This window comes from Amblyomma mixtum, chromosome 9 (assembly GCF_055824585.1).
Source record: "Amblyomma mixtum isolate Tamu chromosome 9, ASM5582458v1, whole genome shotgun sequence".
Taxonomy (NCBI): Eukaryota; Metazoa; Arthropoda; class Arachnida; order Ixodida; family Ixodidae; genus Amblyomma; species Amblyomma mixtum.
In genome coordinates this window covers 51,803,663-51,914,200 of record NC_143020.1, presented here as the reverse complement: position 1 = coordinate 51,914,200, position 110,538 = coordinate 51,803,663, and the positions used below count along the sequence as shown (strand labels likewise).

Sequence of the window (110,538 nt, the reverse complement as noted above, 5' to 3'; positions counted from 1 at the left end):
CTGTTCAGAATTATTTGAACGGATATTAGAAAATAACTGTTGAATTATTGATTACCAAAACTTTTTTTTTCAACCGCATACGTTTGTTTCGTTTGAGATAATGCCCACGACATATAGTAAAATCTGGGAAAGAAGACTAGAAATGTGGTGTTTTTATTGCCGGTAAATGTTGCTTAGATGTCACAATATTACGTTTTCTGAAAGTTCGCTCATGCGATTCGAATAAAATAAGTCTGGTGTTAGTGTTCAGCACCTTCTTCTTGAAGTAACTTGAGAAGTGGTTCCTTGGCAATTCCTTCATTCTCCTCTTCTTTTCGGAAAGAGCACTAAAGTCGCCTTCCTTATCAGCCTGTTGTGCCCGAAGTTTAGCGCCCCATTTCAAAACACCTATTTTGTAACATACTGGTTACCCTAAAATATGCGGTTATTTCGTTGCTTGCTAGAGAAACGAGGTATCGCTTGCTTCGTAATGTGTAACATAGTAAAAACGAATTATAAAGATTGTGCGAATCGAAAAACTAGGGTAGACTAGCGCAGAACCGCTGATGACGGTCGGACGCTAGGAGTCCCACTGCCCTCTATGTTAGGACGTATGGAAAAAGGAGCCACTTTCCTGTCAACATGTTGCTTTAGGTTTTCTAAATGAGAACCAGATTCCCCGAGATTTTTTTTTTGTTATGAAATTTTAACAATGTGTGCCTCAGATGGCAGGGGGGGCGGGTACAGTTTTGAAATACCTTTGAACGTTCATACAAGCGCGACCGAATGGAGAATATATTTTAAGGCGAAAGCCTTTAATGCCTCATCGTTGTCGACAGAAGGCCGTCAGCAGAGGTGGCACGCTTTTTCTAGTCCGACCAAAAAAAAAAGTATTTGTGCCCGATGGGATTCGAACCACCATCCTTGCGTTCCGCAGCCGAGCGTGCTAATGGCTACGCTACTTCTTTTTTCTTTATTTTCGAGATTGACATGAAAACAATAAGACCACTTCAGCTACACTTGAACTGATACGGGTGAAGTTAAAATTTCTTAAGTTTCACTAGATCATCTAGTAGTGTTACCCACTGGGGTGGGTCACGCTGAGCCTGGTAACATTCCCGCAGATAAACAGCACTTTCAACAAAGTTCTCACGTGTACTACGAGTGTTTACATCAGCATGCCTTACTTGCATTCGCGTTTTCCACAAGCTGTGGAGGCCAAGAAGCATTAATAAGTCATAGGGTACCTCTTTGCGATCAACTGGTAGAAATCTGATCCCATAAGGGTGCAGTGGTAGTTCTTTCTTGATGGTTCTCTGCAGGACATCCCAGAAAAGTATGGCGTCCCAGCAGTCTAGGAAAACATGTTCAATTGTCTCCGGCTGCTTACATAACAGGCAATTTGTTGTCCATGGGACAAAGATTCCTTTTTCATGGAGCCAGGTTTTAACGGGTAGTGTATTAGAGTGCAATTTGAAAAATAATGTTTTCACTGTCGGCCGGACCGGCATCATTTTCACCCGTTTTAAAATATCCTGCCCTGGGCCTCCACGGTAAGGCGCACGATACAAAGGTGGCGGCAGCATAATGTCAACCAGATCCTTATACAGCTTCTTTTTGGGAACGTTATACAGGTATTATAGTGAAAAACGCACTTCCAACAACCTGAAGGAAAGGACAACCTCACGCAAATATCCGTTTACAGCACCACACATGTTTTCACACGATGACACTATGATTCCGGGAAGCAGCCTTTGCAACCGCATTTGCATAACAGTTCTCAAACATATGTCATTTTGATCACGAAGGAAAATAAAGCGCGACACCACTTGACGCAAGAACAAATGAATCAGTCCAACGCCACCGCTTTTGACTGAAATAAACAAGTTTGTTCGCCTGGTTTTCTCCCAGGTCGACGCCGAAAGAAAAACTGCAAACACTCGATGGATTTTTTGAATATTGCTGCGCGACGCACAGAGCACATTCATCACGTACCATATCTTAGAAATCAAGAAAACATTGGACACAAAGGCACGTGAAAAGATTAACAGCTGCCTTCCTTGCCACGCGTCCGCTTTCTCTCTTGCCTTTAACGTCGCCTCGTTCCAGTGTGTGCTGGGAACGCGATAACTTCTTAGGGACACCCCAAGGTACCGCGTCGGTAAGTCAGTCCATTGCAGTCGAGAAAAAAAATCTGGTGAAATATCCCATTCCCCATGCCAATATCCTGAGCTTTTTCCCCAGTTTATCTGACATCCAGTTTGGTCGCAGAACTTTTCGACCACATTCGTAGCTTCACGAATGCTGTCTCTGTTTGTGCAAAATACCGCTATGTCGTCCGCGTATGCAAGGATTTTCACTTCGGCCGCCTGAAGCTTGAATCCAGAATTGCAGTCACTGTTAAGAATGGCCAAGCACAACGGCTGGAGATATACTTCAAAAAGCAGGGGAGAGAGCGGGCATCCTTGTCTCACCGACGAGCGTACTATGAGGCTGTTGGGAAGTTCGCCGTTAACTATAATTCTCGTCGTACAATTTGCGTAAGCCATTTTTACCCCTTCTACTATTACGTTACCCAGGTTGGCATGCCCTAGAATGGAGAAAAGAATGTCATGAGAAACACGGTCGAAAGCTTTTGCTCCGGCGTGGTCTAGTGGGAAGGATATCCGGCTTTCACCAATGGCTACGCTACTTCCTGGTTTTTTCTTTCTTCAACATGGTATTTATTACAGTGATGTAATGTTCTATGTACATGAACTATATACAAGCCATTATGAAAACAGTGTTAAACAATACATATTGAAAAGACCATGCAATAGAAAAGGGGCAATACAAAGCACATCACTAATAGTGAGTGCCACTCCGGTTCGTACTCAGTCTGGGCATACACGTCTCTTAGATGAATAACCATTCGACTGAAGTGATCCTTTGTAGACACAACAGGTTGACAGTGTCTGTCCATCATGCGGGTTTTCCAGAGGCTATGCAATCCAAGCAGAAAGAACATGTCGAGGGGTTCATCAACAAATGACAGCGCAGTGAGATAGCGAACAGAATGTGGAGTCAGATGAATTCTTTTTTTAAATGTGCGTTGCAGGATATCCCAGAAGAGTACTGAATATTTGCAACTGCTGCGCTACTTCCTGCGACATGGCTCCACCGTATCGGAAGAAAGAAATTTGACTGTTACTGAGGGAGGATCTGCGAGGTAAATCGATCGTTACTAAACCTTTTTGTGCATACGTGCTTCTGGAAGCCTTTTAGATCAACGGAGGCTTAATACTGACGCTTAGCTTGAACGAAAAAAAAAAGCAGCGCAACATTACCGCCCGTGTTTTCAAGGCGAGATTGTTCTAGCTGGCTCCAATTGGACACCGGGTACCGGAAACTGCCGACAGTAATTACAGCAGAATCTTTACTGTCCGCAGTTTTCTTTCCATTTGCGAACATTTCTGCCCACGCCCGACAATCAGTTATTAACGAAGTCTGGTTTCCCTCTCAGCCACCGCGCAGCCCATAGATTTCACGAAATTTGGTTGTCACAGGTCGTTTGAAACAGATTCCGCAAAGGTTGGAGGCTGCGAAACTGGGGGCTTTAAAAGTATTCACAAGTTGTTGCTAGGGTTTATTTTGCCGCAGTGCATAAATAGAGGGACGCCGTTACAAACGTGCAATAATTTTACTTCAAGTTTAAAGTATAAGAATGTGCAAGTATGTGTAATTTTTGCTTTGTTACAATATGTTAACATTTTTGGAAAATTGTGAACGAGAAGGAGTGCTCTTTATTCGCTGCTATAATCGTGTTTCCTTGGTTTCAACTATGTGTAAATATGTGTTCGTTGAAAATATTAAAATAGTTCTTGGCATTTGGAGGCGTCATTACTCAGGGAGGTTCCGTTCGCTGTTCTCACCCTGTTAATGATGAACGCGGGAAGGTGGGTGCGTTCGCTTGTTCACCATCAGCCAACGATTGAGTAAAAAAAAAAGTTTCGGTTTATGCTCCGCGGCGAAAAAAAGGGCGCATTTTGGCAATATCAATACCACTATGAAGCAGAAAGCGGGCGCACACACAGGAATCAAGGCATATAACTGAGGGGGAAAGAAATGGGCGCAGGTGCATTTTGGAAATAAAAGAAAGAGAACGTTGAGGGTATTTAGCACATAAAGGCCTCAGCCGTGCTGTGTGTGCATAGTTTTTGATGTAGCTTTTTGTTTTCGTAAATGCGTCAGGTAGACAGAACACCATTCGATTCCGAGAAAGAATCAGGAGTAGTAAAGACTCCTTAGGATTGCGTTTAACTTGTTCTACCGGTCGTTTTCCTCGTGTGAGCGGCGTAGATTCTCTAATAACTGAAGGTACTACATATCTTGCGAAGATATCTTACGTATGAAAAACCTTGTGAAAATGTGCCCAGAATAGTCGCGTTCAAGCAAGCGCTTCAAGACGCTGCATGCGATAAGAAATGAAGCGGGCGGTAGGGGCCGCGCGCTTCGCACACTAATGGCGGCCGAGAGGAAGGGGCGAGGAGGAAACGGCGAGAGGAGAGGAGGAGCTTGCGCTACCTCTGAAAAATACAGGGGCCTTAGGTGTTTTACGTTGCGAGCGCCACTTCATGGCAAGCGCCTCATTTATAGCCGCCCGCCTATTTTTGGGGATCGCTGATAAGCGTAGCTCGCAGCTTTGAAGAAAACATAGAGCTACTATACCATCTCGAAGAAAAGCGGGACGGTTGGCATCCACTAACCTTGGCGCCTATGACAAGGCGTAGAAAATATAGGAGGCTACCCTCCAGAACACCTGCGCCCTTATGAGCACAACGCTTTGCCAAAGCTCCGTTCATGACTCCATCATCATCAGCCTGACTACGCCCTCTGCAGGGCAAAGGCCTCTCCCATGTCTCTCCAATCAACCCTGTCCATTGCCAGTTGCGGCCACCATATCCCCGCAAACTTCTTAATCTCATCCGCCCATCTAACTTTCTGCCGCCGCCTCCTACGCTTGCCTTCTCTTGGAATCCATTCAGTTACCCTTAAGGACGAGCGGTTATCTTGCCTTCGAATTACATGCCCTGCCCAAGCCCATTTCTTCCTCTTGATTTCGACTAGGATGCCATTAACCCGCGTTTGTTCCCTCACCCACTCCGCCCTATTCCGGTCTGTTAACGTTACATCTATCAGTTTCTTTCCGTAGCTGGCTGCATTGTCCTTAACTTAAGCTGTACCCTCTTTTTTACTTGTGAAACAGCGCAACGGCGCAAGGCCAGTGGACAAGAAGGGACGATACACAGCGCGGACTAACAACCTGTTAGTCAGCGCTGTGTATCGTCCTTTCTTGTCCTCTGGCCTTGCGCCGTTGCGCTCTTTCACAAGAAATCATGTCTGACCAACATGCCCATCAGTTATTGTTGTACCTCTTTTTTAGCCTCCATGTTTCTGCCCCATAGGCGGGTAGCGGTAAGATACCATGACTCCATCGCAACGCAACTGATGTGCCACGTCAGTCGTCAGTATTGCATCACTAATGCGCCTTGCAGTCATTTATGCTGCAATATTGAACGGTGCTCGTTTGAGGATTCTTTTTTCGAAGCAGGTTCTATATAATTACGCTTCGTTTGGTACGCTATTCCAACCCCGCGGTTCGTTTGCACGCTCCTTGTCGTGATAAGCCCGAAGTGGGAGGCCGTGCTTCGCGAAGTGTTGATAACCGTCATACGCTGGCCGTACAAAACTGATTAGCTCTTCCTTGTCTTCGTACGATAAGCGTAGACATGATAGCACCATATGTTTCCTGTATACGAATATAAAGTATTAGTGGGAAAACTACCCATTTCTTCGCTCATCTGAACTAGAATTGATTGCCGAGCCAAGGAAGAATGCTATCACGTTTCCGCCGCATCAATCCAGTTTATCGCCCCTAATTTTTTCAGATCCTTCAGCCCCTATAATCATTATGATCATCATCATCAATAATGGATCCTGCGCGCCCATTCAAAGTCACAGTGATTGCTACATACTGGCTACTACTGCCCCCAGGAATTTGATGCCGAACGTAAGTGAGATCGCGGTAAGTCAGGTCGTATAGTAGTACTTTGCTGAAATGCCCAGCGGCTCCAGAGGGGAAATTCTCATAACTAAACAGATAGTAAGTTGAGGTTATAGGAGAACCTCGCCGCACCACTACTGTATCGCGGCAGACTCTCATAACTGGACAGTCGAAAAGGAGATGTGATATTCGGCTCACATATTATAAGTAGTGGAAATTTGTGCTTGAATACCCTCTACCTGAAATCTGCTAGGTGGCCACGCAGATTTCGAGCATTCCATTGCAGTACTACGGATTGAGAGATTCTCTCCTGTAGTGAAGATGCTGACGACGGTAGAGCGATAATTTCTGACTGCTGTTAGAGAATAGCAAGCACCGGTTCAATAGCATCAGAAATTGGGACAGCAGCCTTAGCGATGGGCGTCTCCACTAGAGCAGTTATCAGCCGTAAGGTGCCTATAAATTGTGTCAGCATCGCTTTGATTTGATGATCTGTTGTAGACACAACCGGCGGCCGCACACGCGGGCGTGTCACAAAGCTTACAATGCACGATGGTAGAGGTGGCCACTCTGCGGAGTCCTCCTGGGTGGTTGGCAGACTTGGCTTTTGCGGAGCTGGAGGCGGTGACTTTTGTCACTCCATTTACTAAATTCAGTTTCTTCTGCAGGTTTCGTGTAATCCTTCTCGAGCGACGCACAGCGATTGCTGCTTCTCGGTGAGTAGGACGGTGTCTCGCCATTTTCTTTAATATCTTCATTTCTGTTTTCACCTTTGGACATTCACTAGATGTTGCGTGATGAGGTACATTGCGGGTGGCACAAATTGGAGCTTCAATCGTACATGCAGGTGCCTTGTTAACGCCACCATAACACGGACATGCTTTCGTGCTCGTACACGCAGCACTTACATGTCCAGTCTTCTGCCATTTTCGGCACTGCAGCGGTCGGCGTACACTGGGTGCCTCAGAGAACCCACTTTCACATGAGATGGGAGTAACCTCGAACACTAACTAGTTCGACACACCATGATTGGCCGAAACGATGGATGTCCGTTATGCGAACAGGACATGATAGAATGGTAACCAAGTTGATATCCTTGATCTCTATGTGCACGTCGGAAATCACACCAGCAGAATGTTGAGTCCATAGGAAAGAACGAGCGGACTCGTATGTCCGCTCCTTCTTGCATTAAGAAGGATATTCCTTCTTGCATTAATACGCACTTCCTTGATTTGGGCCGGAACCAGTCGTTCTAGAAGACGAGTCAAAGTCTGCTTGTTGATGGAGTTGACATTCTCTAAATCCTAGACAAGCATGTATGAACTCGTGTAAGTGAGAGACTGCTCACTTAAATTGGCCTTGTTACCTGTTTTCTTGCTCACACTGGACTGGCTAAGCCCCTTCGTATCGACACTGGGCCCACAGTCTTTCGGGGTTCCAGAGAGCCTCCTTTTCAGGCGCCGACTCACAATCTCGGTGTAGCCACCGTCGAACTCCATGTCATCCGTGTTGGAAACACTAGATGACCCCGGGAGCTCTAAGGGGAGATCCAGACTGCATCCAGCTTGATATGTGCGGTCTCCACTGCTAACCACAGAAGGCAGCAGAGACGGCGGCTGATCCGCCATCGCCTTGGACGGCGAGGTCGCCTTGGAGGTCGCGGAAGCACAAATTATTTATAAAAAGCAGGAGCTCGAGCAAGTGAAGCTGCCGTTCGCAGGGCTCTTTTTCCCCAGTGTGGAGTAGCAGGCCAGGGCTGTGTTAATGATGATGATGATGATAATGTCCCGAGGCTTATTGGCACATACCCACGGCGGGGGATTGGCCACGATGCATGTTACCACCGGCCGACCTCTCCTCCTTTTCTTATCATTGAATTTACTTTCTTTTTTCCCTCTCTGTCTCTCTGAGACACTGAGTAGCAAAAAGCTGTGACGCACAATAACTAGGCAATCTCTCACAGCTGGGCGCCTTACAAATGCTACAAGTTAGCTTAGCAAGGGCCTTCAAGTCCACCGAAGCATTACAGTACTTTCAAGAAGAGAGCCAACAAGATATTTCATTAACTCAAAAGCCATACCATCTCAATAACAATGTTATAACTTTTGCGATCAAAAATAATATAATAGCGCCAAGCGATAACCCCAAGAAGGCAGCAATAATTCATAATAAAAACGTAGAGGTAATAATGTAAAGGCAAAGGTTAGTGGAACAAACATGCGGTTAATCCAATCTCGAAGGGCTGTAGAAACATAATACTAATAATAATATTAATAATAATACTTTATTTCCACCAAATCAAATACAATTTGATGGAGGAGGGGAGAAAAAAAGCGGCTATCCGCTTGACGGAGTTCTCCTCTCCTGTTAAGACGGCAGTGGCAAAAAACGAGGAACTAAATTGAACATCAAGTCATCAAGTCATTAAGAGCATAAAACGAGGAACTAAATTAAACATCAAGTCATACATGAATAAAAACATCAATATAAGCAATGTCTGTAACCGAACAGAATACGCAGAAATCAAAAAGGGTATCAGCAACGAAAAAGGGGTATCAGCACAGTAGACGACCAGTCATCAAATAACAAAAAGGGTGGAGAGCAATTCATAAAACAGGAGTTGATGTATTAGCACTTAACAAAATGAACAATCATACTACACAGATAGGATATGGTGATTTCACGGAGGTTTACGCCTGCTTCAATTAACTGGCTTTGTAAATACGGTAGTTGGTAATTAATTCTTTGACGACCGTAGCTAGTTCTTGTGAATGGTAAAACCCATTGTGGTTTGTGGCGATGCGTATATGGTGAATCGGACTGATGCAATGGAGCCAAAGAGGAAATGGTGTCAACATGGCGCTTTTGCTCAACGGTGTACACGCGCAGCAGTCTGTAAGCATAGAGGTTTAATATGGTAATAATGTTGAGGTTAGTTATCAAATCCTGAGTTGTGTGTCTAACGGGCAAGTCATAAACTATACGAAGGACTTTTTTCTGAAGTGCTAATATCTTGTGTAAGTTAGTAGGTGTTGTTGTTGCCCACACTAATGTGCAGTAGTTTAGGTGCGAACAGAATAGAGAATTATATAAGACAAGTTTGACTGTCTGGGGTAAAATATGTCTGTGGCGTGATAGAAAACCTATAACCTTAGATGTCTTCAACATGACATGACTGACATGGTCATCCCACAGCATATTTTCGTGAAAATAAACACCAAGGGATTTGAATGATTTTACTATTTCCATTTCTTGGTGGGCAATCAGCTGTGATTGCCCACCAAGCGACTCCATCACTTCCACTCTGCAAACAAATCAGATAACCAGACACTTTGAAGCAGAGGATATCCTAATTCAAGGAGATTTCAATGAGAAAAACATCATTTGGGGTAGCAAACAAATAGACAAGAAATGTGAAGGAATACAATCACCTCAGATTAAAAATAACTTAACAATAGTGAACGGAAACAATTCACCACCGACATTTAATAGAGTGAGGGCAAAAGGTTGGATTTACTTAGCAATAGTAAAATAAAAAAAAAATTCACACAGCACTAAAGAAATGGGAAGTAATGAAATTTTTCAGTCTTAGCGATCATGGGTATATATACATTAAAAAAGCAAAAATAAAGACCCCCAAGGGATACAAAAATAACCTTACAGCAAATAAGTAAGGTTCATTAGTTCCACGTAGAGCACGGTCAAAGTACAGCTAAAGCAATTGAAGAAATTACCGAGACAATTTTTTGAAAGATACGATTAATGCATGACAAGCATAAGACAAAAATAAAACCTAGTATGCATAACTTAAACACACGGTGGAACGAAGATCTCAAAATCGAAAGGAAAAGAATCCTAGCAATATGAAAAAGGTAGCAGAAAGCCAATGGCGAAGGTAGCCAAAATAAAATTAACTCTATTTTAAAAAACACACAAGGTACGTACAATAACGTGATAGAGGCAAAGAGAAAAAAATTAGAAAAAATTTGCTGTAACGCGACAAAGAACCCTTTTACGTTACTATATAAATTAGTGCGTTCGAAACTTAATGCACCAGAGATAATTGGAAGTGTGATTAAAAAGAACGGAGAACAAAGTCTCGTTAGAGGAGGCAATACACTACATGCTTGACTTACTTTATCCAACGGAAACATTAGAAGAAGTCACAGTACTGTAATAAGAAGAAGGCCGAACTGTAACAAGAACAGCCAACGAGAGAACGGAGAACGTGAGCACAGAATGACCGGATAACTAGCCCGGGTAGGTAGACGAAAGAGTGAAGCATCTGACATCGGAGGTGACACCAGATCTACGAAATTCATACAAGCCCTGTATAACGCACTCAGATCGTTCCTTTGAACAATATTCAATGCATGCCTTACAGTGGGATATTTTCCTAAATTCTCGAGAAAATCAAGAGTAATATTTGTACCCGACGCAAGCGCTCACATCAAAGCAGACATTGAAAAATATTGACCTATAGATATCAATTCCATACTGGGCAAGATACATAAAAAGTTAGTTAAAAATCGAATGTACTATTATATTTGCAAAGAAGACATGCTACCGAAACATCAATACGGCTTCAAAAACAATATTTCAACAGCCGCGACATTATGATAAGCTAAGAAATCGATAATACAAGCTAAACTGGGTAAGAAAGGAACAGCAATAATCTCATTAGACATAAAAAAAGGCCTTTAACTTCATTCAGGAAAAAATAATAGTGGAAAAGTTGACAGAAAGTAGGTGTCGCGAAAATCTAAGAAACATCACAATGTCAATACTATGTAATCGGCAAATACTGTATGAGAACGCTCTCCTCTCAATAACCAAACTAATTCAAATAGGCTGACCACAAGGTTCGCCCTTAAGTCCACTACTGTGCAACTTGACGAGAGTTGTTAGATTTTAATCAAAGCTTCCGAGAAAACCTCACAAGATTTAGCAGGTGATATTATACTTCTTATTATATTCAAATCTCCAACAAAACTGCAAAGAGTAGCAAGTGAAGCTTTAAAAACTATCTATTTTTAGGGACGTAACACAGGCCTGGAGTTTAATCCAAGAAAATTGCAATTCACTACAATAGGAAAATATACGGTACTCGACAGCAAGTTTTAAAGATACGAAATACCAAACTCAGATGCACAGACGAGATATTCGCGTTTTCTCTCTTAATTTGCGCCAAAAAGAAAATAACTGCCCTAAATCACAATCTCAACCGATTCAGTGGATCAAATAAAGACATAAGAGGGTAACAGCTTAGCCAGATATATATAAGAGGAACAGAACGAGTTATTAGCGCCTCACCAGTGTGGTGCAGTAACAAAGCTTAAAACAAGTTTAAGACAATATAAACGCCCTCACTAATACTTATCACGAAAGCGTATAGAACAACATCTAACCTTGCTCTTAACGTCTGCGCAAATGTCCCGCTTGTACATCTTAAAATTGAACCAGAAAACGAAATCTATAGAATAACTCAGGAAAGAATAACGTCTCGGTGGAAAGACGCAGCATTCTCTGAGGAACAGATTGCACACAAATATGACTTGTGGAAATATCACCCGGCTCTCCGGCCAGCCTTCAATGTATTAAAAAGGACATTGATGCTGATTACAATATATATATACGGACGGAATAAAATATGACGAAAAAGTCGAGCAGCTTTCATAGCCTTCAACAAAGCAAACAAACTAATGGCACAAAAACAATAGCAACTGCCCAAATATTCACTAACTTTGAAGCAGAGAAAGCAGCCGAAAATAAAGCAACCGACTTTGTCAAAGCTACAAGTGACTGTTAAAGATTACAAATCTTTACTGATATCTTGCCAGCACTTAAAGCCATAAAAAATCTGAGCAATACTAAACCTGTTATTCACATAGCCATGAAAAACCTGCAAAGACTCCACCGATATCAAATATTCTTAACTGCCTATTCTTATAACGTCTATTCTTATTCTTAACGTCTATCGACAGCCAGGAAGTCGGGTCCAGTGCATGCAGCACAAGCTACTCAATAACGCAGTTTCAAACCATACACTGTACGGGCTTATACGTCTGTCTTGTACTCAATAGCATTTTCGGTCCCGGCTTCGAACTTGCGCCTTCAGGTCACTTCTCTGTTCTGTGCTCGTCCAACTTTACACTAAAAGCACCCACACAACAAGACCTCAAATCGCTAGGTTGGCCACCACGCTACAGCAGGAAACTTTCTGGAGGCCGGTGTCAAGACGGCCTAGACAGATTCAGAGTTTAATGAGGCGTCGTTGGCATGTGGCTACGTACGTTCGAGGCGTCCTTCCTTCTTAACGGCTTCCCCGTCCAGGCAATCAACCGTAGCGCATTGCGATGCGCACTTCCGCAACAGGCGCTGCAGAACTCCGCCAAATCGCCTATCAGCTTCATGGCGTGCAACACTTTAGGGGAGGCTGTCTTGGCTGTCTGAGGAGTCATGTACAGTCAGGCCGGAATGAAACGCGAACAGATCATGTCAAGAAAACAAAATATTTTACCTGCCTACTTTCAGCTGAAGTGTACAACAAGCCTGATTCATGTGTCTGGATGAAGGGCCTAATGAAATGCATAATCGAAAATAGGTTGTAAAAGAATATCTCGCTGGAAAGCAGAAATGTATGACATATGCGTGTTCGCGTTTCATTCCGGCCTGACTGTACAGTCCTGTTGACATTAACATGGCTGATACAACGATAGGTTCTCAGTTTTTTCAGCATCATCCCGTCAGTCCCCGTTCCCTGGAGCTTCTCTCACAAGCGTCAACAACAAAACGTGTACGTCCACTCATCCTTCCCTAAGAGAGGATCACAACCGCTCACGTAAACGTCGCACCGGTGTGGCTCGCAACAACGTCGATTTGCGTGGTAACCATGGTTACCACACAAATCGACGTTCCGTAAAACAATGATGTAAAAAGGACGAAGCTCATCTCTGGAACGCCTGTGCATCGTGATCAGTATTCCACGTGCGACATGTAGTGATAACGCATGGTTTGAGACGGGCTTTTTCAAGATACGTGAATCTGTGGCAATTTTCCTCGCCTGGCCGGTCACCTTGTCTACAGCAGCTGCTTTTACAGCTCTGCCTGTTCACAGAAGGAAGTTATCCTCATAGAATATTTGATTTATTGATTTATCGCGGTTTACGTCCCAAAGCGACTCAGGCTATGAGGGACGCCATAGTGAAGGGTTCCGGAAATTTCGACCACCTGAGGTTTTTTAACGTGCACTGACATCGCACAGTATACGGGCCTCTAGAATTTCGCCTCCTTCGAAATTCAGCCGCGCGGCCGGGATGGAACCTGTGTCTTTAGGGCCAGCAGCCGAGCGCCGTAACCACTGAGCCACCGCGGCGCGTATATCCCCACAGAATACTCGTTTTACGACTGCAGGTTGAACATAAGCTTATTGCGAGATTTCTTAGCTTTTCATCCGACAAAAACAAAAAGGGAGACAGATTAACATTCTCCTTATTGCGGCCGCTGTAGCGCGTTAACATTACAATGTGATATCGCCGCCATCCGCCGGAAGGCCTCCTCGCGCTACATGTCCACCTTCGCCATCCACCAGTCTCCTCCAACCAGAACCCTGCTCCCGCAACAAGAGAGAGAGAGAGAGCGAAATGGACGCACAGGCAGGGAGGTCAACCTGGCGATGCCCAGTTGGCTACCCTACACTTGGGGAGGGGAACAAAGGGGAAAAAAGGAAAAAGAGCGGCAATGAAATGAGTTTTTCTAAGTGTCCAGCGACCACTATGTCACGGGGACAGAGGGCGCGCACTGAAGACTTAGATTATAGACGGGAATACAACATCGAGTCACTTAAAAACCTCAGGAGAGCTTTCACCGCTTTCCTTTGTGAGGAAGGTTGTGTCCAAGGCCCCAGAACGTTGGACTCTGTTAGAGGACGCGCGTCCAAGCAGTACGTTCTCCCCCCCCCCTCCCCCCCCCCCCAAGAAGCAGCCACAACCACCCTCCAGAATGGCGCCACCCTCTCAACTCTTCCTCTTTGCCCTCCACTCATCTGTACCCTGCAGAACAAGCTCATCCATGCAAAAGCACTGAAGTTTGGGCCAGTTAGTATTGATCCATCTTGAAAATGTAGCAGCACGAAAAAAAACGAGGACAGAAAAGACACAGGTACGACAGGACATATGCTGCACACGTGGCAATAGGACTCTGTCTTGTTTGGCGAGATAGGAAAGAGCCCAATGTAGAAGAAATACTATGCAAAAGCGCCGAAGTTTGGGCCAGTTGGTATTGATCCATCTTGAAAACGTAGCAGCACGAAAAAAACGAGGACAGAAAAGACACAGGTACGACAGGACATATGCTGCACACGTGGCAATAGGACTCTGTCTTGTTTGGCGAGATAGGAAAGAGCCCAATGTAGAAGAAATACTATGCAAAAGCGCCGAAGTTTGGGCCAGTTGGTATTGATCCATCTTGAAAACGTAGCAGCACGAAAAAAACGAGGACAAAAAGACACAGGCACGACAGGACATATGCTGCACACGTGACAATACGACTCTGTCTTGTTTGGCGAAATAGGAAAGAGCCCAGTGCAGAAGAAATACTATGCAAAAGCACCGAAGTTTGGGCACCGAAGTTTTTCGTGCTGCTACGTTTTCAAGATGGTTCAATACCAACTGGCCCAAACTTCGGTGCTTTTGCATAGTATTTCTTCTACATTGGGCTCTTTCCTACCTCGCCAAACAAGACAGAGTCCTATTGTCACGTGTGCAGCATATATCAAGCTCGTCCATATCCAACCACCCCCCTGAACCATCCGGAATACCCTACCCAGATTCCCTCCCACTCACCCGACGCCTCCGTTTCTGAGAAGCGTATGAAGCACTGGATTTTTTTAAGGAGGGACAACGAAACACAAACCTGTTTTTGGGAAGACGATCATTGTAGGAGGTAAATCTACAACCTTCACTTTTGACGCAGATTTGCCGCATCAGATCGTACGATCGGCTGTGCAGTTTTTTGGAGAGATATTAACGCGGAAGCCTTCAATGCCTCATACCGTGAACAAGACGTGTTAGCAAATGTGTCCGTGTTTCGGATGCATGCCTTATATGGGCACATGCCAAGCAATAGCCAATCGATACTTAATCGGGTGCAATCGAAAGACATCGGAACATGATATAAAGTGATTTCATGATTATATCATTGCTCGTAATGACTAAATGAGTAATTGGTAATTAATAGTAGTTAAGAAGTGGCATGTGGGACTGTGCACTGCGCCTGTATCTTAACTAGCAGTAATTAATCAGTGTACTAGTTAAGGTCACGTCAACTATCACTAACCGTACATTAACTAGTATCACAAAATGTGCAAGCCATGCTTAACAATCATTAAACATCATTAATGGCTAGACGTTTCATAGACATTGTGTCGAACATTCTAGACAATTCCATCACTTGACAGGTGAGTGACAGGATACGATGGATGACAATATAACAATGGTAAAGACCAATTAGCCTAATTAGCCTTTCTAGTCAGACCAGACAAATAAATAAAACTGAGCAGAAAATTGTTCGAATTCGGGAATCGAACCAGGGTCTCAGGAGTGCGAGACGAGCACGCTAACCACTCCACCATGCAAGCTCGATGGTTCGGAATGAACAAAGGCGCGTCTAGTGAATACGGCGTCTTCGTACACTCCCATCTTCCTCCCTTTTCTTACGGCGAGGTTCAGGTGTCCGCCAAGATATGCGAGACAGATACATTTCCTTTCCCCCCAAACCAATTTACCGTCGGGCTCCCCCGCTTGCCTGGCGCATATTGGAATATTGGAATATAGCTGCCGATGCGAAGATCCAACTCCACGCAACCTGGTTTGGGCCCCCGGTCACCAGGGCCTCCAGGGAAACGAACAGGCCGATCAGGCCGCCCGCGCACTCTCTCCCCGGGCTATCTCCCTGTCCTTGGACGCCTACTCCCAATCAGACAATCTGGCTCTTACATTCAAACACATCACCGATTACTATAAGGAGGAGCACCGGCGCTACCCGGCCCCTTGTAAGGGACTGGATCGCGCTGACGAGCGCCTCCTCATCAAAATTCTTACTAACACTGTACTGTGCCCGGCGGTACTTAAACATTTCAACGCATCCTTTGATGGCACGTGCCAGTTCTGTGGGGAGGTGGCTGACACCTTCCACATGGTTTGGGCGTGTCAGTCAAACCCATCTATCCCCCCCCAACCCCACCAGAGAGGACTGGGAGGCGGCCTTGCTCGGCTGTCAGGACCTAAAGACCCAAAAGGCCTTAGTTCACCGGACGCGGGCGGCGTTGCTTTCCAATGGGGCCCCGGAATAGGGGCTCCACCTAGTATTGTTAGGGGAAAGGGCCAATAGGGCCTACCTCAATCACCTCTCTGTAAATATTTATTGCACTATAAATGTTTTTCACGACCACCACCTACCGTCGAGCAAGGCCTACAGCCGAACGAGCGATGGCGTTCTGTGGACTTCCTGACAGCATTGCAAGAAGCTGTCGCGTTCCACTCTTAAAGGCTTAATATCTTAACCACACATCACTGATTCAAGAAGCAACACTGCGCTTAAGGCTTTCGCCTTACGGCGCTTTAGGTCAACAAAGTGGCCCCTGAATTTTTTGGTGTATAATGAATACAAATATGAACAGCGCTTAGAAAACAAGGCTATAAAACAATAAATACACAGCTACCGGGGCAGGTAGACACTTTCGTCAGTTGGAAGCAAAAAAAGCACTATGTCACTTGAAGCCGATCAGGAAAATCAAAAGACAGGTGGAAGCACAAGACGTTAGAAAAAATCAGACAGATATCATGCACTGGAGATGTAAGAGGCAATGAACGATGCGTTTTCTTCATTAAGCGGCCGGGACAACAATTCATTCAAATCTTATTCCCACGAGCTGTCGACGTGTCGTTAATATTCAATTCAAAAGGTTCTGTGCCTAAATTACGTCTACAGTGGAAGTATATTCGCTCAAACTCGAGGAGAAATGAATCCTGCCCTAGCTAAATTGAAACGTCCGCTGCTCATGCTTATTCGATCATCGTTCGGTTTCATGGATTCCGTGGGGCGCCACACAGAATGTTAGCTTGGTCAAATGTTTAGGGGAATCCCCCAAGGTGGAGTAGATTTGTAATAAGGGAGTAATTAATCATTGGCATCCACCCGAGCGCAGCCATACGGCTACAAAGGAAAGCTATACAGCTTTCTCATAAACTTCGTAGTTAAAGAAAAATTCGTCCTGGTCCGGGGTTCGGACCCGGAACCACCACTTCACCGGAGCAGTCGCTCTACCAATTGAGCTAACCGGGACGGCGAGCTTATGGTAGGGCGAGAGCGAATTGATCAATAACTCGAAGTGGGAACAGTGTTGGTCAAATGTTTAGGGGAATCCCCCTAGGTGGAGTAGATTTGTAATAAGGGAGTAATTACTCATTGGCATCCACCCGAGCGCAGCCGTATGGCTGCGCTCGGGTGGATGCCAATGAGTAATTACTCCCTTATTACAGAATGTGAGCTTGGACAAAACTTGATACTTAATCCTGGGTTAATGCAAACAACAAACAATGGAGTAGTCATTACAAAACGTTAAGTATTTAGCACAGTCGTACAGGTTTTAAGCTGAGGGGTAAAAAAATCGAAGTGTAGAGGAAGCACAACTTGTTTCACGAAAAATGGTGTAAAAAGTGGCCAGTTTCTTGCTTCACACTACAATAAGAGCAATTTTGCGTTAGGCACCGGTTGTATCACCTCCAAGAATAACATACATCGTACCGGGCATTATGGAGGTACTATTCACTCCAAATAATATAAAAATTCGGAATCGCTTTGCTCTTTGCTTTAAATTACCCCATAAATGCAAGGATATAAATCAACGTACTCTCTGTAGACGTCAGAACATTTATAGATAGATTTTTGAAAACAAAAATCACACAAGGGACAGGAAACAGGACAGAAGCAGGCTGGACGAGTGCGAATTTACTACTGTTTAATGAAGCAACACCTCCCTGCTTACTCAACAATAACGCTCATGCGCGCCAAGTTCTCACTGCTTTATAATACCTAGAAACTTAAGTTTCTCCCGGTACAAGTGAACCGAAGCCTCGCTGACGCACTTTTATGAGCCGTATCTTTCTGTTTTCAAGGTCACTAAAATTTCACGTCACATTTTGTCGTACCCACCACCGATTATCTCAGTTCGCTTGAAAATCGGTGTCAATCTTTCGTCAAAGGATTGACTGAGATTTGAAAAAAAAAAAAACTCCTCGCAATTCATGTCCTGTCCGTTGCGTAATTTGTTTTTAAAATTCATATATCACCAACACTGCGCCCCATCACACATCCCTGGATTTTGTGCATGAATCGCTAGAAACGCTTAAAGTCTGGAGACTTAATATACATTGACATTATATTGTCTGAAATCGTTTTGCCGGGAAGTCTTTATATGTGAGTTTATCTCATGCGACGCTATCAATTAACCCAGGAAGCAGAGCAGCCGCCATGTTTAGGAGGCGGCAATGTTAATGATAAAAAAGTGAATCATATTTTTGGCTGTCGCCAATCCCACAATACAGGATATCTATCGAATACGTGCAGACGGACACGGCTCTGATATGGCCGACTGTAGCCTGGGCGACACAATGGAAGCTTATCATTGGAGTGCATTCGGTTGTTTTTATGGACGTCACGTTCCAACAATTCAATGCCGCTCCGCGCGCTCTGCTGTGCCATACAAAATCTGGAACTATAGGCGTTTTGAAGCCATCTGCAGCGCGACGTGGTGACTGCAGAAAGGTGAGAAGATTTTAAGAGCTACTGTTTTCGTAGTGTCATGCACACTGCGGTAGTCGTAGATGAGCTCAGATTCGTTAGCAAAACGAAATTGGAGCTTCGCAAGTGTTAAACATTTTCGTAAAAATTTATTCAACATGTATTCTTGTAAGTGTAATCGAAGACGGCATACAGAAGGGTTTGGTTTATCGTTCATGGGGATTAATGACCCAAAGCGACTCAAGCTATGAGGGACGCCGTAGTGAAGGGCTCAGGAATTTTCGACCACATGGGTTCTTTAACGTGCGCTGACATCGCACAGTACACGGGCCTCTAGAATTTAAGCTTCATCAAAATTCGACCGCTGCGGCCGTGACCGAACCCGCGTCTTTCGGGTCAGCAGCGAGCACGCTAACCACTGAGCCACCGCGATGGCTCCGCAGCAGATTAAAGGGGAAAAATTTGCTTTTAGTTTACAACTAATCTCGAATCTGAAAACCTTTTTGACTTATTAAGTGACTTACGTACGTATTTTCATACGAAGGAAGCCAACAGTCACGGAAACCCAACAGCATAAGGGAATGTTTCTCTTTTTTATAACTTGTTGACTTAATCAATGAGATAATAATAGTTTAATTATTTAGCACTGAAAGATAAATGATTCGACAGGAAAAAAAAGGCAACAGGCCGCTGGTTAAGTCCGACTTCCGACCTTCGATTAGCCTCGAAACCAGAAGATTGGGCATACACCGTCGTAACTGAGCTGGTTGAGCACTGGAGGCGAAATTTAGAGGTCCTGGATTTGTATCCCACCGGCGCAATGTGATTGTTTCTATTCTACTTTCTTTTCGATTCTTTTTTCAGCGACAAAATAAAACAGTATTAATATCCAACTCATTCCGCCCAAAAGTACACAAAAAAGGAAAACCTTCCCATATGTTTCTCGGTTTGGGTGACGTCTTCCTTCACATGTACACCATAACAAACCCGTCACTTCCCTTTCCGTTGTGTGCTCAGTACCTTAATGAGGGCATCGGTTCCGGCAGCCTTGATGCCATAGGTTGCAAAGAGGGTTCTCGCACAGCTTTCACCCTTTCCATTCGATCATGTTCCACGTGATGCTGGCAGTAATAAAGGACATACGCCCACCGTTATGACAAGGGTGGCGCTGAAGAGCACTCCCACGGTTAGGTTACCCCGTCATAAATACCCTAAAGATCAGAAGATTGGACAAGCGCAGCCGTACTCAGTTGGCACAGAACCGGATGCGAAGTCGTGTGTTCGGACCCCACCTATGGCACGTTATTGTGTTTTGTTCTGATTTGTAATAAATTTTCTATTTGCAATTAAATAATTATACTGGTAATATCTCACCGCCGCGGCGTCTGAGTGGTTATGGCGCTCGGCTGCTGACCTTAAAGACGTGGGTTCGATCTTGGCTGCGGCGGTCGCATTTCGGTGAAGGCGAAATTCTAGAGGCCCGGCTACTGGGCGATGTCACTGCACGTTAAAGAACCCCAGGTGGTCGAAATTTTCGAAGCCCACCACTACGGCGTCCCTCATAGCCTGAGTTGCTTTGGAACGTTAAACCCCCATAATCTAGTATTATCGGACATATTAAGCCAGCAGTTTATGAAAGAAAAACAAGCATTGTACTTTGCAACTCACTTTCCGTGAGTGTTGGCTTTCTTCATATGTATGTAATAACAAGTGCCTCACTTCCATTCTCGTATTTTTTATATTTTTGCTACTTCACCAAAAAAAGTCGTGATTTCCAAAAAACTAACGAGTGGGTACGCCTGGTGTGTTAATACCTTGCACGCATTCGCGTTTCTCCAACAAAAATGAAGTCGAAAGCAAAAATGGAGAATTTTTCACAGCCTAGTTGATGTGCTAAAACAGTTTAAACAAAATGGGTAAGGCATAGGATATGTTCTGTTGAAAGCCGGCTATCAGACTCAAAGCTCTCCTTTCTTCCTTTTGTGCCTTCATTGTCTGCTCTGTTGGAAACCGGCGTTCCCTTTTTCCTGCAGAGACTGCAAAACATGCGTGCTGCTTTTGACCTAAGTATTTACGCTCTTGGCTGCTGGAAGTTAAACCCCTCACAAGGCTGGATTTTAAAGACCTTGAAACTTGGTGTGCATGAAAATTCGAGATTACGTACGACTTATGTCGGGATAGAGGCACAAATCAGTACTTGCCATAAAGTGCGCTTTCCGGTCGCTAGATTTGATTTACCTGAATCCACAAAGATTATTTCCACTCGTCACTAATTCATTACTTCGCCAGTTTAACTGTGATAGTAGCAAATGCCTCATCGGGCGCAAGAAAATGTCTCGTCGTTAATAAAATTCGCTCATTTGGTGAAGAAAATCGGTGCCACCAGACCGGGCAATCGCATTGGCTGGAGGGAAGCGACTTCACAGCACCGGAAGTCACGACACTTCCGGTAAACATATCAGCGCTTACAGTGCTATGGCATTTGCCACCACGTAGTCAGTGGGTATCACTTGGAATTTCTAGATTTGAGTTTTTGAGCTACCGTACTAAAGAATGAAACCATATTTTCAATGGCTCGAATGTGAAGCAATAAATTTAACTTCTTTTCCTTAAAAAGTACAACCAAATATTTTTCTTGCCTCGGCTATCATAGGCCTCTTCTGATCAAAACACTAAAACAGCCAAGCAGCAAATATATTTTCCACTTTACAACAACCAGCATCATGAGACAGGATTTTAATCGCAATTTTATCCTTCTAAGCAACGTACAATTAGCATATAATTTTTTTTTTCTGAACTAATAATTGTAATAGACCGCAGTTTGTTGCGTCGAATCTGCGGATTAGAAGTGCTCTATAATTATAATTATTTCCTTCGCGGAATATTCACTGATTCGGGCGGTGTCATATGTTTGTGTTTAATTGCACTCCATCAAAACGTATTCTTGCTAGCGTGACTTTTCTTACTAATGTTACATTTTTATCCATCCACAAAGTCGATGTTTGGCCGGGACCATTCCACACCAGGCTGGTGCTGTGGATGACTACTTGCTCTTTCTGCCATCCTATTTTCGAAACTTGTTTTTGGCTGCTTTTGACTTCAGTACGAAAATAAATAACACAGCTGGGTACTGTAGGCACATGACTTTCGTAATGCTTCAGCTACTGGGGTATTCGTCGCACATGCTGGTAGGAACGCATATATGTGGATAAAAAGAGTCGCGATGCCTCCGATACGAAAGACTTTCAGCTAATTGGGTCGCTGTGGTGGAGACCAAAGCAATGAATGTGTTCTCTGATGTCGGCATCTGAAATCTATGCAAGGGAGAAAAATCCTGATTTTTCTTTGTACTTAGGGAGAACTGAGACCAACAAAAGTAACACCGGGTACAGACATAGCCCGGCATTAACTGGGGTACCGGTTTAATTAAAGCGCGCCAGATATGAGCACTGCAGTGTTTTCTGCCAAGTCATGACTGCATGTAATCCTTTGTTTCAAATTTTGTTGCATGTTTCTTGAGATAGTTGATTCTTAGTCTTTTTCGGTGAAATTGACAAAATGCTGGTTGTTTTGTTAGAATTGAGACTAGTCCTTTGGTTGTGGGTAGAGCAGTTTTTTTCTGACCACTTTTTACGTGATGCAAGCACAACATTGTGGTTTTAAAACTGATCACAGGTCAGCCATTCGATGCAAGGCACCGAAGTAACCATTCACATCTGAAGCTCACTCCGCTATTTTCTTTTTCACGACCCGACTCCCAGGCAACGTGTTCCAGCAAGTTCTGAGCAACTGTTGTTCACGCTGAAATGCGCGTCAACATGAAAACCATTCAGGATTTTGCACGAGTCCCCAGGAGTGTCCCAGCAAATGCACAGCATACGACGCGCCCCGCAGAGTGGACCTTGTACGGATGGACTTCCATGAAAGAACAAGCTATTGAAGAAGGTCTCAAAGAGGATATGAAAGAGTTCGGGACACTTGGCGAGTACGAAGTGCACGTCAAAGCACGTCTCAACGACACGCAAACTGGCTTGACTTTGGATTTCAGTTTTTTTCTGCGACGCCAAGGGGTGACGCCGGGTGATAAGCGAGCTCCGAAGGCAGTGCGGTGCAGTGTGGTTCACCCAACCAGAGGAGTGGACTTGACATTTCTGCTCGAAAACGGAAGGAGCACCATAAGGACATCTAAGGAACATAACAGGCTTCCTGATAAGACATGGCGCTTTGATTTAAGTGATTTTTCCGCGGAATATTTGGAGAATAGCGACTTCATTGCGGATGACAAACTGTGCCTGAGATTTGAGATAGTATTATCAGTGGCTGATGTGTAACAGCGACGTCATTAGTATATTAAAGAACAATGGCGTGCATATCTACGAGGGCGAGTTAAATGAAAGTGAGCCAGCCCACCGTACGCATTAATGGTTTGTTCCATTACCTTCGAAGCATGCGCGTAGCACACAGACATTTCTCATTTACGAAAATGACACACAGGTGTAAGGATAAATGTTCTTGAATGCTTTCATACACTGGATTGAACACGGTTGCATGACATAATGGGCGCTTCGGAAGTTGAATAGCGTGGTGTCGGGAGGTCGCCGTATGGCTGTCGTGTACGGTGGACATTGCATTTCACGGGCCACTGTGAAGATTCGGAGCAAACAGCTTAAAGAAAGACATGAAAGTTACAAAGACGAGATTGAGCCTGAAACGACGTCGAAGTTTGCAGTGGAAACATTCGAAGTCACCCCCCCCGAAGGCAAAGGCCGTCGTTTCCGCCGAAATGTTCTTTTGCCTTTTTTTTCTCGATCGTCAGAGGCCATTACCGATCGAATTTGCTAAACCTGGGGAGACTAGTAATCGTTTCTGTTATCGTGAAACGCTGTATCGGCTGTGTGTCGTACCCAAGAACAAACGACGTGGAAAACTCACGAATGGGGTCATATCTTGCTACACGACAATGCCCGTCCCCACGGCGCTGACGTGGTTAACGCAAAACTGGCAAAGTTCAAGTGGGAATTGCTGCAACATCCATCATGCAGCCCGGACGTGTCGCCTTGCGACTTCCACATTTCCGGGCAATTGAAAAAGCAGCTCAAGGGAACCAGATTCGTTTCGAACGATGGGGTGAATGAGTCAGTTACAGACCTTTTGAAGCAGCAATTCAAGGAGTTTTATAAGGCGGGATTCACGCGACTACTTAGTCAGTGGGACAAACGTCTAAGTGCTCATGAAGACTACTTTTAATAAGGTACCGCGTTTGTTATATATTCGCCCTGGCACACTTTCATTTGACTCACCCTCGTGTGTACATTCATACCCAACCTCATGCTCACTTCCTGTAATTAAGGCGCATGGGAGAACTTCCAATGCTCGCAATGCCATCCACTCTCAGTACGTGCCGATTTTTCCTCGTTAGCAGGGATCAAGTATGGCCGAATGATCCTGGCACTTCCAAAACATTAAAATCTTGCTGCCTTTACACTACCCTTACCTCCTGCTGTGATTGTCTGAACCACGGGTCTATCATCTGCGAACATTTCTAGGTGAAACGGGCCAAGGAAGTGACAGCGGAAACTGCGGCCTCTGAATGTGGCCCCAAGAACGCCACGGACCATTCTTCGAAATTAAAAAAAAAAGATCAGTATTCCTCACTCACACCTGGCTTGGGGTGAGGGTGAGACCTGTGTCCAGGAGTAAACCTAACAGGGGTGGCAGTAATGAGTTTTCCAGATGTCAGCGGCAAAGCAATTGGATGGTCTGCACAATGTATGCTTCGAACAGCGTGGGTCTCCAGTTTGGCACCACTCTCTCCACTACGATTCTGTCAATTTACCTTATACACTCTATTCAGTCGAATGCAAACGGAGCCTCGTACGTAATAGTAACAGTAGTAAAAACGTCTCTATGTACTGGAACTGAAGTCCCCTGAGTGGTGCCCTTAGTCATAGATGAAGGTGAGTTTGAAGCACTGACTCAACCTTTCTTAAGGCGAAGAGGCTGTTTCCCAGAGGTTCTTTACTGGTGTGTAAAGGCAGTGAATGAGCTCCCGTCGGTCTCTGTTGTATCTGCGTCCATTACGCTCGAGTTATTCTTCCCAATATGTACTACTCCGCCCAGCTTCGCACTCCACTGAATAATGAAGGAAGGCAGCCACCTGATCCATTCGTCCGTGGAAAAAACAATACGTCTTTTTAAGGTTAACTGCTGCGTGCTTTGCATGTTGAGAGCAAGGCTATTGGCTGCGCCCAATTTTGTCGTGTTCGAAACGGTGACTATTCTTTTGTTGTATTTGTATTTGTTTCTTAAGTGACTCGTAACGGTGATTATTTTTGTTGTGTCTTTTCAAGTCTGCGCGTTTCAATGGCTTTGTGTTTGCAGATGCATAACTTTATCGCTTTCTGAAGTTGACCAGCACACCAGGCTTAGAGTTTTAATTATATTTCTTCGGTTAAAAATAAATGTTTTAACGCCAAGAAACCTTCATGTACTTATTGCCTGAAATATTTGTGTGTGCCGTCACGTGCTCTGACTTCGTGATCGTATCTGAGAGCTATCGAATTTGCTTAGTGGTCGGCAGTTCTTTCAGTCGGGTCGAATGGATGGCTACCTTTAAAAAAACAGAGCACAACCAACCAGAAGCGTTGTCTGTGCGGACAGTTTTAACACGATAGTGCTCAGAGCCCTGTGTCGCAGAAGATGCGGCGTCGGTGCCAGTGGCCAGGACTGAAAAATCCACGAATAAACTTCCGGAGATGCAAACTAGGTGGCAGGCGGCCCACCTAGGTCACGTGATCTTCTAACGTTATCACAGCCTACCGACTAGATTGTAATCAAACTGCCCACTGCGGCAGATGGCCGTTAAATTAATTATTGGTCGCGAGAGGTTCCTCGGATACAGCAACCTTGGCCGCACAAGCCCAACCTGTGACAGCACCGGTCATCTCAAGTCAGTGGCGCATCGCTGAACCGGTTCACGAGTGCGCCAGGAGTGGTAGGATGACTCCCAGCGATCTCTAATTCCCTAGTGAAGAATCACCAGTTCAGCATATATGGGCGTTAACCCAATCAAATAAAGGCCTCGTGTCACACCCTTAAGGCGAAGTTTATGTATTCCCTCTACTTATTATGCGCACGATATTAACATAGGTAGTTAAAACACAAAAATGGCTGTAAGTTTACTTTCTGTGAACGATAATCAAAGGTTTTTAAGCAGCAAGCTAAGCATTTCTGAGGTAGTACGTATGTATTAGGATTGCAGCCTGCTATAGTCTTACGCCGCCGCGGTGGCTCAGTGGTTATGGTGCTCGGCTGCTGACCCGAAAGACGCGGGTTCGATCCCGGCCGCGGCGGCTATAATTTCCTTGGAGGAGAAATTCTAGAGGCCCGTGTACTGCGCGATGTCAGTGCACGTTAAAGAACCCCAGGTGGTCGAAATTCCCGAAGCTCTCCACTACGGCGTCTCTCATAGCCTTAGTCGCTTTGGGACGTTAAACCCCATTAACCTAACCTAACCTGCTATAGTCTGATTGAACTAAAGAACGAATTGGCAGACCAACCTCAAAGGAGACTGTCGCGCCAGTGTCATGGAAAAATTGTCCTGGCTTCGCAGTTAAAAAACACTTACTCGCGTTACATCGATTCGTGATGGTAGGTGCAAGGGGAATAGCAACATATTAAATGGATCAACTGCCATGGCCTCTCTACGAGGCACTTGCTCTGCGTTCTTGAGGCTGAGCAGGCTGAGGTTCTTGTAGAGCACTAATTTGGTTAGGCTTGTGATTATTCGCCCCGCAATCGCTCCACATTAGTGCAATTTAAATATTAATAAAATACGAGAGTTTAAGGAAGGTGTATTTGATCTAGTACAGCTATCCAGCTAAAATAGGCAGACAGAATACGCTGGTAGAATACAATAATGCAACAGCTAATGCCTCACAAAAATGAGGCTTTCCAAAATGTTTCGGCACCGTTACAACATCAGCGTGATGCGCACGAAATACACTATTTGGAGAGCCAGGTATAAAAAGTACGGTCAAGAATTATTCGCCACCCGTGTCTGACAAGTCCGGCGCAATTTCTTACGCAGCGACTCCAGTGCTATAGCTTGTGACTTGGCATTAGGAGAAGGAGGAAAACTTAAATGGTTCTAAAAAAACGGATCTTGATGCGGACGATAGTTGATAGAAGGCGTTGCTTAGTGGTCACCTCGGTGTCACTGAAAGAAATGACTATTCACGATTCGTATCTTTATTTCCAAACATCTATCGCCGTTTGATACAGTTCAAGATGCTGTTATTTGTGCAAATCATATTCTTGCACTATCCTGCGCCAAATTTGAAGTGCGCAACTACACTGAGCAGTCTCTTCCGTGAATGGTTTGAAGCATAAAATGCTTTTCACTTCTGTTTTCGTGACTCTCAAGCATTCATAGCATGCTTGAATGCTTGACTCTGAAGACACTGTTTCTAAACACGTTTAGAAATTTGTCGAAACGTTGCGAACGTTTTCGTCTTAATAGTTCGCAGAAGAAACACTCTTATCACTTAGCCGCGAGCCCGATTGGTAAGGTGCTCCTCTCGAGACCGGCCCGAGAGGAGCATCTTATCTTCTCTACAATGCACGTTGCAGAACCCCAGGTGGTCGAAATTTCCGGAGCCCTTCAATACGCCGTCCCTCAGAGCCTTGGACGCTTTGGGACGCTAAATCCTCATAAACTAACTAACAGAATACTCGAAAATCACCGCAGCGTATGGCGCTAGTGCACTGTACGTAGTATATAGTATTTAGATGTTGCTTGGTCAAATGTTCCTTGGTCAAATATTTCCATGTAGATATTCTTCGGATCAAATCAGTCATCGCCATCTTTCATGCGGTAGTTCTCCGCCTCGAAATCGCTCGGCGGACGCAATGCTGCCTTCGTGGCTTCTGAAAAGGCTCTGATGTGACAAGAGATGGAAAGGCTCGCCTCTTTCACTAAGGCAAAATTATGCTTCCAAACATAAAGATAAGCGGGCGGCCAGAGCGGCGGAATACATCACTATGATCAAAGAAGAGCAGGCGAGCGCTACGGCTTTTCTTGCCCCGATGGCGAGAAATTTCCATAGCTCGCGGCGCAGTCCTAAAATTAATATGAAGTATTTTAGAAATTCTCCAAATTTCCACCCCGAAGGTTTGTACTGGAGAGCCAGAGTTTTTGTATACAGAGTAGCAATACCGCTAAGCTGTTATTCGTGACTTGTGGTTAACTGCTCAATGCACCGCACACCATTATTACTCTCCTAGTTATTTCAATGTCATGATCCTGATCAACGGTTAATACCTGCTCTAAGTAGACGTACACTCTGCCAGCTTCTAATGCTCCCGTGGCTATCGTGGACCCCTTTGCCCTTTCGAGACTACTGAATATCACATTAGATTTCTTCACTTTAGTTTTCACGCCTAGTTTTCGGCTTTGCTTAACTATCTATTTAATTTCTCGACCTTGCTTCGTAGTTCGTGCCCTGAAACAGTTAGCAAGGAAATGTCATCACAAAATCATATATTACTGAGGTACTCCGTTATTTTTATCTACAAATCTTCCCGTTTAAGTGCTCTGAATACCTTCGGTAAGCAAGAGGTGTATCGTACTGAAGCTATCATGTCTCCCTGAAAGACACGCTTTGAGCCTGCGATTTTAACTATTCTTTCTATACAAGAGTATAATGGCGATGGAGGCAGATTATATCTGTTTTTGTTTTCTCATTTTCTGCACGATTCTTCCAGTTTTTCTCAATTTTTTTCATGGTTTCCTTCAAAATAAGTATAAGGCAAGGAAATTACAAGAAACACCACACCCATTCATGCGATGTTGAGGGAAGCAAGGCTAAAGTATCAGGCTCATTTCGCAAACCAGCATTATAAATGCGCATCGCAACATACGAAGTGTCTGAAATGTCGCCCGCACTGCGTATGCTAGAGCCATGGCCTCACCCAGACCGAGCTGCCCTCCAGTAGCTTTTGGCCCCCTTTGTTTCACCTTTTGTTATGTGGAAGCACGCGTCGTGTTAACATGAGAGGTTGTTTAAAGCTACAACATCTTCAGCCGAACAGCTGTGCGCCACGCTGAACGTCAATAAAAAAACAGCGCTTTCGAAGCTTTCTTTAGACCGTGCAACCGTGCCACGGGGCGCTTCAAGCCAGATGCCAAAACCACGACCTTGATGGCAGTTGCGGGTCAGTCTGCTAGTTGACTGAAGAGCTCCGAGCCAAGCAACTGTATCTGAAGCGGGCACTGATTGGCAGACAAAGCCATGACAAAGCCAGGGGCACTCGAAATTTTACCGCTGTCCATAGAGTTGCAAAGGTTTGGCATGAAATCTAATTTTTCAGGGCATATGGGCCTAGGCACCGAGCTCGACCCATTAGCAGCACAAACAGAAAATATTTGTCCCCCCCCCCCCCCCCTTTCTTTTCCATTTGTTAGCTTTATCGATTACGGGGTGACGGGGACACCCGGTCTGTGTATATGTGCTTGTGTGCAGTGTTTTCGAATATTCTTGTATCGGGAGGTTTTTACACGGTCCTTTTTGTTTCTGTTTCGAAATGCTATCTCTCATTTGTTTATGTAAGGTTTAGTGTTTCAATAAACTTCTCTTTTTGTATTTCGAAATTGTATCTCGAGGGGCATTCGAAATTGTACTGCTGTCGATAGAGTTGCAAAGGTTTGGCCTGAAATCTAATTCTTCAGCGCATATGGGCCTAGGCACCGAGCTCGACACATTAGAAGCACAAAGAGGAAATATTTGCGTTGCCGGTGAGTCTTTTACCCGTCCATTTGGCTGACCGATGTTGGTGATGTTTTGTGCAGTAGTGACCACCCCCGATTGTTTTGCGCATGCTCTGGCTTTTTAACAGTGATGATGATGGATTTTTATAGCTCAAGGGCATCTACGGTTAAAGAGCGCCATAGCACAAGGTTTTTTTCGCTTTACTTAATGTGGGGTCAAAGACCCATTTCCCAAGTGTTTCACCCTAAAGAAGCCGAGCACCAGGCGAGGGGATGCTTGTACCCCTTGTACATGTATCACCGGTGGGTACCCGGAGGCACTGGGGATCGAACCCCGTACCTCACGCTTGCGAGGCGGATGCTCAACTAATATGCCGTCGCTGCGGTGGCGGTGGGGTAACAGTAACGAAGACCCAAGCCACTCATGGGAATTTCTTTATAATTACCTACCATGGGGCAACCCCGCCTCTGGTGAAGGCTCCTCGTAAATTCTGTACTTCCGTCCTTACAAAAATGTTGGCACATTTTCTGCAGACGCTCAAAAAAGTGGTTCTACCAAGCAACAGTGACCTTAAAGTCTCATATCGCCTCATTGTGGATCAAAAATCAATAATCGTGCGGCGCCGATTTTGCAAAATAATGAACGTACAACTTCCGTCCTCAGACGTGTGCCCCGCCATTAGCTGACAAACTCAACACTAAATATGTAAAAATCATATTTTTGAGCGGCAACCATTCGGAGGGGCAGCCGCTAAGACATGGAAATGTTGTCGGCTGTGCTGTTGTCAGTATTGAGGAGTGTACTTAGGTGTCGGCTTCAGTGGGAAGAATGAAGCTGAATTCCAGCAACGCCCTGCTTCCTGGAGAATGCGCTGAATGGCAAACGAAGCAAATCAAAAAGACGAAAAACATCACCTCATAGGAACCTAGGTCATTAAAACATATGAGCTCTCAAAGCTCGATTCACTGACTGATAAAGTTCGGCACAGAAGCGCGGCTCCAGTAACTCTGAGAAGCCGAAACTGTATCGGCATCTGAGACAATCGATTTCCCTCACCTGTCTGTATACAAGTTCTTTTCTCTCTCCACTTCTTCCGTGTGGTCGGCCTATGTCGCCTAAAGTAGCGTATCTTGGGGCGCTGTCCTGACGTACGCTCTATATCAGATGCACAAAGTCCGATGTGCTCCTGCCCGATTCATCTCCGACCCCTCTCCTGCACAGCAGCTTCATCGGCACAGCTCGAGTGCTCTTTAGATAGTGGGAACAATTGCACTTCTGAGAGGTCGTCCGCAGTTTAAACGGCATGTTTTTTTTGTTCCTTCAGGTGTCCCACGTCTGTCGGGAGACTTATTTGTCCCCTTGCCATGTGTTATTACTTAAGATCTCTAGTTTCGTCTGTTTTGACGGCCTTTATTTTGTCAATTACTTAACTCTGTTTTCTGAGCTCCTTTCGTCGCAAAGTCATGGCTACAATTCTGCGTTTATTTAGTGCGCTTCTATGGAGCATGCAAAAACCATACTTCAACTGCGGCGAAAAATAAATGTCTGGCTTACCTCATGTGATGCCTTGAAACAGCTGCTGTCATTTCTCAGCCAAAAGAAGGGTAGAAAGCGTCGGAGTTACCTGTGGAAGGGAGTTCTTGCAGGGAAAATAAATATGAAAAAGGCAGCCTACATTCTAAAACGATAGCATTCAGTATGATAGCAGGACCGGAGGAACATTTAGGCTACATGGGAACCTAGATGGCCTAATCTGAACGAACAAAAGAAGCGTTTAAACAGGACACAGAAAGATGAGGACAGGACGGGGCTACAACTTACAACTGAATGAAATCGATAAACGAAAGACACATCCCTTCTCCAGCAAAGACACGCATGCGTGTTGCGGAAAATATCTACCAAAGGAAAAATATCTACCAAAGACGGTATCGAATGAAACCTTAGTGCTCTTCGGGCTGCCAAAAAAACCGTACAAGTTTTTTTTCCCCAGCAGTTGAACTGCGATCTGAAAAATTTCTATGGCTGGACAATCAATAACCGCGCAAAGGCAACACGAAGAAAGAAGAGAGCCCAAAGACACAAAATCACCGTTCTTACTAAAGGATTAGATATTGTCAGAGCTTTGTGTGAATTCTCCTCTGTCTGCTTCGTTCGGCTGGGCGTTCGAGCAGTGGTATGCAAAAAAAAAAAAAATTGCCAACGATTACGTGACTTCTTAATGCGAAATTTAAGCGCAGCTCATCAGATGTTTCAGCTTTTCGATAGATTGAGGCAAAAAATTAGAGCAAGACATGTATTTACAATTAGAGACAACTTGTTATTTTTCACACATATTCCTTCTTCAAGAAACACTCCACTAACAGTTCTTGATTGCCATGAAGGAAGCTTTGTGGACGAAGAAATAGATGGATATATGCTCGACTTGCTGCACCAATGCCTGGTTCTCCAAGTCGAGGGCAGCGCAAGTATTTCGCGACGTTGTCACAGCCACGGCCGCTCAATGGAGGCGCACTTGGTGCGGCCCGCCGCGTCGCGCCTCAATGGCTGGGGAAGCGCGTATTGGGAGAAGTTGAAGTTTCCGCCGCTATTCTCCGCGGGGGCGCCACCACTCCGTGACAAGCCGCCGACGCGGAAGGAGTGCGCTGGCTGTGTTGGCACGTGCTTTCGCTGTAACTACTCTGCATGACCGCGTGGTTCTGCTAGTTCTGCGTGCTTTTCATCGGTGCCTGTGTCAACAGCGTCCTAAGTGCATGCGACACCATGCCACGCAACTGCTGCGTGCCGCTGTGCACCACAAACGCAAAAAAAGATCCGAAGATCGGTTACCATGAGTTCCCGCAGAAGCAGTAAGCTATGCAACATAGTGGTTTCAGCCCTTCATCCCTATTTTGAGCAATGTCCGGAGTTGATTTGCGAGAGAGAAGACCGCCGTCACACCGAGGACCTCTGCAAAGCCTTTCTAACCAAACTAATGCGACCACTGCTGACCGATTTGGTAGAAAACATCAATCTTACGGTGGAAAAAATCATACTTGCTCATACACCGCTTTCGAGGAAAGTTCTTCGCTTGTAAAATAGGCTTGAATTCCTTCGGTGTATCACGTGGCTTCAAAATAAAACGAAAAACATTGGCTGAGCCTGCTGGCGTCTGGTTGAACTGGCTGTCTTTTGTTGTTTCTTTTGCAACTGTTTGTGTCAGCAGTGTATTTACGAGGGTAATCCCAAAAGTGAGGTCTCCAATGGGCTGCGGCCGCAGGGAAACTATATTGGTCAAATGTTTTAGGGGAATCCCCCAAGGTGGAGTAGATTTGTAATAAGGGAGTAATTACTCATTGGCATCCACCCGAGCGCAGCCACACGACTACAAAGGAAAGCTATATACAGCTATATTTGCTGTATAGCTTTCCTTTGCAGCAGTGTGGCTGCGCTCGGGTGGATGCCAATGAGTAATTACTCCCTTATTAGGAAAACTATATGCGTGGCTGCTCGCTATACTGCTGCGTTCATTGTTCTCCGTCTTCCAAACAAGCCATGACTCAGCGCGAAAGGGACTGGCCCGGCAACCATTTGAAATGGAGCTCCCGTTTGTCACTACCGCCAGGAGCGAAGTTCACGCAAATGGCGTGCAACCAATCGAAAATTATCGCCAGTTGACGGAAGTGTACGGAGAGTCTTGCATGGATGTTAAAAACTTCCCCAAGTGGTGTAGGAAGTTCGCAGCTGGTCGCACTTAAATTTACGACGAAGAAAGAAGCGGGAGGCCATCAATTTTTGATGAAATAGTCCCGAAGGTCGAAGAAATGATGCAGCAATAACGGAGGATCACACTCGATGAACTCTGCATTTTGGTTCCTGGCGTTTCTAGAAGCACTATTCATAGGAGTTTAACAGCAAAGTTGAAATATCGGAAGCTGTGCGCAAGACAGGTTGCGCGAATGCTCACAGACGACCATCAACAACAATGCGTTGACTCCTCCCTCGAATTTCTTCTGCGTTCTGGAGATGAAACGAAGATATTTGCATTCTATTTTTACGGGTGATGAAACCTAGACATTCCACTTCACGCCTGAGACCAAAAAAGAACCACGTGAGTGGCGGCACTCATCTTCGCCCAAGCCGCGAAAATTCAAGCCAACACAGTCTGCCGGCAAAGTCATGACAACTGTGTTTTGGGATCGAAAATGGGTATTGTTGGTATAGACTTCTTGGCTGCTGGCACCACAGTAAACGCGGACAGTTATTGTGAGACCCTTAAAAAACTCAGAGGGGCGATTCAAAATCGCAGAAGAGGAACAACGCTCGCCCCCACGTTGCCTGTCAAACCATCGCCCTCCTAGAACAGTTTGTATAGGACGTCATCAGCCTTTCACCCTAAAGTCCGGACTGCGCACTAATTGACTACCACTTCTTTCCAAAGCTAAAAGAACACCACGCTGGAAGGCGCTTCACTGATGATGACGAAGTGAAAGATGCGGTCAAAAGCTTCCTCAACGGCATAGCGGCGAGCTGGTATGACATGGGCATACGAAAACTGCCCCAGCGTCTGTAAAAATGCATAGGCCCCAACGGCGATTATGTGGAAAAGTAGAATAATGGTGTCCCTTTTAAGTGATTTGTAATTTGCTTAAAATAAAGATATCTTTCGATTTATAAAAAAAACTGCAGTCCTTAATTTTGGGATGACCCTCGTACGGGGTGGTACCCACTTGAATCTATTTCAAGCGAAAACGGAGCAACAGGCTGAACTATAATGCTGAACGTTACGGCCTCAAACGTAAGTTTACAAAAAGTGCATGTTGAATAAGTGGCCCGAAACCTTGTCCCGAGTTCAAGATTGTAATGTGTAATAAGTTATTACAGTGGTTGAAACGCCCGTCACTGAATGGGTGACCGCTCGGCGAAGCGCACTTCTGCCTCGATTCTCGCTGTAAACGCACGTGCGATTTGGAAAAGCGCAGTGATGGTGACATGCCGCTATCACGCTATCAATAGGAAACTTGCACGTGGCATCACCATAATGTGTGAAACGCAGCTCAGAAAGGCTAAATTTATAAAGCGCCTACCGCGCGGACGCCTCAACGAAAGCACTGCCTCGGCCGCTGCGCACAGCTCTCCGCCCGAACTCGTCCCGGAGCGGTGGCGCCGCAGCGGTGGCGATGAGAACTAGGCGCAATACGGCTCTTTCGGGCGACGCGACGGGCCGCACCCAGTGCGCTCTCCATTGAGCGGCCGTGTCACAGCTCTGGGAGTCGTTACGAGCGAGAGGAACGGGATGTTCTCCCGAATAAGTGGTAAGAAATTCCCCTTTGTGTTTATTTCTGAATTAAAGTCCCCAACCAACCTGCCATCCTGGCAGGTGGCAGCGTTTCTGGCACAACGATATCAATGCCAAAGCATGTAGCGCACATCTTTCTCTACAGCTACGTAGCTTAAAGCACGATTGAGGTGTCCACTGTTCCAAGAGGGCAGTTATGCGCTTTCCCTCTGGTTCAGGTGTCCGCCGAGATGTGAGAGACAGATACTGCGCATTTCGTTTCGACAAAAACCAATTTACAAATTTCAACCTCCGCTTTCTAAGCCCCCACTCTATTGGTTTCGCAGTTATGGGAGACGATACTGCACATTTCCTTTCCTCAAAAAAATACCAAAGACACTTTGGAAATTCTAAAGTGTGCTTGGCGAAAGCCTTGTGGTCAACCCACTGCCGCTTCCCTGAACCGCTTGGCGCGGAATCACTGTGCCGCTTCGGAGCCATGCGTCTCACCCAATCAACTGGAACGAGACTTCTGCCGAAGGAGCGGCGGTGTAGCTGCCACCGCCGACGCCCACGCGGTCGTTTTACTGTGCGACGTCATGGTTGCTATGCACAGCTGCGCCCGCTACTGGCGCGCCGGTTGCTAAGGAGGGGAGAAGGTTGCGTTTTTACTTCTTCCTGTCCAAGCTCCCGCTCCATCGCTTTCGCAGCTTAAAGGGTGTCCACTGCTGGTTACAACGTACAACGGCGGCGGCGACGGCAACGGCGACGCCGCGAAACACAGAAACGGGCGCCTAAGAGCGCGCTGTAAAAGTTAAGAGTGGTAAACATTTAGGGCTACGCTGCTGTCAACTGGTCACATTACTTGCAACGATGGCTCCACTTGCGCCATTCACGCACTACGTTGTTAGTGCTGTGTGTGGCGGCGCTTCGGAGTGTGCCGACGAGGTTTCACAAGTCTCAGCCCATTCTTCGCGCCAACGAACCTGAAGATCAGAAACCACAGCAAAGCTCACGCCCCAATAGTCTCTGTTTCGTGTGCCAATCCTCCTCAAACGGCAGTAAGAAGAAACGAAGCTTGATGGTTCGCAAACTGTAACTCTCTCCTTGTTATACCTACAGCATAGTGGGCTAAATACGAGCCCGACGGGATGCCGCCTTCCGATGCTGTGCGATTGCCTCGCGAGGGCGAGAAGCGAGTGCGGAATATTGGACAACTTAAGTAAAGGGCAACTCAAGCGGTTTTCGAATTAGACTAGCTTAATGGGGTCTAATGTGCCAAATTTGCCGGCAAACAATCCGAAGTCTTTCTCTTGGCAATTGAAACGGTGGCGTAGTCACAGATTGAAGCCAAGCAGGCGTTCAGGCTTATCCAGAGTGCACAGCTCCTGACAGAGGCCGCAGTGATGATGTCATGTATAATGGCGCTGAGTTTACTTGCACATTTTGAGAAAATAACAGCATCACGCATACAAGTGAAGGGAAAAGATGCGCTGGTTATGGCATACATCAAGGGAGCCAACAACAGCCTTCGATATCAAGGAGCATAGGTGATGTATTTTTTTATTTATACTTCTTCATCAATGGGAGGTTAATTAAAGTACAGGAAAAAACCGCATCCCGCCTGTGGGATACGAACTTATGTCTTCCGAATTTCGCGTCCAGGGCTCTACCGACTGAGTTAAGGTGACGGTGTCCAATCTGCTGCTTTCTGAGGTCGTGGGTTCGTATCTCGATGGCGGCATGTGGATGTTTTTCTTCTGCTTTTGTTATTGTCCCATTCATGGCAAACTACAAACGGAAGAAGATATACAACCCCATGACTCATGTTTTCGATGGCTGTTGGCTGCCTTAATAACAACATCAAACTGCAAACAGAAAAGCCAGATATAAATCCACTAAGAACAGATTTATTTTTTCGCTGAAGGCGAAAATAATAAAAATATGTGCTCATGCGCTGAGCATTAGCCTCACATTTATTAAGCATTAGGCAGTTTTTATTAGATATGGCTCAGGTTCCTCTCTTATTCCCACGACCTATCTCGATGGCACTTTCTTAAACCTTGCTGTGACTGCTGTTCCTTCGCTGTCGCCATTTATTCAGTGCCCGCTACAGAAAGCATCGACTCTTCCAATTTTAAAGCAATGTCTAATTATTACGAGAGGTGCGATTGAGCTGTTCTACTTCGATAGTTGTAGCGAATCACCTCACTCGCCTTTAGTACTAATGGTTATAATACCAAGGTTATATAGAGCTGATATTTGTACTACATTGTGCTAAATTCTTCTAGCATTGCATTACTACATTTACATTGTATATGTTTTCACCGATGCATTTAAAGCTCTCGTTATGCAGGAAATCCGTCGTCGTCATCGGCGTTGTGAGCGCTAAATTCCCGGAGAAGCAACCTTGGGAAGCCAATTAGGTCACATGGGCTTCCAGCGCTACCCATAGTGCCCGTCGCATTCTGAGCAAACTGACCACCGTGGATGGATGCTGCTAAATTAATTATCGGCCGCGAAAGGTTGCGTGGGAAGGCTGCGGTGGCCGCACCTTCAATCGTAGGACTGTGGCATATCGCTTAACATCGGCACCACTGCGCCAGGAGCTGTATGAGGACTCGCAGGGATCTATGAATGTAAAGTCGAGAATGACCAATATCTTATATCTAGGCTTTAACACTCTACTGCTATCGCGTTATACCCTTAAGACGGAGCTAAATGTCTCCTCTAGCTTTAGAGCGCTGCTCTTTGGTGCCCGTTGCTGCATTGCGCGGCGTCGCCGTTGTCCCTCGTAACCAGCTCCGCAGCCGGAGCAGCGCGCTGCTCTAGTTGCGCGCGCTCCTGGCGCCATCTCCCGCGTCCTCCCGGTAACTTAATTGGTCTCTTCGCTCCTCCTCCAATGCCACCCCTGTGCGGCGGCAATCAGCGCGCCGGATCGGTGGCGGCGGATATGGCAGCGTGCTGCTCTAGTTGCACGCACACCTGGCGCCATCTCCCGCGACCTCCAGGTAACTTAATTGCTCTCTTCCCTCCTCCTCCGGTTCCACCCCTGTGCGGCGGCAATCAGAGCGCCGGATCGGTGGCGGCGGATGTCGATATGTGCACCACCCGAGCCGAAACGCATAGCCGCCGCCGTTCGCCTCTGCGAACCGCCTGCCTATATAAATAATTTATTCTATCTCAGTTCCTTCTGAGCCATCAACGAGGCAACCGTTGGAAGTCCTTCGTGTGCCGCTGCTGCTAAATGTGCTGGCAGAGCAGAGGCCCAGCGCCATCGCCGCCAGGATCCAGAGGTGCGGGCCGCGGAAGCAGAAGCTTACCGTCACCGCCGTCGAATTCTTCGGCTCAATCTATCAAAAATCTGAAACAGCTGATGAGCTGCTCTCAAATTTTGCCTTACGAAGTAGCGTAATCGTCGGCAATTTTGTTCTGCCCCCCCCCCCCACACACACCTTTAAGCAATGCCGTAGTAGAGGCCATTCAAAGCAAAATAAACTATGATGATGACGATCATGATCATAATGCTAATATGAGCGAAAGCATATGAAAAAAATTAGAGGCGATCAATTGTATTGATGCGGCGGAAACGTGACAGCATGCTTCTTTCACTAGGCAGTCAATTCCAATTCAGATGAGCGAAGAAATGGGAACAGTTTTCCCAGTAATACTTTATATTCGTATACAGGAAACATATGGTGCTATCATGTCTACGCTTATCGTAAGAAGACAAAGAAGCGCTAATCAGTTGTGTAAGGCCAGCGGATGACTGTTATCAACACTTCGCGAAGCACGGCCTCCCACTTGGGGTTATCATGTCCAGGAGCGTGCAAACAAACCGGGGGGCTGGAATAGTGTACCACACGAAGCGTTCTCCTATAGAACCAGCCACGTAAAAAGAATGCGCAAACGAGCACCGTTCGATATTGCAGCACAAACGACTGCATGGCGCATTAGTGATGCAATATTGACTCACGTGGGAAATACGTTGCGTTGTCATGGAGTGATGGTATCTTACCGGTGCGCACCTATGGCGCAGAAACGTGGAGTCTAAGAGGGTTCAGCTTAAGTTAAGCACAACGCAGCGAGCTACGGAAAGAAAAACGATAGATGTAACGTTAAGAGATCGGAAGCGGGCAGAGTGGGTGAGGGAACAAACGCAGGTTAATGACATTCAAGTCGAAATCAAGAGGAACAAATGGGCTTGGGCAGTGCATGTAATGCGAAGGCAAGATAACTGCTGGTCCTTAAGGGTAACTGAGTGGATTCCAAGAGGGGGCAAGCGTAGCAGGGGGCGGCAGAAAGTTAGGTGGGTGGATGAGATTAAGAAGTTTGCGGGGATACGATGGCCGCAACTGGCAAAGGACAGGGTTAATTGGAGAGACATGGGAGAGGCCTTTGCCCTGCAGTGGGCGTAGTCAGGCTGATGATGATGGAGTCATAAATGTAGCCGGGGCGAAGAGTTGTGGTCTAAGGACGCAGGATTTCTGTAGCATAGCCTCCTATATTTTCTACGTCCTGCCATAGGCGCCAAGGTCACTGGTTAACGACCGTCGCATTTTCTTCGAGATGGTACAGTAGCTGTATGTTTTCTTGAAAGCTGCGAGCTACGCTTATCAGCGATCCCCAAAAATAGGCGGGCGGCGATAAATGAGGCGCTCGCCATGATGTGGCGCTGGCATCGGAGAACACCTAAGGCCCCTGTATTTTCAGAGGTAGCGCAAGTTCCTCCTCTCCTCTCGCCGTTTCCTCCTCGCCCCTTCCTCCCGGCCGCCATTAGTGTGCGAAGCGCGCGGCGGCTACCGTCCGCTTCATTTCGTATCGCATGCGGAGCGTTGAAGCGCTTGCTTGAAACGCGACTGTTCTGGGCGCATTTTCACAACGCTGTTCGTACGTAAGATATCTTCGTAAGATATGCATGACCTTCAGTTATTAGTAGAGTCTTTCAAGGGAGAAAACCAGCCAAAAAAGACGAAAACAGAAGAAGAGAACGACACAGGACAACGGCTGGACTAACAACTGAATTTTTCATTGATACAGACCGCCAGGTAATCACCTCGCATGCGCCAAGGCAAACACACAGACATGATCACTCAAATAACCAAATTATTTTGTTGTCAACGCTATCGATGGTGAACTGACGCAAGCATCATCATGTTTGGCAATCTTTTGGCTGGTTTTCTCCCTTGACATGCCATACCAACAGGCCACCATTCCGCTCTGCTCTAGTAGAGTCTGCGTCGCTCAGATGAGGAAAACGAATGGTAGTACGCAATCCTAAGCAGTCTTTACTACTGCTGATTGTTTCTCGGAATCGAATGGTGTTCTGTTTACTTGACGCATTTACGCAAACAAAAAGCTACATCAAACTATTTACACAGAACACGGATGAGACATTTATGTGCTAAACACCCTCAACGTGTTTTTTTTCTTTCCAAAATGCACCTTCACCCTTTTGTTTCCCAATCAGTTATATGCCTTGGTTCCCGTGTATGCGCGCGCTTTCTGCGTTTTGCTCTTTAACTGGCGACTCTTCCATTATGCTCATTTTATGAGAAGTCATGCTGGCATTTATGCCAAAATGCGCCTTTTTTTTCGCCGTGGAGCATAAACTGAAACTTTTTTTTTTTACTCAGTCGTTGGCTGATAATGAACTCGCGAACGCACCCAACTTTCCGCGTTCATCACTAACTGGGAGAGGACACCGAGCAGAAACTCCATGAGTAATGACCCTTCGAAATGCTAAGAACTTTTTTAATATTATCAACGAACACACATTTACACATAGTTGAAAGAAAAGAAACATAATTATTGCAGCGAATAAAAATCCCTCTTTATCGTTCCCAAGTTTCCAAATATGATAACACATTGAAACAAAGCAATCATTGCACGTTACCTACTGGCACATTCTTTTAGTGATAACATGAAACAAAATTATTGCACGTTTTTGACGGCGTCCCTCTCTTTATGCACTTCGGCAAAATAAACCGTAACAGCAACTTGTGAATACTTTTAAAGCCCCCAGTTTCGCAGCCTCCAACTTTTACGGAATATGTTTCAAACGACTTGTGACAACCAAATTTCGGAAAATCTAAGGGCTGCGCAGCGGCTGAGAAGGAAACCAGACTTCTTTAATAACTGATTCTCGGGCGTGTGGAGAAATGTTCGCAAATTGAAAGAAATCTGCCATTAGTAAAGACTCTGCTGCAATTACGGTCGGCAGTTTCAGGTACCCGGTGTCCAATACGAGCCAGCTGGAACAATCTCGCTTTCATGTGTACCGAAACCGCACGAGAAAACGAGGCTGGTAATGTTGCGCTGCTTTTTTTTTGTTCAAGCTCAGCGTTAATATTAAGCCTCCGTTAGATCGCAAAGGCTTCCAGGAGCAAGTATACACAAAAGAATTTAGTAGCGATCGACTTACCGCGTAAAGCCTCCCTCGGTGGGAGTCAAATTTCTTTTTTTCCGATATGGTGGAGCCAGATCGCTCGCCAAAGCGCACGTTTTAAGGTAGCCAGTTTGTTACAAAGTAGGTATTTTGTAATGGGGCGCTGAACTTCGGGCACAACATGTTTATAACAAAGGCGACTTTGGTGCTCTTTGCGAAAAGAAGAAGAGGAGAAAGGTGAAGAAATTGTCAAGGAACCACTTCTCAAGTCACCTCAAGAAAAAGGTGCTGAACACTAAGACCAGGCTAATTTTATTTTAATCGCACTAGCGAGCTTTAAAGGAAACTTTCGGAAAACATAATTTTGTGACATCTAAGCAACATTTTACCGGGAATAAATGCACCTCATAGTCCTTTTGCCAATTTTTACTGCATGTCTTTCGCATTATCTCAAATGAATCAATTGTATGCGGTTGAAAAGAAAAAAGTTTTGTTAATCAGTATCTGAACAGTTAATTTCTAATATACGTTCCCCGTCCACGCTAACTGTGCGAGTTTCCACATTACAGTTCAAACAATTGTGAACATTATTTTTGAGAAAACCCCTTTTCACTGGAAATAACGCAGAGTAGTTTCATTGCACACGCCCTAGGCGGCTTTTAGCTTCACGAAGTTGTATAGCGCACTTGCACGACAAACACAAAAACACACAGTTTCGTTGCTGCATCCCAAGGAGTTGCTTCCATGGTATTCCTTAATAAAAATAGAAAATTCACATTTTATTCTTAATAATAAATACCTTTAGATGTTTACCATTAAATCTAGCCAGCCAGTGTGTATTTTTCGCACCATGTTCACTCCCTGTGAAATGTATACGGCCCAATGTGTTTTCTTGAGAGACGTGCTTCAAGCACGTCTCACAAGACGTGCTTCATGCCTCAGGACGAGACGTGCTTTATAGTTCCTCCGCGAGCGTAATCTCTCTCGAGAGGAATTGCTTCGCGTCCTCAATCCTGTCAAGCTTCGGACTGCTAGATGCGCTAGGGAGCCCCGCTAAACAGCTTAAAAGCAAGCCTGTTGGGCTGTATACTTATGAGGAGGGCTGTACAAAGTATCACTACCTTTTCTTGGCAGGAAACAAATAACTGCAAAACAAATTGGGCCCTATGTTACCTCCGCATTCATGGTTATGCTAATCCTGCCTGCACTTACTGCCTCTGAAAATCATGCGATTCAGGTACAGGCTAACTTCTTGCCGGCATAGGTGTAGCAAAAAAAAAACCTTAGCGGCACAGCCTTACAGCGGGGCAGAGCCTTCCGTACCAGGTTATTGCTGCAATGAGAGCTTTTTTAGCCAACTTCTACTTTCGCATCCTGCATTGAGACACGCTATGGAGGCTCCTGGTAGCTACTCTGCACCCCCCCCCCCTCCCCCTGTGTCTTTCTTCACTCTTCTGCCATCTCTTCTTTCTAACCCAACAGAATTTCGCAAGACCGCTCCTTTCCTGTTCGCGCCCCGCTCGAATGGTTCCCTGATATTTGCATATCCTGGCATGTAAGCGCGTATGAATACTCTCTCTCTTTTCCGTAAAATGACAGTCACTGCTTCCATTGACACTCTTCTTTCATTACGAAGGAATTGTAGGTTGCTTTAAAGAATTACCCGTGTTTTTAATTAAGCAAGCTGTATTCATGAACTTTACCGGGAACTATATCCTGCAGCGCAATATGGCACCGCCCAACGCACGCAAAACTCGCTCCTCTTAAGCACAAACCCACCGGCCCCGGCATGCACAGCTGCCGCCTGCTCTTGCAAGGAGTCGCCGCCAAGTGCGCGTGCTGCCGCGGCCGCGACCGTTTCAGCTACACGTAAGCAAACGCTGGTCGACTTTTAGAACTATAGCTGGGCACCCTTGAAAAGTTCTTCGGAGTAAACATTGCTTGTTTTGTTTAAACCTTGCGCCGGGTGAGGAGTGCTGAGATTTCGGTGGGTAGAAACAGCTTGTTGTTTGCTCTGATGGGGATGTGGGGGGGGGGGGGGGGGGGGGGGTTATACGCACTTTCGTATACTGAGCGTCAGATTTAACCGATGTTTTCAGTCGTGCATTGCCGCGAATGCTCCGTGCTGTTACGGACCTCAAAAGCAACTGAAGTAATTCTCGAATTCGACAATATCCAAGATATCGAATAAGTGAAGCTTGCACGGTAACATGCTAAGTTGTTACACTTGCAAGCACGCTAAGAACGGGCGTACTTTGCAAAGGGTGCGATACGTAATTAGCATTCGGCTGTTTTTTTTATTGCGCATTGCGTCAGTTTCCCACCTCTCGCGCATCAAGCCGTGTGTGTATAGACATGTAAATTGCAAGAACAAAGGTTTTGTAAGCAAGCGCTGTGTGTGTGTCCCTTCCGTCTGTGTCCGTGTCTTTGCGCTGCTTTAATTAAGAAGCATGATCCGCCAACTAGCCCTCACGTCTACCCTTGTAAGCTGTTTTGTCGTGCATTGTAAATGGTGAGGTAATAGTCTGCAAAACCGTTGACAGTATCACTGTCTCGACGAATATATGGGACCCCTGGAAGTTCTCGCAAAAGAATAAAAAGCAGGATACGTGCTATATGAGGCAATACTGCACAACATTTCAAATAGTGTGCTGTATGGTGTATAGTATTGTATAGTATAGTATGCTGTATAGTATTTTGTTGGTGTAACAATATGAACAAGGCTTACCGTGTGCCACAGTGCAAGGCTGTACGCGATGCCATGCATTTTCATCTCCTATTCTTAATTCCTATGTCTTAGCTGACATTGGATTGCAGGAATTGTTCTCAAGTTGCCATGGCATTTTAACACTCGAAAGGAATAAAATGCTTTAGTAAAATAAAAACTTCTCAGTGACTAACGCCTTCGGCTAAGAGATTTTTTGCATGCGAATAAATTGGGTTCACTCCATGCGGGATATCAGTGTTAAGGAAGAAAATTGTGTCGGAGAACAAAAAACAAACAAACAGGAGAGCTGAATAGAGAATAAATCGTATTTGTCACGATATATCGGTTTTCTACTCCATGGTATTTTCTAGTCCAACCTTGCTCCAGCGAGTGTCCCGCGTACGTGTAGGTCTCTCTTGTGAAATTGAATACCGCATTTATCCGATGATAATATGCGTCAGTCGAGCACTGACTTTTTCTGCTATTCTTAATAATTTTCCTTTATGAAATTTCCGGAGCCCTCCACTACGGCGTCTCTCATAGCCTTTGTTGCTTTGGGACGTTAAACCCCATAAACTAACTAACTAACTTTATACGAAAGTGCCTTTGAGACACTTGAAATTTCTGTGCAGAAATAACCCCGGAGTTCATTCTTATGTGCAAACTACCTCTTTTATTCATATTAGAGATACTTGCACACGTTTAGACGCCAATCCTCTCGCCTTAAGCCGTAAGCAGCAGCAAAACCGTGGTGTGTGCGCTGTCTGAAAAGAGCTGTTTTTTTTCCTCTTCAACGGTCATGGGTAGGCCTATTTTGGTTGCGCACACGAATGAATGGAGTGTGTCAGAGTAGAGCTATTAGTGTGGCATCCTAGACCATGCGTGCGGCAAAACTACCTAAATTGAATATCTGCTATCTTCTCCTAATTACTTCAGTACGAACTGTCATCGCCGCGTTTCACCTTCTAACTAACGTAACGACCCCAAGCCATTCCCTGTTACTCATGCGTAACAGAGTTCAGGTGGAGAGCCGTCAGTGTTTTCATTGCGCTGAGCTCTAATCTCTCATTCAGAAACAATGCGCGCTATATTAGCCCTGTTTTCCGCTATGCATAATTACTTCGCGTTGTAGACGAAGCCCTTTAAACCAGTTCTCTTAAAGTTCTGGATCAGCCTGGAGCATTACCGCACTGGTCCTACAAAAATCTTTACATTTCAGAGGTATATGGGTTGAATATTACGCCTCTTTTCAAAAAGATAAATTACGGTTACTTAACAGCACGTTATACAGACAGCAGCTCTACGATATAGTGATCACAAAGTTGTGTATTGAATCTTGTTCACTAGTAAAATACTTTTAAACCTGAATTTACCGAACCCCCATATAGCGAATTTCTCGATATAACGAAGTTTTTCAATTGCCCAACGCCGCCTCCATTGAAGCGCGTGTATTTGAGACCTCCATGTAACGAATACCCAGCGGCGGTTGACCTTGATGTCACGGACACGCTACGCCGGGCGTCTGTTAGCTTGTGCTGAGTTAAGACATTTGTCTGAAAAGTAAAACACGAACTCACTTGAGAGGAGCGTCAACAGTCGCAAAGAGCAGCCGCAGTTCAGACAACATGTCCGTCAGCGCATCTCCTTTGATTTCGCTTTCGTCTCCCCATGGTTGCTCGCGTAGCCCGGGATACAAGCGACGTTTTTTTTTTTTGACAATATTGGCGCGGCAGAAATCGTCGTGGCGGCGCGACGCCCGGCTGGAGATACACGATGCGAAGAAGCGGCGGCGCGCCGCCATGTGTCCCTCGACGCGAAAGCAATTGTGATCAACAAGTGGCAAATACTACTGTGCAGTTAGGTCTTTGAGAGTGTCGACACTGAATTTTCTGTGTGTTCAATTTTTTTCAAGTGTTCACTTCGACACTAACGCACTTGCTTTAGCATGCGAGCATAAGTATCTATCAGAATTTGCATGCTCCAATTCCATGGCATCACGTACCTTTGGATGCCCGCTCAGCTGCGGGAACCAGCGGCTGCGGTTTTCTTCGACACATTCGCTTCAGGAAGGAAAGGCGGGCATATAGATACGAGATTCGGCCATGTTCTCTAAAAATAAAGCGACATTTCATGTCTGAGGTAGCGTTTATTTTCACGATAAACTAATACGATTTCACGATTTCTAATAAGGGAGTAATTACTCATTGGCATCCACCCAAGCGCAGCTATACGGCTACAAAGGAAAGCTATACAGCTTTCTCAGAAACTTCGTAGTTAAACAAAAATTTGTCCTGGTTCGGGGTTCGAACCCGGGACCACCGCTTCACCGGAGCAGTCGCTCTACCAACTGCACTAACCGGGACGGCAAGCTTATGGCAGGGCGAGAGCGAATTGATCAATAACTCGAAGTGGGAACAGTCTTGACTAAATGTTTAGGGGAATCCCCCAAGGAGGAGTAAATTTGTAATAAGGGAGTAATTACTCATTGACATCCACCCAAGCGCAGCCATACGGCTACGAAGGAAAGCTATATTAACAAAGGAAAGTGATATTAACATTTCCGTGCCAAAACCACTGCGTAACTCGTCGGCCATGACGGCCACACTGGTGACTCCAGGCAGAGGCAGCCAAACCGGAAAATCGGGCTTTCTGCACTGCTATTGGCATGATTCAGCTGCCGCTCCCGGTCTCACCGGACGCCGCTCGTCAGTATCTGGCGGAAGCAGATCGGCGGCGGTAGGCGTTTTCTCGACAACCGGCGTCGACTGCGCCCTGTCTGGCGGAAATAGTCGACTTGCAGCCGTAAAAACATCTTTGTGTTCCGGTCTTACGCAAGCAGCGGCGGAGATGACGGCGGCTGCCGCAGCAGTCGCGACATCAGACATCGAATAATGGGGTTTCCTGTAAAGATTTTCACGGTGATTTCAAATTCAAATTCTTTATTTACATTTAAAAGTACACAAAGATGTGTCCAACACTCTCTGCACCCGTAGCCGTAGGCTAGTCATGGGTCCAAAAAATTAAATACAATCATACAGACACTCCAGTACAATGCAATTAGAACTTGTAACAGCGGGGGAGATACATGTGTATGAATACAAGTGCAGAAATGGGAAAAGAAGAAGAAAAAAAAACATCACACGGAACAACTCTATAATATGAAAAACATCGTCGATGTCCAAAAAAAGAAATAATAATAATAATAAAAATAAATGCACGCAGCAGGTTGAGTAAGCATTAGTTCTCAGCGCGTATGTGCCGAATTTTTTTCTCTAGGAGTGAAATTTTGAGCGTATTTTACTTCGTGGGGAAGGGTATTTTATATTTTTGCACCAATAGAAGCGAGCTGTCGTTCTCCATATACGTTGTGAGTGGGTGGCAGATTAAAGTTTCCAAGCGTTACATTCCGGGTGGGACGTGATGACGTGTGAAATAGGGATATATGGAAAGGATGGTTGTATCTTACGATGCTGTTTACATTTATTTCTTAGTTTAGTTTCCGTTCTGCATTGCCCTTTCGGATCTTCTCGCGAAAACTGCATGTAACGAAAAATCCCGGACTTTTTTCAACTTCGTCATATCCAGGTTTAACTATAGTTTTTTGTCAGGTCGATCAGAAAGCAGTATTATCTACATGTACAGGTGATCACCTAAGAGGAAATGCGGTCGTAAAGGTGCTGTGAAACGGTTTTTAAGATTCCCGATAAGTGTATTGAATGCGTAGAATGAATTGTTTTGAGCATTCACGCCCAGCAAAAGTCCTTGGAACGAAACTGCCGGTGTATTACAATTTTAAAAAACCAAGGTTCATAACGTTTCCAGGCCCATCGATCACCGCGTAGAGAATGTTTTCAGAACTTAATTTTAACGTCACGAAAAACAGCGTTGTCAGTGTGAGCGACCGAGAGCCCGGCGCTTCTATTCACTGCAAGTGTGACCTCAAGGCTACATTTTCCATAGGCGGACTATCGTTTGGCGTCGCCTCCGTGGTCCCGGGCGCTGGGAACGGGCCGTGCGCCAGTTGGTTCCAGTGATGTTTTAAAAAATGGGCACTTAAGGGTAGGCATTTTTTTTTGGTCTAAGGAGTTTATAAACTCGGCCAATAAAGTACTGCCTTCAGTATACGGCATGAGAGACACTGCAAACTATTGGTTGTCTGCCGAGCATTTAAAAAAGCAAAAATCTGGACTTTCGTGCTTTTCGTAGTATCGTATTATTATTATACCGCGCTGGCGGCTAGTACAACCCTTTCTTCAGTCCCGCGTTTATGATGGCGCTGCTGTGTCGCCGTTATGTAAATCGGATTGCCAGCCACTTAAAGGGCAACTGACCAGGGTCCGGACATTTTTGAAAAACAAGCCCACTGCATAGATGAGGCACCGAAGATAACCTCTGCAAAATACTCGAGCCATGCGCGCCCCGAAATGCTGCAAAAATTCAAATCAAAGCTCACTCCTTCTTTCCTTCAACAAAAATGTCCCCGCCTCACTACTCTGAACCCCTTTGACGTCATGGGGGTTACTTCCGCTAGAGACATTCCATTGGTGCATCGTTCTGACTGAGGGAAGAAGGCTTGGCGTAGCAATAAAAGGAAAAAATAGTAAAACTGAGTGAGTCGGTTCGCCCACCGCCATGGTCACGTCACGAGACGCACTGCGTGCGTGCTTAATTCTCAGCTTTTTTTCCTCAATGCAAGCCCCCAAAACAAGGTTTTGATTACTTGTGCAGTAGGGCCTTTCCCTCGCTCGTCCACTTGACCGCTCCGCACACACACCGCTTATCCTTCGTGCATCTTGCGTACGCCTTGACTCCAACGAACGACATGGGCTTAGGAGCGGGGAAATGACACTAACACACAGAACACAAACACGCATGGAGAAAAGCAAACGGGCGGTTGCCGGGTCCGCGCTTCGCCGCGTGTTTCGAACAAAACCGACTTCCGCCCCTCCCGTCGTGAAGCAATGGGGCGGCCTAAAAAAAATTAAAAGGTGGCTCGCTAACTGGGGTTGACAAACAGATGTATGGAAGGATGCGCTCGCTAACAAGTTCAGGTGGTCGAGCCGATGGCGCCTCTCGATCGTTCAGTGTGCGGAGAAAATGCAACGACGCTGTTTCGTCGACAGATGCGCACGCAGCGACTGGAGTCGAACCAGGATCCGGCACATATTTCCAGGAGATAATGAGTTGAGTCGTGTCTGGCTCAAACGCATCGGCCTTTCTGACTCAACGGTAAAGAATGTGGTGGTTTCCGGAGACACTTCGCTCCGGACGACTACGTCCACGACCCAAGCAACTGGGGAGAGAAAGGACAGAGAAAGAAAACGCGACGAAACACCGCGAGGAGACCCAAAGAGAAAATTGAGAGGGCTTTGGGAGACCCGCTGCTCTCCCCCCCCCCCCAACCCCTCAAATTGACCGGGTAGCAAGCAAAAACCAAGAAAAGAATTCTATTCAAGGTGGGGCCATGACGTAGACTTGTGACGCACTCCACGAGACACCACGCCTCCGGCCAACACCCCCTAGACTCCGGCTAACATCGGAGGAGGAAGGGTGATTTTGCCTTGCGGAGCCTACTCGACGAGGAGCGAGAGAGAAAAATCTCGAGAAGGGAGCGGAAGGAGAGGAGGCTCGCTCCAAGAGAGGTAGAGAGTGTTTTCGACCAGAGGGTGGTCACTTGCCCTTTTAAAATGCCCACTGAGGACAACTCGATCTCATTTTTTGTTGTCATAAAAAATCGGCTCTAAGGCGTTTTTTGGTTATGTTGATTTCTGTGAGGCAGAACCAGCTAAAGTCCACTCATACGAGGTGTTTCAGGAAAGAATTTCAAAGATTTCTTAAAAATAGGCGTTCTGGGGTTTTTGCGCAGTAGTATTACCAGTTTTGGCGGACACCAGAGAGTCGGTTAATTGTCTTAAGTAGTAAGCTGATGAACTAATTTCTGGTAATTAACTTTTTAACCGTCAAAGATAGGCAACTGGTTGCAATTAGAGATTTTTAGCCGGTCGTTAGTAATAGCCCTATGAGATTTTAGAATTTCGAAAACGCTATTACCCTCGCCGCTGTGGCTCGACAAAATTTGGTTGCATCGTGCGAAAATAATTGCGCTTTCGAAACCATGCAGGGACCGCAACCCTTCCATTGTACGTAACTACTCGGGAAAGTCCAATTTAGTCGAGCCACAGCACCAAGGGTAGTCGCGTTTTCGAAATTCTAAAAGCTGTGGTGGCTATTACTAACGACCGGCTGATAATCTCCAGTTGTAACCAGGCGCCTAACTCATTTAGTTAAAAAGTTCATTATTAAAAATTGGTTCACCAGCTTAGAACTTAGGATGATTCACAGGTTTGATTGCGTCCGCCAAACCTGATGATACTGTGCCGCAAAAGTGATACTTTTACCCCAAAAGCCTATTTCTGAAAACTTTTGAAAGTGCGCAAATAAGCGTCCGGTATACCACCAGTGTCTTACACTTAGTGCGGTTGCAGCTGCAGCGTAGAGAGAAATCTTTCTGTCAATAGTCGGATGCTTGATATTGCAACGGATATTCACAGAAGACGATGAGAAGGAAGTGCCTGACTGGTGTGCGCGCGCTAGTGTTCGGTGTCTTCTGTGTTGTTCGCTCTGCGCTCCGGTCGCCCTTGCTTGTGACTAACCTTTCGGGCAACGTAACATCTTTGGTGGAGCGTGTCGGGTATCGTCCCCAGTACCACGGAGCTCCGAAGCGGTCGTCAAACCGGCGCTACTACCATCATGGCCCCACCCAGCGAGTCGCCGACCACTTCTGCTGCTCCTTTCGTGGTCATGGCTTCGTCCCGTGACCCCGGTACTTTTTCGGGAAACAGACGGCACCGATGTCGATGACTGGTTAAGCCTTTACGAAAGAGTCAGCGCATATAACCGGTGGGATCAAACGTTAATGCTTGCTAACGTCATTTTCTATCTGAATGGAACGGCGAGGGTGTGGTTTGAAACCAACGAAGAAGAACTTACCAGTTGGGATATATTCAAAGAGAAATTGCGAGCACTCTTCGGAAGACCTGACGATAGGCAGACCACTGCGAAAAAACAGCTTGCTTCTCGTGCGCAGTCGTCGACGGAAAGTTACGTGGCCTATATACAGGACGTATTGGCACTTTGCCACAAAGTCGATGCCACCATGACCGAGTCCGACAAGGTGGGCCACGTGCTGAAAGGCATTGCTGACGATGCCTTTCATCTGCTCGTTTGCAAAGACTGCACAACTGTTGACAGCATTATCAAGGAGTGCCGTCGATTCGAACAAGTCAAAAGCCGTCGCATTTCTCAACAGTTTTCCCGACTTCCAAACACAGCCGCTACATCTTCTTGCCAGGACCAACGACTTCAAACCCAAGTGCCCTCAGAGTCTCCTCCTGTCACCGACACAGTGACAAGAATTGTTCGCCGTGAACTCGAAGCCTTAGCCCCGGTGGTAACATCATCGACCACACCTAATGACCCACTGCCTTCCGTGTCGTTTATTCAGGCTGTCGTGCGGCAAGAACTCGCCCACCTCAACCTCCCTCCAGCTTTGTGCGCCATCGGAAACTCGTCCCCACAGCAACCACCTCCAGTCCCTTTCCGTCCTACCTATTATTCACCACGGCGTTACCGCGATCCGAATGAGTGGCGCACGCCAGACGACCGCCCAATCTGTTTTCAATGCTCACGGGTCGGCCACATTGCCCGCCACTGCCGCAGCCCCTGGACGTCACCCCCGCGAGACGCCTCCTACTACCGTTCAAACTACACTCGCCGCTTTTCACCCCGCCGCCCATCCGAGACGTCTGAGGCCGCCGATCAACCTCCACGACAGTCCTCCCGTTCGCCTTCGCCGCTAGCCCGCCGCTCACGCTCACCGCAGTCGCCTCGTGTTTCGACTGCTGCGTCCTACCGCCCCCCTCATCGGGAAAACTAAGTGATGCAGCTCCCGGGGGTGACGCTGCATCAACGACCCGGACCTCAAACCCTCTACTGACGACTCGACCCAATCTGCTAGACGTTACAGTTGACGGTGTTCCTGTGCGCGCCCTTATTGACACCGGTGCCCATATTTCCGTGATGAGTGCTGACCTCCGCCGTCGCCTACGCAAAGTTCTTACGCCTGCAACGTCCCATGTGCGCGTCGCGGATGGTGCCATGCCTGCCGTCCAGGGACTGTGCACCGCTCGCGTGACCATCGGAGACCACAGTACGCCGGTTCAGTTCACCGTCCTTACCACATGCGCCCATGACCTCATTCTCGGTTTAGACTTTTTGTCGGATCATTCTGCCCTGATTGACTGCTCGCAGGGTGTCCTTCACCTTGAGCTTCCCCAACTCGATCCTGACCCCATCGACTCGTCGCTCCGGTTGACCTGCCCCGACTATGCCCACCTGCCCCCTCAAGCCTTATCTTTCGTTTCCCTCACACCTTCTCGCCCTGTTCCCGATGGTGACTACATCGTTGCGCCAGTCCTTGACCTCGCACTGACCCGCAGTGTTGTCCTGCCCCATACCATCGCCACCATCACAGCCAACAACCTGTCTCTACCTTTCTTGAACTTCGGCTTCTCCTCACAGCTGCTTCCAGCCGGCATGTGCGTCGCTACGTTGTCCCCACTCGCCCAGTGCCATGTGGCTCCATTTGATGCCTTTCCTAATCGCGACCCCACAGACCCACCGCGGTCCACTCCGCTGACCTCGGACGCATTCACGACCATGATGCCCACCGAACTCCGCCCCGACCAAACTTCTCAGCTTCGTGACCTTCTCCAGTCGTTCTCCGACATTTTTGACCTCTACAACACCTCACTGGGCCAAACTCTCGCTGTGACGCACCGCATTGACACCGGCGATGCCCCTCCCATTCGCCGCAGGCCCTACCGTGTCTCCCACGCCGAGCGCAAGGTCATAAACAACAAGGTCACAAAAATGCTTGCCAAGAACATAATCGAACCATCCCACAGTCCCTGGGCCTCTCCAGTGGTACTAGTGAAGAAAAAGGACGGCTCCTGGCGGTTTTGCATTGATTATCGACACCTCAATAAGATTACTAAAAAAGACGTCTATCCTCTGCCGCGTATTGACGACGCCCTTGACTGCCTACACGGAGCCAAATTCTTCTCCTCCATAGATCTTCGTTCCGGCTACTGGCAAATTGCCGTCGATGAGAAGGACCGTGAGAAAACCGCTTTTGTGACCCCTGATGGCCTATATCAGTTCAAAGTAATGCCTTTTGGCCTATGCAACGCGCCAGCCACATTTGAGCGCATGATGGACGCCCTTTTGCAGGGATTTAAGTGGACCACGTGCCTGTGTTATCTGGACGACGTCATTGTATTTTCGCCTACATTTTCATCCCACCTCGAAGACCTTTCCCAGATTCTTTCCCTCTTTCGTCGTGCCGGCCTACAGCTTAACTCCTCGAAGTGCCGTTTCGCGAGACGTCAGATCACTATTTTGGGCCATATCGTTGATTTCCAGGGCGTTCGCCCTGATCCCGATAAGATCCGGGCCGTGAAAGACTTTCCCCTTCCCCGATCTTGCCACGACGTCCGAAGCTTCTTGGGGCTCTGCTCGTACTTCCGTCGATTCATTCAGGGCTTCGCCGACCTCGCCCGTCCCCTCACCGACCTATTGAAGAAAGACGCCACCTTCGTCTGGGGACCTGACCAAGAACGAGCCTTCTCCACTTTGATCGCCAAGCTGACCACCACCCCAGTTTTGGCGCACTTTGATGTTGCGGCCCCCACCGAAGTCCGTACTGACGCCAGTGGCTACGGCATCGGCGCTGTGCTGTCTCAGCGACAATCCGGTCTGGACCGTGTCATCGCCTATGCCAGCCGACTTCTTTCTGCGCCCGAGCGCAATTACTCCATAACAGAACGTGAGTGCTTGGCCCTTGTCTGGGCAGTTGGCAAATTCCGTCCTTATTTATACGGCCGCCCTTTTACGGTTAAAACCGACCACCATGCGCTATGTTGGCTCTCCTCTCTGAAGGACCCTGCAGGGCGGCTTGGGAGATGGGCATTGCGTCTGCAAGAGTATGATTACACCGTGACTTACAAGTCTGGCAGGTTACACCAAGATGCCGACTGCCTCTCCCGCTACCCCATTGGCCAGTGTGACTTGTTTGGCCCTGCCACCGAAGCCGACCTGTTTTCTATCTCTGTCCTTGCCAACATGGGAGACGAACAGCGCCGCGATGACGATTTGCGCTCAATTATCGACCGCCTCAATTCCACACCGTCTGATCCCTCGATGCGGCGCTTTGTGCTCTCTGACGGAATCTTGTATCGCCGCAGCCTCAATCCGGATGGCCCCAAACTTCTACTAGTTGTCCCCAAGCACCTTCGTCCTGCTATCCTTCATGAACTCCATGATCTCCCCACTGCTGGCCACTTGGGTGTATCGCGTACATACGACCGTGCGCGACGTCGCTTCTTTTGGCCCGGCCTGTTCCGCTCCGTACGCCGCTATGTTGCAGCCTGTGATGAGTGCCAGCGCCGGAAACGCCCTGCTACTCTCCCAGCTGGCACACTTCAACCTATTGACGTGCCCCCAGAACCTTTCCATCGCGTCGGCTTGGATCTTCTGGGTCCGTTTCCAGAGTCCACCTCCGGCAACAGATGGGTTGCCGTTGCCACGGACTACGCCACCCGTTATGCGATCACGAGGGCACTGCCAACCAGTACTGCTACAGATGTTGCGGACTTTTTGCTATACGACCTCATATTGCACCATGGTGCTCCCCGCCAACTTCTTACAGACCGCGGCCGCTGCTTTCTGTCCAAGGTTGTCTACGACATTCTTCGGTCCTGCTCTACTAAGCACAAGCTCACCACCGCCTATCACCCGCAGACAAACGGACTTACTGAGCGTCTCAACCGCACTCTGACCGATATGCTCGCTATGTACGTTTCCCCCGATCACCGCGACTGGGACCTCGCTCTCCCGTATGTTACCTTCGCATACAACTCCTCCCGCCATGACACTGCCGGTTACTCCCCTTTTTACCTTTTATACGGCCGCGAGCCCCAATTGCCTTTGGACACGCTACTGCCTACTCCTGCTGCTCCGTCCTCTGAATACGCCCAAGACGCCATTGCCCGTGCTGACTACGCCCGTCAACTTGCACGCTCCCGACTTCTCGCCTCGCAGGCCTCCCAGCAGGAGTTCTACAACCGCCGTCACCGCACAGTCTCTTTCTCTCCTGGCTCCCTCGTCTTGCTTTGGTCCCCATCTCGCCGCGTCGGCCTCTCCGAAAAACTTCTGTCCCGTTATGTTGGCCCGTACCGTGTCCTGCGCCAGGTAACCGCTGTCACTTACGAGATCGCTCCGGCCTTCCAGCACGCTTCCTCCCGCCACCTTCAACGTGATATCGTCCACGTCTCTCGCCTGAAACCCTACCTCTCGCCATGCCCCTCAACGTCATCCAGTACACCGTGACGGTGTTTTTCCGGACGGGGGGCCATGCAACGGATATTCACAGAAGACGATGAGAAGGAAGTGCCTGACTGGTGTGCGCGCGCTAGTGTTCGGTGTCTTCTGTGTTGTTCGCTCTGCGCTCCGGTCGCCCTTGCTTGTGACTAACCTTTCGGGCAACGTAACAATATTTCGTTATTGGAAAAAACATTCACTCTAAAAAACCCTTATTTTCTAAATTTTTTGAAATTAAGACGCATTAGGTAAAGGCTCTGTTCTAAATTTTGCCGCCTCTTGAATAAAAGGGAGTACTTCGACTCCGGAAATGTCTCCGTGATAGCCATTTTGAGTGAATCGTGTTGTAGACAAGTCTCTAAAGCACGCGTCCAAAAAATTTGTCAGCCCAGCTCAGTTTACTAGCAAAATGTGGCCATACCGGCGACATAACCTTAAATTTCATTGAAAAATATGGACCTTAGGTTGCTGTTACGCTTTGATAAAAGCCAGCATTTATTCTCTCTGCATGGAATGCTTTACCTTTGGCAGCACTAAATGATATAGAGAGTCGGTTCTGAAAGTAGTAGGACTCATTTTTTAAAAATAAAATTTAGTCATGAGAATAGTACAAACAATTAGCACTTTTGAAAGTAACAGCCTTCCGCACCTACACGCTGCTGCCAATGAGTTTTCCAGTTTTCGTACGCCTGCAGGAACGCCTGGACCGGAATGCTTTGTAGCTCCCTCGTCAAGGCCTGTTGAACCGCCTGTACCCATCCGTGATGTTTCCCATTGAGCGTCGATTTTATTCTCGGGAATAGAAAAAAGTCTGGCGGGGCCAACTGGGGACTGTAGGGGGCCTGCGGCAGCGTTCCCGCCTTGTGCTGGGCAAAAAATCGGAATCCTCATTCACATGATGAAGATCCTGGCAGATCTTTTTCCGGTTGGTCTTTTGCTCCTCTGACAACACTCGCGGCACCAACTTCGCGCACACTTTCCTCGTGGCTAAGTTTTCTGTCACGATTTCAAAAACTTGGGTTTGAGGAATGCTCAAGTAATGAGCAATCATTCTGATACTCATCCTACAATCACTGGTCAGTAAATGTTTCGCTCGCTACACATTTTCGTTGGTCTTGCTGGTCGGAGGGCGTCTGGAGCGGTCGTCTTCCTCCACCCTTTCCTTACCTTCTCGGAACAGCTTGTGCCACTCAAAAAACACCTGATCTACCCATGGAAGCGTCACCGTAGGCCTCCTTAATCATGCTGTGAGTCTCTTTACCCGTTTTACCAATATTTACTCAAAATTTGATCGCGTATCGCTGATCCAGTAAGCGCTCGATGATTCTGCGTGACGAGACGTTTCGACAGGGGTTCACAGTAGAAGCGACCTGCTCTCTTCAACGGACGAGAGCCGACTGCTGATTTTACCCAGCATTCCCAATATCCCCCTTCAACGATCCTGCACGCACAGACCGCCTCTCTTCCGCCTGTTCGCCCAGGAAAAAACCAGTCCTACTACTTTCAGAACAAACCCTGTAGGTTCCAGACATAGGCTCTAGCAATAGGACGGGAGATGTATTAGTAGAGTTCGCAGAAAGAAATAGTTTACGGATAGTGAATACATTCTCCCGGAAACTAGAAATCAGGAAATCGATGTGGAAGAACCCCGCCCGTCAAACCAAAACTGAAATAGGCTTCATACTATGCGCCCACCCTGACATCGTGCTGGATGTGGAGGTTCTCGGAAAGATGCGTTGTAGCGACCACAGAATGTTAAGGCAACAAATTTGCCGAGACATAATGAGGGAACGGAAGGAACTAGTGAAGCGGAGGCCCATTAAAGAGTTAGCGTTTAGAGGGAAAGTATTGGAATTCAGGGTATCGCTGCAGAACAGATAATTGGCTTCAACTGATGAGGACGGCCTCAGTGTTAAAGCAATGAGCGACAATTTCGCAGCTATCATTACGCGTTGTGAGTAAATGTTGGCGGTAGTAGGTTGGTTCGACAGGATACCGGCAAGCTATTTCAGGAGACAAAAGATCTGCATAAAAAACGCCACAGCATGAAGGTGTCGAACGCCAGAGAAAGTATAGCACTGGCAGAGCTATTAAAATTAATAAGCGGAAGGTAGCCGGCATAAGGAAGTTAAATAGGGAGAGAATCGAGCATGCTGCAAAGAACGCGGAGGCAGCCTAAAGGCAGTGGAGAGTAAACTTCGCATAGGCAAAAATTAGATACATTCGTTAAAAGACAAACACGGCATTGTAACCCCCAGTAACCCGCCAAAGAGACAAATACAATTTTAAACACACGCGTCGCTGTTAGCCTCTTTGGCTAGCTAGCAAGACGGATAAAAAAACGCACAGCGCCAGTCCTCCCGAGCCGTCCTGTCGTCGTCTCGTGTTTCCAGAGCGACTCCTAAAAAAATTGGCAGTGGCTTAGCTCTGCTTAAGCCTGGATACACAAGCGAAAAGCTTCAGTTATGCTTTGTTTGACGTCATGGCTGTCGCAGTTCGCGCACAATACACTGGGAGCACCACGATAATGGTGTAGGCAAGCGCGTTACATAGCCCTCCTTCCGCATGCGTAGTAACTGTGGTAAACATGCGGCTGCAAGTAGCGTCGGAACGTGGAAGAAGACGACGATTAGTGGGCCGGCTGTCTGACAACGGTCCGTAATTTTCGGCTTTATTTTCTCACTTCAGAGGTTCTTCGGTTTTTTTTTGGCGTGTGTCCTCGACGTGCGACGACCTGGGGGTCCCTGGCCGCCGGCAAAAGCACGTCAAGCGACCTCCTCGGCGCTGTGCGCCGTATCAACGCCGACACGGAACATCACCGCCAGCTGAACTCCATGCTGGACTGATGGCAGCAGCGCCAGCGGCGGGTCCAGCGGCCCCTGTAGTTGCGGCTACAGACCAGGGCCCGGCAAACAAGAGACTGCTCGACGACCAAGCCAGCAACGAGCCTCTGACCGACCATCCAGAGGACATGGACCAAGCATCATTTACGGTTGTATCGTACAAGAAAAAGAGAGCTACCCGTGTTCCTGTGGTCTTCAGGCCCACCGAGGAAGGAGGAAGCCTATGGAAAGCCAACCCCAACACTGTGGCTTCGGCGGTTGTCGCATCGGCTCAAGAAAAAGTCTTCAGCCATCGCATTCACAAGGATGGGAGCCTGATGGTTACAGTATCGACGCTGCCCGCCGCCAACCGTCTGCTCACGGTAACTAAGCTGGCTGGAGTGGCTGTAGAGGCCCGAGTCCCATACTCTTACATGGCAAGCTATGGCAAAATACAAGATGTACCTGCCACCTAACAGACGAAGATCTGCAGGAATATCTACGCGACCAAGGTGTCCTCTCAGCAAGGAGGCTAACCGCCTACACTCCTGAGGATGGTGGAAAGATAAAAGAGGTACGCCGTCGCACAGCTATATTGGAATTCGCAAAAGATGCGCCGCTACCAAAACGAGTAACGCTGGGGTTCTGTAGTTACCCTGTAACTGAATACGTCGGAGCAGCAACTCAGTGCTATAAATGTCAGAGGCATGGCCACATATCAAGACACTGTAACGGCCCCGTGCGCTGCAGTGTGTGCTGGGCCCCACTCGCACAAAGAATGCACTTCGAGAGCGCAACCTAAATGCGCTAACTGCGGTGGCCCACACCCTGCTTCCTATGGAGGGTGTTATAAAAAGAAAGCAGCCACAGTTGCTCGCACGGCAGAGCAAACATAAGGGAAACCCCCTAAGAGCCATGAACCACGACCTAACCCCGACGTGGCTTTCACGACTACGGCAGCTCTTTCCGAGAATCAGTCAACACAGCGTGGCAGAGCAGCTGACAAGACCTATGCAGATGCGGTAAAAAAGAAGCGTGGGAAGTCCGTTGGTTCTTCTCCTTCATCAAAGCTGCTGCAACGCACTGCACAAGACCCGACAAACAGCGTCCCTCGCTCTGAGCCTAAGGCGCCACAACATGACAGGAAGATCAGCGGCAGGCAGCAAACCGGAACCTCTGAACAAGATGTCACATGCCTACTGATTCCGATGCTGTTTGCAGCCATCAAGACTCTTATTCGTGCAAACCCCTCGTCAGGAGGACTCCCAGAAATAGAAGCTGTTCTTGCAATGGAGCCGTTGGTGTCGGTCTCCTACGCTCCGCAGGGGCGTAATACCACACTTCAGTAATCATGGCTTCCACAGCGAGAACTTCACCGCAGCTGACAATCCACAACATCTTTCGTACATGCACCATTTTCCAGTGGAACGCACGCGGGCTACGCTCTAAACTCTCAGATTTCCGACAGCTCGTGCGAGCGTACCGCTTCCCCTTCATAGCCATCTGTGAATCACGCGTCGAGGAAACTTTCCGACTCTATGGATACTATTTCCATCATTCACAACGTCAAGATAACGTCAGCAGATTGCTGATAGGCTTTCGCAAGGATATCCCGGCCTCACCGGTTGATGTCTCGCCTCACAGCGACAATGAATACGTGTGCGCTGTCACAGTTATTGCCGGATAACAGTACACTCTGATTGGAGTATATCTTGAGCCAGGCAAGCCATTTGATGCTTTGAGACTTGATAACTTGATAGCAAGGACGCCCTCACCGCATATTATTTGCGGAGACTTCAATGCTCATGTAACGTGGAAACTCGCACAGTTATTGTGGTCGGGCACAGTCCTCGTCCCAGCAGTGCTGCTCAGCAGGCCGGCGTTCGCAAGCGCGCACCCGAGTTTCGTCAGCTTCGTCTTCTGTCTCCTTCTGTCATCTTCCTCTCCTTCGGCAGCGCTAGCCGCTGAGGCAGCAAACCCCAATTCTCTTTATTACAATACCCCCGGGGTGAAAAGGCGCCATCCTGGCGGCCTAAGGGCACGAGACGAGAGCTGGGTCGTAGTAAGGCTTCAGGCGGTCTAAGTGCACGATTGCACGGCCGCGGCGGCGATGGTCCGACGAAGGCGTGATGGGCTCCACAAGATAATTAACTGGCGATGTCTGCTGAACAACGCGATAGGGACCCTGGTATTTGCTCAGCAGTTTTGTAGACTGTCCTGGGCTGGAGGAGGGCACCCAAAGCCAAACCAAGGAGTCCGGAAGATAATGCGGCGGCAGACCGGGAGAAGCGGCGCGGGAGCTGTTCTGACGGTGCTGGTCGTGTGAAGTAAAGGAACGCGCGAGTTGACGGCATTCTTCGGCATGCGCAGCGGCCTGAGAGACGGTTGTAAATTCGGACCAATCGGGGCGGTAAGGGAGTATTGTGTCCATGAGGGAGGAAGGCTCGCGTCCGTACAGAAGAAAATACGGGGAAAAACCAGTAGTGGCTTGCGTTGCAGAGTTGTAGGCGTATGTAACGAAAGGTAGAACGCGGTCCCAGTCTGAGTGATCGGCAGAAATGCACTTGGCCATCATGTCTCCGAGGGTCCGGTTAAAGCGCTCGGTCACGCCGTTGGTCTGCGGATGGTACGAAGATGTCGTGCGGTGAACGATATGACACTCCCGAAGGAGGGCTTCCACGACGCCGGACAAGAAGACGCGACCCCGGTCGCTGAGCAATTCTTGAGGCGCACCGTGACGAAGAATGAGGTTCTGAAGTATGAAACCGGCAACGTCAGAGGCCGTCGCAGCTGGCAACGAGGCAGTTTCGGCATAGCGCGTGAGATGATCCATTGCGACGATGATCCAGCGGTGCCCCGCGGCAGTGATGGGAAGAGGGCCATAAAGGTCTATTCCAACACGGTCGAATGGCCGGGCGGGACACGGTAAAGGTTGCAGAGGAGCAGGTGAGTGCGGTGGCGGGTTCTTGCGACGCTGGCATTCCAGGCAAGAGCGTACGTACTGGCGGACGAAACGGTACATGCCCCGCCAATAATACCGAAGGCGTAGGCGGGTAAAAGTTTTCAGGAGACCGGCATGAGCGCATTGCGGGTCATCGTGGTAACTGGCACAAATGGCGGAGCGGAGATGCCTTGGAATCACGAGCAGCCATTTGCGACCATCGGGGAGGTAGTTCCGACGGTACAGCAGCTGGTCGCGCACGGCAAAGTGATGGGCTTGACGTCGGAGCGCTCGAGAAGGGAGGCGCGCTGAGCGGTTGGCTAGGAAATCCAGAAGAGAAGTAATCCAAGGATCCTTGCGCTGCTCAGAAGCCATATCAATAGTGTCAAGAGAAGGTGTGAGGCCGGAAATAGATGGTGGGTCAGGCTCAGAGGTCACAGGGGAGCGCGAGAGGGCGTCGGCGTCGGAGTGTTTACGACCGGAACGATAAATGACCCGAATGTCGTAATCTTGTAAACGCAGAGCCCAACGAGCGAGGCGGCCAGATGGATCTTTGAGTGACGACAGCCAACAAAGGGCATGGTGATCGGTAATGACATCGAACGGGCGCCCGTATAAGTAAGGACGAAATTTTGTGATCGCCCAAATAATCGCCAAACATTCTTTTTCTGTGACGGAATAATTAGTCTCCGCTTTTGTGAGCGCACGGCTGGCGTAAGCAACGACGTACTCATCGAAACCAGGTTTCCGCTGAGCTAGAACGGCACCGAGACCAATGCCGCTGGCGTCTGTGTGCAGTTCTGTTGGCGCGGAAGGGTCGAAATGGCGCAAGATCGGAGGAGAGCTGAGGAGCTGGCGCAGCGTTCCAAAAGCCTCGTCGCATGCAGGGGACCAAGCCGACAAGTCGTGGCTACCAGCGAGAAGTTGCGTCAGCGGGGCGATAACGGCAGCAAAATTCTTGATGAAACGGCGAAAGTAGGAGCAAAGGCCAAGAAAGCTTCTGAGTTCTTTCAGAGATGTGGGCTTCGGGAAATCAGCAACTGCGCGGAGCTTGGCAGGATCCGGGAGTACACCATCCTTGGACACGACGTGGCCTAGGATAGTCAGCTGTCGAGCGCCGAAGCGACACTTTTTCGAGTTTAGCTGCAGGCCAGCGTCACTGAGACAGCGAAGAACACTCTCGAGGCGAAGAAGATGAGACGCAAAATTCTGGGAGAAGATGACAACGTCGTCCAAGTAGCAGAGGCATGTCTGCCATTTAAGGCCACGGAGGATGTTGTCCATCATACGCTCAAAAGTGGCAGGCGCGTTGCAGAGACCGAAGGGCATCACATTAAATTCATACAGTCCATCAGGCGTGATGAAAGCTGTTTTCGGGCGATCGACGTCGGCCATCGGCACCTGCCAGTACCCAGAGCGCAGATCCAACGAAGAAAAGTACTCCGCTCCCTGCAGGCAATCCAGCGCGTCGTCTATACGAGGCAGGGGGTAGACGTCCTTCCGAGTAATTTCGTTTAACCGGCGGTAGTCGACGCAGAATCTAATGGATCCGTCCTTTTTCTTTACGAGTACGACCGGAGAAGCCCACGGGCTGTGAGAGGGCTGGATCACGCCGCGATGTAGCATGTCGTTCACCTGTTCATCAATGATGCGGCAATCGGCGGAGGAGACGCGGTAAGGGCGTTGGCGCAAGGGCCCATGGGTGCCAGTGTCGATATGGTGGCGAACCGCTGCGGCACGACCCAACGGTGCTTGAGGAGAGTCGAAGGATGCGCGGAAGCGCTTCAGCAAAGCGATGAGCTGGGCGCGTTGGTGAGGTGGTAGAGCGGCATCGACAGAACGGGAAAACATATCCGGGGAGGACGGGTCGGCGACGTCGGCGGGAGGAGTGAGGGCGTTGATGTCATGGGCGTCAGGGTCATCAAGGACAGGAGAAGCGTCGTCGAGATCGATGACATCAACCGTTCCAAGCGATTCTCCCCGAAGTAAAGTGGTGGGGAAAGGCAACGGGTTCGCGACGTACAGAGCGCCAAAACCACCAGCAAGTGTGAGCACGGCATGAGGGAGCAAGACAGACTTGCGGTGCGCACAAAGAGGTGAGGGTGAATAAAGGACAGTAGCGTCAGAGAGGGCAGCACAAGTCAGCGGCACGAGAACAGAAGAGAAAGCTGGCACGTCGACGTCGTCAGCGGCGAGAATAGGCGTGGCGGTAACAGGGGAGGAGTCCACAAGAGCATCACACAGCGGCGACAAATCAATTTCCGCACGTGCACAGTCAATCACCCGAGGATGATGTCATGAGAGGAGCGGGCGAGAACGAAGAACTCAATGGTGTATGGGAGGCCTTGGATGACGAGGCGGGCAGTGCACGCTGCGATAGGGCGAATGGGGTCAGCGCTGGCGGTGCGAAGCGAAAGGTCAGAAAGCGGCGTCATTACGTTTTTTAATTTGCGGCACAAGTTACGACTAATGATGGACACGGCAGCACCAGTGTCAATAAGCGCGTCAACAGTAACACCTTCAACGATAACTTCAATAACGTTCATAGGGCTTGAGACGGTCGTTGACGGCGCAGTTATTGCCTCCGGAACTGCGGCGCCTAGTTTTCCGCTTGAAGAGGTGGGGACCGGCGGCGCATAGGAGAGAGCGAACGGCGTCGAGGAGACGGTGACCGATGGCTTCGGTTGTAAGAGTCGGAGCGAGGCGGAGAGGGATTCGGAGGCGGCAGAGGAGAAGAGACAGGGACGGAGGGAAATGAAGCGTCGTACGTTGGCGAGCGCCCGTAGTCGTAAGGACCGGATCCGCGCGTGCGGCACCAGCGGGCCACATGACCAGCGAGACCGCAGGCATAGCATATGGGGCGGTTATCAGGGGTGCGCCACGGATTCACAGGGCGGGGACCGGTGCGAGGCAAAGGATGGTGAGTGCGTGGCAGTGCAGGGGCGAGCTGCTGCTGAGGGTAGACGTTGACAGGCGGCGCATAAGTTGGAAGAACCGGCTGAGGTCGTGGCCGGACGACTGCTTCTGCGTATGTCAACGGTGCAGTGACCAGAGTAGGCGAATTAGTGGGCGGCAGGACCTCAGCTACCTGCTCCTGGATTACACGCTGAATCGAAGGCGATAGTGATGGCGTTGTGGCGGGTTGGGAGGTAACCAGCGATAACTGACGGGCGACCTCCTCTCGCACAAACTGCTTGATGTGCTGAAGAAGGGTCGGCTGATCGTTAGCAGGACCGCCTACCGCCAAGCTCGAAAGGTTGTCGTCCGTGCAAATGACACGCCGGGTGGCATGACGCTGTTTTCGGAGCTCGTCGTAGCTCTGACACAGAGACGACGTCTGAGACGGTTTGAGGATCTTTAGACACCAGCATTTGAAATGCGTCGTCCTCAATCCCTTTCAGAATGTGCTTGATTTTGTCACCCTCGCTCATAGATGGATTGAGCCGTTTACACAAGTCAACAACGTCCTCGATGTAGCTGGTAAAATTCTCGCCATTCTGCTGGGCACGACTGCGCAGACGTTGTTCGGCGCGAAGTTTTCGGACAGCGGGGCGGCCGAAGACGTCAGTCAGGCTGGTTTTGAGAGCCGCCCAGGTAGTAAAATCCGCCTCGTGGTTGCGGAACCACAAGTTGGCGACGTCAGTCAAGTAGAAGATGACGTTCGTGAGCTTAACGACGTCATCCCATTTGTTGTAGGCGCTCACGCGTTCGTAAGAGGCCAGCCAATCTTCTACGTCGGTGTCGTCAGTGCCGCTGAAGACTGTCGGGTCGCGCTGACGGACGGCACCGGAAGAGATGACAGCCTGGGCAGGTTGGACCGAGGTGTCGGACGTCGTGGTAGAGCCTGGTATCCTGGGCATCGTGGCGTAGTTCCACGGGGAGAACAAGGAGCACCTCCACCAAGTGTAACGTGGAAACTCGCACAGTTATTGTGGTCGGGCACAGTCCTCGTCCCAGCAGTGCTGCTCAGCAGGCCGGCGTTCGCAAGCGCGCACCCGAGCTTCGTCAGCTTCGTCTTCTGTCTTCTTCTGTCATCTTCCTCTCCTTCGGCAGCGCTAGCCGCTGAGGCAGCAAACCCCAATTCTCTTTATTACACTCATAATAAAATTTGGGGCAGCTCACATACATGTTCCCGAGGTGCCAAGCTTGCAAAACTTTTCTCCAAGCATTCAGTTCAGCCATTAAATGACGGCAGCATCACCTACCTCCGAGGCCCGATGACTACCAGCAGCATCGACGTGACTTTTGTCACAAGTTCATTCGCCCACAACTTTGGCTGGTGCACTGATTTGGAGACACGCGGAAGGGACCAGTACCCAATCCTCATATCGGCTTTCCATGCGCAGAGGAACCCAAAGAAATTCCTTATAAAATCTACAGACTGGGACGCATACAAGGACGCTGTAAGCAGAGGAGTTACTGCGGCAACTCGCAATGAGGAATTAGTATCGACAATGGCGTATTGCCTGAGAGCGAGTACACAAATTACAGCTAAAAATGATAACCTACCTTCAAATGATGACACATTCCAAAGGCTTTGCGCTATACGCAGGCGAGCTGAAAGGAAAGCTCTGCGCACAAAAAGCCTCGATGACCTACGTGCATGCCGACGGGCACGACGTCACATTCGACGCTACATGGATAAACTCAGTCGGCAAAAGTGGCGTGACGTTTGTTCTACGCTGGATTTGCGCAAACCAATAACCAACATTTGGCGGATAGTTAGAGGCATGCGCACGCCACTTCAACAACTCCACCCCTTCGCTGCCCTCTCGCTTCACGAACAAAAATCTATAAAAGAAGTCTCAGAAGAATACTGCAAGCTACTGTCGGCAGGGTCAGGGCATTCGACACTCTCCGCAGATAGTCAAACAGGCATCCCAAAGGCGGCAGTGCCAGCGTTAGACCTGCCTTTCACAATGGAAGAACTATCTACAGCTATCGCGGAGACAAACAGGCACACGTCTCCGGGTCATGATGAGGTGACCTATGACGCCATTGCAAAGCTTCCCCACACCTCCCGTCTTCGACTCTTGGAGTATTACAATTCTTCCTGGATGGCTGGTGAGGTCCCCACGGAATGGAAGCTGGCGAAAATTGTGCCCGTTTTGAAGCCCTGTAAGCAGCCAACAAGCTACGCATCATTCCGGCCCATTGCCCTACTGAGCTGCGTAGGCAAGCTCATGGAGCGCATGATCTGCAAGCGCATAACTTGGTTCCTAGGAAGCCGAAATGAGTTCCCCCAAGAAATGAACGGGTTCCGTCAAAACAGGTCTGCGACTGACAATATCATCGCCCTCGTCTCATCAATTGAGGAGTACCTTCATGCTGGGTACATCCCCACAGCTGTTTTCCTAGACATCAAGGCCGCTTTTGACTCCGTCTTTCACCATGCAATTCGCGCAGCCTTTGGCAGTCTTCGCCTTGGAGGAAGGCTATCTATACAAGTGGATTGGGCATTATTTAAAAGAACGGCAAATTTTTATTACCACTCCAAACGGTCCAACACGCTTTCACGCAGTGGAGAGGGGCGTACGACAGGGAGCGGTGCTCAGCCCTCTCCTGTTCAATATTGTCCTTATTCACATAAGAAGAAACCTTCCGCGAGGGGTCCGCATAACAATTTATGCTGATGATATCTGCATCTGGACCGCATCACGTTCGCGCTATATTACCCAGCAACGTCTTCAGAGAGCGCTATTGCACATTTCTATGTACCTGGCTTCCAGAGGTCTTCGTCTCTCGCCAGAAAAGAGCGTTGCAATGGCGTTTACAAGAAAAACGATGACCCGATATCCGCTGCTCCTAGGCGGACGATCGCTGCCATATGTACGATCTCAGCGATTCCTGGGTGTTGTAATCGACTATAATCTGTCATGGTCACCTCAGATCAAAAAACTCCGCGAGAGGATTACTGCAGCATCGCAAGTGTTCAGGTTCATGGCGGGAACAAGGTGGGGTATCAACGGCCGATCAATGCTTCTGCTTGAAAAAGCCTACGTTGAAGGAACCTTGCGCAACTGTCTACCAGTGCTTCAAAGATTATCTACATCAAGCAATAAGACTCTCAATGCCGCACGGAACAACTGCCTGCGAATATGCCTTGGCCTCCCAAAGGGTTCCTCTGCATCAGAAACAGTAGCGGAGGCAGGATGTCTCCCACTAGAGGTGATTGCCGCCCAGGAAACTATGCGTACCCTTCTCCGCCATGTCCTGCAAGGGAAGAAGCACTTCCTACACCGTGTCCACTCAACTCACAGCAACTCTAGCTTTGGCCAGGCAGCACAGCTCCTGCCCCTTCCTACTATTAATCAGCCACAGAAACTACTACCTCTGGCCTTTCCTCTATGGACACTCTCTCCTCTAAAGGTGAAGAAGTCTGTTCCAGGTGTGAATGCAAAGAACCGCATGCCACAGGCAGCGCTTCTGCAAGCTACTCTCGCCTACTTAATCGAAGAATATACACAGCACACCCATATCTTCACCGATGGTTCAACTACTAAAGAAACCTCTTCTTGTGGCCTTTATGTGCCCTCAACAGGCCATGCCCTTTCTTACCGGCTGCAGCGGAGGACATCCTCTACAACAGCTGAGCTTCACGGTATTAAGGAAGCTGTTTCTTACATCCTGCGCCGAACCGCCGGCTGTTGGGTTATCTTCACCGATTCAAAAGCATCTCTGCAGATCCTGGCCAACCTGCTGAAGAAAACGAATCACCAGCCAGTTTCCCTGGACATCTGGTATATACATCATTTAGCTATTGCCGCAGGCCACTGCATAACATTTCAGTGGGTACCTGCTCACTGTGGCATTCTGGCTAATGAAAAAGCAGATGAAGCGGCCCGTAAGGGCCATCAACATCAGAGATACATTCGAAGTTTTTTCACGAAATCTCATGCGTCCCAAATGGCTAAAAGTTTTGCTTACGAAGAAACGTATCGGCTTTGGAGTTTGCCGACACATCACTACCAATTTCTTCACTCAGTCGACCCACATCTTAGATCAAGACTCTCACCCAGAATTCCTCGACAACTGGAAACACTTTATCACCGACTTCGTCTGAATGCCGCATATACAAACGGCTTGCGATACCGTTTTGGACAAATGAACAGTCCGCATTGTGACAACTGTGCCTCGATAGAAACTGCGGAACATATCCTGCTTGAGTGCCCTGCGTATGCTAACGAGCGTGCGTACTATGAACATTGCATGCAGAAGCTCTGCCCAGTGCCCCTAACAATGGACAAAGTTTTAGGTCCCTTAGCCTGCTTCAGGCAACAGACTTGCAATGAAGTTTCTTTTTACATATTTAAAAGACATTGGACATCTCGATAAGCTCTAAATTCACCTGCACGTTACCTTCATGCAGTGAACTTCGTCAGCCCATTTGTCGGACTATGCACTCCATCATTCCATAGGTCACATCAATACTCGCCATTGCATCCTTAGTACCCATTTCATGGCCGCATTTTATCTTCGTTTTTTTTTCTTCCACCTTTTCCACGCTGCTCTCCTTCAGTCTTTATCTCCCAAATTCCCCTCCCTACGCAGAGTAACATGCCAGCGATATTGAAACGCCGGCTAAATTCTCTGTTTTTTCATTAAAGAGTCTCTCTCTCTCTCTCTCTCTCTCAAGTAGCGTCATACGAGGAAGCCGAGCGCGGGCCGATGCACACTCGGTAAACACGCGCAGAGCGCGCGAGCGACCGCGAAGGTCGAGCGGCGGAGCCGCGCTCGGCGGCGGTAATAGCGGCGGCTCCGCCCATCACCTGCGCCTCTCCAGTGACGTCACGCGGCGAACTCGCGCATGCGCAGATGTGGCTAAAATTGATCACGGCGCACGCCAGACCCGGCGTTGACTAGCCTAGTGAAGCTATTCGCTTCAAAACAAATAATTCCTCACTCGCTCAGGCAGACGAACACGAAACTCGCGGGTGGCGCCGTTTTGTGAGTCTTTCTCCTCATGCCAGCGCATTCTCCTGCTCCCCTTCGGCGGCACTCCTCACGGTTTACGACGACGTACGCTAGCTGCGTCGTGACAATCTCCACATAGCGCAGTCCTGTGCTACTACTTACCTGTGGGCCGCTGCATCACTTACGCGTGCCCACAAAAGTTTGTGTAACACTGAACTCGAGGAAAAGCTCAATTTTCCTCGGAGTCTACAAGTTAAGCGAAAAATTAATGAATGGTCTGCAAATGCCGCGTAGGGATGTACGAAACATACACTTCACTTCATGGATTCATGCGGCGGCTGCCCTGCTGTTAAACTTTCTTCTTATTTCTCTGTTTCCTAATTTTTTCAGGTTGTGCCTGTACATCAATAACTGATTATCACTGATCAAAGCCAAAAAAGTGATTAAGAGCACCCAATCTGGAGAGCTTTGGCGTGTTTCTAAAAAAACTGAGCCTCGATTGCCTTCAACCATGTAGTATCTCCGACATGTTTTGTGGCGAGCGACGTATTATCTCTTCACAAAATGCTTTGTAGGTGTACGTGTACGCAGATTATCTTTGCACTTTAAGAACTCTAGTTCTTGAGAATGTTCTGCCCTAATTTACGGCATCACACAGTGAAGCTACTGTTGTAAAGGCAGCGTTGGTTCGTACTTATATTTGATCAATGAGAGAATGTTTTCCTTTTCTGCTGCTTAACAAACAAAATAAAAGTTTAGATTTTTGATATCTTTGGATTAGATACAGGCTTTGGCAGATAATGTACGCGACTACGAGATTCAGAAGAGCATGCAATTTCGGACACAACAGTGGGGATTGCGTGCGCATATGGGCAGTAAGTGTAAAAGCATCCAGAACAACTAACTAGCATTAAATAACAGAACACCGTTTGGAATTTGTATTCTGGAGATGGCTGCAAAAGAAACAAATAGTCTGTTAGTACAGACGCAGCAATTCGCTATTTATTTTAACAGTAGCATATGTATATTTATTAAAAAATTCAGAAGTCTTTGTCAGTTGGAAATACAAGTGAAGAAAATGATCCGAGTTTAATTACCAGAGGAGAAGAGCAATCAGTGGAAGGATAAAAATAACATCTCGCAGTAGGACATCTCATTCTCATGATCGTTCTCGTCTCCAGCACTATTGTTTAGGTATGCGGCAGTTCTCTTGTGTCTCTATTCACTGCAAAAAATTGGTCATCCCACTTAATCTGGAGGACAGAGTTTGACCTCGAGACGGATGCATTAGGGTTATTCGTACGCATGGTGCGAGTACGGATGCGCAGTGCGAACATATGGTAATGTTCATCTTTTTCCATTGACTTACTTTACTGCATAAGGATCCTGACACATATCGTGTTGTTAGGTGTGGTGTCCGATATATTCAGAAATACTGAAACTACGTTCAGCATCCTGGGAAAATTTATTCCTCATAATGCCAGACCCCCATTTCTGTAACTATAAAAATCTAGTTGTCAGGGGCAGCTGTTCGTAATTTTTATTTTCAATTACAACTATTACCGCGGCATTATAGATAATCTGTTGGAGGAAATTGTAATTTTTCATGCCCACAACCTGATATCTTCTGATGCGAGTGAATATTCCCAGGTGCACTATGGAGGAGCAACCGGACATTTACCATGAGGTCCCTATCTTCAAATCCAAGGACGATAAACAGCTGGAGCTCGATGTGAAAGCCTTGAAACGACTGTTACTGGACGACCGAGTCAAGGACAAGCCCGTGGTTGTGATCTCGGTGGCTGGAGCCTTTCGGAGAGGGAAGTCCTTCTTGCTCAACTTCTTCATACGCTGCCTGCGAAATCAATGTAGGGACAACTGGCTTTACGAGTCCGACGGAACACTCGATGGCTTCACCTGGCGAGGAGGCTGGGAGCGAGAAACCCTGGGAATAAACCTCTGGAGCGAAGTTTTCCTGGTAAGCAAATCAGTCCTGCTAAGGAATGTCGGAAGAATGACTACGTATCTGTGCAGGTTCCTACACCTCAAGGCGAGGAGGTGGCTGTGGTCTTGATGGACACCCAGGGCACTTTCGACGGGAACTCCACAATGAAGGAATCTGCGATGATATTTTCTCTCAGCACAATGCTGAGTTCAGTGCAGATCTACAATCTTTCGCAGCGCCTTGGAGAAGACGACCTCCAGCATCTGCAATTCTTCTGCGAATACGGAAAGTTGGTGCAAAAGGTGCGCAGCATGGGATATAAGCTCACTGGAGGCTACTGGGGCACTAAATTCATAAAATCTGTGTTACTGCAGGAAGTGACTGACGCACCATTCCAGAAACTGGTGTTTCTGATCAGGGATTGGAGCTATTCGCACCAGTTGAGCTTCGGTGAAGAAGGGGGCCGAGAATACCTAAAACGGTACCTAGAGATTTCGGAAGATACGCCTGAGGAGCTACGCGTATTGCGCGAAGGTGTTAAGTCCTCCTTCGAAGAGATGATCTGCTTTCTGATGCCTCATCCAGGAGCTAAGGTGCGTCGTAACTCTTTAATGTGCATGCAGTAATCGATTACTCATGCAGGTGGCGGCGGACCCGAACTTTAAAGGATGCCTATCGGACGCTTCGCCCGATTTTGGACAGCACTTAGGGGAGTTCGTATCGAGCATTGCCCACCCAGAAAACCTGCATCCTAAAAGGATCAATGGTGTCAACATCACTTGCAAGCGACTATTCGTCTTGATTCAGGTATAGCAATGAAGGTTGTTTAAGCGTGTCACAATGAGCGATGGGTGCAGGTCTATGGAGAGGTTTTCAAGAAGGGTGACATCCCCACTCCTCAGTCGGCGCTAGAGGTAAGAAATTACATTTTGCACATGGCAGTTTCAGAACATTTTTTTTTGTATTTTTAGGCGACGGCTACGGCAATGAACGCTGCTGCTTTGGCAGAAGCTGGCGCGTTTTATGTGCGCGGCATGAGAAAGGTAAGTGAATCAATGTAGAGTTCGGGAGGTTTGAGTCTCACATTCTTACGAAACTCTCAGATGTTCTGTGGGGGTAAGTGGCTGAGCGTGGAGGAGCTCAACAGATGTCTCGAGGAGCGACGCAAGGAAGCTCTTAACATGTTCGACGGTGCCTTGAAGATGGGCGGCGAAGAAATAAAGCAACAATACAGGATGACACTCCTGAAGGTATGCATCGATTTCAGTTTTTCTTCCTGCATTTTTTGAATATTTTGTAGGCGATAAGCTATGAAAAATTTCGCTAGTCTATATCTCGTGATTTGCAACATCATTGTAGCGGCGTTTGGAGAAAACTTATTCGGCCACTCTCCGACCAACAGTGATGAACAATACATACGTGCTGGTGAAACCTATGCAAGTTATTTGGTACTAAATAATTATGCTTATGCCCTAAAAAATATGCGGGGAGACATCACTATTCATGCTTTACTATTATTTAGACGCATTATTCCACTAAAAAAGGAAGGCAAAATTTTCGCAAGAAGAATTGTTAATATACGTATAAGCACTGGCGTGCCGTTCGTCTTTCAGATCAGTTTCTGTGCTCTAACTACCCTCACTGACGGCTGTTGTTTTTAGATACCAGCTGAATAATATCGACAGCAACCAAAAATGGTAGCATATACGTATTTTAGCTCAGCTGAGTGGAGCCCTGGCAGCACAATCCAATCCTCATGCACGGACAGTGAGATACAGCCAGGGTCTAGACCATAAAAAAACGACTTAAATTAAAATGAGTTAAGAAGACACATGGCTTGAGGTATCTCTAAAACATTGTGGACATCAGGTGCCTCTGAGTGGTGCCCTGAGTGGAATCTGTACATAACAGCTCAGTGCTGAAATTAGATTTTTTGGTAACTCTAACATGGCGGGTGAACGCCGGTGTCCTGAGCCGCTCTAAGTACACCCATTTTTTTGCCGCAACCGCCTTGATTCCACTTCCCTCTGTCCTGAGAACATGTAAGGAATCATTGGTTTATTTTGTTCATGTATTCAGGGTATTTTAAATTAGTCGTAATTATGATCGGCAAGCAGAGAACCCATACTGTGTGTCTGTTAGTGTCACGGGTTCGGCGACTAGTCGACATCATCACCGAGTCCGGACAATGAGGGGGTGGCCGTTTGATGCCCGGCGTAGCCGGTAAGCAAACGCAGTGACTGAGACCGAGGCGTGTTTAAGAGGTAACAACAACAAAATAACGTTTATAGTTCGATTGAACAGTGCGGCAGCTTTCACACATACATAATTCACATTCTACAAAACAATTGCGGAAAGCACATAGGAGTAAATGCACTGAATTAAGTTATACATTGAATATTTCTACACAGGTCAGAACACAAGTGAGACGCCAATTAGATAAAGTCGATCAAAAGTCAGAAGGTGAACAAACATACAGTAAACCGGGAAGCGCGGCTGCAGTCCATCCCAAACACGCAGTCAGTGCGGCCCCCGAAGGCGACGTCCGTCCAGGGCAGCTTGCGGTTTTGAGGATGCGGTGCGGCGGCTCTGAGACCCGGGAGTTCGCAGCGGCAGCGTTTCCACCGACGAGCGGACTGAAGTTCGTTTCCATACGGCCCCCTTTTAAAGCCCTCGGGCGCTAGCGAGTGAGCACTCGCGGCGCCACAGCGTCGGCGTCGAAAAAACAAAACACCAAAAAGCGCAACGAGAGCACGTAGGCACCTACACTTTGACTCTGCATGGCCGCCATCTTGGAGGAGGAAAAAATTAACGCACAACTAAAAAGAAGCCCCAGGCTTCGACTCTCGATTCGGTGACCTTGGAAACGCAAAAAAGTAAAACACAACCAAAAAGGCAGTCACGTAGGCCGCAACATCTTTCCCGCTAATGGTCAGCTCAAGACTTCGGCAGTATCGGGGCCGTCTTTGAGCCGCCTCCGCTTTCGCAATGCGAGGGGTTGTCTACATAACTGAAAAAAAGCGTGCATGCATTCTTGCTCTTCCCGAGACACATACAAAGAAACGCGGACGCATCAGTTTTATACAAACAAAAGTAATTGACAGGCTGCCGCCACTTCTGTGACAGTTAGCAATAGCATCACTTCGGCAAGTCGACCAAATCGAAACGATAAAACACTCTTCGGCTTCTGTTTTATGAGGCCAGCATACTCTAGAAGCTTCAAGATTATTTTCGAAACTGCCATCACCACCATCACCATCATCAGCCTGACTACACCCACTGCAGGGCAAAGGCCTCTCCCATGTCTCTTCAATTAACCCTGTCCTTTGTCAGTTGCCGCCACTGTATCCCCGCAAACTTCTTAATCTCCTCCGCCCACCTAACTTTCTGCCGTCCCCTGCTACGTTTGCTTTCTCTTGGAATCCATTCCGTTACCCTTAAGGACCAGCGGTTATCTTGCCTTCGCATTACATGCCCTGCCCAAGCCCATTTCTTCCTCTTGATTTCAACTAAGATGTCATTAACCCGCGTTTGTTCCCTCACCCACTCCGCTCTTTTCCGATCTCTTAACGTTACACCTATCATTTTCCTTTCCATAGCTCGCTGCGTTGTTCTTAACTTAAGCTCAACCCTCTTTGTTAGCCTCCACGTTTCTGCCCCATAGGTGAGTACCGGTAGGATACAGCTGTTGTATACTTTTCTCTTCAGGGATATTGGTAAGCTACCATTCATGATCTGAGAGAACCTGCCATATGCGCTCCACCCCATTCTTATTCTTCTAGTTATTTCCCTCTCATGATCCGGATCTGCGGTCACTACCTGCCCTAAGTAGACATATTCTCTTACTACTTCCAGCACCTCGCTACCAATTGCGAACTGCTGTTCCCTTGCTAGGCTGTTAAACATTACTTTGGTTTTCAGCATGTTAATTCTGAGCCCCACCGTTATGCTCTGCCTGTCTAACTGATTGATCGTGCTTTGCAGTTCTTGTCCTGAGTGGCTTAGCAAGGCAATGTCATTAGCGAATCACAAATTACTCATGCATTCTCCATTAACTCTTATCCGCAACTGTTCCCATTCCAGTCCCCGGAATACCTCCTGTAAGCAGGCAGTGAAGAGCATTGGCGAGATCGTGTCTCCCTGCCTGACACCTTTCCGTATTGGAATTTTATTGCTGACTTTATGGAGAACTATAGTAGCTGTGCAATCGGTATAAATATCTTCCAATATTTTCACATAAGACTCTTCTATGCCCTGATTCCGCAATGCCTGCATGACAGCTGAGGTTTAAGGCTATATATAGGGGTTGGTTATATTCTGCGCATTTCTCTATCACCTGATTGATACTGTGAATGTGGTCTATTGTTGAGTATCCTTTACGAAAGCCTGCCTGATCATTTGGTTGACTAAAGTCCAAAGTTGTCCTGACTCTATTAGCGATCACCTCAGTAAATACCTTGTAGGCAACGGACAATAAGCTGATTGATCTGTAATTCTTCAAGTCCTTGACGTCTCCTTTCTTATGAATTAAGATAAAGTTAGCGTTCTTCCAAGCTTCTGGTACTCTCGAGGTCACAAGGCATTGCGTATACAGGGTGGCTAGTTTTTGTAGCACAATCTCTCCTCCGTCCTTCAACAAATCTGCTGTTACCTGATCCTCACCAGCTTCTTTCCCTTTTTGCATTGCTCCTAAGGCTTTCTTTACTTCCTCCTTCGTTACTGGCAGAATGTCCCATTGCTGTGCTCGACTGCCTCCCTCAGTAACTTGATGATTACATTCGCTACTGTATAGATTTGTGTAGAACTCTTCGGCTAATTCAACTATCTTATCCATATTGCTGATGACATTGCCCTGTTTGTCTTTTAGCGCATACATATGGTTTTTACCTATGCCCAATTTTCTCCTCACTGATTTTAGGCTACCTCCGTTCCTTAGAGCATGCTCGATTTTCTCCATGTTAAACTTTGTTATGTCGGCTACCTTGCGCTTATTTATTAACTTCGACAGCCCTGCTAGTTCTATCCTGTCTGTGGAGTTAGACGTCCTCATGCTTTGGCGTTTCTTACGCAGATCTTTAGTCTCCTGAGATAGCTTGCTGGTATCCTGTCGAACCATCCTACCACCTACTTCTGCTGCGCACTCTGTAACGATAGCTGTAAGATTATCATTCATTGTTTCAACACTACGGTCGTCATCTTCAGTTAAAGCGGAAAATCTGTTTTGGAGCGACATTCTGAATTCCTCTACCTTCCCTCTCAATGCTAACTCGTTAATAGCCTTTCGCTTCACCAGTTTCCACCGTTCCCTCTTCAAATCTAAGCTAACACGAGACCTTACCATTCTGTGGTCGCTACAACGGACCTTACCAAGGACGTCCACATCCTCTACGATGCCAGGGTGTGCACACAGTATGAAGTCTATTTCATTTTTAGTCTCACCATTGGGGCTCTTCCACGTCCACTTCCTGTTTGCTCGTTTGCGGAAGAAGGTATTCATAATCCGTGAATTATTTCTATCTGCGAACTCTACTAATAACTCTCCCCTACTGTTCCTAGAACCTATGCCATAGTCACCTACCGCCTTGTCTCCAGCCTGCTTTTTACCTACCTTTGCATTAAAGTCGCCCATCAGTAAAGTGTACTGTGATTTTACTTTGGTCATTGCAGATTCCACATCTTCATAGAAGCTTTCAACTATCTGGTCATCATGGCTTGATGTAGGCGCGTAGGCCTGCACCACCTTCAGCTTGTACCTCTTATTAAGCCTAATTACGATAGCTGCCACTCTCTCGTTAATACTGTAAAACTCCTCGATGTTGCCAGCTATATCCTGATTAATGAGGAATCCCACACCTAGCTCGCGCCTATCTGCTAATCCACGATAGCACAGTACATGCCCGCCCTTTAGTACTGTATACGCCTGATCTGTCCTCCTAACCTCGCTAAGCCCTATGACATCCCATCTAATACCGGCTAATTCCTGCAATAGCACTGCTAAGCTAGCCTCACTTGATAAGGTTCTTGCGTTAAACGTTGCCAGGTTCAGTTTCCAATGGCGGCCTGTCCGGAGCCAGAGATTCTTGGCACCATCCGCTGCGTCACAGATCTGACCGCCGCCTTGGTCAGTTGCTCCGCAGCCGCTGGGGACTGAGGGCCGAGGGTTAATTGGTTTGTTCATAGATGGTTGTGGCCAAGTACTACACCAGGGAGGCCAAATCCTGTTTTGGTGAGGAAGTGCGTTGTCGGTTCTGGTCACCGAAATCATCGAAACTGCAGTGCGCTCATTTTCTGAACCGCCATAGTGCACAAAGCGATAGAGATTGCCCGATAGCACATTGCAGGTGCGCACGTTAGACATCAGTGTTTCGTAGTCTTTAGAAAATTTGGCAATGATATGATTTCGAGAACTAAATATGACAGCAAAGCTTCTAGGTGGAATTGCTCTTAGACCAGTGCAGAACGTTGCCCTTGATGACTGAATGTAAGCGCAGCGCACACTGCCTGAAGTGGCTCCACCGAATCCAAGTGAACGCCACTTGCAGAATGCCATCTGTGCAATCCGAGTCACTTCCACTTGTGCTTCATGCTTCTTCGTCGCACCTCGTCGTCTGAATTCGTCCTCATCTTCTTCGACACTTAAATGCTTCCCGTTACTCAGACATTACAAATACAAATATCTGATTTGATTTACTTGGGTTTAACGTCCCAAAGCGACCCAGGCTATTAGAGACGCCACAGTGAAGGGCTCCGGAAATTTCGACCACCAGGGTTACTTTAGCGTGCACTGACAGCGCACAGTACACGGGCCACTAGCATTTCGTCTCCATCGAAATTCAGCCGCAGCGGCAGGGATCGAATCTGTCTTTCGGGTCAGCAGCCGAGCGCCGTAGCCACTGAGCCACCGCGGCGGGTGAAAATACAAATAAACAGCTGTAGTATTAAACTACCAGCAGCTAACAAAGTAATTGGCAGTGGGGTTCATACCCAACAATCTTGTGCAAAAGCATTTTTGAATAGGAAAGAGTTTATGAGCGCAGTTTTTTTTTCATATACTGTAAGATATCGGTATAATTTTCAATATATATGTCTTTATGTGTGACTTTAGAACGTCAAAGTGTAGACAGGTACATTGGTTCTTGCGGAATATAAATGACACAGTATCTGTCTCTTATATCTAGGCGGACACCTGAGTCACACCTTAAGAGAAGAGAGGAAAGTGGGAGTGAAAGAAGAAAGAGAAAGTGCCCCCTTAATTTTTCTGGATTCCTCCACTATGGCACCTGTTTCCCTCTTTATTCTTTCACTCCCACCTTCCTCCCTTCTCTGAAAGCGCGGTTCAAGTGTCCGCTGAGATAGGTGACAGGTACTGCGCCATTTATTGTCCTCAAAACCAATTTACCAATGTACTAGTTCCCGTTAGCATCGGCGTTGGCGTATGAGTAAAATCGCGAGTGGTCGACAAGGTCATGACGTACTACCTGACGCGGGAAATTCAAACGCCCGCAACGATCACCCAGCAAAACAGCAATGACATAAATTCCTCATTGGTCTACAGCGCCATGACGTCATCCAACTCATTCAATAGTGCGTCTCAAGAAAGGAAAGCAATTGTGCGGAAAACAAAAAGGGCCGAACCGGAACTCGAACCTAAAGTCGTAAGGCGGATGCACTACCACTGGGTCACTGAGAAAAGAATAAAATAATTATTTAAATTATCGACGTAATTTTCTTAAGAAAAGAAAACTGCGTTCGTAACTCCAAAGTTATCTCCAAAGAGGATCCAAGACCGCTGAAAGAACGCATTAACTCTATCGTCATACACCTAAGGTGGGGCATGAGTATCCCGTCCAGTTTTTGAGTGACACAGCATCATATTCGTGAACTAAATTCAGGAGCAAGGATTTTAATCAAGGAAGTAAAGAAATAGACCATATTACTATGGCTTTCGCTGCTAACAGATGAGGAGGAGGAGGTGGAAGGGAAGAAGGAAAGGCGGGAAGGTTGACCGGTAGAAGAAACCAGTTTGCTACTCTACACTGGAGCAAAAATATAAGACAATGTAACGGTCAGGCAGAAAAGAGAGAGAGAAAACATCAGTGGCTGAAAAGGCTTCGGCACAGTCGCAGCCTGTCGTGCAGGACCGTCACTCTTAAAGAACCGCGGATGGCCTGGCAGGCCCTTACCGCCGATGATCGCCGCGGCTAGTGTCCAAGAATCTTCAACTCAGCGGGCGTGAATCGATGTGTTCCAGCGCATGGCGTGGAGAATGTCTTACAGAACTGTACTCAGGGGATTCACAACGAATATGAGGTATGGTTTCATCGCGGCCACAGATCTGACATGTAAGGTTAAGCCATGCCGATCTCAGCAGAGTAATCGTTGTTGTTGTTGTTGCGACTGAAAGAAGGATGAAAAGTAAATTGCAAGGGGCTGCCTACCGGTTCGTGTTGAGCCACAATCGCTGCCACGTGCAGGTGGTGGTAGCGGGGAAAAACATTTATATTCTAGTACATTATTTTGCAGTGAGATGATTGGGGTAGGGCCCTATTGGGCCTTTCCCCTAACAATACTAGGTGCAGCTCCTATTCCGGGGCCCCATTGGCAAGCAACACCGCCCGCGTCCATTCAACCAAGGCCTTTTGGGTCTTGAGGTCTTGACAGCCGAGCAGGGCCGCCCCCATTCCTCCCAGGGATAGATGGGTTTGATTGGGACGCCCAAACAATGTGGAAGGTATCAGCCACCTCCCCACAGAATGGGCACGCGCCATCAAAGGATATGTTGAAATGCTTAAGCACCACCGGGCAGAGTACAATGTTTGTGAGAATTTTGATGAGGAGGCGCTCGTCAGCGCGATCCAGCTCCTTACAAGGGGCCGGGTAGCGCCGGTACTCCTTCTTGTAGTAATTGGTGATGCGTTTGAATGTAAGGACCAGATTGTCTAATTGGGTGTAGGCTTCTAAATTCAAGGAGACAGCCCAGGGACACAGTGCGCGGGCGGACTGATCGGCCTGTTGGTTTCCCTACAGTGCCTGGTGACCGGGGGCCCAAATCAGGTTACGTGGAGTTCGATGTTCGTATCGGCAGCTAGATTGCAGTATGCGCCAGGCAAGCCGGGAGCCCAGCCCAGCTCGTAGTTCCGACAGGCCCCTCGCGAGTCGTTGATGATGTGTTTCGACTTGGGATTAGCGAGGGCCAGAGCAATGGCAATCTCATCCGCGTGTGTGTGCGCGGTAGGCTTTGAAAGTGATGCGGTTTACTGTGTTTGTGTTGTGTACCGCTGCGGCTGTGTAGCGACTCCCGTGGTGTGGGCCGGCAACGTCCACGTAATGCACGTGTTCTTGGTTACCGTAGTACCGTGTCAGCGCTTCCGCCCTGGCGTGGCGACGAAAATTATGGCGCCTGGCGACGACCGTTATGGTCTTCTTTGGACATGTTGCGGGGAAGGCGTGGGACCCAGAAGGAATTTATCCAGGGTTCTGGCACTCTGTCGCTTTCCTCAATGTAGTAGTCGTGTTTGATGTGTAGCCGGTCCAAGAGGCAGCGACCGGACGTAGTCTGTCACGCCTAAGACCAGATTTCTCTGGTTGGTCGTGGCGACTGGGAGGTCGAGAGCCCGTCTGATGACTTCCCGGTGGATAATCTCCAGGTGGTCGAAATTTCCGGAGCCCTTAACTGCGGCGTCCATCATAGCCTCAGTTGCTTTGGGACGTTAAACATCGTAAAACAAACCTAAACCAATTGAATTGACTGTATCTGCGTTGGCGAACAAATGTAAAATGAAAATGAAAATTGGTTTTAAGGAAAGGAAATGACTCAGTAACTGTCTCGCATATCTCGGTGGACGCCGGAAACGCGCCATAAGGGAAGCGATAAAGGGCGAATTAAAAGAATAAAGGACGAAAAAGGTGCCCTAGTGGAGGGCTACGGGATAACTTCGACCACCTGGGGATCTTTAACGTGCACTGACATCGCACAGCACACGGGAAATTTTTGCTTTCGACCTCTATCGAAACGCGACGGCCGCGGTCCGGTACGGACCCGGGTACTCGGCTCAGTACACGAGCGCCTTAACCACTGAGCCACCACAGCCACCATGTAAACCAAAGCGAACTAATCTCCACGCATTTTCTTGCAGACCATCGAAGAATACTCCGTCGCATTTGTCGAAGCGAACACCAAGAACAGGGAGATTTTTGAGATATTAGAGAGAGAGAGAACTGAAAGGAAAGCCTTCGAGATGGCGATGAAAGAGCAAAGGGCAGCCTTAGAGGAATCCCAGAAAAGGTACAGAGAGGAACTTGCCGCCCTTCAGGCGTCCGAGAAAAGGAGGGAAGAGGAGAAAGCCGCTAATGAAGAACTGAAGAAAAAGATGAGAGAACAAAGGGAAGCCCTCGAGAAGAGGCTCGCAGAAGAAAGGGCCGCCTTCGAGGAAGCCCAGAAAAGGAAGCAAATGGAAATAGCAGCCTCTAGGGAACCCTCCAGATTGAAGACGGAAGAGGGCCGAAAGACGAACATTTTCGCGCAGCTGCGGCAGTTCATAGAATCACTGCCATTCCTAAGCCGCATTCTACTGTATGGCTTGTCCTTTGGCCTCAGCTTGCTGGAAGATTGGATATGAGTTCTCTCTATGGTGAGTACCACTCTTTTGTGCGGTATTGCATCAGTATCACAAGTATTGTTACCTGGAGCACTTCAGATGGTACTACTTAAGACAACATTTACCAAACATCTTAAAGCAGCCTCATGTGATCTCTTTCGGAATCAGGCTGTGAACCTAAAAGCCATAATTCGGAGGCCACTTGAGATCTCTTGTATTTAATAAAATATCAGTAGATTTGAGTGATTAGGCCAAATGCGGATATGTGCGCAAGCATGATGTGTTTCGGTGCTGAGCTGCTCTGCTACGTAAGGTGGTTGCTGTTGAGTGTCTCCTTTCTTGAAAAAGTGACAGGAGGAACTGAAAACACCTACCATAGCTCCTGCCGTATGCCACTGCGTCACTGCACACATCATGCTCACCGGGAAAAAGTTGTCAAGCAAGCCACCCAATCTGTAGGTGAGTAGTGGCGCATTGGCACAAGGCATGTGCTTTGGCAGGTGTGGCCATCGGTGGGATTTGAGCAGCTTGGCTTGGGTTGCAACCCAGGTTGCTCCTTCCGAGCTGCCTCTCACGATTAAATGGGCTGCCGCCTGACATGGTGGGCTGGTAAACAGCCTGCCATAAGACCGGCTGCAGGTAGGCAGGCAGGCAGGCAGGCCAGGCAGGCAGGAAACGGCTTAATGCGAGGAATGGCCACTTCATGTGCTAGCGCACTGAAAGTGTTGTATACCTAACGTGCTGCATCCATAAAAAAAGAGAAAAGTATGTGGTTGCTAGCACCGCAAAACACCGACTAAAAAAGAAAAACTGCGTGCTGCAGCTGCATATTTACGCAGTGCATGTGGTGCAAGTGCCATAGAAGAAAATTCTCACGAAGATACAAGGCCAAAAAAAGTAATAAAAAACTACGCATGAAACCAGACTCAACTCAGCTAACAGCTGGTGGAATCGTGTAAAGGTCTAATTCATTTAATACAGGGTAGCCTGAGTAAATTACCATTTAACAATTAAGCAATTTAGAGGGCGTCTTCCAAGTTATAGTCTGAAGCAGCGTGCCTTCTTGGCCTTTCACGAACATGGCCAATATGGCCTCTAATACGGAAAATTTCGTTCTAACTCAGTATTTTACATGAGTGTAAAAGTTCAGCAAGCCGTAGCTGGTAACTTTAAAGCTGCAAATGAAGTTCCCAACAGACGGTAGCAGTGGCATCGGCGAACAGGTTTCGGCGTGTTGCACATACAGATGAAGGAAGGCAAACCCCGAAGAGCAGCGATTACGCTGCCTTACGTTCCTAGTTGTCCCATAAAAGCGGAGAAATTGAAATTTTTTTCAAACAAAAGAGAATATTGGTTGCTACTGCGCATATATTTCAATTTGCGCATTCAAACCACAAGTTTTGGTACCATGTCGACTTGTGATCGTGGATCGGAGACATTCCATCTTGATTTATACGACACCGAGGGGCTTCATTAAAAGGCGCCATGAAATACTTTTTCGGGCACGAACTTTTCTTCTTGTATGCAAAGTTCCCATGTCCTTTTTTAAGCGCCTCAAAGGTTCGACAGCCGGTGTAATCATGAGCGAACACTAACCAGCAAGAGTGCAGTATTCAGAAGTACTTGTATTTGGGCGTGTTGGTTCATAACTTTTAAGCACAAGAACTCTTTAAAGAAGACTGGCTCCCATCTCACGGACCATTGCCAGAAATGCACTAAGAAGAATAAGGTCGCCTGTTTTCCCCGCTTATCGGACTGTAAAGTATTGTTGAGAAGCCGCGATCAGATTGAACGGGAACTGGTGGAAGCCTATTACATTAGAAAAAAAAGGAGATAACTGCATCAGTGATTCATCCGTGATACTTCGCCGATCTGAAATGGTTTTCTTAGATAGATTTCTGTAATCGCCTGCCTTTGGATTTCTTTTGGTGTTCTCTTGTACCCACGTGCTTGTGATTCGCACAGTGGCGCTTGGGTAAAGCGAAGGTATATTAACGGTCTACGTCGAATAAAACCGTTTGATAGTAAGCGGTCGTCCCTGTTTACTTCTATGTCCGTGTCTTTTATTGCGCCCTTGTGTCCTCCTGAACAGTGCAGTATTTTCCACCCGGTGGCAAACCGTATTGTAAACGTGCGGGATTTTTTCTCGCTACCAATAGAGACTTGCATAGTTTGTAACCTTAAGTGTTTTGGCAGCAGGACCATCCATGGATTGTCGAAGGGCGTGCGACGGACTAACAGACAAGCATACACACGCACACTTACCTTAACAAATGATCGTGATGTTAAGTATGCACTGCCATGATAGCAAAATAGTGTTTTAGTCGCTACTGGTCCTCGTTTAGGTTATGCAACCGAAATCTAGAAATACTCTTTCATTTTAACAAATAGAAAATAAAAGCTGAGAAGAACTATAGAACTAAAGCTCGCTGAAGCGCAATCGAACAATCACCGACCCTCACTAATGCCAGTCATCGCCACATAAGTGACCTGAGCAGAGAGCATTCTGCTCTGAGGGTTCAAAGCGTCTCGGAACAGTATTGATCGACTCCATAACTTCTCTCTTTGGTGGAAATGAAAGGCGAAATAATTTCTCCCGATGATGTTCGACGAGTAGACAGCTGCGCATAATGGGACATCTTTGAACGAGCTACACTTGTCTGCATAGACGTGGAACCCTTGTCAGCGCATGGGAGTGCCTGAATTCAGGTGCTCGCTCCCACTCATACTGCACACCTTAGTAAAGTTTTTGTTTAAGCGAAGGAAACTTGAAAACCAGGAACTAAACCAACCAGGGCGGAATGGCGCTTTAGACTGGCGGAAGCGGGCGCACCCGTCCGCCGCGAGGAGCAAGAGGGTACAGGCGATGACGTCACCGAGCCCTTGGCTGACCGTTCGCCGCCTACGTTGCCCTAAGCGCTCCGACGGAGGTGGAGCGTGGCTATAACGGGGATCCAGCTCATATAGATGCAAAAAATTGATTGGGATCAATTTTAAGTTTCACGCTTCAGAGCGCTGAAAACTTCGTTTTAGTCATCCCTTTAAACGAGGCAGAAATAGCAGCATTCTCCGCGAACGCTATAACATTCAAGAAAAAGATTGTAACGTCAGAACAACACCAAAAAAAAAAACCTACAGAGACTTTCATTCCCGCAGTTAAAGCAAAATAAAGTGAACAGGAGGTTAAAAACCAATTTGTTGCTTAAAAACCATAAATGATATTTATGGGTGATACACCGATAGAAAAACAGAGAAATAAAAGAATGAAAACCCAAAGGAAAACGATAAGAAAATGAGAAACAGAAAAAAGAGAACGAAATTCCTGCAACTGCTGAAAGAAAAAGTATCTAGAAATCTTGTCCAGAAAAATAGTCTTAATTCGATAGCACTGTGCCCATAAGAAGAGGGAGGAGAAAAAATGGGTTTTATAGGGTGCTGGGCATAAGATTACCTTCCTTGCTGAAAGGGACCGATGTTAATTTTACACAACTACCAAACAACACGTGAAAGAGATTACTTGTAAATATCACTTCATATTGTGATATCTCATGTGTCAAAAATGTGATATTTATTGTTTCAACAAATATATTGTGTGGAAAATATTTAATGTATTACAATCCAAAAATGTGCTAACCAGCTTACTATTAAACATAGTCGACCTTATTAATAATGTGTCCCAACACTCGTATTACTATGCCACATGGGGCATCGTTATGTCTCAGAATGCCACCTAAAAAATTAGTAGCAGGAACACCAGCAACAAGTGACATAATACTCCTTTCTAAACTCTCACGCCTCATTCATGAATCATGAGCCACATCTGAAAGCACCTTTTTTATGTTGAGGCTGTTAGACCCAAACGAGCAGTAGAAACAGACATCTTCGTCGCACAAAAAGCGCCCACGGCTTCAATTTCCAGCCGCAGTGTTGCTTGTTGGTCGTCCAAGTACAGTTTTACCGGACATCACTCTGACATGCGAGGGAGCTGTGTAATATTGCAAGATACAGTTAAAAAAAAGTTGGTGGCAGTGGGTGGCTAAACCTCCAATTCGTTGATAAATATTGCTTCCATATTTTGTCCTTTGCTCGCACCGAGTAGTTGATCACCGCAGAAAACCAATGGCTTGCGTTTATGGCAATAATTTTGAGTCAAATGTAGAATTTTTTCAGAAGTTGTAATGGTGATATCGAAAGGAGTGGTCTAATGTCCAATGCGTAACAAAATCTTGCGTTTAAAGGTTGCTCCGCGCTTGAACCGGGTAGTTAAGGCTGGCACAGAAACCGCAAGCTTGTAGTGGGTAGATATGCGAATATATTAATTGTTCCGGTGTAATTTTAAAGGGACAATGAAATCATATATACTTAGATTAGAAAAAAGGCACGAGCGATCGCTTTTCATCACTCCTGAACGCACCGCAAAAATGTTTCAGCTAGCTTCATTAACACCCAAAATATCGGAGATTAAAATTATGCACCTCTTCACACCCCCCCCCCCCCCTTAAGTTCATAAACACCGAGTAGAAAAAAATAAAGAAAACAGACCGGAACTGCACCCCATCGCGCCCCACATATCTCCATACCTTAAGTAAGAGTTACTGTCGGAATAGTTAGCAAGATTCTTCATTCGCCATGAGTTTTCTGCGTAAGACGACACATAGAAAAGACGGCAGTAGGAGAGCTCGTACTGTCGTCTTGTCTAGACGCCATCTTTTGCGCGACAATCTTATGGCGAATGAAGTATGCCCATCCCGCTCACATCGCCTGGGCACGCCCAGTGAGAAGTTATTGGGATAGGAACGGTCAAGTATGTGCGGTGCGGTATCGCAATTATCAGCTGGGAGCCACTGCGAATACCGATTTAAAAAAATAATTGCAAAATAAATGGCCACGCACAGCTTTTCAGTTTGACTCGAATACTGAGAAAGACCATCTTTACAGATCTGTTGCACTCCAATATCACGATAATAATTATTTCGGGGTCTCTTTAAGGTATACGAAAAGATTGCGTTCATAAACAACTTGCCTTTGAAAAAAAAAGGCTCTTTCCCAAAATTTCTAGGTGTACAATGGGCTACCGCCAGTCCGAGACTAGAGGATAAGGAACTTCGGAGAAGTCGTCGTATTTCACGACGATCAGAGGAAAGTAGGAGCAATCTTTGATGCTTACATAAAAAGGGGCAGTTCAGGCTAAAGCGGTCACAGCGCAATCCTTACAGTAATATATTTATAACCACTTTTTACCTGTACCATAAAAAATTCTTCAGACCTCAGTTTGGGGGCGTTTACATTACAGTAAAATAAATTTTTTATCACAAAATAATACCTTCATTTCATCGGTGCTCTCCCCACTAAGAGAGTTTACTTTACCTAAGATCAAGGAGGGAAGTATTGATTAACACTTTTAACGCTGAGGTATTTGATCCGAAGGTAATTTTTAAATACTGGAATAATTTTAAAAATTCTTTTTAGCAGTGGTATCTCAACTACTATTGCTCAATCACAATATGAGCGATGTTGCAATCAGACAAAACATTGAATGAGTTCTGTTCATTTGGCATTGAATGAGATTTCCGATGCGTGTTTGTTATAGATTTAATTTCGCTTTGTATTTAATTTGCATACTAAAATACGCAGATCTTTTGTAAGCATTACCTCTGGCTCTTTGCCGCGAGTTGAGATATTTACCGTCATATCTGATATCGGAGCTTCACTTTCAGACAGTGATATCAGAAATTGCGGTGCAATAGTCTAGGGCAGATTTCAATGCTTGTACGGCTAACTGCTTGTGGAACAGCCAGTAACATTCCTGCAGTCGGTTACTGAAACAAAATTCAAGAATCAATTACTTGGTATTTAGCTGATTTTAAGGAGTACAAACGGTTCTCGTACGTATACATCTCTGATCTGTGCTTGCTACCATTTTGTTTTAGTTTGCCGAAAATAAGGATCCTTGATGGTCTCTCAGAGATTGTCTCAATCCAGAGACTCTCTTTAGCACCTCTTGGACACTTATCCGAAAAGGACGTTGGTGTGGAAAAGTGGCCCAGCGACACTTTTGGAGCAGGGTAGTCGACTGACTGAGTTCCTGGGGCTAGCAAATTGTGTTCCGTGCCTCTGGCCTAACTTGCCATCAGTGGCTTATTTCATACTTAAGTGACCATCTTTCTGCATATTATTTCTAACCATGCCATGCTCGAAAGACTAGGAAGTAAACAAACATAAATCGACGACTTTGTAGTCGCATGTTTGTTCTGTGTTTCAAATTCTGGTTTTTAGACTGGCGCGGTCGGGGGTAGGTCGATTACTGTACTGCACCTTGTGGATGTCTATAAAAGGGCTCTAACGTCAAGAAAGGTGAAAGGTAGTTTAGTTTTCAGAAAATACAATTTTGCCTTCTAGACGGGAACCATCACACACTCAGGAGGCTCGCACAATGGAGTGACTGTCTTGTGGCGAGAAGTTCATAAGGTGTTCCTGTGGTATGGTCTCTTTCAGCGGCGGCAAATCTCTGCTGACTGCTGCTACAGGATATCGACCGCACCCGCCTTTAAACAGCTACTGTTACGACGGCCTGCTGACCCGCGCTTAGAAGAATGAAGACAGCCTCCTCCCATCATGGCCACTGCAGGATGAAGTCAGCCCTTTCTATAAGGCTTCAAAAGATTACTAAAAATTATTAGTTTTGAAACATAACACTTTTTAGATCCTTTGTTCTTTTGCATTCTTTTGTTTAATCTTTATGAATCAAGTATCCTAATATTCCATGTAGAACTTGTGAGCGTTGTGTTTTCAATGTATTTTTATGCATGTTAGCTGCTTGGAGTACCGGCGCAATCCAATGACTATATGACAGTACTCTCTACATTACTGTGTATGTTACCCTTTATGTGTAATCAATAAATTGGAGCCGCCGCGGTGGCTCAGCGGTTAAGGTGCTCGGCTGCTGACCCGAAAGACGCGGGTTCGATCCCGGTCGCGGCGGCCGAATTTCTTTGGAGGAGAAATTCTAGAGGCCCGTGTACTGTGCGATGTCAGCGCACGTTAAAGAACCCCAGGTGGTCGAAATTTCCGGAGCCCTCCACTACGGCCTCTCATAGCCTTAGTCGCTTTGGGACGTTAAACCCCATAAACCAAACCAACCAAACCAATAAATTCGATTTCATTTGATTGTGGTACCTTCTCCTCCTGCTATAATTCAGCTAATAAAAGCGTTCGGTATAAAATTTTGTTTTTTCTCCACAAAGAGCGAAGCATTAACAATAGTCATTCGCTACGTAGAAGCAGGGGCTGCAAAAAGGGGACTTCACGCTTGCTCTGGAAATAAATATGAGTGCTGTATTTGCAGCTACAGCTATTAGACCAGGTAGACGCTTGGGCATGTTGGTTAGACATTATCGGTGCAGCACAAATGATGAGGAAGAGAAGGGATACAGACACAACGCTGACCTTACAGCTAGAGTTTATTGTGGCTCGGCCTCTGTTTAAATACAGTGGCGGACAGTCTCAAGACAGGAAGAAAACGCACACATAAAATTACATAAAAGGCATGGAACTCTGCACGAGGGAACAGTGGCACATGACAAGCTGTGAGCATTTATTTATAGGTGGTTCAGAAAACGTATTTCTTTTTCACACAGAGCAATTGGTGCGGTGCTTGCGCATTGGTTTTGGCGTTATTGAATTTCATAGGCTTCTATGATTTCTCTAGTAATCTCAAGCTTTCTATCGGTCAATACTTCACACTGGCTGAAAATGGGGAACAGCGTTGAGTCTGTCTCTTCTGATCTTCGTCGTTTGCGCTGCATCGATAATCCTATTAGATATGTTAGATATCGCGTTTGCAGAAGCTCTTCAGTTGCAAATTTTAACGTGAAGTTTAAACCAGTAATTTTTGCAAAAAAGTGTGTCAATGCATTCAAGTCCGACCTTACTGCCTTTGTCAAATTTCTACTCTCATGGTTACATCTTAAATATACATGCTTATTTTGGAATTTATAGATAAAGCAACATTGGAGATAAAATGAACAAAAATTTACTTGATGGTGCTGTGCGCCACTAAAAGTAAAAACAGTGACTGAGATTGATGAGTATGAGTATTGATGAGGCAAAGAACACGCTCAGCCACAGTAGTATGAACATGCGTGCTAGAATATTTTCGGTATCACAGTTTTTTCATTTGTTTGTTGGAAGTGTCTAAACATTCTTTTGTTTTAAGAAAAGAGTTTAACAAAGAGAGCAAAAATAAGCGATACTTTTACAGAGTATTCTCCTACACACATAGCAAATAATCGTGAGAAAGGTGTTGTTCTGAGGGCACAATAGGCAAGCGACCTAATTTGATCTGCAGACATGCATATGTTTTTGTGGGAATAATAAAGAAATATTACGGAGTGAAAAAAAATACCAGCAGTCGCGATTAAAATAATCTTAATTTTTAGTGCGTGCAGTTTAAAGTTCCACGTCATGAAATGATTTCTGTTCTTCTGGAGTGCATTTGCAGGGGATCGAAATGTCGTTAGGGCATTCCGCGGCGCAAGGACACAACGGCCCGCGACGTTTCTAGATTAAGTCCCGTAGTACTTCAAAACGTTCCCATCGGTCTCTTCGCTGAACTTCCCATTTTCCAGTGTTATTCCAAGCTCTTATACGGGTAAGACCTGGAGCACTGATGACAAAGCAGTGACTTTCAACAGGTACGCCTCGTGTTAAACTACACCACACTCTCGGGCTGTGCACTGGAGAACGTCGTCTTCATCAAGTTCCATCTGCTCCGTACCGCGGTACTGCCTGCTCACCGTCATCTTCTACGGAACAAAAATCCATGATTCGATCCGATTCGAATGTGGTAAACATTCTCTGTAATTTTTCTATTTTTCGTGGTTTGAGTTCTAACTCAGCTGAAGGTGAAAACTAGGCAGCCGGCGATCGAAGCTCGAGGTTGCGTAGTGAAGCTTTCGCTTCAAAAAGAATAACAAAAAAAAACAGCCACAACCCGCTGCTGGGATCCCAACTCAGGACCTCTGAGTCTGGCATCCGGTGCTCCACCAACTGAGCTACGCCGACGGCTGGTTTTGGTTTTGAGGAAAGGAAATGACGCAATAACTGTCTCACATATATATCGGCGGACAGCCGAATCACACCGTAAGGGAAGGGATAAAGGAGGGAGTGAAGGAAAGAAGTGCCGGCGTGGGTATTGGTGGTGAAAATATTTATTAGGAAGGGAAAGGAGGATGCGTTGATCAGCCCGTAAGTTACCGATCCTTACAAGCACTAGGTGGAGGTCCCTAGTGGCGGTGGCCGCCGCCCGGGCGCGCCCGACTAAGGCTTGTTGGGCCTGTAAGTCGTGGCAGCCGAGCAGGGCCGCCTCCCAGTCCTCCCGGGTTGGGTTGGGAATGGGGGGAATGGTCGGGCTGGAGGGGCAGGCCCACACCTTGTGATAGGTGTCAGAAGACACCGCTCTACACTGCGGGAAGCTGTCGCTAAAAGAGGGGTCAAAGTGATTTCGTGCTGCCCGGCGCAGCAATGTATTGGTGAGAAGGCGGAGAAGGAGGCTCTCATCCGCCTAGTGGAGGTCTCCGGAATAATTTCGACCGCCTGGATGTCTTTAACGTGCACTGACATCGCAGAGCACACGGGGGCCTTTTGCGTTTTGCCTCCGTGCAATCTGCTTTCAGGGGTGTAGTGTTACCAACTCTTCAGAATGTTCACCAGCGCCACTCTCGTCCATAGCGGCGGATGTAGTACGTACTGTGTTGCGACTGCCAACCAGGAACGTGATTTATGGTGAGGTCGGAAGTTGTGCGAGAACGCTTTTATGCTACCTATGGCATCAAGAGTGCCAGAATCGGGGCCCTGCTTAACTATTCAGCACACAGTGAAAGAGAAAAGAGGGGCTCGTTATGACATACAAGACGGAAGCCAACAGTCACTGCAACCAAGGGGCATAGGGGATGTTTTTATACATTTTTTTAAATTGTGGGGATTAATTAGAGGTTAATAGTTTAATTATTTTATCACGTAAAGGAAACTCATAAGAAGGCAGAAGAACAAAGGTTCTTGCACAGCTTCCAAACTCATAGTCCGATCACGTTCTTACCTGGCACAAGCGGTAATATAGGACGTACTGCGTCCACCGTTTTGAACGAGGGTGGCGCTGGTCAACGCTATCAAAGTTCTGTACAAGTATACATAAATACCCGGGAAAGGAGAAGATAGGACAGCCGTCGCTGTAGCTAAGTTAGCGAAGCACCGGATGCGAAATTCGGAGGTCACGTTGTTCAGATTTCGGTACGTTGTTCTGATTTCTTTTTATTTTTAAGAGACTGTATAGTTAGACCGTTAGTCTCCAATTAGGCATTAAACATTTAAAAAAAGAAAAAAAACATCCCCTATGCTTTTTGGTTTCGGTGACTGTTGTCCTCTGGCGTAATCTGTCCTGCTAAAAATTTTAAGGGGTCGTGAAGAAATTTCTTTCCATGAATTTACCGGTTTATATGAAGAGTTTTAAGTTATTTATTGTCATGGTGGCTTTCATAGCGGTGCTAATCGTGGCCGCACTCGTGAGCGAAGAGGGATCAGTGGTGGGAAAGTGTAGACTTAATAAACTGACTGTCCGGCAATTTGTACTGTGCAGTAGCAATTTTCATTCGCTGACCAATAGCTTTTTCCAGCCGCATAACTATGGTATACAAGCCATGCCTGGTTCAACATGAACTAGTTGGTGAGATATGGTATCAAGTGAAACAGTGTAACGGCATGAGGCAAGGATGAGGCAACGGGACAAACACAGCGCTGATCTTGGAAAGTACAGCGAAACTCCCCTCGTTGTGTGCGGTGAGCAGAGCCATAGTTATCCTTAAAGTACCAGACTGTCTAATCATTTTCAGATTTTTTTGTCAGGTGTTCCCGAGCGCAGCGAAATATTCTCTGCAACAGAAACTCATCTACTTGTGTCTTGTCCATCGGCACAAGGGGCGCCTTAACATTGCTAGCAGTTCAGGCACCCGCATCTTTGCCTGAACAGCGAACTTTGTGGACAAGTCGTAGGACGCGTTGAATGTCTTCCGGAATGGAGACACATTGAAGGTGTTTACATTGGGAGCGGAATGGACCACCTTTCCACATTGGGAAAATTTATTAACTTTGCTAACGAACATATAGGCTGTTTCACCTATACTTACAAAACTGTGGCTTGTGTGGCTTTACACAATTGTTAAAGACAGGCTTTTTTAGTTTGAGGAGCGCTTTTTCTGACATAGCAGTGAGAGTGGTGTAGTACTACATCAGAATGCAGTGAAGACGTGCTATCAAGCAGGATGGTTTACTAATAGTTGACTTTCTAAGTATCCCGGTTAGGCTGCATAATTATTGAGAGGCGTGTTGTGCATCGTATCAGTTTTTAGAATTTTGAAAACGGAATTACTCTCGGCACTGTCGTCCAAACAAATTCTGGCTTTATCGCGCCAAAATGCATATGCCTTCGAGAAGCTTGCACACAAGGCAACCTCTCCAAAACACGCAAATTGTAGAAATCACAAAAATTTGTTGTCCAGAACACCGACGGTAACGCCGTTCAGAATTCTAAAAACTTATATGGATATTACTTACGGTGAACTACTCGTCTCTTAATAATAAAAGAGCCTTACAGTAATAGCTAAAAAGTTAACTATTCATTGTCAGCGAGCCTTCTAGCTAGCACGTATTAGCTGTATTCTGTCGTGCTACACCGCTCACAATGCTAAGACAAAAAAAAAGCGCTCTTCTAAGTTAAAAAGCCTATTTTTAAAAAGTCGCATGGTCTTAGGTAAAACACCCTGTATTAGTGGAGAAGCTGTCTTCTTCTCTCAGTACGCTATTTTAATTATGGCAATATGAGGCTTCAAGCTTAGAATTGAACCTTTCGATTTCTTTTCTGTTATTTGAGGTCAGTGTGCAGAACGGCAAAAAATTGCTTAGTAATAGGCATGAAGAACCCTGTTCGGCAGTAATATCATACCCATATGGTGTTGAAGTATTTGAATTTTTCTGATAGAGAATCAAGTACCCAGCTATTCGATTCGTCGCATGATTCAGTAAGTGCATTTCACAGTAATTCAACTCAACTAGAATGTGTTCAAAAGTTTTGCAGGGCTCTTCTGTAAATTGAGACTAACTCAAATTTCAAGTTCCACTCCGACGCTAGTCTATAAGTTAAATTTCAAGGCCTTCACCGAAGTTGCATAGAATGCTAGGATGACTAGCCTGCCCGGCATGTAGTCTTCAGTGCTTGCTCCAAAAATTTCGACCACCTGGGGTTCTTTAACTGACATCGCACAGTAGGCGGGCCTCTAGAATTTCGCCTTCATCGAAATTCGGCCGCCGCGGCCAGGATCGAACCCGCGTCTTTCGGGTCAGCAGCCGAGCGTCGTAACCACTGAGCCACCGCGGCGGCCCGATATTACTGGTACAATTATTTCATTGCAAAGAGAAAATTTCTTAAACATCAGAACAAAGCGCAATAATATGCCACCGGTGGGGTCCCAACACACGACTCCGCGTCCGGTTCTGTGCCTACTGAGCTAGGGCTCCGGTTGTCGAATCTTCTGCTTTTTAGGGTATTTATGTTGGGGTAACCTAACCTTGGGAGTGTTCGTCAGTGCCACCCTTGTCATAACGGTGAGTGTATGTCCTGTATTACTGCAAGCATCACGTGGAACGTGATCGAATGAAGAGGGTGGATGCTGTGCGAGAACCCTCTTTCCTACCTATGGCATCAAGAGTGGCGGAACCGAGGCCTTCGTTAAGGTACTGAGCACACAAGAGAAAGGGAAGTGACGGGTTTGTTATGGTATACATGTGAAGGAAGACGTCACCCAAACTGGGAAGCATATGGGAATGTTTTTTCTTTTTTGTGTACTTTTGAGCGGAGTGAATTGGACATTAATACTGTTTTATTTTGTCGCTGAAAAAGAATTGAAAAGAAAGTAGAATAGAAAGAATCATATTGCGCCGTTAGGATCCAAATCCGGGACCTCTAAATTTCGCGTCCAGTGCTCCACCAGCTCAGTTACCGCATATAGATGATGTTCTGCCCAGAGGGGCGGTCTTGCCGTTTCCAATTCAGCCAAATTTTTCAATACAACTCCAGTTGCTTCCGCTGACGAACTTAGCAGCGAGGCGTCTATAAAAATCAAATACAAACTCCTCGTACTACCTGATAACATCTATCAAGTATTAAGCATTTGTTCTGAAAAAAATATTGAAGCACAATGTCGAAGTCGTTTTCTCGACTTCGGCGCAGCAAACACCCAGACAAGCACTTCTTGGCCTGTTTAAGTTCATGCAACCGTTTTCTTCATTAGGGAAGCACCCTTTTGCCTTATTCTAGGTTATCTTGAAAAATGATCATTATTTCACTGGTCCGCAGATACTGTTTAGTCATATGGTGCTTACTCTTGCATTCCGCTAGTTTAGCCCAATACTGTTCAGATTGTGGACCTTGCCGCCGTGGTGGCTCAGTGGTTCCGTCGCTCGGCTGCTGACCTGAAAGACGCGGGTTCGTCCCGGTCGCGGCGGTTGAATTTCTTTGGAGGAGAAATTCCAGAGGCCCGTGTACTGTGCGATGTCAGTGCACGTTAAAGAACCCCAGTTGGTCGATATTTCAGGAGCCCTTCACTGCCGCGTCCCTCATAGCCTGAGTTGCTTTGGGACGTTAAACCTCAGAAACCAAACCAAACGTAACAGTACGTCGGTAAATACTGGCACCAACTGGTGAAAGCGTTGTGCCAATTAAAAAGTCTGCGGTATTATAGGTGACGCTTTACGCTTGGCGTCGTGAGTATGCGTTCTATTCAATAGAGGTGAATCAAAGCCACTTGTCTTCATATGTCCTCGAAAAAAGAAAAACACCACTTTTTTTGCAGTGAGGATGTGGTACGGAGTAGTACACCTGGAAAGTAAAGCCCATGCCATGGGAAATACCATTGAAGACAGCCACACACCATTGGTATTGCTAACTGCAATTCATACTATATTGAGGTAATATCATGTGCAGCTACTTTTGAGGTTATATTGCGCATAACTGTTTATTTCATACGTCATAGTGAAACTGAAAATTCTCAAGGTAACTGTTGCAAGCAGTTATGGGCGTTCGGCTACTAAGCACGTGTTTTGCATTTTATCTTCATTGCTACCCCATTCTGCACGCGGGGTAGTACAAAATAATCTTTGCACTGTAGGGTATCGGCGTATACTGAGTTCAAGGAAATTTGCTTGAGGAATCCAGTAAAGTGCCTGTCGCTGCCACGGTTTGCTTTACGACGTTAAATGTCACAGGCAGTGACAAATGCCACATTGTGTTCACTTGTTATCTATAGCGTGCATAAGCGTTGTAAAATATTGCTGCAATTTTGAGAATTCTGTTATTTATGTATTAGTAGAAAAATGTTTTTCTCCAATAAGACTTTTGCAAACAATTGCCGAAGTGTTTTTTCGGATGTTAACTTTTGGCAGTTACACTTAACAATATCACGATTCCTGTTCTTGTTAAAAATTTACAGAGGAAGGTTCAGAAACGAACAAAGATTTCTAATTTTAAGTACCTTGTTTAAGTTGCCCGATATTTTTACGCCGTTGAAAATCTTTTGCCACCGCTGAGGCAAGGCGTTATTTGGCTCAGTTCACGCCGTCGAAGAAGCAACTTTTGTATGGCTGCTAAGTGCAACGAGGTTGCTTGGAAAATAGAGTCAATCGCGAAACTCTCTACTATGTTCCAGGCCTTGCACCATCCTGTAAGAGTGTTATTAATGAAGCGGAGTCGCATATGCAGAGCTCGATCGTAGCCTATACCGGCGACCCCACAGGGCTTCTATCCCCAGAGCCGCCGCCAAGTTTCCCTGCTTGTCTTAGGGACACAGGCTGCCCTCTGAAACACTAATATCAAGTTCAATGTCGGCGTGTCTCTGTTCCCTGCGCCTCTTTGTCTACGTGGCTTTTCATTGTAATGCAAAGCGCCGATCCTTGTTTCGAGAGGGAAATGACGCAAAGCTGTTAAGTGTTTGTTGGTTCATGATCAGCATCTCGGCCAGTTGCCTTTCTTCATTGGATGCGATTCGACTAGACAGACATGCAATGTTTGTAGCCGCGCATTTCCGTTGTTCGTAATAGTCGTACGTACTTAATAGGTGAGAAGGATGAGGGTTCTGGCTAATGCGTAATTCACATGCTTCTTTATAAGCCTAGTGAGCGTCAAATAAAGCATTTAATGGAATTTAGCGCCTCTGCCCTGTCCATTTTTTCGATGTGCTCATATACCTCATGGGCATAATTTCCAAGCTTTTCGGTAAGTTTAAAATAATGAGCAGCCTAGAGCGGTGGTGCCTCTATCTCTCAAAGACCACAGAGCACGCTCTTTGCGTTTGCTGCCGCAGACCTATTCATCTCATTGTGGGAGAAAATAAAAACAAAAAAGTTTTTCCGAAGCCCTTTACTCTCTTCATGTTTGCCGGACTGCTTTCCCCGTGGCGTGATAGTAACCACGTCTGTGCTTAGACGACACCAACTGCATTGAAAGTGTACCGTAAAATTGTACTTGACGGCGTAGATTCCTTCCAATATGGTCTGGCCATTTGGACAAAATTTTTGTGCTGGAAACTTGTGCTTGTGTCTATTATAGATACTTTTCGGTTGAAAAGATATGTTTATATTTCGGGTGCGTTTTTCGTCTCCGGGCAGGTCTTTCTTAAAGTTCCACAGTAAGACGCAGCCCCAGCCAAATTTCAATGTTGTTAATCAGATTTAGTTGTAATGCTCGGGCAAGCTCACCGGTAACTGCTACAGACATTTTTAATGTTCAGGTGACAGAAATAAAGTGACCGACTTTCCGGAACTGGTCTCGGTATAGGTCCTGAAGTAATGATAGGAGATTAGGGAGAATGTTTCTGTCGGAACCTTATATGTAGATGAACATTGGTTCTGAAAGCGCTTACAGGTACTGATTTACCCGGGCTCGCTAGGGCTTAGCATACTGTACTTTAATATGCGGAGCAATTAACTGACCCAGTGGATTCACAGTACGAGCCATTTTTGCTAACTACCCCTGCAATGCATGTGCCTCTTATGAGAATGCACCGTCATCACATCTGGAGTGCTCCATGTTCACCCTGCCTAAAAAAAAATCGCTTCTACACAGAACGCACTAACGCCTGTACAACACAAGGCACATTAACATTTGTAGGTTCAATTGTGCGCAATTCATGATCACGCTTTTCGCGATTACTAGCGTACTAAGTGACATAATGCACTCGTTGATTGAAACTTGGTGTTACTGGTGGAACTAATTGTATGTTGGTGTATTTTTGTGGGTAAGTTGATGGCAGACAGCGTGTCAGAGGTTGCTTAAATAGGCCTTGGACACCAATTTTCGCAACACCCTAATATTACGAAAAAGGATTCTTGCGCTGCAATTCAATATAGAGCCCTACAGCTAGCAGTTAGATTGAATGAACATTAGATCCACCGGCCAGTGAACCCTTATTAATTTCAGACTGCCACAGATGTAGTGACGCTCTTACATGAAACTTAAAAGCATGCGAGCAGCTAGTCCCTAAAACCATTATTTTGAATAGATGAGACTTCAGAGTCATTGCTTTAAGACTGCTAATGAAAAGACTAATGCTGATGCAAGGCTGATTGATGTGGTAAGAATTACCATAACGTGAATCTCCAGGAAATGATTTTAGAGCCTCGCTGTTTCATTAGACATAATCCGCCTTGTGATATTCTTTGATAACTGTACTCCACGCGTTCGCATTCCGAGCCTTGGGACTTCCGATTTCACTGAATACTTAACGTCGCTGAAAACTAAATGAGATAAGCTTTGACCTGCTGCATAATTCGAAAAATACCTCCAAAAATTTGACGTGCCTTGAAATTTTAGTGCGCCGTCTCGACTACATCAATAAATGTCAAATCTTTTGCGAGTGCAGTTATTGCGTGCGGGGCTGAAAAGAGACCGGTTCAGGGTGTTTTAGTAGGACGGAAAGCGGTAATTTAAGCATAAAGTCGAAGAAAATTTCAGCGCCATTAATGAAATGTCAGGCAGGGATGGGGGGGGGGGCACTGCCAACGATTACTCCCATGCACGCATTTGGTATTATGGCTTGAACTTAGGAGCGCAATCTTAAACCTGGACCTCCAAACTGCGTTTCGTGCCTTTGCCTCCGGGTGCCGTTTGCACCGTTTAATTCGCTAAAAGAAATCCCGAAGAAGAAATCTGCTTGCGCTGGGCATGCTTTGTGACGCCAAGGAAAATATAGTGGGCACTTAACCTCCACCTTAGGAGTATGATGCGATAGCGTACTGCGTTAATTACAATATATGCAGAAGGTAATACTCTACTCGACATTCATAGACCCATGGGAGTCCTCATACCCCTCCTGGCTCAGTGGCGTTGTTGTGCAGATGTTAAGGGATGCGTCACTGTCCTGCGCTAATAGGTGCTCCCTGCGGTTGACCTTGTGTTATGCAGGTTACTCTTCCTGAATAATCAGTCATCAGTTTAACTGCCACCTGTCAAGGTGCGTGGGCAGATTGTGATGGCTCCGGAAGGTCATGTAACCTAGGTGGCCCACCTACCTCCTAGGTTGCTCTCTGGGCACCACCTGTCAGAGCCATGTCCTTTATTTTTCGCTCACAATACCGGCACCGGATTTTGTCGAGAACGCTGGTTTTAACACTGTCGCGTTAATAACCGAATGGGTCTTAGGATAATGTAATGAATTTCAAAAGAAGGCAGGCGGCATGAGGTGGACGCATAAGATTAAGAAGTTTGCGAGAATGAGTTGGCAGCAGCTCGAAAAGGAACGGGTTACTTGTAGGGATAGGGCAGATACCTTTTTCCTTTTGTGGCCGTTGTTTGGCTGATTATGGCGATAACGACTAAGACATGCTCTGTACTAGCGTTCTGAACCAAAATGTTTTTTTTTAAGAGTTTATTACGGACAAAAAAATCTTCCATAGTTTCGATTTCAACGTTTGTCTGGATTTGACGGAATGCCTTTACCAATTCATCCCTGCCGGCGCGCTTTCTGTTCTGCAATATGACAGTGCAATGAAAATATTGAAAATGTGCAATAGAAAAATACTGGAAAGATTCAAAGCGCATTAAAAAATGCAAAGAATTTCCCCCCGCTTCTAAGAAAAGAAGAGTGTATGTGCGCAGAGGTTCTACGAAAGGATGTATTAAACTGAGTATTTGAAACATCAACTAAAGCGCCGCAGGCAACCCAGCTGCTGAGAAGTTTCGATTTTCTGCTCTTGACCTTTATTAGGTCTCGTGCTTTTGCATGAAAATAGTTTTGTTCAGACATGAATGAAACAAACGAGGTTTAGACTACTTAGCTGACAGTTCATGCGCAGATATTCCTAATATCTGTATTAATTTATTGAAGTCACATTGTGGACTTTTCATAATTAGTCATTTTAGGCAGAAGCGTCAACTCGCACTAAAAAACAGTGCGCTGTTCAACAACAGAATAAAATGGCGCCGGATGTTCGATGCACTAATTTTCAAGAAGAGCACAACTAACAATACTAGAAAAAATTATACGGATGGATCACATTGCACATCCGAGCCTGTTGGAATGTTTTAAATTTTTAGCCTTCCCTTTTGTTACTACAAAGCGTGGTTTTCGTCTTAATGGAAGCAATTATAAAGGAACGGGAAGCCAAATCAGGATCAAATCCCCAGAAATGATAACTGGTGAAACCCTGATGGGCAAACACCGAGTTATCTTGAGATCAGTAAAGAGTTGGCCTGCAGAAAAGTCGCGTTGCACAGAAGCTGAGAGCGGGAAGGGGTGGTCAGCTAGGATATCTAACAGATGGTCTATTGTGCGAACTGAAGAATATTGTCAGAAGAGTGTCGAAGGCATGAGAGGCTGTTGATACAATTTTTGAAAGCAAAACTTTTTGTGGTCGCCTATGACTGATACGATATTACACCCACCATTGAAAGCAATAATACAACCTCCACGGTGGTTCCGTGGTTTTTAATTTTTTTAAAGCTCTAGCATTAGAAGGGCCATGCAAGCGGAAGTGGCGAGTGCCTGCAGTCAGTGGAAGCCAGTTGCACGTGGCGTGACTGCTACGGTGGGCACGTAGACCGCAGCCCACCGGACTTCGATCGAACTTAATTTACTACCGGGATGAACTTCGTATACTGCCTCGGATATTAAGAAATTTCTTATACAGACCTCCGATGTGAAGAACATACTGTGCTGACCTAGGACATGAGAAGGCTAAGTTTAACGCCGGATAATGCCGGATAAGTTTAACGCCGGAGTTTAATGCCGGTTTGGGCAGTGTATGCAATCAAGTAAAAAGATATTAGATTGCGCTATAAAGTCGCATAGTGTCGCATAGTAGAGTTATCAGATTACGGTCCTTCTGGATAATAAGTAAATTTATTTATTTAGTTACCCTAAAGATCCGAGCGGGCATTACATGGGGTGGGGGGTTGTAGAATAAAAGTTTAACATGCAGAATATATACAATAGCAAGAAAACTTTCAGATAGTAAGCACGTAAGTAAACACAGATAGTAAACACGATACATAAAGTAAACACGTCATTGCAAGTATTTAAGACAAAGTGAGCGGAATGAAGGTCGGTAATTAACTCGAAAAGTTGCATTTCACAAGATTTATCGCGCAAAAAGACATGCTGGTTTTTACTCTCCTAGTCTGTGTGCACACTCTATTTCGTCTGCTGGAATTCCTAAGTGTTCGGACACCGATTCGGTTAGACATTATTCTGCATCTCTCCATGTTTCTAAGGCCGTCTCAGGAATGCGTTTAAAAAGCAAGTTATATCAACGCATTTTATTGTTGAGGCAGTCAATCACTCAGCTGGATAGTTCTGTCTGTTTTATTTCTACGCGTCTAAGTTAAACTTGAGATTCCTTTCGCATCTCATTCAGGTTTTTGACTGCAACGCAAGCATTCCTGACAGTATCAGAGTTGCCTTCGAACTTAGAGAGGCGACGTTTGATGACCGTGACACTCACCTGCTCTTGTTTCAATTTTACTACAGTGTCTTTTTGGAACTTTTCATTGGACACTGCCTTTTTTTTGACAATTGTTGAACTTGGTCTGCCTTATCAGATCTGGGGTACCTTATGATCATCGCGCTGCACAAAGTTGAATGAGGGTATTTGGGCGAGGTATTTCTGCTGGAGTGGAGATAAGTGGGATCATGGCGAATAATAAATATATTGGCACATGGACTTATAGACGACGATGTAAGCGTGCCTTACGAGACGAAGAAGTTGTTTGCCTCTCGCTCGCGCACTTGCACCACTTTGGGACCACCGCACTTTTTTGAGCTGTGCTTCGGTGCAGTATGTTAAAATATTGTACTCGCACTGAAGTAAATCATCGGTGCACATAAGTGGTGTCCAATCCTATTCAATCTTATTTTCATGCCTGCAAAAACTATTTCTTTTTTTTTCAACAGGCCGTCTTTACCGGAGTACTGTTTGACAATCATCAGATATCGCTAGGAATAGGATACAACATGTACACCTCCCGCCAAATATGCAGCCCAACACCTTTCCTTGTGAGGTCTGCTGCATGCCTCGTTATGCATCCTCAGGGACTGTAACCTTTCGAAAGAGGAATGGCGTCACGTCTTCAATCCTCCCAAGCTTTGGACTGTTAGATATGCTAGGGAGCCCTGCTAAACAGTTTGGAAGCAAAGCCCCTTGGGTTGTACACTTTTGACAGGAATTGTACATACGTATGTAAAACCGAAAAGCATAGTAAAACACTGTTGTAGACCACAAATAAAATGCTCCAAATTGAGAGGGAGAGTTCAGCTCAGCATTTAGGATATGACGGGTAGAGTAAATGCTTATTTTCTTCTATTTTCTTGATTAATACAGCATTTTAATTATGCACGTTCGTTAGCACATATCAGTACGCATGCTAGTACACGCGATACAACAAAAGACACACAAATTCTCCATTTAACCATGTCGAACGAATGCGCCTCAATGGCCGAGGACAACACACCTGGCTGGCCACCTAAGCATTAATCCTAGACTAATTACCATATATTTTTTAGCGAAGTTTACTTACTGTTTTTTCTAATATCTTATAACGATGGTTCAGTCGTCGTACTACTTCACTTTTAAAATCTAGCGCTACTTTTAGTCATTTTCATGCCACAGTTCAAAAGGTGATACAATATTCTCGTCCAGCCATGAATTAGTGTATTAACGCACACGACCTGTCCTTTGAACACTGCTCTAACACCCCCAAGTTAAAAAGTGGTTCGCGTGACGTACCAGGCGGACCTCCTTCTGTGCAGAAGTGCTGATGTGATGTGACATATGGTGGCAGAGGCCAGACCAGATTCGTGTTTTCTTGCTGCAATGCTGGAGAAGTGCGAAATACGACTAGTGACCTTTGATAAACATGCATTTTAGTTTTGTGAGAAGATATTGTTCGGTCATGAATACAAAAGTGTGATTACATTCTAAAGACTTGTTTGCTCACACAGTATCAATCAAAATGCTTGCGCTAAGATTGACAGAGCAAGGCGTCGGGCCAGTCAGTGTTGGATACAGAAAGAAAACAGCGCGTGAAACAAAGACACAGTAAGAAAGAGACATGCACGAGCGCTAACAACCGCAATTGCATTTCGTAAGCAGGTATAAGTTCTGGAAAAATCTGGATTGCTGATCGATTGCTGAGAATTACTGTAGTTGCGTCATTAAGTAAAAAGATTGCGAAGGAGGGCGCAAAGCTTAAGTTAGAAGCGAAAGCTTTGGTGCAGGTGAAAATAGGCAAAAATGAAAAACACATGGCCAAAAGGGACGGTAAAAGCGATAAGTCTTAGAGACAGCGAATGAAATAAAACGATAAAACTTCTCCAAGGAATGGCGCTTGAAGGCTAGTAGAGAAACGGGCGTAGAGCCAAACAGTCGCCCGTGAATGTGCATGCGCAATGGACTAGGGATTTGCCGTGCTACTTCCTATTTTGTGGTGCGAGCAGACATGTTCTCGGCGAAAACGGAGAGTCCAGATTCTTCTACCCTTTCCTGCTGGCTATTTATACGTTTTGTTCCGAAGTAAAATCTGAGTTAGACCCGTGTGCGTCTCTTTCTTCCTGTGTCCCTGCTGCAGGCGCTTGTTTCTTTCGCTAAACTTACATTGTGGAGAACAAGGCCCTAAAAAGCGTATTTGAAAGCTCTGTAAATGTAAAACAAAAAGGGTCTATACGCTTTAAGAACTCCATCAGTATGTAAGTGTGAACCGACAAAGAAATCTAAATAGGGAGACCGTAGGAATCATTCAATCAATCAATCTTTATTCGCATTTTTAGTACAAATAAAAATGCAGGGAGTGGGGACAAAAAGCTGCTTTGAGGCAAGCTTGACTGGGTCCCCACCCCATTTACATGGCAGTTTGTGCAGCAGTTATACATGAAATGTTGAATGTTTAAAAGAGAACAATTCACAGCACATGCGATTTTCGCGCAGGAAATGAATAATGTTACAAATGCAGTCTTTTTACAATATGAAAAAATACAACAAAATGCAACAAACACTCGCGTGATAGCAGACCTGAAAAATGACAATGTTAATAAACAAACTCGCCTGAATATAAGGGAAAAGAAATAGTAAAGACAAATGGACACAACTACAGTACTCTGGGATGAAATGACGTGTTACAAAAGCTCTGTTTTTGGTTATGAAGATGGTTTACACTGTTAAACGCCATGAAACTGGTTGATGAAATGAAGTTTTATATGACATTTAGTGGCTGTTTGCAGGTCGATTTCCATCATTACTAATTTGTTCAATAATCTCGGAAGGCGATTTTCGACGCTATCTAGCCCGTGTGTTAGCCTGGTGAATGGCACGTGCCATGTTCCTTTATTCCTAAATACATACCCCCTGTCAGGAAGGCTTTGTAAACTACATAAAGACAAAAATGCATTGTTATTAGTTTTTAAGCTATGTTTATATCTCATCGACAGGTTAAAGTCATATAATGTTGGAAAAGGCATAATTTTGTATTCATAATAGGCATTGTGTAATGGGCTTTCACTTGGAATGTTGACTACGTGACGAAGGGCTTTCTTCTGCAGAGAAAACATCTTATTTATGTTTTCTTTTGATGTTGTGCCCCATACAAGTCCGCAGTAATTTAGTTGAGCATAGAACAACGCGTTATATATTAATACCTTAAATTTCAGTGGTAAAATATAACGAGGCCTCCAGAGTACTCCTGATATTTTGGCAAGATTGGTTAATATAAGCTGCACGTGTGAGTTCCATGATAAGTGCTGATGAAATGTCGCACCAAGTGTCTTTGCTTCTGAAACCACTTCAATAGGATTATTGCCGATATGAATGTTAAAGTTGCAGATAATTGGCTTTTGATAGGGTGTAAATAGCCCAGCTTTGGTTTTTGCACTGTTGATCTGCAGGGAATTTCTATTGCTCCATTCGTATAAGTTTTGTAGTGTCAAATTTACGTTATTGCACAAATCACTGGGATTATCTGACTGAACAAAAATACTTATGTCATCGGCATAAACAATAAGTTGTGATTCCTCGGCTATATTCTCTGTATCATTTATATACAAGTTAAAAAGCTGTGGCCCCAATATGCTGCCCTGAGGAACGCCTGCGTTCAAGTTCATTAGAGAAGAAAAATTGTTATTTATAGCAATGCATTGTTTTCTGTTTGAAAGATATGATTTGAGAAATTCGAAGGCAGTACCTCGAAACCCATAAAATTCTAATTTTGCTATCAGCGTTTGGTGATTTAAGCTGTCGAATGCTTTTGTGAAATCTATGAAAATGCCCATCATTAATTTCTTATCCAAAAATGACTTAAGGATGATTTCTTTTTGTGTTAGTAAGGCTAACTCTGTGGACATACCTTTTCGGAAGCCAGGCTCGAAAGGGAAAATTTTTTACTAGTGCTGAACTGTTATTTTATCGAAAATAATTAAAGGACATATCTTATTATTTGATTGGCCAGCCCTAAAGGAGTGCTTAACAGCTCACAATTTCTTTGTGAGCTTGGGACCTACCAAATGCGGCCCATGATTAAAACACACACACACACACACACACACACACACACACACACACACACACACACACACACACACACACACACACACACACACACACACACACACACACACACACACACACACACACACACACACACACACACACACACACACACACACACACACACACACACACGCACACGCACACGCACACGCACACGCACACGCACACACACACACACACACACACACACACACACACACACACACGAGCACATGTATATATACTCGGGCGCGCTGCGGCAGATAAGGTCTATGAAAACAGAGGACAGAGTAAAGGCACACGAGAAAAGAAAAGAGAGGAATGCATGCTCTCGCGTGACGTATAGAAAAAATAGTCATGCGAGCCAGGGCATCCATCTTCAATTATTATATGTTCTGCGGTTCTGCCGCCGTCTTCTGCAATGAACTTTACCCACCGCCACCACGTGCGGCCGAAGTCAGGGCTTACTCTTCTACTTATTTAGCTTTTTGCCTTTCTTCCTTCGCGCATTGAGTTGCTGGGTTAGAGATTTGGCTTTACTCCTTCCAGGAAAAGCACATTTTGAAGACATGCTCACGCTCGATTGTGGCAGAATCCACAGCTGGCGATCTTTTTAATGAAAAGAAAAAGCACGAAAAAACATGGCAAGCATTGGGCTCGTTTGGAATGCTTCAGAATATTTTAACTTCAACCAGGCGCGCGTAGGAAAATGAGGCGCTCGTTTGGACATGCGTGATAAATAAGACAACACTCAGTAACACCACGGAGTGCATGGTTAGTTTTTATAATTGCGCAGTTTATTTTTGCAAAAATTGTAGCATAATCAATTTCCTATAAATGATAATTGATTAGAAATTGCAAGAAAGACAACCAAAGGCCATTAGTTTGATCCAAATGAGCGACCTCCTCAGGTGTTCAGACTGCCACGTGAGGAATGTATTAATAAATTAACTCCAACAATCATAAGTCATGGGCTCATTAAAGCAGGCATGCTTTCACGATTCTACCCTTTCTTTAGAAATGAAGGTGACGTTTAACTAATCTTGATTCATTCCCGAACCTATGTAGCATAGTTTCGTTATAAAGTTTCCTAGTTTTTTTTTACCATTGCAGACGCACGATATTAGGCAACTGCAGAGTTATAGAACAGGAAGACAGATACCAGAGCTTACAAATAGATCCTTACGCTTCGCATGATTTCAGTCGCCTAAACGGAGTTCAGAAAATTGTATTCAACTTTTTGTTCTACTTAAATGATGACTGAAGTTGCCTTATAGCCTATGCGGCTGCCTGCACACATTTCAGGCAGAGATATGGGAAATAACGCTACAAAATACAGCGCAAGTTTCACTACTATGGAGACGTTTGAATAAACCGTCATCTGGAATGTCGTATTAGGTGGGCGCTCTGTAGAAAGAAATCTGTGGGCACTTTTATAACGTTCAGTTCAGTAATATTTGGTTCAACGTGAAGTTATGATTTCGTATTTAAATGTGGTAATGTTTTCACAAAAGCAAAGCAAACATTGAAGGGTACACTGTCTTTTTTTTCAGGTGTTTTTTTGAAAACGAGTTTCTGTTTTTAATTTGTTGCAATCGCAAAACTGAGTGAGCCAGGCTGCTTCCACATATAGGCACTCATTTTGTTTACCATTTTAAGAAATGACACCAATTCTTCGCCTAAATTGATTACAACATGTATTTTGACCATGCTGGGACGTTTACAGCATCTTCAGAGATCGGGTATGACCGCTATGCATTGTTCTCTGCCCCCTGAGTTTAACGCATGATTTTTTTTTTTAGTTCGCTGACATCTGATTTCTATGGCGCAAAGAGCGTTTTCATAGAGGCTTAATACAATGATATGCCGAAAAAAAAACAACACTCTAACTTAGAAATACTGCTCAGGCCTTAAGCACGATACAATGAAGAGAAAAACATATTCTACAACTTTAATTTGAAAATGCGTTAACAGGAGTAGCAAATTGCTTGTGTGGTAAGAGGGCCGTAAAATAGCAGCTAGACAATAGGAAGTGCTGAGGCCACATATCGCCATGTCTGCATTTAATCGAATTGAGAAGCATTTGCTTCGATTTATACATCGTAGTGCAGTGTAAACCGTTCCCAGCCCAGGTCATAGCTAAACAAAGGAATGTAGCTTGAGTTCATGTAACAATATGATGAAAATGAACAGATAGCTGCTTGTGGCTGCAAAAAGTTTCCCTCGGTGTTTTAAGACAAATGTTTACACGAAAGGAACCACATTAGCGGTGAGCAGCTCGCATTCAAAGCACCGCTCTTCTTTTTTGGCACATGGGACTTGACTCTATCGCACCAGTGGTGTTCTTGGTGCTGTGACTCTCTCTATCGACATTCGTGCTATTTTAGAGATTGCTTGTTATGACACTCTTTCATTGTTGCAGCTGGGGTTTAGAAAGACTTACACCGTTTGAAGAACGCTTTGGTCTGACATCAAGTCGGTTGTTCTCTTTCACCAGCTACATATACAAAATTCAAAGACGTACTCCGCGTGAGTAAAGAAATGGGCAAAGAATCCTCGTCATACATCAACGTCGAGTGAAGCACTCGTGCGTAAGTAGTGAGGCGCTGAAAACATAGCTTGCATCACTAGCAATAGGCACGAAATTTGAATATAAGCTCGCCTGCAAAGTACATTTTCTGACAGAGCCTGAAGCGACGGGTGTCCCTGCACTTCTGCGGATAGGTAAGCTTCCTCTTGCTACTGAAGGTTCGTTACAGTGCCAGATATGTTGCTATCTTTACTGAGCTCCTTCGCCTCGTCGTCGGTGACGTAAGTGTTGCCACATACTCCTTGTGCCGTTCGTTGCTATCTTCGCCGCCGAGAAGAGCGCGAGTCGGAAAATCAAATGAATTCCACTCATAGAAAGCAGCAGCTCGTGTCTTGCGTCTCGCACTAACTTCTTCCTCAAGTGTGGTAGAAGGTGCCAACAAAATCCTTGGCAGCTTCCGAGAAAAACTACCTAGATTTACTTGATAGTGTGGCATTCTCCATGCCTTTATAGTAGCACGCACCGCTCTCAGTTAAAATCAACCTCTGAGAAGCGAGAAGACACAATTCCTGTTGTGTAAGGGATGTGGATGGAATCGATGTAGAATATCTTGCTCCAAACGCTTTACGTATACCGGAGACGAGCACCGCAACCGTGTGGTGGGTAAACGAGAGAAAAAATGCTCGCTAAATGCCCTCTCAATGCTGCTGCAAACTCTCTGAAAGAGAACATCGTGAAATCGCGAACTGTACTCTTGTATTTTTTGAGGGACTGTGATCCCTTATCGTGTAACCATGGGGTCCAATAAAATTCTCTTGAGAACATCGTGAAATCTGTTCGCACACATCTCACACTGAAAGCAATAATTATAACCATGCCGAAGTACTAAACCAATCGTCGTATTGTAGTGCATAACATTATCATCGCGCTAAACATCTCGAGAACCATCAAGCGCTGACCCCTGGTCGGTAAGTAGCCTTAGCATGTTTGCCTGAGGTTTTTATTGTTCATTCGTTTCACAGTGATAGGGCCTCGTTTTCACGTACGCGAAAAAAACGTCTTCTTATTACTTTACTGCCGCACCAATTCTGAACTCTCTGAATGCAACTGTGAATGCAAACGGTAAACATCCTCCTGCAGAAGCCGCGATCTGGCACATTGTCGCAGATGACGAAGAGTATGGAAAGGCCATATTCGTTATTAGAGTGAAAAAGCGCTTTCTTTAATTGTCAGTTAGAGCGCGACAGGACGAAAGAGAGAAAGAGAGGGAGCAAAGAAACAACACTGACGAGCAAATATTTTTCCTTTCTCTACTACATGCCAGGCTGAGCGCCGGGACATTTTTATTCGAACCTTGCTGGGTTCGCAAATGTGCGTTGGAGCATGCGAAAATTTCGCCCTAGAATCGTGTAGTTTGGCTATGGTGGTTTAACGCACCAAAGCTACTCATGCTACGATGGATACTGTAGTGAAGGGCTCCAGAAATTTCGACCACCTAAGGGTCTTTGACGTGCACCGACATCGCACAGTACACGGACCTCTAGCACTTCGCCTCCATCGAAATTCCACCGAAATGGCTGGGATCAAGCCCGCGTCTTTCCGGTCAGCAGCCGAGCCCCAAAGCCACTGAGCCACCGCGGCGGCCGCCTCAGAATAACATGCTCATTTCCTGCAATGCGTTACAAGCGTAAACATAGTCCAGAAACGAGTTGCAGAAGAATTTTTGTACTCTAACTAAACTTGTTGGCAATGGTTGTACAACGCTCTGAAGAGGTGTATTGCTTTCGGACGCGTCCTTTAGAAATGCTTTGCTTTTTTAAGAGAACACTAATGAGCCCGAAATGGCCGGAGAACCACATCGACTGCATCGCGTTCACAAATTCTGTACCGTTCACAAAGCCTCCTCTGATCTGCGGACATGACTGTCTCAAATGGAGGTCGATCGTTATGTCCTTCTTTGAATTTGAAGCTGTGTAATGTGTTCTGTGCATATGCGTAACATAAGGGCATGTTCTTCATTGTTTAGGTGCCGGAGTTACCATAACACAAAGAACGAACTCGCAATTTGCGGAAACAGGAGAATGAAAACTTTTACACAGCAAGATATTTCGGCGTTGGCTTGGCGACTTACAGTAGCATTTCGCAGTGGAATCAACCATCAAGAGTGGTATGAGGCGCCATCGCAGGAGGCGGAGCCGCTCAGGCGTTTCGTACTTCCGTGTAAGCGGCAGAGGAAGAACAGAGGTATCGTGGCGGATCCAACCGGCAGTGCCTGAACGTTGGTTCGGTAGCGG

General features: G+C 46.4%; 1 protein-coding gene across 2 annotated transcripts; it reads left to right on the top strand.

The window, feature by feature from the left end:
- The first annotated feature begins 43,043 nt into the window (after positions 1-43,043).
- Positions 43,044-88,533, top strand: LOC149328983 (atlastin-1-like). 2 transcript variants are annotated; one of them, XM_089562026.1, is made up of 10 exons: positions 43,044-43,103; positions 70,708-71,035; positions 71,092-71,304; positions 71,377-71,595; positions 71,645-71,809; positions 71,860-71,916; positions 71,974-72,045; positions 72,106-72,252; positions 81,139-81,633; positions 88,096-88,533. In XM_089562026.1, the coding sequence occupies exons 2-9, from the start codon at positions 70,715-70,717 to the stop codon at positions 81,619-81,621; spliced, it is 1,677 nt and encodes a 558-aa protein (XP_089418152.1). In that variant the 5' UTR covers positions 43,044-43,103; positions 70,708-70,714; the 3' UTR covers positions 81,622-81,633; positions 88,096-88,533. The 2 variants fall into 2 exon arrangements, with proteins under 2 accessions (XP_089418152.1, XP_089418153.1); XM_089562027.1 differs by lacking the exon at positions 72,106-72,252.
- Positions 88,534-110,538: the final 22,005 nt, after the last annotated feature.

What these genes read in the sequence shown, in the direction of transcription:
- LOC149328983 (XM_089562026.1), top strand. Translation starts at nt 70,715, where the DNA reads ATGGAGGAGCAACCGGACATTTACCATGAGGTCCCTATCTTCAAATCC. An exon ending in ACGGAAAGTTGGTGCAAAAG is followed by an intron (nt 71,305 to 71,376) that starts GTGCGCAGCATG and finishes GTGTTACTGCAG; the next exon opens with GAAGTGACTGACGCACCATT. An exon ending in CTCCTCAGTCGGCGCTAGAG is followed by an intron (nt 71,917 to 71,973) that starts GTAAGAAATTAC and finishes TTGTATTTTTAG; the next exon opens with GCGACGGCTACGGCAATGAA.